Source organism: Equus asinus, chromosome 29, assembly GCF_041296235.1.
Source record: "Equus asinus isolate D_3611 breed Donkey chromosome 29, EquAss-T2T_v2, whole genome shotgun sequence".
NCBI lineage: Eukaryota > Metazoa > Chordata > Mammalia > Perissodactyla > Equidae > Equus > Equus asinus.
Genome location: NC_091818.1, coordinates 22,001,040 through 22,145,218, shown reverse-complemented (window position 1 = coordinate 22,145,218; position 144,179 = coordinate 22,001,040). Strand labels below are relative to the sequence as shown.

At 41.1% G+C, this 144,179-nt stretch overlaps 1 protein-coding gene and 1 long non-coding RNA gene across 6 annotated transcripts; one reads left to right on the top strand and one right to left on the bottom strand.

Annotated features, from left to right (window-relative positions):
• Window positions 1-67,719: 67,719 nt before the first annotated feature.
• On the bottom strand, window positions 67,720-130,597 carry MKX (mohawk homeobox). 5 transcript variants are annotated; one of them, XM_044762277.2, is made up of 7 exons: window positions 129,762-129,809; window positions 127,633-127,899; window positions 125,662-125,821; window positions 118,054-118,207; window positions 117,290-117,625; window positions 70,449-70,482; window positions 67,720-70,340 (listed from the first exon to the last, which is right to left on the bottom strand). In XM_044762277.2, the coding sequence occupies exons 2-7, from the start codon at window positions 127,818-127,820 to the stop codon at window positions 70,154-70,156; spliced, it is 1,059 nt and encodes a 352-aa protein (XP_044618212.1). In that variant the 5' UTR covers window positions 127,821-127,899; window positions 129,762-129,809; the 3' UTR covers window positions 67,720-70,153. The 5 variants fall into 5 exon arrangements, with proteins under 5 accessions (XP_044618212.1, XP_014714574.1, XP_044618211.1 ...); XM_014859088.3 differs by lacking the exon at window positions 129,762-129,809 and adding an exon at window positions 129,223-129,448; XM_044762276.2 differs by lacking the exon at window positions 129,762-129,809 and adding an exon at window positions 128,866-128,994.
• Window positions 84,582-99,167, top strand: LOC139042486 (uncharacterized). The gene is made up of 3 exons (XR_011499233.1): window positions 84,582-89,999; window positions 94,740-94,807; window positions 96,857-99,167. It is a non-coding gene; the product is annotated as an uncharacterized lncRNA (long non-coding RNA).
• Window positions 130,598-144,179: the final 13,582 nt, after the last annotated feature.

Sequence of the window (144,179 nt, the reverse complement as noted above, 5' to 3'; positions counted from 1 at the left end):
GTATAGTGATGAAAGGCTCAATTAACTAGGAAAATAGAACACTCTAGATGCTTCTATGCACTCAATACCACAGCCTCACAGTACGTGAAGCATATTTTAAGTACTAAGAAAAATTAACAACCCAACATGATAGTGGGAGAGTCTAGCACTCGTTTCTCAATGATTGATTTATTCCTTCAACAAATATTTATTGAGCACCTACCATGTACCAGCACTGAGAATACAACAGTGAATAAAATAGGCAAAAATTCCTACCTTCAGGGAACTTTGATTCTGAGGCTAGATCAAGCAATCAAAACATTAGTAAGAGTTGAACAGCACAATAAACAAGCTTCATCCATTGGATACATGTAGAACATTGTTTTAAATTACATGTAAAACATTATAAAGACTGACTATAGGCTAGGCTATAAACACACGCAAAATCAAAGGATTAATATCAGATAGACCATGTTGTCTGACCACAATGCTCTTAAGTTAGAAATCAAAACTAAAACTGTAGGAAACATTTTTGCATCATTCAGTAAAGCTAAAGATGCGCATATCCCATGACTATAATTACGCTCTTAGGTTTCTACCTTTGAGAAAATTTGGCTAAGGGGATAAGCTCAGGGAGGTACCCACACAGGATTGATACATTTCCATCTTTTTGCCTGGGTGCTGGCTACAAGGCATGGTTAAGAAGAGTTCTAAGATGACCCCAATGATCTCTGTCCCCTAATATCGCAAAAAGGTTATGTCACTTAATATCGCAAAAAGGACTTTACAGATGTAATTAAAGTTACTAATTAGTTGATTTTGAATTAATCAAAAGAGAGATTGGGTGAGTCACACCTGATCACATAAACTCTTTAAAAGCAGAGTTGTCTCCAGCTAATTGCAGAATAGGAAGTCAGAGATTCAAAGCATGAGAAGGATTTGACTAATGTGCCATTGCTGGCTTGAAGATAGAGGGGGACCACGTGTCAAAAGAATGAGGACGTAAATCCTACAACTGCAAGGAGCTGAATTCTGCCAACAACAAGAATGAGCTTGGAAGCTGACTCTCCCTCAGAGCCTCCGAGGAGAATTCAGCCTGGCCGTCGCCTTGATTTCAGCCTTGTGACAACCGCAGCAGAGAACCCTGTCCCACCATGCTGGTCTTCCAACATCCAGAACTGTGAGCTTATAAATGGGTGTTGTTTTAAGTGGCTAAGTTTGCGGTAATTAGTGCTACAGAGCAAGAGGAAACTAATATACATGTGTATTTATATTACTGGGTTGTACCTTTTACATATGTTACAAATATTCTTCAGCGTGTTTTCATTATTTAATAAACTTTTTTTGCTTTGTAGAATATTTTTAAACATTTATTTTTACTGAGATATAATTGACATATAACATTGTGTACATTTAAGGTATACAATGAATTGATTTGGTACATTTATGTATTAAAGAGAGAGCCAGCAATTAATTCTCTTGAGTTCAGTGGGTCTTCTGAACAATGCAGATGTAAGGAGAGGGGTGATGTGTGTGTGAAAAGAACGTAATAATGACAATCTGTCTAAGAGATAAACCATGGGTTATAGGCCACGCCCAAGACCTTTTTGATGATAAGGCTTTTATTAGATTTCATAAAGTTACAAAGCAATGAAGAGACGATTGGGCCAAGAATACAGACTACTATTTATGGAGGGCTAGAATTTGGGAAATAATTCAGTCCTGTTTATTCTGTGTAATGATGTTATTGTTGCACTCAACATAGGGGTTGTAAAGTGATTCTGTCTGTTAGTTTAAATGTGTAAATATTTCTCTTATGGCATCCTTATGTACACTGACCATGAATATTTTATTTTATAGTGTGCTTGAATTAAATCCACTGCAATCAAAGAAGACATTTGAACCTGGCGTAAAACTGGCGTGGCTTCTTACTATCCTTACTATCCATCAAGCATGCAATTGCAACTAATACTACAAGTGAAATAGGAGCGAAAAACCCTGGAGCAATTCCATTGACTCCAAAAAACATTTTCACAGATTTTAACAGATGTGAGATGAATGGCAGGAAATAAACAAAACCTAATGTGAATAATCAACCACAAGATGGCATTTGAATACTGATGTATTTAAAGTTTGGGACAGTGTTATAACTTAAATACATGCCTATATTAATCTTTTCCCTTCCCCAGTTGCTTTCTGTCATATCACCGTGTGATAAGATCACCAGGTTTATTTTCTCAGTAGCCTAACAGTCATAAAACATCTTATTTATTTTTCAACTTTTTTTTTTATCTCTTGTGATAGTCAATTTTATGTGTCAATTTGACTGTGCCATGAGTGCCCAGATATTTGGGCATCATGCTGGGTGTTTCTGTGAGGGTGTTTTCAGATGAGACTGATGTTTAAACTGGTAAACTGAGTAAAGCAGATTGCTCTCTGTAATGTGAGTGGGCCTCATCTAATCAGTTGAGGGCCTGAAGGCTGCTGACCCTTTCCCACATGAGAGACAATTGTCCTCCTTGATGGCCTTCTAACTGGAACACTGGCTCCTCCTGGTTCTACAGCAGTCTACCAGTTCTCTGACTCAAACTGGGGCATTGGCTCTGCAGATTTTAGATTTGCCAGCCTCCACGATTGCATGAGCCAATTCCTTATAATAAATCTATCTATCTATCTATCTATCCTATTGGTTCTGTTTCTCTGGAGAATTTTGACTACTATATCTTTCAATGTATTGTCAACTAACTCCCCACTATAATGAAAGTTCTGGAAAGGCAAAGAAAATGCCTTGTTTGCTATTATATCTCTAATGTTCAGACTGGCTCTTAATAATTGCACAAACGATTATTTGCTGAATGCAAGTATCTTGTTGAGGGAGCAGTAATGCATTTATATGTTTTGGGGGTGGAGCTGAAGGGGACAAATATATCAGCTTGAGAAAACAGCATCGACTTGGGTGAGTGTCGAAATAGTGTCACATTGATATGAAAAGTAGAATGGAAGTAAATTTTTAAGAGAGTCAAGGCATATTATGCTAAATGGGGAAGTTTATGTAAACTCTGCTGAAAGGAAGGGATAATCTACTCCCGAGTTTTCAATATTGTTTATAGATATTTGGAAATTATATATGTTGGCGATAACAAAATTTAAGACTCTTGTGCTGGAGTTTTGGCCAGCACTGAAGTCTGCAATCACACGTCTCTGCTGTCCCAGAGGCCCTCAGGCTTCCACGTCATTCCGCTGCAAGCAAACCATAAAGAGATCAGTGTCAATTATGATTACAAATTTCGGTTGCCTCTGTTAGGAAGAGATGGAAGGGATAGAAATCAAGGGATGGAATGAAAGGGAACTTTTTAAATGTCTGTTGGTGGTTGTCAAGACTATGAATGTGGTTGAGGGGATCATGTGTCATGTGTGAGCTGCAAATTCTACTACAAATCGCCATGTCTTAGTGCATGGTGTTACTATGATAAAGTAGGTGGGTCCTCCACTGGAACCAGTCTCACAAAGTTTAAAAAAAATAGAATGACCAATATATCCCGTTAACTGACTTGTTTAGCAGGCTGAACAGAGTAGGGGTACAATCAGGAAACAGCACAAATTTTTTCTCGCCACTGTCTTTCAACAAACTCTTTCTGATATCTTTCTCTTTTCATCAGTGGTAACTCTGGCAGATTCCATGTCCTTCAGTTTATTTCAGCTGTGAGAACTGTCACATTTTCAGATATTAAAAGTCCAGTCCAATATAACAAAACTTCAACCTCATCTCCAGTTTCCAGCATCTCCTCTCCATCCTCCTGGTTCTGGAATCCGCAGTGGAGTCGAGGGGTGGGGGCTATGCTTTCGTTAATGCTCCACCTTGAGCTCACACTTCTCCGCTCACTAATGTTTTCCTGAGTGGAGGTGGGCAAGGAAGGGGGGAAGGGACGAAAGGAAAACCGGCAGTGCTCTCTTCACGTAAGTGGTGCTGTCTATAGCTCCCTCTGTCACATAGACCTCCAAATGCTGCTTTTTAGGGGGCATACGAGTGGATTCTTTGGAGAGATCCAGTAAGATATTATCTCTTAACACTCTGCCTGGCGCCTTCCATCTTCACCCTAGTTCCTGCTTGCCTGGCATAACACCCCCCACCTCCTTCTTCAAGGTCTCTTCATCCAGACTGGAAGCCCCCTTGGGTGGGGTCCTTTCAAGATAGTTCATGCTCAGTTACCTGCTGCAGCACCCCTCGGCCCATGGAGCTCATACTTACTTGCCTTCCCAAACAGAGTGCAGGCTCCTGGGCTACTGCCCCCTGTAGCCTCCGTCATTTATGTGGCATATGTGCTGCTCCAAAACACCTTCAGGATCCTCAGCTGGGAAGCAGACACCCCCCATCCCTGAGTGTCTCTCGAGGGAGCCACGCTCACCTGGCTTGGGGTTGGGGAGCAACCTCTCTCTTTCCCCACGAGGGGCAGTGAAGTTGAATGCTAGTCACTGACTGCCCTCGCCTGACTGTGCACTTGGAGGAAGCACCAAGTCTGGGCTCCCCTTCTCCTTTCCCCTTTGCCTAAGCACCAACCGCACCCTGCTGAGGCTGAACTCTGGGCCTCTCGCTGCCTCCCTTTCTGCCCAGGTCCTGGGAGGTGCCCTAGCAGTGGATTCACACAGTCATATGATTTTCAACACTTGCATAAGCAAGATATTTTAATTTTTTTTACTAAACAGGACCTTCAAATTGTATACAGTCAGGCCCCACAAAACCTGGTTCCCCCATTTCCTGCAGGAAACTGCTCAGACTCGGGGTGAATAGCCCCCATGACAATTTAAGAAAGATCAAGGGTAGGAGATTAAACTGGGATAGGTGACCCATGACCCCCCACATTGTCCTATTTTATCACTAAGAAACTGGCTTGGTGGGCTCCAACTGATTGGGACATTTATTTGGTTCACACTTGTAAAACAGCACTTTTGCCCTCCTCGTTAACTCTGGGTAACGCAGCGGCCAATTGGAACACACGTAGCTATCAATCTGTCTAGTTGTCTATCAATCCAGATAGTTTAAAAAATGAAATGGGAGCATACACACAATATATACACACAATTCTTCAATTTCCTTTTCTTAACATATCACAGATATTTCCCTGTCATTATACATAAATCTCTCCCATTCTGCTTATCATAAGAGTGTGCCATAATCATTAGCCCCTGTTAATTGACAATTGGGTTATTCTATTTTTATTTATTATAAACACCCCTCTTTTATGGAATTTTTACTGTCCAATAAGGTCATGCAAATTTACACTCACCAAGACTACGTGACAATAATCATCTTCTCACACCCTTGATAATACCAGTTGCTATAAATCTTCAAATTTTTGCCAAATAGACCCCAAACTGCATCTCCTTCCTTTAGTTTGAAAAAATTATATTATAAATGAAATTGAGCATTTTTACATATGTGTATTGAACTTAACTTTTATTTCTTCTGAAGTGAACTGAAACTTTTTCCACTCCCACCTTCAGTTCTACTCTGGAAGTCCCATTAGGTCAATGTTACAGTCTGGGTGGGATGTTTTAAAGCTCACATTTCTCAAGGGCTTGTCATGTGGCATTACCCGGTGGCAGGTTACTGCACTTAGAGTGGTTTTATCCACAGACAAGGGACACTCTTTCTACAGATGAGCAGCTGTACAATGTGTCAGGGCTGAGAGTACCTCGTGCAGTTGGTGGGTGGGCCAGTGGCCTGAGCGAGACAGCAGGTGCGCAGGCCGCGGGAGGGGGAGGGCTTACGAGTGAGGCTGATGCTCGCGACCTGGAGCCTCACTGGAGCAAGTTTTCAGGAAAGACCAAGGGAGGATGAGACCTCCTCAGGCATTAGTGGTTGGAACAATGTTTACTGCTCTTAAACTGCAAAAAAACTGAGCTCTGCCTACTCTACGGGGCCTCGTGTGGATCTAGGTCAATGTGGCTGCCAGGCTGAGATAAGCAGCAGCAGACCAGCTGGCTCCACATGCCCTTCTCCATTCAGGGCCAAGGAGGGAAGCATGAAGGGGCCATCTTGAGTTCAAGATTCAGCCTGGCTGCCTCCAGGCTGAAGAATCACCCCTACCATGTGGTTTCCAACAAGCTCTAGATTAGGGTTGCCAGACTGAGCAAATAAAAGCACAAGGTGCCCAGTTAAATTTGAATTTCAGATAAACAAAAAAATTTTTTTAGTGTATCCCATGCAATATTTGGGATACACTAAAGAGTATTTGTTGTTTATCTGCAGTTCCTATTTAACTGAGCGTGCTGGGTTTTGTCTGGCCTCCCCGTTCTAGATCGATCAGTTATGCATGCCCTAACCATAGCCTGAGATGCCCGGGACCCAAATTGTGAAGAGTGCTGTCTTGAGGAGCAGCCCATGGTGGAAGAATGGTCTTCGCTAGGGCTCTAGGAGCCCGAGCACAATTATCATGAGCAGCCTCGATCTTCCAGCTGAAACAGACATGGGGAATGAGAGAGAAACCAGCCCTGGAAGGCAAGTCTCCAGGCTTCAGGAGACCCACAGCAGCATGGCCCTGAGAATGCCTCTTCACCTGAGTGCTGAGTACATCCTGCACAGACCACGCTCAGCTCATCATGGGCTGCCCAAAAGAAAAATTAGAAACTAACACGACTGAATATGCTGGATGGGAAATGAAGTCTCCTCAAATAAGATTCAGTGCCTGGGTCAGCATCATAGCAGAAACATTATTAGAACACAGCATTTTCAAAAACACAGCTTCCTGAAAGGGGACACAGTATGTATAGATAGCTTTCTTCTCCACATATGTTCATGCATAGTGCCAAATTTAACCTCTGGATGGAAGATCTCTTCCGATGGAGGTTAAATTCCCAGGTTGTGGACTCTGAATAACCGATGTAGACTAGCCAGTGTCCTGGTGAACTGAAGCAAGGTTTTCTCCATCCTCTCCTTTCAGACGCCAATGAGTTTTTGCTTTGGACTTTGGCAACTGTGGGCACTGGGTTCTGAGAACATAATTTTATCTGGGATTACTGCACTCAGGGTCTGCAAATTGGCTTGCCTCCTAAATTTGATAGCTGTAAAGGCAATGTTGTGATATTCTTACCTTTCTTTGAACACGTTGAATTTATTCTTTTTTTTTTAATTGAGGTTATGATAGTTTACAACCTTGTGAAATTTCAGTTGTACATTATTATTTGTCAGTCGTGTTGTAGGTGCACCACTCCACCCTTTGTGCCCACCCCCACCCCCCCTTTCCCCTGGTAACCACTAATCTGTTCTCTTGAACAAGTTGAGCTTTTTAAAGGCAGCGTGTAAGAGGGGCCAGTTCAACTTCTGTGCTCTTGAATGACCAACACCCTTCCAAGGTCGGCAGCTGCTGAGTAACACTGACCCTACCCAAGCACTGAGGACCTAGTAACACTGTCTAGTAACACTGAGCAAAATCAGATGTTAGGAAGGAGGAAGAATATTAAACTTCAACTAATTTGCATTTTTAACTCACAAGGGCAAAAGCTTTTGCATATTGTATCTTTTGGACTGTAACAAGAAGTTTGGACTTTTTCTCTTTGGGATTTAACCTTCAGATTTTGATTTCTCAGGAGGAAATTCATAATGGGAGGGGCTTTATATTCAAATTGAAGCCATTTTATATGAGTGGAACTTTACTATTTAAATAATAAAAGATTTAATACAAATACATTATTGAAGTATCTTAATATTGAAGAACCTCTGACAATATGGCTGGATGAGTACCATTGGCCCAAAGAAAGAAATTACTGTATTTAAACTATTCCAGATTATATGAAAAGATATAAAGCTTACTAATTAATTGTATGAAGTTAGCATAATTTTAATATAAAAATCTGATTAAAGATAGCAGATAAAGATATATTTCAGTTCTTGTTATTTGTAGTAGTTCTATAAAGTTGTCACAACACTTAATTAGTGAGTACCAAACCATCGCTCCTCGGGGAAACACACAGCTGGATTCCTACAGCCTCTGGTTGTAACATTTTCATCAACCAATCAGTATATAAGCTTGTTTTACGCGTGTTTCTGTCTAGAGACACCTTGTTTACTATATACCATTGATTGACTAACACTGACCTCACAGCCCACTCACGCTCATGTCTCATGAAGCTTTTCTAATACACATCTTTGCTCCCTAAGGGACATCGCAGTCTTTTTGCATCTAGGAACACTGGACAGCACGTCAGCGCTATGCTTGGGGGTCATTTTAAACAGCAAAATCACCAAGGAAAAGCACAAAAATGCAAAAAACGTGATACTAAATGTACCACCCAAGGAACGCTTGTTTACTGTACGAAAGCTGAAACAGAAAGGCAGAGAATCACCTCGTTCAACCTCAGCTGAGAACTTGCACATCAGGGGACTCAAATATTTTGCCACTTTGCACGTCTGTGAATGACCATGAAAGTGCAGCGAGTATTGATTTGGGGTTACAAATACATGTTAGCAAGTAGGTGAATTTGCAAATACAGAATTTGCGAATAGTGAGGATTGACTGCATAATTTCATTCATATTAGCGACACGGTTCTAATTGTGGACTAAGAACCCAAATGATGACAATTATAAAACACAGTTATACGTAGCTTAACAACGGGGATATGTTCTGAGAAATGTGCCATGAGGCGATTTTGTGGTTGCGCGAAAATCAGAGCAAACTTACACAAACCTAGATGGCAGAGCTTACTGCACACCTAGGCTGTATGCTACTCATCTTAGGGGACCACTGGCATATATGCGGTCCATCGTTGACCAAAATGACTTTATGTGGCACATGACTGCAGTATTAAAGGGCAATGGACAGGACTTGAATAAATTGGAAGACCTACCATGCTTCTGGAGGGGAAGACTTGAAAGATACAATTCCAGCCAGAATTTCAGTGGATAGTTTATTAATAGACAAAGTATTTTAAAGTTTTGTGTAAAAATAGATATGCAAAAGTTATCCAAAAAATTTTAGAAAAAATAGAGAATATTAAAATTTACCATGAAAGCATTGTAAATAAAACAATGTGGCATAGGCAAAGGAATAAAAAAAATAGAGTTTAGAAACAGATCTGTGGGGATGTAACACATGTCCACATGCATGTCAATTCACCAGAGGACAGAGGGATGTTTTTTATAGATGGCATGGTGATTGGCTTCACAGATCAGAAGAAAACAGACTGAGACCCAAACATCCCATAATATACACAAAAATGAATTTAAGATGGTTAAGTTAAAGTTCTTGATCTTTATAACTGTAAAAATTTTTAAGATATATATTTTATAACCTTGGGCAGCGTAAGCCTTTAGGAAACCCAGAATCCATAAAGCATTGACTAGCTAAAAATTAAAAATCTCCGTATGTGAAAGGACAAGATTAAGAACCAAGTTAAAAGACAAATGAGTCTGGGAAAAAACATTATTAACACATGTGAAAGACCAAGTGTTAACGTTATTCAGCTTCTACAAATTCATAAGAAAAAGAACCTAAGATGACAGAGGGTAGAAACAGACATTCCCAGAGGAGAAAATGCCCATGAAATGACCAACAAACATATATAAATATGCTCAACTTGACAAATAGAAATGCCAATAAAAATAACAGGAAAATCATTTTATGCCCATTAGAGTGGAAATAAGAAGCAAGCTTGTGCTCACAGAAGTCTAAGTAAACAAGTATCTACTTGTGGTGGGAACAAGACGTGTTAGTATAACTCTTGAAAATAATATGGCAATATTTATTAAAACGTCAAATATCTGTGCTTGTAAGTACTCTTAACCCATCTATAGTAATCGTAGGAATCCATCCTCCAGAAATCAAAGTATCATTTTAATATACATTCACATATATTTACTTATCTATTGCAGCACTATTTATAACAGAAAAAATGGAAACAGTATGGATGTCCATCAATAAACAGTATAGCCATGTTACAGAATAGCCTGCATCTATGAAAAAGAATGTCTGCTGACTTTTTCTCTTAGTGCAGTGGCTCTTTCCCGAGGTTATGCCTTAAGACCTTGTGAGATTTTGCTCTAAATTTCTCTAGAAGCTCCCTTGGCTTTGCAGTTCTGGCTAAACTTCAGATAGGATAATATTACGGAAAAATTGTGTTTGTGATCTTGCATTTAGTAGCAAAACAGGTGTCCCTCTCTGGGGCCACCCACATGATCCTGCTTATGTGCTTAACCGGTTCACAGCTTTTTCTCCTCTCCCCCTGAGAGGCGGAGGAAATAGCGTCATCCTTCTACCAAACTGTTTTGGGTTTCACTGGCCCCAGTGTGCATTGCCCCAGACCCTTAGAAATATGACCACTTGGGTAGAACCATGTTAAAAGATTTTTAAAAAGATGATTTAAGAAAACCATCGGGGAGAGGGGAGGTGAGGATAAAAAAAACACAGTGTGGGTTTTTCAATAACATCTTGAACTTACAACTGTGAAATATTGTCTTTGAGCCATTAATGAAACCCACATTGCGCCAATGGCCTTGATGTTGAACACAGAGGAGGAGGCCACTGTATTTACTGTTCTTTGGCTGTGTGCTCCCCATTATGTTCCTATTCCCTTTTGTGCTGGAAGATAACTTCTGGAGCTCCCATTGCTTAAATGACATTTCTCCTGGGAAGAACTGGTTTAGAAATTCAAATAACGCTTGACTATCTGTTCCACGGCTACCTGTGGAGCCTGAATAACTTTCGGGGCAGTGACTCTGGCCTGCTCTCCTCGGTTTGGGTTGATGAGAATTCCCCCAGAGCCTAAACCTTTCAAATTCAGCCCAGTGGGATAGCAGTCTTACAAATTAGTAGAGGTGCACAAGCCCTAAAGGAAATTGAAAATCTTAGAAATGGCAGATTTCTAGACTGGTAGAGACTTCAGAGGTTTTTTATAGTCCGCCCCCACTTACAGATGCAAAGGAAATACGAATTCCGGAAAAGAAGACTCACTTTAAGCCTCTGTGGTTGCTCTAGACCTGGGCGCTCCTCAGCCAGTGCCTCTCAGGAGTGTGGTCTGTGGACAAGTGGCGCTGAATCACCCAGAAGCATTGTTAAAAAGGCAGATTTCAGGGGCTGGCCCCGTGGCCGAGTGGTTAAGTTCGCGCGCTCCGCTGCAGGCGGCCCAGTGTTTCGTTGGTTCGAATCCTGGGCACGGACATGGCACTGCTCATTAAACCACGCTGAGGCAGCGTCCCACATGCCACAACTAGAAGGACCCACAATGAAGAATATACAACTATGTACCGAGGGGCTTTGGGGAGAAAAAGGAAAAAAATAAAATCTTTAAAAAAAAAATGCAGATTTCACAGAGACTGCCATCCAGTGGGTCTGGAAGGGGACCCAGAAGTCTGGGTTTTAAAGTCCTCCAGGCAATTCGTACATTTTCTAAAATGTAAGAACCACTACTCAATCTATGTGCCCCGAGGTGCTTGCCCTCCGCTGAGGAGGCCGGCTGGCAGGCACATCCGAAATTGTTAGACAGCCGAGATTCAGAAATGGAGCCCTAAGCCACCCACGACATTTTCCCTGAAAGGCAGAGTTGTTCTTCCTGGTCATTTAAACGAGTGTGACTTCTAGTACTGCTAAAATTGAAGCTGACATTTTGTCTGATTTCTGTGCCTACATAAGCAAATCAACGATTCGGCCCATCTGGAGAGGCAGCGGTTCTCCTCAAATTTAAGAACTCCTGCTGGAGAGAGAGAATCTTTTCTACTTTAACTGACTCTAGGAACTCAACAAGGCCATAGTCTAGGGGATCTGGAATTTAAAATATCTAGTTTTCGGGGAAACAGTGGATAGGGTAGCAGCAATAAATTTTGCAGAATGCTAGTTATAAGTTGAAGCTGAGTGATGGTTGAATGAGGGCTCATTAACCTATTTTCTTTTGGGTATGAATATTTCTATGGTAAAAATGGAAAAAAATTTAAATGTCGAATTTACATTTGTCTCAGTTATTGAGGAGCTCTGAGAGGCCCTCATATGATGAACGTCAATGAGGACCAATCAAGTCACACTGATGAAATACAATTTCCCAATACTGCAGCTGTAAAAAATCCTGCATCACACACTGAACGTCAGGCTTCCACTTGTAATTGACAAGCTGTTCTACTTTCCATGGGGACTAATATCAGTGAGCTATTGCTACAAACTGCTGTATGACATGCCATCCCAAAACATGGTGGCACCAAAAAATAAACTTTTATTCTGGATCATGTGCAAGCTGGTCAGCTGGGGCAGGCTGGCTCCAAATTGTGGACCAAGTGAGGCAACACTGATGATCTCAGCAGTTGAAGGGTATTTCAGGTGTTTCGCATTTCCTGGGATTGCTGAGCTGCCCACGGCATGTTCTTCTCAAGACTGTGCTGTTCTCAAGAGAACAAGCCTCTGCGTGCATCATGTTGCTAATACCCTGTTGGACAAAGCAGATCACATGGTAGAGCCCAAAGTCAAGGGGGAGAAGAACACTCCACCTAGAAAGAAGAGCTACAAGGTCACATGGCAAAGGGCCTGCATATGGAGTGGCCAATAACCTCTTCGCCATAGGGCTAGTCCATTGGTTTTTCCATTTCCAATAAAAAGAAAGCTCACCCCCCGTGTGTATTTGAAGTGACCCAGGCCTCTGTTTCAGGCAGGTCACCCTGTGGAGGGACCCAACAGAAGCTCTTTCCCCAGTCCAATTTTCCTTGGCTTTGGCAGGACCGTTTCTAACCCTGGCTCTCAAATCTAAAATTATGTCAGTGACTAGATGGTTACACTATATAAAATCCAAAGGCTGTCAAATTGGATCCAGACATCCAAGGGATAAATAAGCACATTCATAGGGTGGCTGAATATATTAAAACCCAGCAGATCTGTGTTATCAGGAAGCCATATGAAGTCTGCACAGACCAGCTTACATCTACCAAGAAGCTGGAAAACTCTTCCTCGGTTGTTAACAGACATGGTGGGTCATCCACTCTGCTCTGGGAAAGTTGCTTTTCTTTAAGGCCAGATAGGAAAAAGCCCAAAACTTTAAAGCTGAAATTAAAGTGAATATTTAATCGCACTTCATGTGTATGTATATATTTAGCTTCTACAACTTGTTTCAGTTCATGAGAAGATTTTTATTCACTAGGAGGCATATTCCAGAACCCCCTCAGGAAAAATAAATCAGCAATTTTCCTTTTGGGACTTGCTGTTATGGGCTTCCATTCCTGGTAAATTATTACCTTCAAGTTTAGACAGGACAAACATCTGGGCTTTAATGTAGACACAGTTATCATTCTCTTCTAATGTGGAACATAAGGCTTGCGTGTCCCATTCACTTAGGGAAAAGATGTGGCAGATTGACGATGAAAGTGGTCCCAATTCCCCACCTCTCCCTGAATCCATCCATACCCTTTGCAATGTGACTTAGAAGCAACTTCCTCTCACCAAAATGTGGAGCCTGTTTCTCCACTTCTTGGATCTGGGCCAACCTTGTGATTTGTTTTGGCCAATAGAATGCTCTGGAAGAATGGCGCATCAGTCTAAGCGTAAGGAGGTTTTCGTGCTTCTGCTCACTCAGAACGCTGCCCAGTAGCCATGAGAACCAGTCCAGGCTGGTCTGCTGGAAGAGGAGAGACCATACCGAGCAGAGACGGCTCATCCCAGCTGGCACCCTCGCTGACCTGCTGACGTGACCTGACCACGTGAGCCTGGCTGAAATCAGCCAAACCTGCTCATATCAGCAGAACTGCCCAGTGGATCCCCTGAACTTGAGAGCAAGAATAAATGTCGATTGTTCTATGCCACTGAAGTTCGTGGTCATGAATAAGGGACATGGGAGGACTGATGGAACTTAATAAGAAGTGACCCTGCTGAACAGAGGGAATGATTTTCTCTTCTTGGTGGGATTAGGTGACAGTGGGGACCAGCCTTAAGGGGAGGACATCAGCAGAAAAAAATTGAATTATTTTAACATGCCCTGGATTGGTTAATGATTATATATTGTTGGAATAACAGTTTATTTATTCCACAATATTTTGCAAATATTGTAGTGTTAGGATCCTCGGATGAAACAAAACTCTTAAGCAGATGGGAGCTAAACTGCTGGTTGCAGGAACAGATCGAATGTGAGAGAGGGAAGGGGGAGGAGTGGCTAAAACCTAAGCCCTTGAGTTATTGCATGCAGATCCTCTGTTCTATCTTCAAGAGACGTGTCAGAAGAGTTCAAGAGGCTCCTTTCAACTGACTTTGGGTACTTGGGAGACTCTTTGTGGGAGCCACAACTTAGCACGATCAAGGCATAGTACGAGTGCCTCATTCTTTTGTTTTCTCTTTTTTTGGGTGAGGAAGATTGGCCCTGAGCGGACATCTGTTGCCAATCTGACAATCTTCCTCTTTTCACTTAAGGAAGATTGTCCCTGAGCTAACATCTGTGCCAATCTTCCTCTACTTTGTATGTGAGGCACTGCCACAGCATGGCGTGATGAGCACTGTGTAGGTCTGAACCTGAGATCTGAACATGTGAACCCTGGGCCACCAAAGCAGAGTGCTCAAACTTAACCACTATGGCACCAGGCCGGCCCCACAACTGCCTCATTCTTTATAGCACTGGCATTCTAGGTAGGCATTAGATAACTTGATGGGCTTCGTCTTTTCAAATGATGGAAAGTCTAGCAAGAAGATCCAGTATTTTCCTCCCCAAAGAATAATTCCAAATGCTAGTCAATTTCTCTAGCTCTTCTTGACAGTAGATGACAGATGGGTCTGAAAAAATGAGACTGCCATTCTAGCAAGTCAGGCTTCCTCTTAGGTCCGCATGGAAGAGGCAGGGTGCTACGAGGCAAACTGATGCCTCCGAGCTCCAGTCCTTCCAGTACAGCTAGCTAAATGCAAATCCAGTACAGCGTCACCTGCTGCTTTCTCCACATACCCGCTTCCATCCCATACTGGCCTTCAAGAGAAACTAGAAAAGCATTCTGTCCTGTGCAGGTAATTAGCTGCCCTCTGCCCTGTCTCCTCTTCTTGGGCTGCCTAGAGTAATTTGGGAACACTACATTTCTTGTATGTTTAAGGCACTTCATGCTTTAAAAGTGCCGTCAATGTCTTAACTTATTTAAAACATGAAAATGATTCGCTAGGAAAGAAAGGTCTTCTTATTGTTTGATAGATAAGAAAAACTGAGACACGAAAGCTCAGAGGAGACTCCAGGAGTCCATGACTAACCCACAGCCTGATTCCTGATGACTCAACAGACGGGCAGCCTGTACGCACGACACTGACTCAGCTCATAAACTTCTTGACATCGCTCTACTGTTGAAGATTGCTGCAGAAGACATCTTCCCAGGCACTAGAATCTTCCTGGAGGAGTTTTTGACTTTGCTCGTTTGAAGCTTTCTGTTTGGGTGCCTTAAAGTGAGTAACAGCAGAAGAGAAAGGAAAAGTTTATTTTCATGCTGCTGAGTCTAACGACAAGTAATCAGTTCCATGGGTACTGTTTCCATTGACCTTTTTCCACGTGGAGCTCTCAGGAAATCCCATGACTATTGATCCCCTCCAATTTTAATGCTTTAATGATGTTGTTTCCATTCACAAGCAATACGATTATGTACACTCCGAATTGTGTGAATACATATGTACAAATTTATACACGTATTTTTGTTGTCCTCGCAAAATCCTCGTTGCAGTTAAAATGGTCTGTGAACGTCTTTCCTAAGCCCCCTCCAGCTGTGTCAAACGGCATGCTGTAAATCAGACTTTTCTTTCTTTGTTTGTTTGTTGGTTGGGATTCTGTTTTAACGTGCCAAGCATTTTGGATTATCCAAAAGAGATTACTGTGGAAGAGGTTTGTTCTCTTTCTCTTTTCTCCCCGCTCCCTCCTTCTCTTCCAAAGGACTCTTTCTCCATGTAAGAAGTCAAAACTTCCTGTGTTATTCTTTGGATTTCTCCCTACAACATTCAAGCCTTTGTCTGGGCCAGAAGAAGAGTCGAAGAGGCTCCCTCCAGACTGGCAGCCAGCTTTCAAAGTCTCCCCTTTCCAAGTGAAGAAATAAATTAAAGCTGACACTTGGAGTGTGTGTACGCCCGCTGCCTTCAGATTTGTGCTTGCACGAGCTTATTTATTTTTGCTCTGTTGCAAAAAGATTTATGACCCCTAATTATGAATTCTGACACTCTGCGCTACATGGATGCACTTAGATTGATTTTCACTTTCTGATGGTTTTGAAAAGCTTTCCTTTTCAACTCTAAACCCTGAAGGGCAACAAGGGTACCTTTTGAAAGAGAGTCTGGCCAGCGCCACCACCTACAAAGGCTGTGTTTGCACGGCTGGGGCTTCATCAGGGCCCGGGAACTAACGGGTGGGTAGTAAATTCAGCCACTGCTTTATTTACTCTTTCTTGGCTCTTTCCTCTTTGAGGGAATTGAAGCGACTATATAAAAAATGTGTTTCTAGATAAAAGCTGGCAAGCAGAGTGTCAGCCTAGAAATAACCTTTTCAAGACATTTCAGGAAAACAAGAGTACTTCATTATTTGAAGTTTAAAAAAGATAACAGTTGATGGCTGATTTGGCTGGGATCATGCGGTTGGCTCAGCAAGTGAGAAATTGCATTGATTTTGCAAAACAGAAAAACTGACATGGACTTCATGCCCAGTTCATTCCAACCGACATAGAATGATGCGGGACCCTTAGGTTTTCTTCCACTAAAGCGCAGCTCACAGCGGTTCTGCAGAAGCAAGCAAGAAGAGAGGTTGCTCTGCTGGATGCAGCCATAGTTGTAGAACTTAGAACCATCTCTCGGACCCCAAGAGTCCCACAGGAAGAACAGAGGTTCACTCTGGAGAGGGGAGTGTAATGAAGGACGTGAGCACCACCTAAAAATCCAGGCATATTCTGGAACCTGGGCAGGATTCTTAGCTCCTCCCATCCCACCTCCTTCCCTCAGGCCCAGCCTCCATCAGATGTGGCATCAATGTGTCAGCTCGCTCGAGACCTCCTGGGAGGGATGGGCTTTTTCTTTTTTTTTTACCAGAATATTGTTAGGGAAAAACAAAACAACTTAATTGATAAAATATTTTAAAGCATTATAATCTAAATTTTAAAACAAACCTAGGTATATTATGGAATAGCAAGTCAAATCAAGACGACACTTAACATACTCTAGGCCTCCGCTGAACAGGCTGCTTTCCCAGGAATCTCTGTCACTCACCCCTAGATGGCAGAGTGCTTTGGGGGTAACTTTGAGAAGCAATGGTCTCTAACACTTGCTACGGCTGTCCCCCAACCCTGCTAAATGAACAGGGTGGAAATAGATCTCCTTACTGAAGAAAATAACTAAATTTTATCTGTAAATTCAGCCTTGCAGGAAGGGAGCAAGTCAAACCACGACAGCTAGAGAAGCTATTTCTTCCTCCTTCTCCCCACACCTTCTGTCCTAAGGTTTACCATTAAGTAGCCGTGGAGACACCCTCAAATGTCTGAGCCAGAGTCCATAAGTCTGGAATCCAGGTTCCTGAAAGATTGCTCTAACTACCAAGATTTCTGCCTAACTTGCTCCAAAAATCCCCCCAAATGAAAGTGTCCCCTTGGGCAGCTGTTTTGAAGACCCATACCAGGGACCTGGCCATTGGGATTTTTCAACCCATGAACTAGGATGTCCCTGTTTTCAGTACATAGCCCCATAAAGCCCTCTGTGCAAGAGTCAGCGATTTTTGAAAAATGCCAATTAAATCATGGTGATGTCTTGTTCGCTTAAACGTCTCTGGTGATTCCCTATGAGCTTGAAACAAAATACAAGCTCCTGGTCATGGCCTGGGTAACCCACAGGATGCCTTTCTGCCCACCCCATCTCCTACCTCTCTCCCTAGATCCCACTAAGCTTCAGCCACAGTGGTTTTCTTTCACTCCTACGGCTGTGCCTAGCTCACTGTTATCTGAGGGAGTAGAGCTGCATGGAATGTTCTGTCACCAAGATCTTTGCATAGCTGGTCACTTCCTCACACTCCTGTCCCTGCTCAAACATCACCTCTCTGAAGCTTCTCTGACAACTCCATCTGGTCTCCTACCCACCCCCACACACCCAGCCCAGGGCTGCATTCAGAAACGTGTCACCCTCTTTACTTCCTTCATGGAACTTAGTATCTGCGGTTATCTTGTTCATTTAGTTGTTTACTGCTATATTGGCCTTCCTTCTCCCACCCCTACCCCTATCCCTGAATTCAGACACCCTGAGGACAAAGAAGGCTTTTTCTGCCGTGTGCCGTTCAGTGTCCTCAGTGCCTGGCACAGAGCCTGTTACACAGAAGGAGCACAATGAACGTTTGTTGAATGAATGAATGAGTGAATGAATGAGTGTGGCAGGCCTTGTGCTAGTGGCTGAGGATCAACAGTGAGCAAGCACTGACTCTCGCCTACCTCCACGTGGCCTGCAGCTCAGTGGAGACAGAAAATCGCATGCTCACCCACACACTGTTCGTGGTGAGTGCCGTGAAGGAAACCCTCAGGGTGCTGGACAGATTTAACAGGAGTCTGGTCTAGTAGAAAGATCCAGGGGGCCTTTCCTGGGGAAGTGAAATTTGTAGATATAATCTGAAGCATGAGAAAATTTTTCCACTTGGTAATCTGGTGTTAATTTGGTAATTAGCCTAGCTCTAAGAAAATAACATAATGAGAGAAGGAAAATCACATGGGAGTGAGCGGCCCCCTAGAACAGCTGAGTCTCCCCATGCCCGGTGGATTGATTTCAGTTTCACAAGTCCTTTTATGCTTGAATTTACTTTTTCCCCTTTTCTTTTTCTTCTTTCTCTCCTTTTTTTTTTGAAAAACATTAAGAAACTCTCCACACCAAATAAACTGAGTTTTTTCAACCTACATTTGCTCCCCTCCCCGCAATTGTTTGTTTCCAACACTGGTACTTTAAAAATATCTTTCCCTACACATTTCACTCTTTTCTATTTGTCAGAAGGCGATGATTTCACACGCGTGTGACTGGAGTGGAGCTGCTCTTCCTTCTTCCAAAGTCCGCTCGGCGCTCGGGGACCAGCTGCCCCCTTATCACACACAAGCAGCCTCAGAGAGCCGACAGAGACCCACAGCGCCTGTCACCAGGCGGTGAGGCCAGCACTCCCGAGCCACCTGCTTTTCAAAAGGATAAACAGACAACTCAGAACCCAGCCAGGCTCGGCCAGGTACCTTTCTGTTTCTCCTTAAATTCTGTGTGAACTTCAAAGGAATTTGCTTCTGTGAGTCTCCTGAAAATGGTGGTTGTAAGAGCCATATGAAACTCAACAAGTTTCTCCGCACCCTTTTGCCTTTCTCAGAGAAGAGCCGCAGTGAAAGCAAAGTGGAGCCTAGAGACTTAAGAATGGCTGGAGGTTTCAGATGCTGTCCGCTGGGAAAATCGGTCGTTCCTTACCTCATTCTCAGGGCTCTGCCTCTGTGGGGTGGGTCTTCTTTTCAGCCGTTTCTGCCTCAGAGTGAATGACCGAATCCTGCCTCCATGCTTTGATCACTGGTACATTTCAAGGAGAGGACTTCCTGTCCCGAATCAGGGACACTTCAGTTATGGTCAGTTAGAAAATGCTAGTTCTCCAGACCAACAGTTGAAGTTCCAGCTGCTAGACTGATGCATGAGTTTCTCATTAGCCAACTGCCACCCTCCAGTTGGATGGAGGACAGTGCACTGGAGTCCTTGCATCTGAGGAATGTGCTGTGTGCCGTGTACCAGATGGCCCCAAGCTCTCAGGACTCCGAGTACCCCACATATCTCTTAAATAAAAGAGCAAATGTCCCCTTCAGGGGATGGAAGGATGGAAGTAATGGAAGGAAGAAGATGATTGTTTAAGGCCTGCAAACTTTGAACAATTAGTTGAATATAAAGTTGATGTTAATCTGAATAACACACATTTTCAGGTAAAAGGGTCAGATCTTTGTAGGCAGTGATTATCACAAACAAAAAGATCCGGCTTTGGGGATAAGGGTGTTTGGAAATCAAAAAGAGAAAATATTCTGGGATGAAAAATTTTCCTTAGATGCTCTGTGAGTAAAGATTGGTCCTTTATGTAAAATTTGAGATGGAAAAAAGACCACATCCAGGAAACAAAAAGCTTACAACAGGGTTTTGGAAACAAGGTCTTTTTAGACAGATGGATGTAGTTTTGGAATTGTCTTTTGGAAATTGTTTTTTAACTCTTTGACCTGAAATTGTGCTTAAAATTTTGAAGAATAAAGAATTCTTTTGGTGTTGGTTATAGAATGTCCTGTTCAGAATTCAGCATTTATTTTATCGAGATATATTTGATTTAGTAGGATAGGAATATTTTCTTTCTCTTCCAGTCTCTTCAGACTGAGAGAATCTAAATTCAATCTGAAAGAAAAGAAAACTATGCTGTTCCTCCGATAGAGGACAGCTGGCTTGTTTAATGGTGGTGTCTCAAATCAAGAACGGGGGACACAGCTGAATGGGAAGAAAGGGATGTTACGTGTTTTCTAAACTCTTGGTTCAAGATGAAGCTATATTCGTAGCACTAGGGGGAAGTCTTCCATTCTTTGCTTCAGAAATTTATAAAATACTGGAAATCAGGTGTTTCTGACCTGTTCAGTTCCCACTTTTAATGGATTTGAAAAATTTGGCTGAAGTTCTTCCACATGCTAGATATCTCAATATGTGTTTCTTGTTAGACGGCCTCAGTATGTTTTAACTTTTGCTGGTTGAAATTATTCACCTGGCCTGAGGTCAAATGGTGTTGTTTCACATTTTGCTTGACAGAAGCGTCACTGGACTCCATTGTTTTTACAGCAAAGGATCAGTTTCAATGAGGTGGTAGGGAACTTCACTTCTAATGTGTCTGTTTAGCAACACATTTACCAGGCATTCAAATCTTCTGGAGAAGATATAAAACCATGAGGGCTGTATCTGGAGTTTCAATGTGGTGGTTCCTGATCTGAGCTGGGCTGGTTCACACGTTGTCAGGCTCATACACCAGCAAGGGAGAAGGTCAAGTGTAACATTCTTTCCATCAGAGGCAACAGAGCAGTGGCTTTGCTTGCTCAAGGATTATGTAAGAAATTGAGATGTCTGGAGGTCATCCATGGTAACCAGAGGAGAAAATTGAACTGAACAGGCTGCTTCCACTTAGCGAGGCCCCTCTAGGAGCTTATTTACAAGTCTCAGAGTCCAGCTCTGGTAGCGCTCAGTTTCACAGAGTCAGAGAAAAGCTGTAAAATAAGCTTAAATCAGCCCATCCAACATTTGAAAGGGCAAAAGAAGGGGGAGGGGGAGAAGGAACAAAGCGGAGGGAAGAAAGAGGACTCATTCCAGAATCCGCCTAATTTATTCCTTTCCTCTTTATCTTTGTCTCCTTGGCTCTCTTCTTCACAAAGTCTGCAAGTGGAGCAGATGGGGGTGAATGGCCAAAATGGTAGCCATCTCTGCTGCTCTGGTGGTAAAGCCTCTGGACTTAGGCGGCCATTTTCCCTTGGATCATGGATGGCCAAAGTCATATTCTATTAGCTCAACAGCACATGCAAAATAATAACCATAAACTCAGAAATGTGCTGTGGAATTTTCTCCAGCTCTCTTAACGAGCTTTGCAAAGCTCCTCTGTCAAGGAGAGCGGGGAATGTGTAATTTCAAACACATTTTTAATAGTTGCTCTTGGCTCTCTCCGAAGAAGAGGTAGGCATGCTGACGCGGCTCTAGGAGAGGCAGCAACTTTACAAGAGTCATGTTAAACAAATCACCCAGGTGCTAGTAGCACTTGGAAAGCATGGGGAGCTGCCTGGGAAGCTGGGGCTCGTCAGGCAAAGAGCGGCACTGGAGTTGAATGCGTAGCTCTGGAAGTCACACCAGGATGGCGGATGGCGGGTACACACACAGATAGGCACCTTCACAGCTCTCTGTTCAAATCACTCTCAGTTGCACCCACTTTTCAAAGTCCTTTTCCCTCCTATAACCAAGCAGGATTTTGTAAGACAGAGGATAGAGGCAGCAAGAGCGGGAATGTTGGCAGGTGCCAGACCACCAAGAAGCATCAGTTAAGATGCCCGGAGCTCTTGGCTCTTGGCTGTAGCAGCAGACAGATAGCTGGTGTAGCTCAAGAAATGTCTTAGACCCATTGAAGAGGACTCAGAACTCCTGGAGACCACGGGGAAGGAGGTATGTGATTCCTGGGCTTCTCTTGCTCAAGAACCCAAAGGAAGACTGATCCGGAAAGACGTGAAGAACTGACAAGAAAACCTTGTACTCAGGAGGAAAACAGTCATATGAAATAAGAGCCCTGTGCCTTGCTGCCTTTCTCCATTTCCAATCAGTATAAGTACCTGACCATGCTTTCTTAATTCATGGTAAGATAACAGGTCAGAATATTTGAAAACAAAACAATTTTGAAAAACCTGTGACTATGTTTACTGTAATATAGGTTTAATTCAATGAATCTACCAAAGTAATAATGCTTTTCAAATAAGGAAATGATGCCACCTTTATTGAAAAAAATCTTTTCTATCTTTTCTCCAGTAACTGGCAGTGGGAAAGTTATTTCCTCATGATCACTTTCAATGTATTATGTGTCTATAAGGAAGAGAGGAGTGGGAGGTTTCTTGAATTAGCGGCTATAAAAGACATTAGGGATCACCCATTCTAAGCCCCTCGTTTCACTGAAGATGAGACTGGGGCTCAAAGAGATGACAAAATCAGTAGCTGAGAAACCCAGGGCCCCATTTCTCAGCTTAATGTTATTTCTACTCCTTCTGCAGCCTGCTGTGGGTGTGCTTCATCTGGGCCCATTGTGCCCTGAGGGCTTCTGGTCTGGGCCATCTGCCCTTCCCATCTCAGTGTCTGCAGTGGAAGATGGTGAGCGTCTCCCTCAACTCCCAGACCGTTAGCAGCACTGCAGCCCAAGTGGGATCCTCGGGAAGGAAAATGCTGAGTGGGGTCTGGCTTTGGTACAAGTAGGCTAATCGTGGTGAGTGGCTGGTAGGAGCTGTGAGAGAGACATGAGCTCCCCGCAGTGCCATTTTCCTCCCCAAGCCCCAGATTTATCCTCCCAGTCTCCTTTAGCTCATCTATTTCTTCCCTGACAAAAACATCTGGCTGTTTCAAAACTGAAATTTTCATGCATTTCAGCTCATGTAGGAATGTCGAAAAGCTGTTCTGAAAAACACAGCTCCTCCCTGTGCCAAACCAGTTGGGCTGGAATGAACAACTGTTGTTGTAAATCTCCACTCCGCCTCTTCAACAGCCCCAGAAGGTACAAAATAGAATGTTTCATGAGACCAGCCAGACGAATTGAAGAAGGCTTGCCTAGGGAGCCCCGTGCGTGAAGAGTATGGAAACACCCCTTTCTCTCCTCTCTCCTCCGACTCTTTCTTTCAGACAATTTCTGGGACTGCTGGCAAGAGAACAGCATGTCAGGGTTCTCTGTGTTCACAACAAATTCCTTTGTGTCTTTAAGTGGAAAAATATTTTATGACATGGCAGACCAACTGCTTGTTCTGAGAGTGATTCACAAAGAAAACTCATCGACCTAATGATTTGTGTCCTCGCCAAGACCGAGGCAGGGAAAAGGATAAAAAAAAAATGACCCAGAATCGAAAGTCTGAGAGGAACTTTGGAAGTCACTGAAGGTGCTAGGCTACCTTCCCACAGCGGACTGTGGGACTTTCTCATTTGCTGCCCATTATTTCAAAACTAGTACACAGGTATCCTTGTCCACAGGGTGAACCACCTGCCCCCAAATGCCACACACAAATATCCTATCCACTTGGGCTTCATTTCAGTATTTTACTTACTATTTCCTAAGAACGTGCATTCTCATCAAGATGATGTGTTGCAACTCTTGGGGCTCCATACACTTAAGAACTATTAAGAGAGTCTCTTTAGTGCTTCTAGAATCAGAGGACATGGACCAAAGGAGGCTCAAGAACCATCTAGTTCAATGTACCATATACTGCAGGATTACTTTCTGCAAAATATGTAGCAGATGACTTTGATCCGGTCTTGCCACCACGGGGAGCTCACTGCTTCACAAGGCAGCCCATGTTAACCAGCTGTGGTTGCTAAGAAGTCCTTTGTTCTCTTGTTGAACAAGTCTGTCTCCCTGTTGCTCCTGACTTCCTTCCGCAACTCCTTCTTTTTTTTCTGTTTTGCTGAGGGAGCTTCACCCTGAGCTAACATCTGTTACCAATATTCCTCTTTTTGCTTGGGAAGATTGCTCCTGAGCTAACACCTGTGCTCATCTTCCTCTATTTTGTATGTGGGTCACCACCACAGCATGGCTGCCAATGAGTGGCATAGGTCCATGCCCAGGAACTGAACCTGGGCCACTGAAGCAAAGTGTACTGAACTTAACCACTAGGCCACCAGGCTGGCCTCAGCTCCTTCTTCTTGATAGACAATCCTTTAAATATTTGAAGAGAGTACTCACATTTCCCCAAACTTCCTTTTCCAAGCAACACATCCTATGTTTTCAGTAATTTCTTGCGTTTTTCAGAACTCTCCTCATTCGGTCTTCCTCCTCTGCTCACATTCTAGTTATTCTTAATCCTCTGATCTTTTTCTTAGGAACTTATGCCAGCCTGAGTTTCCTTCATCCTGTTCTTCTGTGATTTATTTTTGGACACTAAATATAAAACTTTGCTTTTCTTCCATGTTCAAGTTCATTCCATCAATTTTAACCAATATTTGAGATTGTTGATGGCATTTTGAATCTTGCATCTGTCTTCTGTGGCACTGGCTATCTCTCTTGATTTTTTTTCTCTTGCAATGTTGATATTTTCTCTCTTCATAAAAGTCACTGATAAAAAAGCTAAAGTTGGGGCATAGTGGTTAAGTTTGGTGCCTTCCACTTTGCAGCCTGGGTTTGCAGGTTCAAATCCCAGGTGCAGACATATACCACTCATCAGCCACACTGTTTCAGCAACCCACACATAAAGTAGAGGAAGATTGGCACAGATGTTAGCTTAGGGCTAATCTTCTTCAGCAAAAAAAAAAAAAGTTAAAGTTTAGAAATAACTCTCTAGATGTTATCAGGCTATTAATCACACTTCAGATTCAATTGTTTGCCCGTTTCAAATCCAGCTAGCCTTGTAATCATCCAGCCTGTATTTCACCATACTGTCTTTAAAAATATTGTTGGATGTCTTGTCACATGTTTTGCTGAAATCCTTGCATAACATGTCCACTGTGGTTTCTTCATCTATCAACCAGGAAATGCTGTCAATAACAGAACCAAATCTTGTGAAGGAGCCTATATTGGCAGTGAGGGGAGCAGCTTTCTTTTCTAAATACCCTTCTTGTAAACCTATTTGCTTTGCTGCCTTTGCTGCTGGCATCCTCCTGGGTTTCCCTTTGGGGCCCCTTTTCTCCTTTGTTCAGAGTACCAATGTGCCTTTTGTTGACCATCAGAGAATTTATCTGACCCACCCCCTTGGTTCCGACTAGGTTGCCCTCCAAGATAACACCGAACTTTAATGGCAGCCCTGTGTGCCTCAACCCAAAGGGTGAGGAAGGGAAGTTTGTGGGAGCTCCAGTAACTGGGGTAATCATTCTTATCTTCTGAGAGGCTGCTTGTTTCGCAGAGCTGGGCCTGCTCCTTGCTTTCTCCTTGTTGTGCCTCTGGCAGCTCTCCCCATGCATGCAACCAACTCTCCAAACGCTGCACCCCAACATGGCGGACAGGTGCACCGGTTGCCCCGTGGGAATCCTCCAGCTGCCCAGGCAAGGCTTCTTTTAGCCTTGTGGAAAAAGGCCTCGAGGGATCTTTCCTTCAATGCTCTTTTCTAAACCATGCTAAGCAATGTTAGACCAGTTCTGGTATTAACAAACCTTCACCTCTTCTTTTTTCTCCTTTCCCGACATTCTTCTTCATTAGCAATAAGCAAGAGAGCTCATTCATTCATTCATTCAGCAGGGTCAAGTACCTACTATGTGCCAGTCTGAGGTAGGCACTGGGGATTCAGAGGTGAACAACACAGCAGAACTCTGCCCTCCGATAGTTGCCTGTACAACTAGGAAGACAGGTTTTAAACATATAAAAACAACAGTGTGAGAAGGGGGTTATGGGAAAGTCAAGGGCATACCTCAGTCTAGAGCTTGGGCAATGATGTGGGAGGTAACGTAGGAAGGGTGGCTGATCACCTGAGTGCACCTAACAGCCTAAGAGAAGCCAGTTGTCCCTGGGGACCGTGCCCAGAGTTAAGTCCCCCAAAACCCATCTGAACTCCCCCAAAGTGGAGAGACCCATATGTATCCTGCTAAAGGGATCTAGTAGGATCTCATTGCATGGCCCATCTCAATTTAAACTCTGCGGTTGTCACAGCCTTTGCTGATCTCCAGATGATTCACCTACCTGCCGGGTGATCTATTTTTGTAGGAGAAATGTCCGTAGACCGTCCCTCTCATGGCTGGAGTCAGCAGCTCTCCCCACTGAGTCTTCCTTTCCTCTCCAAAACACCAGCTGTGCCCAGAAGTGCCCCAGTTGCCTGTTAGAATTCCTGACTGTTCTATCCCGGGAGCGTTGGATTTCAGAACCTGGGGGGCAGACGTAGTTTTGACGACCCTAACCATGGCTCCATTTATACGGCCCAGCAGGATCAGTGGAGCGCTCTGTCTTCTAACACCCCCTTCCCAGTGGCATCGAGGGCTCCTGGCCTGGCCTGCCTCCTAGCACACAGACACCTGGGTCCTGCAGATCCTATGCAGCCAGAAGAAAGGCAGGTGGAAGGCAATTTTATGAGAAGCCTTGTCCATCTTGAGAAGGGCTGCCCTACTCCTTAGGGCCAACCTCCGCCTGGCCTGCCCCGCCTCAGTCCTCTCCTCCTAAGACTCATCTTGCTGGCTGTGGTTCACAGCCACCTTGTCATCTTGCTAGGTATTCCTTCCCCTTTCCCAGGCCATCCCAGGGCTCTTCCCCTCCAGAAGCACCTCAAATGGGAATGAGAGGCTTTGCACAGAAACTCGGAGTCGGAGCACCGAGGAATGCATCTGCAAATGTGGAAAATTTCCCTTTTGCATTCTCCCTAAACATTTGACAAGAATTAAAGTTTCCCCCAGGGGAACCAATTTCACATATTGAAACCAAACTTTTTTCCTTCTTATATTCTCTCTCCCCCTCAGTCTCGGATTCAAAAGGAATGATTTCCTCTGAAATAAAGCCACTTGTGCTCCAAGGGCAGTGGTAAACACTGCCTGCCTAGACTACCCCCGGTTTAAATTAGGGTGCTGCGGCCTGGGTTCACGTTTACTGTTCTGAATGTGTTTCAGGCCTGTCACAACTCATATCCTACCATGGCACCGAGGCCCGGGGAAAGGCAAAACCTGTTTTCCCTGGAAAAATAATAAAATGTGGAGCCGGTTTCTTTTAAAATGGCTTCTGTTTCACAATTCAAGTTGAGTTTTTTTGTCAGGAAATGATTACCCATTAGGCCTTTAAGGGGGAGGAAGGGGGAGGTGAGGCGGAGGGGGCAAGAAGGGGAGAGAGGAGGGGAAGGCAGAATGGAAGGGGTCTGCTCTGTCCTCTGCCCGGAGTCCGGCTGGGTCTCAGGCCCTCCACTTATTCTTCAAAGTCTGACGGCACGAACCAATTGAAACATCGCAGGACCCACGCTCCTGACAAGGCAGCAGCCTGACTCTTCTGTCTGCAGTAGGGTCCTTATGCAGCTCTGGGCACGGCTCCCTTCCGAAGGGACAGGGTCCAGCATAGCTAGGCAGAATATACATCTGTAATGAAGCCAAGCAGCCACTGGATGTCAGCAGCTAGTGTCATTTTAGGACCACGGGGACGGGCCGCCGAAAACCCCAGGCATCCCTCGACAAGTCAGCCTCCAGGAAAACAAAAATGGAAACAGGGGGCATGGAGCTGGGGAGAGGGGTATGGCCGACTGACGGGAGAGGCAGAGCCATAAATATGCATGTCGGCGCAGGGTGTGTTTCAAATTGAATGTTAACGCACATGCGCTGGGTAGACTGGAGCATGTTTGTGAACATCCCCAAAGGGTGGAGAGCTCGAACACACATTTGGAATTTTCATTGGAAACACATGCACAATTAACACAAATGAAAGCATATCTTAGGAACATTGAACTTCCACCTAAGCAATTAGCAGGCTGGTTCATTTTGATTTGCCTGGCTTTGGACTCAAAGCGCCAAATCCCCATGCTGTGGCGGGGGTGGAAGTCTAGAAGGTTTTCAGATGCGTTTAGCTCTATGGAAGGCTTTCCAGATTCATGCTATGGCTTGGGGGCAGGATGCAGGACTTCTTATATTTAATACCCTGTGATTCCCAAGTTATCCAGTTTGGAAAAGGTGTTTAGGGAGAAAATTCATCTTATTTTTAAGCCTTTTATAATATACGTACAGAAAAGTGCGTCTCTCAGCTCAATGAATTTTCTTAAACTGAACACATTTGTGTAATCAGCACCTAGATCACAGACAAGAGCATCGGCAGCACCCCAGAAGCCTCACTCCCTTCCAAGCCCTTATTATATTTTAAATTACATTTTTCTTGTCAGCCACTAAAGATGATAATAATTTCTCTTGTGCCAGAAGAAATTTGCTTCAGGGCAAAGCAAGCCCAAGTCAGGGTGTGCTGTGTACCCCAGAGCCTTCCTTAGGTTCCTCTGGCTGCTCCTCCACCTCCCTCAGGCTCCCTAGTACCACCCAGAGGCTGGCTCCAATACCGTCTCCCTGAATTCTCTCCAGATCTCTGCCTCGTCAATTCCAGTGGCCCTTGGAGTTCATAAATTCAGTCATCTCATATGTTGTCTTAGTCCGTTTGAGCTGCTGTAGCAGAATACCATAGACTGGGTGGCTTGTAAACAACAGAAATTTATTTCTCACAGTTCTAGAGGCTGGGAAGTCTAAGATCAAGGCACCAGCAGATTTGGTGTCTGGTAAGGGCCCGCTTCCCGGGTCATAGATGGTTGTCTTCTCCCTGTTTCCTCATATGGTGGAAAGAGTGAAAGATGTCTCTATTTTAAGGACACTAATCTCATTCATGAGGGCTCCACTCTCATGCCCTAATCACCTCCCAAAGGCCCTACTTCCTAACACCATCGCCTTGGGGGTTAGGATTTCAAGATATGAATTTGGGAATGATACAAACATTCAGTCCATAACATACATCTTGAGAGCCAACCATATCAGGATCTCTGCCCTCAAGGAGCATAGCAATCTATGGGAGCAGAAAGACAAGTAAACAACAGGGCTGTAGTCAGCACAAGGGAAGGGAGAGTACCCAAAGGGAGCACTTAGGTTGGTCTTAAGAGGTCAGGGAAAGCTTCCTAGGAGAAGAGTTGCCTAACAAGGGACCTGCAAGACCAACTCAGAACCACCCCTGTGAAGGGGCAGGTGGCAAGGAGAAGGGAACTCAAGACAATAACAGTTTGTTCCAAAATGGGGAAGAGGTAGGAGAGATCAGCTGGGATCAGCTCATGAAGGCCCTTCATGCTCTGAGTGACCATATATGTCCCCTTTCGCCCTGGGATAGTCTCTAGTTACACCTTGTGCCAGCATGACAATCACCCCTTCCTCTCCTTCACTCTCAGTAGTGATTGGTTTGGACGAAAAAATGATATGGTCACCCCATTCAAGCCATGCCAAAGAATTTGAGTTCCATCCTGAAGGCCCAAAGAGCCAGCAAAGGCCTTTGAGGAGGAAAGAAACATGATCACACCTGCATTTTAGAAATATTGCTTTGGTTGCAGCAAAAGGACGTTTTGAAGGAAAGAATACTGGAGGCAAGAGACGTTTTAGGAGATTATTGTATTAATCCAAGGTAGGGATGATGGCCGGGGTTCAGAGATTGATAGCGATGATGGATGGATTCAAGATATACGAGAAATGTTGAGGGGAGGACTCACAAGGACTTGGTGATTTTATTTACTCTGTGTTCATTAGTCCTTTATATGTTGCCTTCTACGATTGAAAACTGGATTCTGCTGGCAGCCCGGTGTGCGGATTCCAGGAACACAGAACCCTTGGAAGAGCTGGAAGAAGAAGAGAATGAGAGCAGGCCCCAGCTTGGTGTTTTCCTTCTCCGGAATGCAGAGCTTTCCTGTGCTGAGCCGGGTCCCAGCAGTGGCCTGGGTTGAGGCCAAGGTCAGGGCTGGGGCAGGGTGGTGCTGGTTTGGGGTGGTACAGACCGCTTGGCAGCAATGGGGTTCTCTGCAGAGACTTCGCCCTTTGACTGGGAGGCGGGTTCACATCCTGTAGGGTTGAGGAATGTTACAGGCTTGTGAATTACATTTTAAAAAATATTTTATCAACACCTCTAAAGTAGAGCAAACTCCCGTCAATGCCACATGTGTTTTCCATGTGTGTTGCAACAGTAGAAAGTAACCAAACAGCTCTGTATTGAACTTGTCAGAATATAATCAAAAATTCCGCTAATTACTTCAGCATGAAACCTCCTGAGCACTCTCCCTTAATCATCAGAAGCAGGTCCTATTAGCGAGCACGGCTGCTCAATAACACCGCTTTATTGTGTTTCTTGGACAACTGCAAAAGCTTATCTTTCACTGCAAGGTTTTCTCATTTTTGGAAACTTCATCCCCATAACAGTCATCGTTACTGACTCCAGCAAGAGAGCAGAGCTGGAAAAGTACCGCGCAGAGAAATTCCTGAAATGGGAATGGACGTTCATGTTGGAGTGGCGGTTTCTGCCAGGAAGTTAAACTCTAGCAAATGAATGGATTTTTCTAGGCTGCTGGCTTCCGTGCCTGAGAGAGCGGCAGACATAAAAATCGGCCAGTGTGTACATGCTATTTAGCGTGTTTGTTTTATCTCTGAGTGGCCAGTAATAATGACAGAATAAAGTTAAAGGAGCTTTGAGCCCAGGAAGAAAAATGAAGAGTTTTGTGACATTTACAAAGAAAAACATTTCTCTTTAATCTTTCTTGTCTCTCGTTTCAGCTCCCTGTAAGCATCTGCACAGGCTGGGGGGGAAAAAAAGAGAAAGTGAAAGGAGTGAAAAAAAGTAGTAAGTTCTCAAATAGAGAGAATGCATAATTATTTACACGAATATGAGAGAGCCTTAGCGCCGAGTCTGTAAATGTTTATATTTGGTTTTTAAATGAAATATGGTAAGCCTCATTTATTATTCGGAAATCCAAATTTATAAAACAGATTTTTTGTTACTGTTGTTAGTGGGAAGAGGAGGTGGAAATGGGTTGGGGTAGGAGTTTATTCACATTGCATAAAAATTCTTTACTGTGCAAAATGATTCACTGAAAGCTTCCTTTAAATAACAGCTCTGCTGGTACATTTAATTTACAAAAAAAAAATCAATTTTAAACAGAATTTTAGTAATAAAGTCTGTGTTATGCTGTGGAAAAGTAGTAGGCATTTAAAAATAAAAACAGGCTGGGGTGAATATTAAAATAAATTTGCATTCCTTGAATAAACTCTTACCAGGCAAGTACCGGGATGGTTGCCTAAGAGTGTACTGGGAGGGTCACATTGGGGGAGAAAGTTGAGGGAGTAAATTAGGTAGGATTAGGGGACAGAGTATGGATTTATATCTAAAGACTGGATGTGAAATAATCTAAGGAATGAGTTTTACTTCAGTAAAAGTAAGCGAATGGATGTCTAGTTGCAGATGCAGATACCTTTTCCAGCATTTAAGGATGCAGAGAATTCCCCTTCCCTTCCAAATTCCCATTGACTTGTACGTAACAGAAATCTGCATCAGCATTTACATGCTTTCTACAAAAGCAAGTACAGTAGTCCCCCCTTATCCACAGTTTTGTTGACTGTGGTTTCAGTTACCTGTGGTCAACAGTGATCTGAAAATATTAAATGGAAAATTCCAGAAATAAACAATTCGTACGTTTGAAATTGAGCACCATTCTGCGAAGCGTGATGAAATCTTTCGCCATCCCGCTCCATCACTCTCGGGATGTGAATCACCTCTGTCCAGCGTCTCCACGCTGTGTGCACTACCCACCTGGTAGTCACTTAGTAGCCGTCTCAGTATCAGATCGGCTTTCGCAGTCTTGTGGGGCTTGTGTGAAAGTAACTCTTATTTTACTTAATAATGGTCCCAAATCACAGAGTAGTGAGGCTGGCAATTCAGATATGCCGAAGAGAAGCTGTAAAGTGCTTCCTTTGAGTGAAAAGGTAAAATTTCTCAACTCCATAAGGAAGGAAAGAAAAAAAAATGTATACTGAGATTGCTAAGATCTACAGTAACTTTTATTACCGTATATTGCTATAATTGTTCTATTTTGCTATTGGTGATCATTGCTAATCTCTTACTGTGCCTGATTTATAAATTAAATTTCATCACACGTATGTATGTACAGGAAAATCATAGTTTATAGAGAGGCAGTACTATCTACGGTTTCAGGCATCCGCTGGGGGTCTTGGAACGTATCCCCTGCAGATAAGGGGGACAACTGTATGATGTTTAGAAGTGAGGAGAGGGAGCATTGACCCTAATATTTTTAGGCTACTACTCCTAGGAAGATTGATAAAGTTTACTTCAAAGGTAACATATATAATGAAAAAAATTATTATTAGTAATTTGGATCCCAAAACTTAGATTATTTCAACAGTAGTTTGGAGCTGGGGCATGTGAAATAAAAGGCTGTTAAATGTCTTGTTTCATTTGAGGGAAGGACAGTGGATAAATATGATTTCTGGCTTAATGGTGATCAAGAATTTAGGCTCAAATATTACTCAAAGGCAACCTCCTATAGAACAAACACAGGAATGAAGAGAAACAAAAAAATTATAGTGTAAGTCATGTCAAAAAGAAAAAAGAAGTCTTTATATTGGTCCTTTCAACATATAGAGACAGCTTGGGAAAGACTGAAACTTAAAATCACATGCAAATACTTTGGCGCTGGTAAGCTTACCATCCAGAAAACACAAGCTCCTTTCCCAGCATAGTATGCTAAGGAGTTTTTGAGATCTACAAAGGTAGATAGACTTGAATAGGGGTGGAGAGCTAAAACGTGACCTATGCAAAAGTAAAGGTCCCAAAAGAGAAAGAAGTCAACTTTACATAGCGAGAGGAGAGCCACCTGTGGAGAAGGGGGGCTGGTAAGAAATCTCCAACGTCAGGTGATCAAGGAACTTTCAAGGAGAGATTTGACTCATTTGGCACTGTGTTTCTTGCACTGCTGTAATCCACAATCCTGTCACCACCTCAGGTCTTCAGTGAAGTTTCGCAAAAGGTTTGGAGTGATGAGGAGGTTGAGAGAGAGTTAAGCAAAAGAGACTAGAGGGCACGTCTCGGCCAGACTGCAGCTGTGAGTGTCCCACAGATACGGGAAGTGCTGCCAGGGACACCGAGGGTACAGGACACAGGCAATCAGAAGCCAAATTCACCGTGAAAAGTCAAGCCCCCAAATTTGCCAAAATCTCGGAGAGGATGTTAGATTTCTCACTGAATGTGGTAGACAGGGGTCAACGGTTTTGGTTTTTTTTTTAGATATCAAGGAGCCATAGGACATCTGTACACGGTGTCTACATTATTAGAGTTTTTAACTCTAATAATTATTAGAGTTTTTATCCTTTTAGGATAAATCTATCCAAAAGTAAAATTAAAAATAGCTACAAAGCATTACATAAAATATAAGAAGTTAGATCAAATAAAGCAGTTATCACATTAACTGTGAAGAGTCAAACTTGCTATTAAGTGACAAAGACTCAGAGACTTGCACTTCACGCCAGGATGTCGTAGGTCATGGCGGCCCAATGTTCTCACTGCAATAACTAGGGAAATCCTGAAATTTTCCAAAATTATAAATATTTAAAGACATAGGAGAGTTGAGGAAACAAAGAGAACTATATGAGTTGGAATTCCAGTTCTGAGAGGATCAGGCATTTAGCAGCTATTGTCTTTGCTGAGCCCACTTGCCAATTTGGTTAAAAAAAGAAGAAACTTAGCCTTAGGGAAAGCCTCTGCACAGCACCAGTAGAAGGCACCCAGCCACCAGCCACAAGGCTGGAAGACCCCAGGGCAAAAGCAGCATAGCTAGGTGTACTAACCACAGACTGTAGAAGATGCCAATAGCTCTCCTGCGACCCATAGAGGACAAGTGAGATTTGGTGGGTGCCGACAGCAACGGAGCGACAAATATAAGTGATCCCACCCCTGGCCGCTGGAAAAGCCCATAACACCGTTGCAGACCCCAAGGAGAGAGCACATCTAGGTGGGCTGCAACAGTAGGCACCTGCAGCCTGAAGCCCCCCTGTGACGGCCCCCACGGCAGAGGAGGGAATCCAAAGGGCCACTGTGGCTACGAAGAGGGGCCCAGGCCCAGTTAGCAACTACGGACAGGGTTCCTGGTTGGTGAAGTATAAACAGCTGCTCCCCCCACCGCAGCAGCTGAAACAAGTGAAAGGAGCAACTAAACTCTATCTCCATGCGGAGGCACAAATCAACAACATCAAGCAATATGAAAAAATACATTAAATCTCCAGAACAGAAAGAAAGCAACAAATACACAGAAAACAATCCCAAAGAAAATGAGATATATAACCTAAATGACGATGACTTCAAAACAGCCATCATTAAGATTCTCAATGAGTTAAGAGAGAATTCTGACCGACAACTCAACGAGTTCAGGAGCTATGTCACAAAAGAGTTTGATACGATAAAGAAGAACCAAACAGAAATATTGGAAATGAAGAACACAATAGAGGAGATTAAGAAAAATCTAGATGCTCTGAACAGTAGGGCCGATAATATGAAGGAAAGAATTAGCAATTTGGAAGATGGCAATATAGAATTGTTGCAGGCAGAGGAGGAGAGAGAAGCAAGACTTAAAAGATATGAAGAAACTCTCCGAGAATTATCAGACACAATTAGGAGATGCAACGTAAGGATTATAGGTATACCAGAGGGAGAAGAGAAGGAGAAAGGGGCAGAAAACCTATTCAAAGAAATAATGGCTGAGAACTTCCCAAATCTGGTGAGGGAGATGGATCTTCAGGTGACAGAAGCCAATAGATCTCCAAACTTTATCAATGCAAGAAGACCAACTCCACGGCATATAGTAGTGAAGCTAGCAAAAGTCAACGACAAGGAGAAAATATTAAGGACAGCCAGGCAAAAGAAACTAACCTACAAAGGAACCCCCATCAGGCTATCAGCAGATTTCTCAGCAGAAACTTTACAGGCTAGAAGAGAGTGGAATGATATATTCAAAAATCTGAAGGACAAAAATCTACAGCCGAGAATTCTCTACCCAGCGAAAATATCCTTCAAATACGATGGAGAAATAAAAACTTTCCCAGATAAACAAAAATTAAGGGAGTTCATTGCCACAAAACCTCCTCTTCAGGAAATCCTCAGGAAAACCCTCATTCCTGAAAAATCCAAAAAAGGAAAGGGGCTACAAAACCAAGAGCAGAGGAGATAAGTAGAAGGACAACAACAGAGAGTAGCAGCTCTACATCAGAACAGATTAAACCATGGGATGAGAAACAAAGGAAACTGAAGAAAACCGGAAAACAAGACACAAAATGGGAGTGGTAGGCCCCCACGTCTCAATAATCACTCTAAATGTAAATGGACTGAACTCCCCAATCAAAAGACACAGAGTGGCAGGATGGATCAAAGAACAAGATCCAACAATATGCTGCCTCCAGGAAACACACCTCAGCCCCAAAGACAAACACAGACTCAGAGTGAAGGGATGGAGAACAATACTCCAAGCTAATAATGAACAAAAGAAAGCAGGTGTCGCTATACTAATATCAGACAAGGTAGATTTCAAAGCAAAACAGATAAAGAAAGATAAAGAGGGACAGTATATAATGATAAAAGGGACTCTCCACCAAGAAGACATAACACTTATAAATATATACGCACCCAACACAGGAGCACCAAAATTTGTAAAGCAACTCTTAATAGAACTAAAAGAAGACATCAACAACAATACAATAATAGTAGGGGACCTCAACACACCATTAACACCAATGGACAGAACATCCAGACAGAAAATCAACAAGGAAATAATAGAATTAAATGAAAAATTAGACCAGATGGACTTAATAGATATATATAGAACACTTCATCCAAAAACAGCAGGTTACACATTCTTCTCAAGTGCACATGGAACATTCTCAAGGATTGACCATATTTTGGGAACCAAAGCAAACATCAATAAATACAAGAGAGTTGAAATAATATCAAGCATCTTTTCTGATCATAACGCTATTAAACTAGAAATCAACTACAAGAAAAAAGCAGAGAAAGGTGCAAAAATGTGGAGACTAAACAACACGCTTCTCAACAAACAATGGATCATTGAAGAAATTAAAGAAGAAATCAAATATTATCTGGAGACAAATGAAAATGAGAACACGACATACCAAATCATTTGGGATGCAGCAAAAGCAGTCCTAAGAGGGAAATTCATCGCAATACAGGCTCACCTCACTAAACAAGAAAAAGCTCACGTAAGCAACCTCAAACGACACCTAACGGAACTAGAAAAAGAAGAACAAACAAAGCCCAGAGTCAGTAGAAGGAGGGAAATAATAAAAATAAGAGCAGAAATAAACGATATTGAAACAAAAAAGACAATAGAAAGGATCAATGAAACAAAGAGTTGGTTCTTCGAAAGAATTAACAAAATTGACAAACCCCTAGCCAGACTCACCAAGAAAAGAAGAGAGAAAGCGCAAATTAATAAAATCAGGAATGACAGAGGAGAAATCACAACAGATACCAATGAAATACAAGAGATCATAAGAGAATACTATGAAAAACTATATGCCAACAAATTGAACAACTTGGAAGAAATGGACAAATTCCTAGACTCCTACAATCTCCCCATACTGAATCAGGAAGAAATGGAGAATCTGAATAGACCAATCACAAGTAAGGAAATAGAAACGGTAATCAAAAACCTCCCCAAAAACAAGAGTCCAGGACCAGACGGCTTCTCTGGAGAATTCTACCAAACATTCAAAGAAGACTTAATACCTATTCTCCTCAAACTGTTCCAGAAAATTGAGAAAGATGGAGAACTCCCTAACACATTCTATGAAGCCAGCATCACTCTGATCCCCAAACCTGACAAGGACAACACAAAGAAGGAGAACTACAGGCCAATATCACTGATGAACATAGATGCAAAAATCCTCAACAAAATTTTGGCAAACCGATTACAGCAATACATCAAAAAGATTATACACCAGGATCAAGTGGGATTTATACCAGGGACACAGGGATGGTTCAACATCCGCAAGTCAATCAACGTGATACACTACATCAACAAAATGAAAAACAAAAACCACATGATCATCTCAATAGACGCAGAGAAAGCATTCGACAAGATCCAACACCCATTTATGATAAAAACCCTCAGTAAAATGGGTATAGAAGGAACGTACCTCAACATAATAAAGGCCATATATGATAGACCCACAGCCAACATCATACTCAATGGACAAAAGCTGAAAGCCATCCCTCTGAGGACAGGAACAAGACAAGGGTGCCCACTTTCACCACTCCTATTCAACATAGTACTGGAGGTGCTGGCCAGAGCAATTCGGCAGGAAAAAAAAATAAAAGGAATCCAAATAGGTAACGAAGAAGTAAAACTCGCGTTGTTTGCAGACGACATGACCTTATACATAGAAAACCCCAAAGAATCCACAGAAAAACTATTAGAAATAATCAACAACTACAGCAAAGTAGCAGGGTATAAAATTAACGTGCATAAATCAGTAGCATTTCTATACACTAACAATAAACTAACAGAAAAAGAACTCAGGAACTCTATCCCATTCACAATCGCAACGAAAAGAATAAAATACCTTGGGATAAACTTAACCAAGGAAGTGAAGGATCTATACAATGAAAACTACAAGACTTTCTTGAAAGAAATAGGCGATGACATAAAGAGATGGAAAAACATTCCTTGCACATGGATTGGAAGAATAAACATAGTTAAAATGTCCATACTACCTAAAGCAATATACAGATTCAATGCTATCCCAATCAGAATCCCAAGAACATTCTTCACAGAAATTGAACAAACAATCCTAAAATTCATATGGGGGAACAAAAGACCACGAATTGCTAAAGCAATCCTGAGCAAGAAAAACAAAGCCGGCGGAATCACAATCCCAGATTTCAAAACATACTACAAAGCTACAGTGATCAAAACAGCATGGTACTGGTACAAAAACAGGTCCACAGATCAATGGAACAGAATTGAAAGCCCAGAGATAAAACCACACATCTATGGACAGCTAATCTTCGACAAAGGAGCAGAGGGCCTACAATGGAGAAAAGAAAGTCTCTTCAACAAATGGTGCTGGGAAAACTGGACAGCCACATGCAAAAGATTGAAAATTGACCATTCTTTTTCACCACACACCAAAATAAACTCAAAATGGATCAAAGACCTAAAGATTAGGCCTGAGACAATAAGTCTTTTGGAAGAGAATATAGGCAGTACACTCTTTGACATCAGTTTCAAAAGAATCTTTTCGGACACTGTAACTCCTCAGTTGAGGGAAACAATAGAAAGAATAAACAAATGGGACTTCATCAGACTAAAGAGCTTCTTCAAGGCAAGGGAAAACAGAATTGAAACAAAAAAACAGCTCACTAATTGGGAAAAAATATTTGCAAGCCACTTATCCGACAAAGGGTTAATCTCCATAATATACAAAGAACTCACACTGCTTAACAACAAAAAAACAAACAACCGGATCAAAAAATGGGCAGAGGACATGAACAGACATTTCTCAAAAGAAGATATGAATATGGCCAATAGACACATGAAAAGATGTTCATCATCGCTAATCATCAGGGAAATGCAAATCAAAACTACACTAAGATATCACCTTACCCCCGTTAGATTGGCAAAAACATCCAAAACCAAGAACGACAAATGTTGGAGAGGTTGTGGAGAAAGAGGAACCCTCATACACTGTTGGTGGGAATGCAAACTGGTACAGCCACTATGGAAAACAGTATGGAGATTTCTCAAAAAGTTAAAAATAGAAATACCCTATGACCCAGCCATCCCATTACTGGGTATCTATCCTAAGAACCTGATATCAGATATCTCAAGAGTCCGTTGCACCCCTATGTTCATTGCAGCATTATTTACAATAGCCAAGACGTGGAACCAGCCTACATGCCCAGAAACTGATGATTGGATAAAGAAGATGTGGTATATATACACAATGGAATACTACTCAGCCATAAAAAAAGCCGAAATTGGCCCATTCACAACAATGTGGATGGACCTCGAGGGCATTATGTTAAGCGAAATAAGTCAGTCAGAGAAAGACGAACTCTATATGACTCCACTCATAGGTGGAAATTAGTATATTGAGAAGGTGATCTGATCGGTGGTTACCAGGGAAAAGGGGGGGTGGGGGGAGGGTACGGAGGGGGAAGTGGTGTACCCACAACATGACTAACAAAAATGTACAACTGAAATTTCACAAGCTTGTAATCCATCATAACATTAATAAAAAAAAAAAAAAGAAGAAACTGACTACATACTGTATACAAGAGACATATTTGAAATACAACACTGTTTACAAGAGACTCTGTTTATAAGGACACAGGAAGATGGAAAAATAGGAAGACAAAAAATTGCCATACAAACACTAACCAAAAAAGAGAGGCCAGAAATGTTAATAGAAACAGAGAGATTCCCATAAGGACATAAGAGCTAATTCATCAAGGAGACATAATAATTTTAAATTTATATATATCTAACAGTTATAAAAGATATAGAGCAAAAGTTGATAGAACTAAAAGTAGAAATTGATAGTCCATAATTATAGTTAGATTTTAATACACCATTCTCAGTAACTGATCATAACTGATAGCAGTATGTAGAGAAAAAAATTAATAAAAGCATGGGGGATTTGAACCTAATGGACACATATAGAGCATCACACCCAAAAACTGCAGAACATATATTCTTTTCAAGTTTATGTGGAACATTTAACAAAATAGACCATATGCTGAATCATAGTGTAAATCTCAAAAAAATTTTCACATGACTAAGAACAGACAGAAAAGGTTCTTTGACCATAGTGGAATTCAACTTGAAATCAACAACAGAAAGATAAGTAGAAAATCTCCAACTTCAATAACGTATGTATCAAAAAAGAAATCACAGTACTGGTTGTGAGACAGCTTGAACTCAATAATAAGAAAAATTTGGCATAACAAAACTTGTGGAATGCAGTTTCTGACCAAAGAGAAATTTATAGTTTTAAATGAATATATTAGAAAAAGAAAAGTTGAAAATCAATGGGTGAAGTCTTCTTTTCAGGATATTAGAAAATCAAGAGCAAATTAAACCCTAAGTGCATGGAAGGAAAAATAAAGCTAAAGCAAAAATCAATGACATTGAAAGCAAAGATATAATGGGAATGATATCAAAAGATTATGAAAACTATTTAGTAATATGTATTAAAGCTAAAGATGTATATATCCTATGATCCAACAATTCCACTCCTGGGGTATATACCAAGAAAAATGAGTTTTTATGTCCTCCAAAATAAGATATATAAAGGCATAGACCAGACATATATAAGAATGTTAATAGTAACATGATTCATAATAGCCAAAAATGGAAACAACCCAAACATCCATCAATAGAAGAATGGATAAATAAATTGTGGTATGGTCTTACAGTGGAATACTATATAGCAACGAAAAAGAATGACTTCTGCTACCTGCAACAACATGATGAACCTCACAGACATAATGTTGAACAAAATAGATTAGAATGAAAAGAGTGCATGCCATGTGATTCCATTTAAATGAAATTCAAGATCAAGCAAAACTAATCTATGGTAACACAAGTTAGGGTGCTGACGAGAAGGGTATGGTAGGCATGAGGAGGCACTGCCCAGATTCTCCCCCAAAGAAGGATGTTTTGCTCCAGCTGCTGGGAGTGCAGTCAGTGAACTGCCTTCAGCTGTCAGGTGCTTCCGGGATTGCCTCAGCTGCAGAGAGCTGCCTGGTCCAAGGTCACACTCCTCCAGAGACAGTCCACATCCAATAACTGATCCAGGGAGGGGTATAAAGGCAAAGGACTGGCCATTTTGGCCCAATTCAGGACAAACCTGATGGTCCTTTCAGCTCCGGAGCTTCCTGCGGTTTCGGCAGAATCTGTGGGCCCTGTGTCCCACCTGGACCTCGCCTTCACCCAGTCCCACTTCCCTTCCTTCCTTTGTAGCTATTGATCCGAGGATACTCCATGATAAACATGCCGACTAAACCCAGACACTAAACACTGTCTCAAAGTCTGCCTCCAAGAGAACACAGACTGCAACATGGGGGCAGAAGGGAGCCTGCTGGGGCGCTGGAAATGGTCCATAGTTCGATTTGGGAGTTGGATACACAAGTGCATGCATATGTAAATATTCATCCAACTGTACATTTAAAATGTGTGCACTTTACTATACGGAAATCACACCTCAAAGAAAAAAAGAAAGAGAAAATAACAAAGACTCAAATTGAGTTTAAAAATACTACTATATGCTGTTTCTAAAAGACACACCTCCAAATAAATGATAGAAAAAGTTTAAAAAGTAAATAATGGAACCATGGTGTAGTGAACACACGAGCTTATCTCTACTCTTTCCAGAAACCCCACTAAAATGACTAAAGGGATGTTCAAAAGGTCTAAATCCACAAAGACAACCAGAGAAGGATAGAAAATGATAGTAAACTAGATATATCAGAAACATTTTGGAAGCAGGAAAATGGTGCCTGACTTAGCAAAGTAGAGAAGGGTGAAAGCTAAGCCTACAGTCACGTTACTACTTTTCTCCATTTCCAGCAGGAAACTGAAGATTTTCTGTTTGGAGACGGTGAATCTGACAGGTTCTGGATTTGAGCAGACCTGGCAGAGCAGAAAAGTGAGAGTGAGGTGTCACATTGCAAACAGAGATCAAATGAAAGTTGTTGTCCTCCACGGTGAGAACGCTGGCCCTCTTCCTTCACTTGGGTCTCAGAAAACTAACAGCCAGCATGAACTCTCCAGCAGAAGATTAGTTGATTCCTTTCTGAGGAAACCACCCAGCCCAAATGAAAAGACTGCTCTCATCCGTTCCTGTAAGAGCCCTGTGTTCTTGGAGCCCAAGCAACTGGCGTCCGGCAGGACCCAAGTGAGTGAGTCCGCTGAAGAGCTCTTGGTTCTCACCATTCTGCATATCACCTGGGGAGCTTACAACCGACGTCCCACCTGACCTTGAGGGTCCACCCACTCTGGGTTTCCCACTGCATTTTGGGGAGGGTTCAAGACAATTCAATCTGAATGTTAAAAAACGTGCAGAGTGCACTTGACACCTGGATTATACCTTTACGGAGAAAGCAGCCAAATTTAAAAAGAGGAATATTTTTAAAAATAAATAAAATTGCAGTCATGTTAAGTGTACCCTAACTTAATAGATAAATCCTTATAGAGGTTTTTAACAAAATCAGTTAAATGATTCTAAATTTCACCCAGAATAACATATATAAAAGACCATAATTTTTAAAGGGTAAGGCATGTGACCTTATCACATGAGATATTAAAATTAATCATAAAATTACGGGAATTAAAAATTTGAGGCTTTCCTGCCAGAATGTACAGCTCGATATAACAGAGTAAAATTAAATATGAGCCCTCCATAAGCGACAAGAGTGGCACTTTACATTGGTGGGGAAAGAGTAGATTGTCCAATGACTTGTGTTGATAATCATTCGAAAAAGGAAAGGGAAGTGATTTTATTTCTTTTTCAACAGTTAATTAATGAGGATTTCATGAGAGCTGGACATCCACGTCAAAGTCGGTAACCTTGACAGCTCCCAGTTCCCCTCTCAGTAAATAAAACATGATCGAACTAGCCGCCCGCCAAGATCCCTCTCGGCTCAGATGTTCTGTCATCAATCTAAACTAAGATGGTTGATGCTTTTGTTTTCCTTTTTCAAAGCTCAATTGAGCGGTGGCATTTGGTAAATCAAAATAGAAAGACAAAAGTAAAAATAAACTTGTCTGGCTTTCTCTCTTGAAAGAAGAGGAAAGATGGCTGAGATGGGCCCATTCTAGCCGCGAGGGCCCGGGGGACTCGTGAAGCTTTTTGACATGCACTGTTTGTTTTCAATGGGAAATTACTCAAAATGTAATAAGGAAATATTTTGCTGAGTAAATAGATTCGTTTACATCTTGTGGCATGGACGGTTAAAAAGAATCCTGGCCTTTTAGCTCACTTGGCTAACATCCCTAGTCAGAGAGGGATTTCTCTTTTCACTAGAATTTCTGTCTTTCCAAGGGGTTCTTCCTCCTCCTTCTTTTGAAATCAGATATTTTAAGACACTTGAAATCCAGAGAGGGAAAAGAGACTTTATTCTGCTGTGATGGGGGAGAAAATTATTAATGTTTTGTGGTCACAGCCTTTCCTGGACCTCTTCTGTCTCTCTCAAGAGAATTCTCGCTTTGTCAGCCCAGAGCCCGGGTTGATGATGCGGAATTGAGGCGGTGGGTGAGACACACACCACCGGACAAGTGAGGACATGGGGTTGACATTGGAAAGGACAAGATTATTCATGAGACAGAAAACTGGAGATGAAAGGGAGGACAGACGGAGGGAGAACAGAGAATAGCAGGCTGGGGCCATGGGGGAGATTTCGACTGGGGTGAGAGGGAGGGAGAAAGAGGCTTCTGGGGTCAGTTGCCCTGTCTGTGGTGAATGCTGAGTGGAGGAGCCTCAAAGAAAGGACCCACGAGGATTGGCTGCACACTGAAAGTGTCATTCTCGCCACATTCTGGGTAATTTTTCCCTAGTAAAAGTTGGAACTGATTTCATGTATATTTTTCAGCCGAGTGTGGCTCTTTGAATCGAACGTGTGTGCTGAAGCTCCGCCAAGTGGGTTCCAGTTATATTTGGGTTACGCCACAAAAGCCAAAGTTTGTGTCACTCTTAGCCCTTTTCTCTCACTTTTCTCTTGGCCTTGCCCTGTCGTTGTTGCCTCACACGAGGCTTCTGTTTCTCGCCTGCAGGCCTTCTCTCTGCCGCCTTCACTGATTCCTCTAATCCCAATACAGGTAAAAATGCATTTTAAGAAAGTCACTCTCAAACACTGCCAATGTCACCTCATCTCTGTCCTCGTTTGCAGTCTCTGAAGAAAATCTGTGTTTGGAAATGATTATTCCTTTCAAAATGACTGCAGGATGTTCCCTACCCACTGGCTGTCCTCAGACATGATGATATTATTTTGAGTCACAAAACCCAAGTCTGCAGTGGAAAAGCTCAATACTGGGCCCTCGCATCCTCACACATCATCCCCCTGCCTCCAGACATGTGCACACTCACTTAATGGCAGTTGCCAGGTCCTCTGTATCATGCTCATGCATTCATTCAGCAAACAATCATTGAGCGCCTGTGTGCCAGGCACTGTTCAAGTGCTGAGGACATAGCAATGCAAAAATACATAATAAAACAGGCCAAAAAACTCCTGCTTTCATGGTGTTTGTAGTTTAGTGGCGATATATAGCTATATGTAATATATAAGATAATTATAATATATATGATAGCATATATATTAGCATAGTGTTATTATATTATATATTATATCCTATATATTATGCATGTATTCTATTATATATTACATTGTAGTATTATAGTATTGGTATAGATATATAGGTATACATATATACATATGTACATATGATAGGTAGTGGTGAATGTTAAGACTTAAAACTGAAACAAGGATAAGAAGGAAATAGCAGGATGGACGGAGGCAGTTGAAATTTTAGATGGGGTGGCCAGGGGAGTTCTCACTGCGAAGGCGATATTTGAGTAAAGGCCTGAAGGGCATGAGAAGGGGAGCATTTCCACAGGGGGAGCCACCAGGGGAACACTGTGAGACAGATTGGGGCCTGCCAGAGCGGCTGCGGAAGACTGCGTGAGGGGAGAGCAGTGCGGGGTGCTTTTCGAGAGTTCGTAGGGGAGGGGGGAGATCATGTAGGGCCTTGTGGGTCACAATGAGGACCTGGGCTTTCAATTTATGTGAGATGGAAGACATTGGAGGAATCTGAGAAGAGAAGGGACACGATGTGACTTAAATTTTAACAGGATTATTTTGGCTTCTGTTTTGAGACTAAACTGCAGACAAGAGAAGAATCAAGGAGACCAGCTATGAAGCTTTTGTAGTAATTTAGATGAGAGAGGATGGAGGTTTGCATCGGGTGGTAGCAGTGGAAGTGATGAGAAAATACATTCTTTTTTTTTTTTTTTGAGAAAGATTAGCCCTGAGCTAACTTCTGCTGCCAATCTTTTTCTTCCTTTCTTTTTCTTTCTTTCTTTTTTTTTTTTTTTTTTGCTGAGGAAGACTGTCCCTGAGCTAACATCTGTGCCATCTTCCTCTACTTTATATGTGGGATGCCTACCACAGCATGGCTTGACAACCCGGGATCTGAACCCACGCTGAACCCACGTACGCTAGGCTGCTGAAGCGGAACATGCGAACTTAACTGCTGTGCCACTGGGCCGGCCCCAGATTCTGATTTATCTTTAAGGAAAAGCTGATGTGATTTGCTGACCATTTGGATACAGAATATGAGAGAAATAGAGGATTCAAGAATGACTCTAGATTTTTCATCAGAGTTACCGTTCGCTGAGAAGGGGAAGACTGTGGATGGAGCAGACTTGGATGGGAACATCAAGAACTTGGTTTCGGACATATTAAGTTTATGTTGCCTAGGAGACATCCAAATGGAAGTATCAGCTGTATAGATGAGTTCAGGGCAGTGGTTCGGCCTGTAGATACAGATCAGGGAGTTACCATTACGTGGTTGCTATTTAAAGCCAGGAAACAGTTTATGATCACCAGGGCAACGTCTATAGACAGATAAGAGAAGACATCCAAGGACTGGGAACTAGAGTACATCAATATATAGTAGTCAGGGAGATAAAGAAAAACCAGAAAAGGAGACTAAAAGGTGTGACCAGAAAGAGACTGTCCTGGAAGTATAGTGCAGAAAGCTCTTCAGGAAGGACAGCATGGTCAGGTGTCAAATGTTCCTGAGGGGTCCAGTAGAATGAGGACTACGAATCTGGCCACCGGAATTAGCAAAGTGGAGTTTGTCATCGGCATGAACAAAAGCAGTCTTGGTGGAATAGTATGGGTGAAAATCTTAGTGAAGTGCTACACAGAAATAATCCAATAGAGAGAGGAAAATGAACAGAAGAGGGATGAATTGCTGGAGCAATGTCCTTTAATAGGCAAGAGAAGGTGATGTCTAACACACAAGTGATGGAAGGGCTGGCCTCAGTTAGGTGTACTATCGTAACAGGAGAGAAAGAGAATACAGGAACAAAAGAGGGTTTGTGGATGGATGTGGTGGTTGGAACTAATGGGAGACCTTTCTGATTGCTTTCATTTTCCTTGGTGAAATAAGAAGCAAGATCATAAGCTGAGAGGGAGGATGAAGAAAGAAGCATGAAGTGGTGTTCTAGGTTTTCTGGGATAGTGCGAGAGTGGATAGACTGAAAAAATATAGTATAACCAACAGATCACATGAAGCGCCCATGAGAAGTTAATTGATCACGACTTAAAACAAGACCGGTGAGCGTGGTTGCGTTTTTTTTAAACCACCTCCAGACAGCTATGCCAAATAGATAGAGAGTTGGATTTAACCATGGTTAGGTTTTTGCCACAGGAGTATCCTGAAGCAAGAGAAGAGCAAGGGCATTGTGGGTATATAAGAATGTGGCTGAAATTTTAGCTGAGTGAAGAGCAAACTGAGAACATGAAGGAGGTAAAGGACAGTGAAAAAGATGGTAGGGTTAACGGACTGAAAGTTCCATTATTGTCTAAGAGTGGTTGGTGTGGAGTAGTAGAGAGAATGAACTGGAAAGAGAGCTGGTATTGGACAGAGGGCAAGAGCTTTGAACCCGAGAAGGAGGATTTGAGATTCCTGTTAATGACAGAGTGAAGTGTATGACCAAAGAGTGAGTGGCTGAGATTGGGTGGTGTCAAGATCAGTGGAGTGGAGGCAGTGAAGGAACTGGATTTCCAGGGTTTTGGAATGATCTTGGGTAAGGATCAGGGTTAGGGGAGAGGAGGAGAGGATGACTGCAATGATGAAGGGTAGAGAGATATAGAATCTGATGATATGGGATTCAAAGCTGAGTATTCCTGTAGAGGAGGGAGGGAGAATGGTATAGATGTGGCAATAAGGACAAGGAGGTCATCTACCCACCTCCAGATATAGGGGCTGTGGGAAAGAAAGCAGCTACCCCTTGGGAGGGCTTCAGGGTATGCAGGGTCTTCAGAGGAGAGCCAAGTTTTAGTTAGAGACAGAAGGTGAAGAAAATGTCTATAGAAGAGGTGGAGGGCTTCAGGGATTTTGCTGATGGCTGACCTTGAGTTCTAGAGGGCAAGGCATGTAGAGAAGTGGGAGATGGGCTCAGAAGGGGCAGTTTGCAAAGCCATCTGGGAATTCATATACAGAGGAAGAGGGAATACTTGGGAGTCTTGGGGTGACTGACATAAACAAGGACAAGGGGTATAAGAAGATGAATCCTGATGGTGCCAAGGCAGAAGGTGGTGGTAGAGGGGCTGTGAGTGCTGACAGGGGTGAGGTGTGGGGTCAAGGGTTTCCCAGGAGCACATAGAGTTGTGGATAGTGGTGTGCTGTAAATCTTTAACAAGTGGCTCCCTAAAAAAATGTATGCATGCATGTATATACATACATGCATTTATTATAAATTTTACTGATATAAAGGATGTGTAGTGGCACACAATTCATAAATAGTAATAAAATATAAATATATATGATAATATATACAATATTCTTTATTCTAAATTCTATACATCTGTCACTTCAGTGTGACTTTTTATCTTGCAAAACCACTATCAGTTATTTTTTATTGTGGCAAAATATACATAACATAAAATTTACCATTTTAATCATTTTTAAGTACACAGTTCAGTGGCATTAAGCACATTCACATTGTGCAAACATCACCACTATCCATCTCCAGAACTTTTTCATCATCCTATAATGAAGTTCTATACCCATTAAACAATAACTCCATATTCTACCCTCCCTCTAGCCCCTGGGACCATCATTCTGCTGGAAATCTTACTGAGGATTCCTTGTACGTGCAAGTCACTTCTCTCTTGAATCCTCAAGATTCTCTGTCTTCTGACGGTTGGATTATAATGTCTTCCTGTGAGGGGTCTCTTTAAGTTTTTTGTACATGTAATTCATCAAGTTTCTTGGATTTGTAGATTCATGTCTTACATCATATTTGGGAAGTTTTGCGGCCATTATTTCTTCAAATAATCTCTCTGCCCCCTTTCTCACGCTCTTCTCCTTCTGCAGCTCCCACCATGTATATGTTGGTCTGCTTGGTGATGTCCCATGAGTCCCTTGGGTTCTGTTCACTTTTCTTCAATCTTTTTTCTTTGTGCTCCTCAGATGTGATATTTTAGTCATCTATCTTTAAGCTCACTGATCTTTCTTCTGCCTGCTCAAATCTGCTTTTGAATCCCTCTAGTGAATTTTTCATTGCTGTTATTTTAATTTCCAATCCAAAAATTCATTTTGTTTTATTTTTTATGTTCTCTTTATTGATATTTCCATTTTGTTCACATATCAGTTTCTTGAATTTATATATGTCTTACTTTAGCTCTTTGAGAATCTTTAAGACAGTTGTTTTTGTCTTTGTCTAGTAAGTCTGCCACCTGATGTTCCTCACAGATGTTTTCCGTTGATTTATTTTTTCCTTTGAATGGGCCATATTTTCCTGTTTCTTTGAATGCCTTGTCATTTTTGATTTAAAAGTGGACATTTGAATCTTATAATGTGGCAACTCTGGAAATTAGATTCTCCCTGTTCTCAAGTGTTTGCTTTTTTTTTTAATTCCTACAAGGTGTTTCTGTGCTGGGGAGCAGCCTGAGGTATAAACTTAAGATCTCAAATTTTTTTCTGAGACTACGTTTTTTCTTGGGCATATGTGGTGACTTTCTAAATTGCCCCACATATGTGGTTGCTTTTGAATGTCCTAATCCTTAAATGCCTGGCTTCCAAAAGGGAAAAAAGGGGAAATGAAAATGAAAATGAAAAAAAGGGCAAAAGTAGGTTCTGTTTCTTTAAATTCCTTGGAAGTCATTTCAGCCAGTGGATGAGCCTTGTAACAATGGTGGCCCACCCCTGTGTTTGCAAGAATCAGTGATTAGGACACAGATCCCCAATATTTGGGGCCAAGGTCTTTCTTGGCTACCCTGGCTCCCAAAAGTCACTCCAGGAATGTTAGCATGGCTGCCTGCCATGGGACTGGGGGGTGGGCAGCCACTACCATGCTAACTGCTGAAATTGACTGAAATTAACCTCAATTTATGGCCTAAGTCTGTCCCTGGAGGCTGCAAGCCTTTGAATAGCCTGCAGAGCTCCACAATAATGACAGCAGACAGATTCTGATAGTACAACTGTTGTCTAAGTGTAGAGATGAATTTCTGGAGACTCCTCTCTACCATATTCCTTGATGTTCTTCCCCACTATTGGTTTTTATACTATTTCCAGTAATAGCATCACAATATCAGGTTACGCATCATGCTGGATTACTGTCTGATTCAAGAAAGAAGTCACTCACATCATGAATGTCAGTTGGTATTTTTGTTAGATTAAGAAGAAAGTGAAGTAATGTATAAATATGACAGAACATCACTTGTTTGGCAATGATGAGAAAGACTTCTTTTGTTGAACTGGATAGCAGTTTTTGAATACTAGAAGAATAGTTCCTCAACTTTTTGTGCTATTCATAATGTAACGCTAAAAAACACAACACTCTTAATTTCAAAACTGAAGAATTTGTGTTCTTAACATTTCCTTCTCATTTTCTTAAATCTAGACCAGATCGAAAAACTATTTCTGTAAAGAACCACATAGTAAATATTTCGGCTTTTGCGGGCCATGTTGCCTCTGTTGCAATGATTCAACTTTGCTGTTACAGCACAAATTAGCAATGGACGATGCATAAACATGGCTGTGTTCCAATAAAACTTTATTTGTGGATGCTAAAATTTGATCTTTATGTAATTTTCACATCATGAAATATTATTCTCCTAAGTGAAATGTTTGAACTAACCATTCCTAACTCTTCTGATTGCACAGTCGGCCCCAACTCCTCACATTCTTCCATGCCCCACTGTTTGTGGTGCTTCATGCCGCTCAGCACAAGCTGAAATCATTTTGTTCCTTTGTGTGTTTTCTTGTGTACTCTCCTTCTCTCCAGGTTAGAATGTGAGCTTGGTGAGAACAGAGAGACCTTATAATTTAGCTTCATATCTCCAGCATTTCTCACAGTGCCTAGTATCTCATAAGTCCTCATAACTATTTTTTTTTTTTAAGAAAGAATGGAATTTCAATAGTAAATCCATATTCACCTTACCATTACTTTCATTCTACTATGTGTTTTTATGAAGCAGAGCCAAAGAATATTTCACATTTCAAATGGTGTGGAGAATTCTCACCCCATTTTCCTCCTAGAAAAGCTGCAAAGAGGCGTGCCCTGGGAGCATGCTCCTGTCTGCAGAAGGCCCAGAGCTCCTCAGAGAACGGGCGCAGTGTTCCAGCCAGGGCGGCCGTATAAGGCAACGCTCTGTTGGAAGTTGGTTAAAAAATATTTGTGAGAAATGTTTTCCTTAGTGTTCACAGCTTAATGGAAAGTTGTTATTTTAAAGGTGCTGTAGGAGGCCAGTCATGTTCTTCGAATGGGTTCTCTATGAAACAGCTCAAAATGAGTTTCAGGCTCTCTGGGGACTTTTTTGATAGAGACCAAATTTCACAGTTCCTGACTTGGCCAGGTTTGCTCAGAGACAGTCTTGTTTGTCCTGCTGGGTAATTGTGAGGCAGAGCTTCCTGAGAAAGCAGCCAGTTCCACGAAGGACTTCTGTGCACGCAGGCTGATGCTTCCCAGTGCGTTTTAGATCTGTCTCCTGCCTCTGGGGGGATCTGCTGACCTGTAAAACTTTCAACAGGTGTCACTACAGGACATACTCTAATAAAAATTGTCATCTTCAAGACTAACCTATGTTCCTGTCATGATCTTGGAAACAACATCTGGAATCATTTCCAGACAGAGCATTTTCAGTATTCTTTGCCACTTGTGTCATGCATCGTGGAGTTTATGTAGTAATGTAATGCTGTTGGTTGGAACATCAATATTATCTAGATCAACAAGCGTTCTTCCCATCTGCAGGTAGCACCTGCTCTCTAGAGCCCTATAGTTGAAGCAGACTTTCCACAAGTGTCTCAAACTCATCAGGTTAAAAAAAAAAAAAGAAATCAGATCTTTCCTCCCAATACCGCTGACCTGGTTCTCATTCAATGTTTGGCTACTTCTATGCTTTCTTCCAGTCACTCAAGCCAGAAAGATCTCAATATCATTCTAGTTTCTTCCTACCTGACACCCCACCCCCAATCAACCATCCTGAACCATCCATTTCTCCGCATCCCCTCTGCCACCCCTAGTATGGGATGCCTTTAGCTCTAGTCTTGACCTTCTAACTGGTCTCCCAGTCTCTGGACTGGCTTCCCCCTAAACCATTCTACTTATTGTAGCCAGGAGGATTTCTTGCTAAAACACACGTGATGCTCACACACGTGTCTACTGGATGCCCATTTCCCTCAACACAAAGTCTGAACACGTTGGCATGTAAGGCCCTCCAAGATCTGGTGCCACAACTCTCAGAACATCCCCCAAGCCTGCTCCTCAACTCTCTACCGTCTGCCCCTGCCCCCGCCCTGCTGGCCTGTGGGTGCACCTGGCTTTCTTTCATTTTTAAGCCTCTGGTCATGCTCTTCCTTCTAGCTCAGAGGCCCTCCTTCCCTGTGCCTCCCTTGTCTAACAGTAGACTAACCTGCTTCCCATATTTTCCACAGGACTCCTTCACATGTCCCCCCACAAGAAGCCTTCCCCAACCACCAGCCCAAGCTAGGTGCTGTGTCTCGCCTACCTGCACGCTCTGCAAGCTCTGCCGTCCCTAGCTAGCTCTTCCTCTGTCCTCTTTATTTGCCTGGCTTCCTAGTGGGGCAGGGACTGTCTTCTGTTCAGTTTGTGTCCTTAGAGCCTCACAGAGTCCTGGCTGTGGTAGCCTTGCAGGAAGTAAATTGAGGGGATCTCAAACTCCATGAATATCATCTGAGTCCAATGGCAAGGAGAGAGGACCAGACAGAGAAGGGCCACCCCTCTTGGAGGACATTTGACCAGCATAAGGGAGGTGTGGCCCACAGCTCCAGACAAAGACAGCCATAGCAAGGGGGTGGGAGGTGGGGCAGCCGCGTTGGACCAGGAGGTCTCTGCAGAAGTGTTAACATAGTATCTTTTTGGAGCTGGGTGAAGGGAGAACGTGTGCCTCTGGGAGCCCTGCCAGGGGGTGGTCGGTGGTAGGCATTATAAATTTTCTCAGGCAGCAGCATCAGGCATAAGGCCAAGGAAAAAGAGAGTGGCTGGGCGAGGAGGCTGCTGAGGTGGCCACGCCGTGAGGGGGCCAGCTGCGGCTGTGAGGTGAGGCTGCTCCCGCAGGCTGTGATGAAGAGGCTGCAGACCCACGCGGAGGCTCAGACACTGGGGGGCTGGAGCCTGGCGGAGCAGCTTTGCCAGAAGCAGAGAGGAGTTCTGCTGCCAGGAGAGCCCCACAGCCTTTCCTCGTTCCCCTGGTTAGTGGATCGCGCCAGCTTGGGATGTAAGATGCCTTCCAAGAGGAATCCTTCTGGCACAAACACTAGGCCTATATAGAACCCTCATTGTTCAAAAAAGGGTAGAAAGGAAGCACAAGCAGCCAACAATGTGGAGGTTGTTTTTTCTCCCTGGTCTCAGATCCATGCCCTATGATACTGCTGTATATCAAAGGCTGTCTTGTGCCATTGTGCCAGAAAGGCACCAATAAGAAACTGGAGGGTGGGAGGAAAGGAGAAGCCAGGATATTCTCTTTGTTCTCCAGAAGGCCCCTCCAGCCGTGGCCATGCCTTCCCTGTGACTCTAGCTCCCACGGGACAGGACACCGTCTCCCTTCATGGTCCGAGCGCCCCCAGGCAGGCTGTTGAGGTCCTGGCTTCAGCCAGTAGCCTGGTTTCCAGACTCCGCTAACACCGCTGCTCTCATCTCTCCAGTCTCGAGTGGCTGCCTCAGCATCCCTGCTTGACCTCTCATCTCCTCCAGCACCTCTGTGGCCAGTTCTCTGTATATAACGTCCCTGTGGACAAGATCCAGAGTGTTTATATTTTCCTGATTGAATTCTGACTCATATGGGCCTAGGAAGAAAGTCTCTAATACAAGAATAAAAACGGAGTACGCAAAAGGCAGAGGGAACATAATTTTATGAAAGATTTATTGCAGAAAAAGGAAGTCAATTTTAGGTAGCCTCTGCGATGGACTCAGTAAAATCTAAGAAAATGTGGATTCTATGAAATAGGACCGAAATCAGTCATCAAGCTAAGATTTTCTTAAAAAGCTAAATAGGATAAGGAAGCAAGGCTATAAAATTCAAGATGAAATAAAAGATCTGAATTGCTATCTCGGCATTCCAAGTTAGTAATATGGAACACAAGCTTAAGAAAATTTCCTAAAATGAAGAGAGAAGGAGGAAAAAATATTCTGAGAGAAGAAGATAGTTTTGGAGGCCATCTTTGTAAACTTTATAAACAGTTCTATATTTTGGAAAATTCAAGATGGAAAATTTACTATAAAGCAGAGGGACCTTAAGTTAAATTTTTAAAAAGTTGAATTTTAAGCAAAATATAAATGCATGTCATGGTTTGTATCAGAAATTCTAAAAACCAGTTGTGGATCAGATTTACCTGAGAATTGTTAAACAAAAATTCATGAATCCTATTCTCGCGGATTTTATTTTACTAAATAGGTTTGGGACAAGGCATGAGAATTTGTATTTTTAAAAATGATCTCAGTTCATTTTGACACAGCAGGTCGGGACCAGGGTTTTAAAACTACTGGTTTGAACAAAAAGTTGAAGTACTGCACCATCTGGTGGCAGCATACCCTAACTGCAGATTCTGGGGAGGAGGGGTGGCTGCTGGCTACTAGAAAGGGACACGATTTCTTTTAACTGACTTAATTCTATTGAGCAAAACATTAGTAACTGGCTGCAAATGTTTTTGGAAGGAAGAAGGAGATCATGAAGTGAATCAGGCAAGAAAAGCCAAAAGAAATACCAACTTCCATTATGAATTAAGGCCAAAACACTCTGAAGTTAGTGTTAGAAGGGGACTCTCTTTTTTGAGAGAAACCCCAAGTCTGTCCCTATCACAGACCCTCCTCTGTAGGGTCATGCTGGCCTCAGAGACTCATTCATCCTTAAGACACTCAGACCTAAATACTAGCAAAGAGGTTCTTTCCTTGACTCCCAGAGAAAAATTCTTTAATCATGAATGAGGATAACCAAATGGAAGTAAATGAAGAAAATACTGAAAATAGAGGCAGTCCACCTTGCAAGGTAGAGCTTGTGGCCCAAAGGTTGTAGCTGCATCTGAGACTCAGGTATCAAATCCAGCCTCGTTTTGAGGCTTCCTTTTCTAGGTGTCAGTTCGAAAATGCCATATTTAACAACCACCATTCTGGAGTGGTCTCCCAGACATTATAGACCCTGTGATGTTCAGATCAAGAAAAGCTGAACCCTCTTTCACACCCATCTAAGTCCATGGTCTTGGTTCCAATTTCCTTTTCGAAGCTCAAGATTCTTTCCCAAAGAAACTGGCCCAGGAATCACTCCATCTTTCCAGGGAGACTCCACCTACCAACAAGGACACCGTCCAACCCTTGGAGATTCAACAGTAAAACCACATTAAAACACAACCCAGTCCTGTCAATTTCATTCTACAAGATGCCCAAATATGGTCAAGAGGCGTTTCCAGAAAGACATTTTCACATCCAGGCTGTCGGGTGTTCTGTGTGTGTGTGTGTTTTATGTTTGTTTTTATTACCAGATGCTGACTTCAGAGACAAATTACCAAGTAGCTACATAAAGAGGAAAAAGGAGAGAGAAAAACAATAAAAAAGGGAAAGAAGGAGAAGAAGGGACGAGGGTCAAAAAACTAAAGAGGAGCAAGAAAGTAAAACAAACCTGTGTGGCCCATTTAGAGAACTTGTGTGCTCCTGTAGGATATTTCTGGGGACCACAATGGCAGAGATGAGAGCGAAATGTAATTCCAGAGACTTTCCGGGAGCGACTCTTTGAACTCGGAGTGCGGTGCAGGAAGCAGCCCGCTCCGCTCTGGTTTAAGGTGATCAGGAGCCTTCCCTCCTAGATGAGATGCTAAGTCCACCGGCTGCTTTCTGAAAGGCCTTAATGAGCCAGCTCGAAGCCAAGGCTGCTTCTCCATTGGCCAATGGCAAAACTATGGAAAATTCCAGACAGTGGATAAACAAAAATCTTCCAGTGTATTTGGCTTTGGGGTGCATGATATACGATGGTAGAGTTTTCAGTAGTGGATTTCCTTCCGAATAATGTTTTTCTTAGGCTAATACCCCCTTCATGCTCCTGCACTTTTGTGGCTGCACCGGTCCTCACTGCCTCAGAAGCTCTGCCACACTGTTTCTCACCACCCTCACCTGCTCATGCGAAAGTTCCTCTGATGATTCTTAACAAATTTAAGCAGATAAATCCAATTAGACGTTACTTCCTGTGTTCCCTGGAACCTGGAATTATACGTCAAGACTAGGTAAAATAACTTTAATATTGAATACATATATTGGCATGTTGGCTCTCTCCTGCTGTGTCTATGTAACAAATACTATTTTCTGAGAAATCTGAAAACAAATTTTATATGAATCAGCGTGGGTTCTAACTGGGAGTCACTGGGCCAGACAGTCCAATTATCTAAAAGCAAATTCACTAAACATCAATTCACTTCAAGACCAATTTCCTGAATTAATGAGGATTTGCCCCAAATTCTGGTTTTGCCGGGGGCCTCTGCCCAGGCCTCTGATTCTGCCCACCTCTGTCCTTGTCATTTCATTTTGTACACAAATGGGTGGCTTTCCTGTAACTACACAATACGGCTTACTGTCTTCTCTACTCTGGCAGAACTAGCCCCTGGCCTGGCATTTGCTTTCCAGCAGTATCTGCGCCTGCTTCTATAGCGTTCTAGAAAGAGGAGCGATGTTTCCTTTAACCGCTGTTTGGGGGCCCCCGCTCCATCTTTGCTGGGTTCTGCCCTGCGGCTGCTCCGGCCCTGCCCCTCCCACGCGCCGCCCCTGCCTCCTGCTTCTGGAGGGGAAATCGCAGCAAACCTGCCCATCTGGTTTGAGGGATTGAGAGCTGGGGCAGAGGTCAAACTGGTCACCAGCCCACCTGGTGATGTGGAGCACTGGTTCCTGAGCGGACGGCGGGGCCCAGGCTGTGGCTCTTCAGGGCCACGGCCGCTCAGGAAGCCGCCTGCTTGGCCGCGTGCCCGTCAGTCTCTCCGGAGGAGATGCGGGGTGAGAGCCTTCACGCCAGCGCAGAATCGGTGAGTGTGTTTCGTTAATCTTCGCACGTATTGGCTGGAAGGTCGCACCCACCTTCCCAGGGCAGGGAGCACTGTCCAAGGGAGTGTCACTCAGCCTCGTTAGTGAGTGAGAGGGACTTGCGGTCGGACTGCTCAGAGACGGGGAGGACGGGAGGGAGGAGTCAAAGGTGGCCCCCCCATGGGGAGGACCAGGAATGGAGGGTGATGGAGAGAGAGGCCCCGAGACACAGGCAAAGGGCCTCGGAATTCTGAGTGAGGAGAAGGGATCCGGGGCAGGATCCTAAGGACCTGAGGACTCAGGGTTCCCTCTGAGGAGGTAAGTATGGAGGAAGTGAAGTCCTGAGGTGACTTCCCAACATCTCTCTCTCTTTTTAAAATAATATATAATTTTTTAAAAACCATGTAAACTATTTTTAAGTGTACAATTAAGTGGCATTAATTACATTCACAATGTTGTCTGACCATCATCACTATCTAGTTCCAAAACTTCATTACCCCAAAAAGAAACTCTGTAACCATGAAGCAATATTTCCCCATTGTCCCTCCTGCCAGGCCCTGGTAACTGTTTAAACCCACTTTAATCTACTCTCTGTCTCCATGAATTCACCTATTCTCAGTACCTCACTTGAGTGGAATCGTACAACATTTGTCCTTTAGCGTCTGGCATATGTCACTTAGCATGATGTCTTCAGGGTTCAACCATGTTGTAGTATGTGTTAGAATTTCATACTTTTTTATGGCTGAATAGTATTTGATGTCTCTTTTTTAACCACTGGATTTCTCCCACTTTGGATACCTTTGCAAAAACGCAGAGTACTAGATAAGATGCATGAAACCCTGCTCGTCATCGAAGTCTTTGTCTTAAGACACCAGGGCTGGTGGAGAAGCAGCCCCTAGCAGCTCAGGCCGGGGAAGAAAAGAGTTGCTGCCTCAACGAATCCACTCTTTCTTTCCACAGAGGTCTCTCCACCACCAAGAACTGACCACATTCGACCTTTTCAGGTTGGACCAACTTGGAAGAATGACGAGGCACGGAGTTAAATATATGGAGAAAGATGATCCAGTATCCATTTTAATCTTTGCCTACACCTTAAAGGAAAAGAAATGTTACTAATTTGTGGTTATTTACAGCACTGTAAATCAAGCAAATGCTGTGAAGTGCCAATAAAAATTTTAAAAAATCAGCCTCAAATAGCTAAACTCTCAATGGCAGCTCATAAAGTGAAGCTTGGCAGTTGTTAGGTAGTTATGGTTAAATTGACAGTCCTTTGGGGAGTTAAGATATCCAAAAAGCGGAGGTAGTTAAGACTATAGTGATAAATGGTTGGGCTTGTTGGTTGAAGAGATTTAATAGCACACATTTAAGCTTAACCGCCTGTGAGAAAGTGAACAGGAAATAGAGGTTATCACTTCTTCATAGCCACTCCATTCATTATTGACCTCAGGGCGTCTTGTGACACACTAGGAAAGGCAAGACGGAGGCTGTTTAAAGGAGGAAACCATGTCTAGGCAAGATCATTTGTCAGACAAAAGAGAGAGAGAGAAAGAAAGAGTTGCTAGCAAAGGTACAAAAAAGAAAGTAAAAAATGAAATATCAGAACAGCAATTTTTAAGACCACAATAAAGAAAAATAAGAATGTAATTTCCCCTGAGACTTCTGGTAGAAGATGGTAGAGCAAAGTTATGCTTACTCCGCTCCCTTTGCTAGAGCCTTCCACAAGCGTCAACAAGAAGAAAACCAGAGAGCAAAGGTCCATCTTTGATGAGAGTTGGCTTGGACCCAACCACAGAATATGAAGAATATTTGTTGTGTGCAATGACATTTTGGCCAAATTGACGGATAATATAAGAGTTGATGCATACCTCTCTGAGGGTATAGATTGGCCTAGAAGTAAGTGAAACAAAATCCTCAAGTAGTCAACTAATAATCCCTTACTTAGAAAGACATGAGCCTCTTCAGTTCCTGCCTGGGGGACCTGCCCATCCTGGAGAGGGCAGTTGTGCCCTCACACAGACACAGAGCAGATTTGGTGAGAAATACGAGCGTGGTGTACATACCTGGGCTGGAACTGCCTGGGACACAGTGGCCTCCCCGCCCCCACAACCATTCTTCAGCAAAGAGGAGTAGTAAGAATAAAGGACAAAAGTGGGCCCTGAATGTTATTCTCAAAAAGGAGAAAAGCAAACATAACGAGCAAAAAGCAAATGAAGAACCTTCATGAAAAGAAATTTTCCAAGAAAAGAAACACATTTATGACAACTATTCCTCTATATACACAAAGAAGCTAAAGAGGAAATACATTTTGAAAAGCAAGGTCAAAGAGGATATAGGTGATAAAATTGTCACAGAGAAGAGAATAATGAGGATATGAAAAGCGAGCCTCCTGAGGGCAGGAAAGAAATAGAAGATAATTTAAAAAACAAAACAAAACACAGAGATGTGAAAACTGCAAAAGGAAGACCTGATACTGCTCAAGAATGAAGGACTGACACAGGAGAATGAACTAGAATTCTCCGTACTCTGTTAGCATACATTACTCATACCCAACACCTGGCAAAGTGCCTGGCATAGTATAGGTACGTATAGTTGAATAAATGAATAAGGCAAATTGGCAATTTTGAAGGAGAGTACAGAAAAAGGGAACTTAAGAAATAATTTAGGTATAAGAACTTTTTTCCTGAAATCAATTAGATTTCAGTCTGCAGATCCAGAAGACATAGAATGCTTCAGAATGCTTGAGACATATTCTGGTCAAGTTTTTGAACTTTAAGTATAAACAAAGAATTGTATGGGCATTCAGACAAAAAGAAAAATAGAAAGTAATGTATCGGGGGGAATATAAGACTGGCATCAGTTTCCCACAATAATATTCAATTAATCAATTAGTGGTGGAGCAATAACAAGAGTTTTGAGGGCGAAAGTAAGACTCCGGACTTGTATACCTATATAGTTACCATGAACGTATAGGGAAGCAGAAGAGAGCTTCAACATGAGGGAATACAGTATTCATGAGCTCATCTTTAAAAACAAAAACAAGGAATGACAAGATCCATCCAACCAAAAGATGTCAAAATATAGAACTCAGGAAGGAGAAGTAGTATATGAAAGGACTCATAGTAAGCATTAAACCCATTTCAGTAACTGTGGCAGTTATGGTTTCAGAGAATAAAATAAGTAGTGTAAATACTGACAATGTAAAATTAACAAGAAAATTGTTTAAATGGTGTGTGAGAATGAGAGTATAAGAGTTCTAGTTACTTCATCTTTCATTTTGAGGATTCAACAGATAGTACTTAAAGTGTGTAGCTCAAGACACAGAGATTGGGAAAATGGCTGTCCACATGCTCATCTCAGCTGCCCTGCCACTCACTGCCAGCTCCAGTTCAGCTCCGCAGGGAAGCTGCTCTTGAGTTGTCAGGCAGAGCCTGTGGAGTTGAGCAAGGAATTGGCCCTTTGAGGAAAGAAAGAAAGGGAGGAGGGCAAAGGGGAGAGAGAGAGAAAAGAAAGGAGGAGGGGAGCAGGGAAGAATGGGAGGGAAGGAGATTGTTTCCCTCTGTCCAGACTAGAAGCTGGAGAGCTGTAGAGGAGAACCCCAAGGTGGGAATCAAGCTCCAGTTCTTAGAGAAAGTCTGGCTTATGAACATACAGAGATCTCTGAGAAGAAGACAGCACTTGACGGGGTGATGTCCTGACCCTCAAAGTCCTGAGGGATGATTGGCTGGATTCTTTCTCCTTTTTGCAGTTATGCAGCCTGGTGAGCAGAAAGGATGCCTCTGGGTGCCTTTTTTTTTTTTTTAAAGACTGGCATCTGAGCTAACATCTGTTGTCAATCTTCTTCTCCCCAAAACCCCCCAGTACATAGTTGTATATTCTAGTTGTAGGTCCTTCTGGCTCTGCTATGTGGGATGCTGCCTCAGCACTTTAAAATCATTAAGAAAAGAACAGACAACCCAATACAAAAATGGGAAAAAAACTTGAACAGGCACTCTATAATATCCAAATAGTCAATACACATTGAAATCACAAATTAAATGTCAATTAAATGTAAATATTAAATAATATGAGTATATTTAATATTATTTTATTTTAATATTAAAAACACAAAATCAAACCACAATGAGATGCCTCTGCAATTCTACCATAATGGCTATAACATTAAAAACTGGCAAATTTGTAGAGCAACTGGATCTCTCTTATCCAGCTTGTAGAGATGTAAACTGGTGTTACTATTACGGAAAACTGTTGATAATATCCACTAAAACTGAACATAACTCGACAAGTCCTCTCCTACCTAGCAAAAATACATACATAAATTTACCAAAAGAAATGTACAAGAATGTTTATAGTAGTATGATTTGTCATTGCCCCCCCAAAAAACAACCCAAATGTCCATCAATAGTCAGATGTATTAATAATTTGTGGTGCCTTCACATAATGATGCAATAGTATATAGCAATAAAAAGAATGAACTGCTATTATATGCAACAAGATGGGTGAATCTCATAGACACAATACTGAGCAAAAGAAGACAGAAACAAGAGTGTACTCTATGATTCCATTTATTTAAATTTCAAAGATAGGCCAAAGTTGGGAAAATGCTTACTTTTAGGGGAGCTTCTTACAGTGTCCTTTATCTTCATCTGGGTGTTGATTATACAATTATGTTTCCTTTGTAAAAGCTTTTTGAATTGTGTATCTATGATTTGTGAAGTTTTCTATGTTACAATTTAATAAAAATATTTAGAAAAAATTCAACATTCATTTATAATAAAAGCTTTTAGTAAATCAAGAATGAAAGAATATTGTCTTAAAATAAGAAAAAGAATAACTATGTCAGGCTGACATCCATTGTTATATACAGTATTTAAACACTAGAAGTGATCCAATTCATATGAGGAAAAATGCAAGGGGCTACCACTTCTTTCGTTAAAAATTGTTCTGGAAATGTCAGTCAATGCCGCAAGGTGAGAGAAATAAACAGAGTATAAACATCAGAAAGGAGTCAGCAGATTTTTCATTATTTGGAAATAATATGATTGTATACCTGGAAATCCAGGTGAAACACCTGGAAAATTAATTTAAAAAATAGAATCCTAGTTAAGGTGGCTGGCTAACAAAAATAATATTTAAAAATCAATAGTTTGCCTACAAACAAATGATAAGATTATATAAAAGTGGAAAATTCCACCCACAATGCAACACAAAAATAAACACCAATGAATAAAGTTAATAAGACACATGAAAGAAAATAAAACTCGGTTGAAGATCAAATGAAAGAAGAAAATTGGACCATAAAATTCAGTATTGCAAAGTGTAAATTGATCTTTATAGTCATGCAATCCACAAATACCCACACAATTTTGGGGGAGTGGGGAGCTGATAAGATAATTTATCATGAATATCTTTAAAAGTTAAGATGAGGAAAAAGCCAGGAAAATTCTAAGAAAGAAGAGCAGCAATGGAGGACCCTATTTCACTATTATAGTAAGAAACTGAATAAAGAGTTCAGAAGCAAATAATTAGGTTAGTGCATTATCTAATAAATACTTTTGAGAAATCAGCTAGGTTTTCTTTTGCAGTGGAGGGGTGGTGTTTGGGGGATAGCCAGATAACTAGTTTACTTGTTTTTTATTTTTTAATTAAGATTTTATCCTTTTAGAGCAGTTTTAAGGTTCACAGGAAAATTGAGGGGAAAGCGTAGAGATTTCCCACATGCTCCTTACCCCCACACATGCATAGTCTCCCCTATTATCAGCATGCCCCACCAGAGTGTTACATTTGTTACAAGTGATGAACCTACATTGACACATCATTATCACCCAGTGTCCATAGTTTACATTATGGTTCACTCTTGGTGTTGTACATCCTATGGGTTTGGACAAACACATACTGACACGTATCCATTATTGTGGTATCATACAGATTATATTCACTTCCCTAAAAATCCTCTGAGCTGTGCCTACTCATTCCTACCCACCCTTCAACCCCTGGCAACCAGTGATGTTTTTACTGTCTCCATAGTTTTGCCTTTTCCAGAATGTCACACAGTTGGAATCATACAGTATGTAACCTTTTCAGATTGGCTTCTTTCACTTAATAAGATGCATTTAAGTTTCCTCCATGTCTTTTCACGGCTTGATAGCTCATTTCTTTTTAGTACTGAATCATATTCCATTGTCTGGTCATACCACAGGTTATTTATATCTACTGAAGGACATCTTGGTTGCTTCCAAGTTTGGGCAATTACGAATAAAGCTGCTGTAAACATCCACGTGCAGGTTTTTGTGTGGACATAAAATTTCAACTCCTTTGGGCAAATACCAAGGAGCGCAATTATTCTTTTTTATGTTAAGAGTATGTTTAGTTTTGTAAGAAACTGCCAGACTGTCTTCCAAAGTGGCTGTACCATTGTGCATTCCCACCAACAATGAATGAGAGTTCCTGTTCCTCCAAATCCTTGTCAGTGTTTGGTGTTGTCAGTGTTCTGAATTTTGGCCATTCTAATAGGTGTGTAGTGGTATCTCATTGTTATTTTAATTCACATTTCTCTGATGACATATGCTGTGGAACATCTTTTCATATGCTCGTTTGCCATCTGTATATCTTCTTTGGTGAGGTGTCTAGTTAAGATCTTTGGCTCATTTTTAAATCAGGTTGTTTTCTTGTTGAATTTTTTCTTCCTTCTTCTTTTTGCCAAAGCCCCCCAGTACATAGGTGTATATTCTAGTTGTCAGTGCCTCTGGTTGTGCTATGTGGGAGGCTGCCTCAGCACGGCCTGATGAGTGTTGCCATGTCCGCGCTCAGGAGCAGAACCAGCAAAACCCTGGGCCACCGAAGCAGAGTGCGTAAACTTAACCACTCGGCCACGGGGTCAGCCCCTCTTGTTGAATTTTAAGAGTTCTTTGTATGCTTTGGATAACACTCTTTTATCAGATGTGTCTTTTGCATCTCGTTTTTCCCACTCTGTGGCTTGTTTTCTCATTCCCTTGGCAATATCTTTTAGAAGATTTTAATTTTAATGAAGTACAGTTTATCAATTGTTTCTTTCATAGATTGTGCCTTTGGTAATAGATCTAAAAAGTCATCACCATGCTCAAGGTCATCTAAGTTTTTTCCTATGTTATCTTCTAGGAGTTTTATAGTTTTGCATTTTACATTTAGGTCTGTGATCCATTTTGAAAGGATTTTTGTGAAGGTTTAAGGTCTGTGTTTCAATTCATTTTTGTGTGTGTGTGGATGTCCGGTTGTTCCAGCACAATTTGTTGAAAAGACTATCTTTTCTCCATTGTATTACCTTTGCTTCTTTGCCGAAAGCTAAGATAAAGCAAAGATAAGTCGACTATATTGGTGTGGGTCTATTTCTGGCTTCTCTATTCTGTTGCATTGTTGAATTTGTCTGTTCTTTTGCCAGTACCACACTGCCTTGATTACTGTAGCTTTATAGTACGTCTAAAAGTTGGGTAGTGTCAGTCCTCCCACTTTGTTCTTTTTCTTTAATATTGTGTTGGCTATTCTGGCTCTTTGCCTGTCCACATAAGCTTTAGAATCAGTTTTTCAGTATCTACAAAAGCATTTGCTAGGATTTTGACTGGGACTGCATTGAATCTATAGATCAAATTGGGAAGAACTGACATCTTGACAATATTGAGACTTTCCATCCATTAACATGGAATCTCTCTCCATTTATTTGGTTCTTCTCTGATCTTTGACTTCATCCATCAGAGTTTTTTGGTTTCTCTCATATAGATCTTATACATATTTTGTTAGATTTATACGTATTTCATTTTGGAGGGTGCCTAGCTCATTTTCTTATTCCAAAATAAATTGCCAATGGATATAAGATTTAAACATACAAAAATAAATCATAAAACTAATAGCAGAAAAGTTGGATGACTTTTTTTACAATCTCAGCACTATGTACCAGATGCTATTGTTGTAAGTGCGTTGTATATAATAACTAATTTAGTCCTCAAGACAATAGGAAGTAGGTATTATTATGATCCAAATTTTACAGATGAGGAAACTGGCTAGATAGGTTAAGCGTCTTTCTAAGATTATAGAGCTGGTAAGCAGAAGAGAGAGGATTTGAACCTTAGTGGTGTGGTTCCAGAGCTGTACTGCTTTTCTGATGACCGGATACATGCAGTACCCTTCTATACAACCCATGGATATGCACATATGATGTTTCAGCTTCTGAATTTCAAAATGCTATAAGTAAAATAAAAAATATATAAAGCACTGGGGAAATATATGCAACCTATATTATAGACAAGGTACTGAAGTTTTAAATATACAAAGAGCTCATACAAGTCAGTAACAAATGGACAACAGAAACAGGAAGGAAGGAAGGAAAGACAGATGGAAGGAGAGAACGGAGAAAGGAAGGGAGACATGAACAAGAAGTCCACTGAAAATACCAATGGCCAGTAAGCTTATGCACAATATCACTCATCTTAAAAAAGTACAAGTTAGCAGCACCGGCCTGGTGGTGTAGTGGTTAAGTTCACACGCTTCGCTTTGGTGGCCCATGCTGTGGTGGCATCTCACATACAAAATAGAGGAGGATTGGCACAGATGTTAGCTCAGGGCCACTCTTCCTCACAAAAAAAAAGTACAAGTTAAAACAATGATGAGATATTATTGTTCACCTACCACATTGCCAAGTATTAAAAAGTTTAGTAACACTCAATATTTTGACCAACTTGAGGAAAAACGGATATTCACACCCTGTTGTTGGAAGTGTAAATTGGTAGGACTTTTAAATGTTAATTTGGCAACATCCTTCAAAAAATTTAATGTACCTATCACTTGACCCATTAATTCAACTTCTAGGTATCTATTCCACAGTATAAGTGTCTGAACACATACATGCACAAGAATGTTCACTGCCTCAGTATTTATAACAGTGCTTCTCAAATATGATCTGCGTGGAGATACTAATCCACTATTTGTTATTAGTTTGCAAGGAGAGAAGGGGCCAGAAGGTGAATCAACTACATTTCTAAGAGCACTATGAGTTCAAGTGACAGATTTTTTTCATAGGAAGACTCTCTTGATGAAGAAAGCGGTATGTTGATTTATATTCTGGTGTAAGCGCATTACCTCAATGTGAAACAGCACTTTGAATAGCACTGTTTATAATAACTAAAAATTGGGAATAACTCAAAAGTCCGTCAGGGGGTATTTGTTGGATAAATTACAATAGATCGAAAATAAAATCCTATGCATTCATTTAAAATAAGTAAATCTCCATATGCTGCTGTGTATGTACGCATACATACACATATGATACATATATACATAGGAGATATATATATTATTTACACACACAGATACACATACATACAAGATGGAATGGAAAAAAATGTTGCAGAGCTGTATGAATACAGTAAGAAGCACAAGATGAAAAAGTACAAGTTGTATATACAGAGTTTCCAGAAGCATACACCAGACATTGTTAACCAGGGTTATCTTTGGGCTGTGGGAGAGATAGGGCATGGGGCTTTTTATCTTGTATCATCTATACTGCTTATTTTTTTCTACAACTAGCATAAGTTACATTTATAATTTTTTAAAACATGAATTAAAATTTTGTTTAAAAGTAATGAATTACATTCACTGTAAATCAAATTTCCAGAAACTGGCTTTGGGCTGAAATTTGTTTCAGAAGACTTATTGAGACAATCTTTACATGGGATGAATTTCCATGGAGTCATTTGTGTAAAGACGTAAGAACACATCAGCTTATTTTTCCAAACTCAGAAATCTGTTTTTCTCACCTTAAAAAAAAAGTTTATTATGGCTAATGCACAACCCTCCCAAACCAAATTTGTAGTCCATCTCTGAGATGAATCTTGAAGCTAGGAAGTGGTGAAGTCAGGATTCTATCTCTGCAGTATGACAATCAATCACCTAACTCTGATCATAATTGTTACAAAGAAGTACAGGACCAAAAGGCTCTTTGTGCTCAGGAAGACCCAAAGATGGGAGATCATAACGTATTTGACAAAATCTAGGGGTCTTATATGCTTCATGAAAACCACAATTTACATTGCCAAAAATTATGGGATATTAGGCTTTCCAGAGTCATCTGGAACGCATTAATAATCCTTAACATTGGTACAGTACCAAGCAGTCTGCAAAGCACTTTCATATCTACTGTCTTACTTAATCCTCACAACAGATCCTTGGAGAAGGTAAATTTCATAGGTCAGATTTTATAGATGCAAACACTGGGTACAGACAGCTTCTACTTATTCCCCAAAGTCACTAAGGAATGAAGGGGCAAAGGCAGGTTGTGTCAGCCCAAGTTCTTCCCACCACGCCACACCGCCTTCCAAGGCATGGCTGACCTAAGCCGTCCCAGACAGAAGAGTCTGGGCGACTTGCTCGTATTCTCTGTGTTTATTTGCATGATGTTATGCCACTGAACTGGACGAGTTTAAAAGCAGACCATGGCTGTTGCCACTGTTTGTTAAACATTGCTGCTCGGAGCAGGCAGAGAGTACAGACAGCACCTAGAGTTCTTAGTCCTTCTGAACAGGATCAAGCAGGACAAATAGAAGGAAAAGCGATTCTCATTGATCTGAACGAAGGAAGCCATCACACATGCTGTGTTTTCTATTGGCCATCTGTTCTTCTCTAGCTTTGTTCTGTTTATGCTTTTCTCCAGGAAGTCAAACTAATGATACCAAAATGATCTTCCTTGAAGGTCTCTCTAACTCTGATAGCAACTTTTGGCTTTCACTGCAATCTTTCATGTCAGACATCTTTCCTTTCCCAAGGCTCTTTGTTAAACTACCCATATCTCATATTCCATTTATATTTCTACTTTCTTGCACATAAACCCTATATAGAGAAATTATAATGATGTGATAATACCCTCCATTTATTGAGCACCTATCAAATGCCAGGTACTGTGGTAGGTACTTTATACATTGTATATTATCTTGAAACCTTGTAGCAAACTTTACAAGGTATAACCCATTACTCTCACTTTGCAGATGAAGAAACTGAAGCCGAGAGTGACTGAGTCTGGATCTTACAGCAGTAAGTGGCAGAGCTGGGATTCTAACGTAGATCTGTTTAGCTTCAAAGCCAAAGTTCTCCCTAGTACATAGCGCACAGTAATAATGCTTATTGTATTAGCTACTGAGAGAAGGTGTTTAGTGAAAGCGTTCATTTTAAAGTTATGTATTTTAACAGTTAGCATCATTTTCTCTTTTCCTCTGCTCTTAAAAGGTAGGTTGGTGGTCTAAGGTGATGAAATTCAACCCTAATACAAATGCAGCGCTCCCATATCATATCCCTTCCCAACCCAAGGAGAATTACAGCATATAATGGAAGCTTCTGTTCTGCTTCTTTCTCCACCTGGTCAACTCTCAAAGGAAAACAAAATTCATATGATCATTGAGTTCTAGAAATTAACTTTTATTTTAAATCTGTCAAGAACTCCTGCAGTTATTAATTTTATTAAAATGATTACATATGGCAAAACAAAGAATAGAGGTAATTCTATTTCTCTACAACATAAATTATGAGTTAGATTCTCAGCTGCTGGCTCAGCATTGTTCAAGATTCTTTTAAAGGATTGGGGGGACTTTAATTTCCAGAAAATGTTAAAGCAGCAAAAGAAAAAATAAATTAAAAGTAATGGCAATGGGAGATTTGCCAAGGATGTGCTAATTATAAAATCTTCTTGATGTGTTTATAGGCTAGACTCCAAGCTTTGGTATTTTAAAAAAAATCATGTGACTAGCTGTCCTATATTGGCTTGTCATCTATAGTTTATAACATAGAACAAATTTGCTGATTCTTTTTAAAAAGATGGCAAAAATAAATTATGACTAATTCAAATAAAAAACAACCAGCATCCATTCATCTAACTGAAATATGTCAAAACAAAAACAATTTTATTAAAATATTTAATATCAGAATAACTTATAATAGTATGAAAAAGAGTGAAGTACTTGTCCTTAGTTTTCACTGACATGATCACATTTTGGCAAAACTGTTTTATAAAGATTCCAAAGTTTTTAATCATAGATCTGTAACTATTTATGGATATAAACCAAAAGAACTCATACTTCATCTGATCATACAGTCATAACTTACATATCTTGCTTTGCACTTACTGTTACTGCAAACAGCAATTTAGAAAACAAAGTAAAAATATATATATACAAAATATTTTTATATCAAATTATCTTCATTACACTAAATAAACCCAACCCCCAAATACTATGTTACATGAAAAAGTGTCCTACAATTTATATCAAGACTGATATTGTCCATAGAGCAACCAGAGCAGCCTTTGGTTTTAAAAGCATTTTGCAAAATAAAGAAAAATGTCACCACATGGCTGCCCTACTGGCTCTCACTCACACTCACAAAAATGCTTTCCAGTTAAAAAAAATTACAAAATAGATTACGTACCCAGAAAAAACATCCCACGATAAAAGAGTCAAGTCCTTTTTACTTCTCTGTAGCACACATACTCTGTTATATTTGGCATCTCCACTGTTTATTCGAGTTTCAAGTCTCCCCAAGCTGGTTAGAATATTATTGTTTGATTGAAAAAGATATTCTTTCTTGATATTGATTATTCTCACTCAATGAGAGTCTAATTTAGAAACAAAATGTTCTTTCTTTGAATGCACGATTTCACATAATTTTTACTTTAATGTCCTACTTGGCAAAATTCAGACACTGTTGAATGTTTTGTTTTCCATATGTTTTAAATTTAAAAATCAATTTTATGTGTGTATATGTATATTCACATAGAGATACATTTCTTTCATTGTCTTGTTCTCATGCAATAAAAATTGTCCATCAGCAACTGTAATTTGAAATGAACCAAATAAAAGGTTTTTAGCCATTCCAAACGAAAAACAGTTTCCAGCACAAAGAACACGGAACTCTAATGCAAACAAGATTATGTTTTAAAACTAAACTATAGATTTAATTCTACACAGGAAAATTTTGAGTTCCTTATCTAATAAAGTGTTTGAAAACTTCAGCAAAACTTGAGAAAAATAAAATCTAAATCAATTGTGAAGGGCATTGTGGTGTTTTCAAGCAGTGCTTGGAAAAGTTTTCCCAATCACAATGGATTCACTGCGATTCTTCTTAAATGTACAATTATGGGATCACTGTACCTTTCATTTCGGAAGTTTATAACATAGATATGCAGGCAAGAGACATGCATAAAATTCTCACTGTCACTCTGAAAAGCACACTGAACAATTTTAAATACTGCAGACTTTTTTCTTTTAAAGGAACGTTTCATTTGGGCTGAATAGATTTCCAAGTTTTAACATGTGAATTATTGAATACATTTCAAGGGCTTTCGGCAGTCAGGGTTTCAGTCCTGGAATGGTTCGGCCCATCTGGAATGAGACACACAGTCTAATAAGCATTATGGCGTTGTCATTTTGAGGCATAGCTGCTCTACCATGCCCACGTTGTAGCTTATTTTCGGGAAGCAAGGCACTTACTGTAATGGCAATGCAGACATTTTATGCATAGTTTGAGTAACATAAAATAAGTTAATATTTGGGATTAAAGTGAGGTTTTTTTTATAATTTATATGTCTTTTACAGAAGCAACTAAGTGATATATTTAGGATAATTAAAAATAAGAAGAGGTTTGAAAGGGAGTCATTTTCACTCCTGTTTTGGCTCTTAGGATGAGGGTTTATGAAAAAACACTGATGTGAAGAACAGCCATAGATCAGAAAAGCAACAAACTCTTAAAACTGCTGAACCAGGGGCACTTTGACCGTCTTTACTTCTGCTATATGTGACGACTTCTGGATGATGCAGCTGGTGGTCCCCTGCAGCTTGTCTTTCCCCTGTGCAAGATTTGTCAAGGCCATCGCTGCATTGATCTCCTTCCAGTACGTGTCGTCCTTGTTCGGTCCCCTTCTATTAGCTGCACTGGATTTAAGCACAACAGAAAGAAAATGATCAAATTCACTGTAGTGTACGTAGAAAATACCATCACTGAAAAGCACAAGTGGCAAATAAAAACAGAGTATGCCTCACCTGTCACCCTTATTGGATCCATTTTCCAGAGTGTCTGTAAAGAAAAGCAAAAATTCAATTATGTTCCTTTCTTTTTTAATCTCAAGAGGTTCATCATGAATTACCAAGAATAAAAGTTTATCAGGAAATACGGCTGAGAATTATCTTTTTCACAAAGATCAAGTAGTTTAAATTAAGATGCAAAAAAAAAAAACTCTTTGCAAAGAAGCGGGAGTGAGATGAGAATAGGTAATAAAGAATAGAAAGTAGACTTCGTAAATATACAAAAATCTGAGGTGAATTTATTCTGAGAAATTGGGTCTTTTCATGAGGAGGCAAATGGTTTAGGGAAAAGAGTGCTAACTCTCGCTGGGGCCAGGTTCTGGTCTGGCCCGGCACTCACCTGCTGTGCGCCTTTGGGCAGATTACGATGCCCCCCAACGTCCGGGATGCAGTTTCCTCGACTACGAAACAAGAGAGTTCCTAGAAGATCATCTGGGGGCCTCAGGCTCAACAGTCTGTGATTTCATGGGAATCAAACCGTCATCTCAGAAAAAAGACTGGCAAATTGTTCCCTCTCGCTAGTTAGCAAATGAGTAACAGACCCAATGCTGACAGCAACTCAGGATTTCCTAGCAGATTAGAACAAGCAGGCACCAGTCTTCAAGCTCCAAACCAACTCCTCATGCTGCTGTTGCAGGAAATGAAAGTTAGGGTGTGACCTTTTGCTCCTGCACTCTCACCTTTGCTTTAGATTTGGCACTCAGAACACTAATGGCCACCAATACCACTTCCATATAAACAGAGATGAAATGAGTTCTTGATCTTGATGAAATCTCTCTAGGTAGCTCCTCTAGCTAAAGAATATGGTACTAGAAACATAAAAATAGACATAGTGAAGGGAAAGCTGTATGGAGGGTAAAGAGGGGCAACCAGCAAGGTGCAGGAAAGGGGGACAGGAAGGGGGCTCGGACTGCCCATCAGCCTATGAGACTCCAAACCAGACAGTGGTTAAGTCACCACCATCAACAACCACCACCACCATTACCAAGTAGCACAGAACAAGGCACTGCGCCCACAGAGGAATCACGAAAGACACAACGTTTGCTCAAGGCCCTATTGTAGTTACATGGCCTTTAGAAAGCTGTCTTTGCCTGCCTTCGGTCCTTTCTTTTTCTTTTACTTCCCCCATCCCAATACTTCTGAAGGCAATGTTTTTCTCTTTATACTGCTCAAGGCTAGTTAGGCCACGCAGCACAATTTCCAGCTCTGCACTCTAAGAGAGTCAGGGAACTAGAAGAGACTTGAGAAAAAGAACATCGACATGATCATAATATAGTCCAACCAGGGCAAAATCTCCCAGGGAAGATGAGGTCAAGAGAAAATAATTACATGGCCATGTTGAGAAGGCAGCTAAACTTCGATGCCCTCTGTGAAGGAAAAGAATCAGGAAACCCTGTCAACATACCCTGAGTCAGGTGTTACAGTGTAGACCGGGAGACAATACTGGGTCACTATGAGCTCTTTGCACAACCCTTCACCTAAGGACCCAGGGAGCTTAAAAAAACAGGCAAGCAAACAAAACAAAAGCACTTAGTGAATAAACGATGAGGTTGTTATGAAGAACAAGTGAGATAATGTGTGCCTGGTCCAAAAGGGAACAACGAATGTTGGTTCCTTTCTTTGGTCTCCTGTCATTTTAGGGACCCTTTCGGGGAGATAACTGGATCTGTGAGCTGCTGGATGGTCACCCTCTGGATGTCCTGGCCCCTACTAGCTCAGCCTGGATGGTTAGCTACATCTCTGCTGCTTTTGATAATTTTGGAATTATAACATTACTTATGTAAATAGAGGAAAAGAACGACAACTTTTAATTCACAGAACTCTGACAATCCTAGTCGACAGATCACTTCCTATGTACCAGGCACTGTTCGAAGCACTTTATGTCTTAGCTTATTTAGCATCAGTGGCTCTGTGTGTGTTCGTTAAGTCAGCAACTGTAACTATAAATCTTCACTGAGTAATGACAGAGACAAGGTGCTACCAGGACAGAGAACGAGTCAAGGCCTTTGTTTAGAAGGAGGAAAGCCAGCAACATTGGACATTTTACAGAGAAAAAAAATGAGTTAGGCTTTTGCTCAGTTTTGCCCACAAATTGCAACAACTCTGTTGCCAAAGTGAAGCAATAGGTTATGGAGATATTTATTCAATGGAAAGACTTGGCAAAAGCAGAATAAGTTCCATGAAGCTTAAATAACATTGAGGGAAATAAAAAACTAGAATTTAGAAAAGCCCATGTAACTGATGCTCTGGCTCACAAGCGGAGCGCTCTCACAGATACAAAGGGGACCACAGTCTGATTCCTACCTGAATCGTCAACCTGAGAGCCACCACTGCACAGATGACAAGAGGGAAGCCTGTGGTAGGAGGTACGTGATGGGTTACAGAACCCAGAAATGCCATAAAAGAATGGGGCCTGGATGTGGGAGGAGAACATGTAATGCACTGTTAAGGTCCACGGAGAGCTTCTATTTAAGATGAACAGTGAACTTGTGTGTCCTGCAGCCCCATGGACGGCTGGACGCGGCTAACACTCCCTGTGGCTGCCCCCTTGAACTCATTCCACGGAGAAACAAGTTTACGACAGCCAACTGTGAAATTATAAAATTCTGCTTACTCCTTGGGTGTATGTGTTTTACAGTTTGGTGCCTATGAAAATACCTTTGAAATGTAAAAACACAGACTCCAATCCTCGTCCAGGTAGTCTTAATTAGTTTCACGAATTTCAACAATGTACTCGGCAGTATTCAAAAGACTGAATTCTATATTTTATTTCTAAGGGAGATGGGCACGTTCCATGTAATGACATTAGGTGTGGATTCAGTTTCCTTTCCCAGCAACAGAAGGAAAGATTCATAAAAAAGTAATGAATAGAAGAAACAATTTGCTTCTCCATCAATGGTCAATGCTAAAAAACACAGCATGTAACAAAGCTCAGTGTCAAAGATTTCAAACCAACCAGAAAAAGCTGACTACTACCACTTTGAGGGGGGTGTCTCTATGTCCAGAGTGGTTTTGGTTCAAAACATAAACTGGTGTTAGAAGGGCACGCTTTTCCTGTTGCTGTTATTGGTGGGCTGCCCGGTGTCACTAGGATATTACACGTCCAAAAGCCACCTCCTGTGTTCTAGTTCCCAGAAGAACTAGCAGAAGGAAGATAGCAAACAGGGGCCCTCTTACTGTGAAACATTGGTGCTTTTGTAGGAAAGCAAAGGACTAGAAAGATCTGGAAGTTTGGAGAGATTTTTCTTCTATACGTTATGCTAGGGAAATGCCCCAGCTATTTTAGAGAACTGATATCATCTGAGAGGAACTCAGAAAATTTACAATCCACTCATTATATGAAGTACTCGTACTCCACATGAAGGTGTTTTTTTCTTAGGCTCTTTTCCTTTGAAGTATAAACCTGCCGGCTCTTATCTGGTTCAAGTATTTTGTGTTTTTTCAGCCAAGAGACAGTATTTACGGAGTGGTGGGTCTGTTGTCCCATCCCGGTGCTCAGGAGGCTCAAGGCCACTTCTGCCCACTGCAGACAGGTGGTCTCGCTGGCTGCCCTCTGGAAGTGGCACGCAGCATCTCAAGAAACAATCCCAAGGGAGAAGGAAGGACTCTGAATGCTGCTGAAGAGAGGGAAATCAGAAGTCTGAGCTGGAGCAGACATTCACTGCTGTTAATTAACATGCACAGACTTGGGGTCTGACTGCCCTACATTCGGCCCAGCTGCATCTCTTACTCTTCAAGTAGCTTGGCTCAGCCTCTCCAAAGTCGAAGCTAAAATGCCTTTTTAGATTCTAAGGTTCCAAAAATCAGCTACGCTGTCAATTACCATAAAAGCAACTGGTTGGCAGGAACAACTTACTCACCCAGCCAAAAGAGCGTGTTTTAAGACCAAAAAAGAAAAGGAAAGAAAAAAAGAGATGCGTAGTTAGAAAAATCTTGGATGCTGTAAAACCCAAGCCATGTTAAAACTTAAACTGGGGTTATCCTCAGTTTGGACATGTGTTTCCTTATAAAGTTAAGTAGAGAAACAATTATATAGAAAATTCAGTTTTGCACGTCACGATGTGTAAGCATGAGGCACTCTGGGCAAAGTGTCCATTCAACTTTGATAAAGGCAAGTTAGAGACATTAATTCTGATATATATTCCTGAAGTAATACGTATAGTCATAAAAGGAGACAAAAAATGGAGTCAAATCTTTTGCTCTGAGATTTTTTTTGCATTTAGTCAATAAGCCCTGAAATTAGGAATGTTCTTAAATGTTCCACAAAATACTACTCACACCCTGAAATGTAAATAAAATTAAGATTAAAAATATGACTATTTTAAATCAATCTAAAACTCATATATTATATGTTTCCCTAAATTAAAATGGAGAGAGAGCTCCAGATTCTTGACAACTGCGATTCCTTAGACTCAGTTTTGGGGCTGTTACCGGTGACAGCAGGTGTGGACAGACAGGGTTTAGTGTGCTTCTGATGTCAGAGGTCCTGAGTGCCCCCAGGACAGTGGGTCAGTTTCTGGAGTTATGTACATACTTGGAACAGGTGAGATAAAGAACAAGATTCTTGTTAGTAGGGCAGATATAAAACCTCACTGAAGAGTCTGAAATATGGATTGCTCCAAATTTGTAGCACTTTCCACCAAATGGACAAGCAATGCCCTGCTCCCATGGCTGGTCTCTCTCTCTACTTCCCCACGCACTAGATCCAGGCCGGGCTCACTCACAGGCCTACAGACCGGTTCCCCTGCGGCTCTACATTTCTTTCCTTTTGAAAGTAGCTTTTGTTGTTTTTCTCTAACAAGAAAGTAATACAGCTTCACTGCCAAAGATCTAGGAAAGAGTGTAAAAGAGAAAATAGAAGGCATTTAGGGATAACTAACGTTAACATGTGGATATGTGGCCTTCCAAGCAAGTTGCTATACATTTTTTTAAAAGGGGTCATTCTTGTGCATGTTTCATACCTTGCTTTTTCCACTGAACTACTTTCGCCTTACCCTTTGTTAATAAATAAGATAATAATCTACCATTTGGCCTTCCCTGATGCGGCAGTGGTTTTTGCCTGTGAAACAGAAACAGCTTGAAAGAATTCAAAATCCAGCTTCATCCAGTTTGAACTTGAATATTAAGAGACTCAAATGTTACAAGAAGGGGTTATCTTTACAATAACAATTGCTAACACTGACTGAATGCTTATTCTTATGCCAGACACCATGCCGGGATCTTCACAAACGTTATCTGGGTAAATACTTAGAGTCACCCTGTAACACAGCACCATGGCCCTCATTTACAAATGACACTGTCACTTACAGGGTCCAGAAACTTGCAAAGGATTCAGGCAATGGGGGCTGAGACTTAGCTCCAGGTCAGCCGGCTCCGAAGGTCCCGGTTTTAACGGCTGACTGATTGCTGTGGATAAAACCACGTTCCAGGACCAGGGCAAGCCCTAATGCATTGTTTACACGGAAAGCCTGAGGGATGATAACCTATTAAATCCCTTTTCTGTACTTTTTGCTAGTATTTTAGACGATAGAGATACAAAAAAGACTGTTTTCCTCCTTATGATTTAATCCTTAATATCAAAAAATTTGTCCAACTCACAAAACAGGGCATCTAAGATCTTGAGCTCTCCTCACACGTTAATTAGAGTGACATTTTGATAAATGTGATATTCCTGCAGTCACTCTTCTATCGCCCGGAGGGACTGCTGTTCCATAACTCCTGGACAGCTGTTGCTGCATCACTTTGAGAGGAAATTTTTGTCATTATCCTCTCTTTGGGGTACTTAGAGCTTTTGAATGAGTGAAGATAAATCATTCTAAGTGTTTTTCCCAAAAAGCAAGGGAAAAAACACATCCAAGAACCTGTAACACATCTGCTGATGACTAAACTGCTTCTTCCAGTCCCATTGACCAAACAGGAAGTTCCACTTTAAAACTTCGGCCTGACAGGCAGAAGTTGCAGCTTACGCTTGGTGAACATCAGGGCTGCCCTCACGGAAGAGGTGTTGGAGCCTGGGTTTTGTGAGCCTCGAGAAGGGGGAGCTTTGCAAGCTTTCTGAATAGAGAGAATTATGAAATGCAACCCACCTCACCTTCACGGATGGATCTAGCTTTGTTTTTTGTTTTTTTCCTTTTGTAATATACTAGCTAAATTATTTATCCTAGGGCCTTAAAGAATGAGCGGCTTCCAAAATCATTTCGGAGTCTGAAGAAAAATCTTTTCCAAAAATCAGGCCAGTGTTTCTTCCAGCTATGACTTTCACCATCTGGCCAAAGATTCTTTTCCTTCCTGCCACCTCTCATGTGGGCTGGCCTCTCGCTATGGCTAATGATGCCCAGATGTCCTGGATCCACAGGGTCCCCACCTTCAGCTGTCTTTCTGTCAATGCATTCTCCCATTTATCTCCTGCTAGAAAACAAAAATTAGCAATCACACCCTCTATTCTGGACCATAGTGAAGAGCTCCCTGGTTAGGATGGGGGTAGGCTGACATCTCAAAGCTGTCAGGAGAGGTTGTATTTCCATTAACAACAACAGAACATCTTTATTGTTCCAGGAGTACCCACATCTGTGGGTAAACCTGTAAGAGTGTCACTTGACTCCTTCTCTGTCAGGGAGCTATAGCCTTAACGGTTTTCCTTATTATGCAGATCTTACGTTCTTGAGGCTGGTGGCTCCTTATTAACTCCCAGCTGTATCTTTGTTCCTCTGAAATGCACAGCTATTCTGACCTCATCATTCTGGGCTGAAGGACTAAAGGAGTAGGAAGTGGGATTTGTAACTCGAAAGTAACTTTTCAAATAAGCAGAGAGCACCCAATTATAATGTCTTAACTTCACTTTCAATCTTTTTCACTAAATATAGTCAATATTCTTGATGCTAAGTTATTCTGCACAGCCCCATCTACCAAGACTGCTCCTCTGTGATCTCAAAGGCTCCACCTTCCTGAAGTCTAAAACTTTGGTCTGCAACTTCACTTTGAAGATTAGAATGCAGTCTATGGGGAGGAAATTGTTGGTGAATGACCAGAAAGGGGGTCTGGAAATGTTATATATTCTCATTTCTACTTGCAGCTTGTCGTTATTAACTATGAGGGTGGTCTGGTATGAGGCATAGAGCAGTGTAGTGCAGTGGTTGGAGCCCAGACCCCGAAACCAGACAGCAGAAGTTGGACCCCTGCCCTGCTACTTACTACCTGTATGACAGCTGGCCAGCTGCCTGACTTCTCTGTGCCTCAACTTTCTCACCTATAAAATGCCGCTAACACTACTAGATTCAGAAGGTTCTTAGGAGGATCACATGATTTCATATTTTCTAAAACACTTAGAAGAGAGCTTGAGCACATATACCAAGGACTATATACATTCTTGTTAAGTAAAAAAAAAGCCCTTCTCTCTCACTTTATTTTTTACATCTAGAACATGGGGTTGAATGCATCACCAGAAAAATTAGTATTGTTCAGAGATTTAATATGAAAACCATTATGTAAGGATGAAATATTTTAACTCTGGGCAAAGCCCATCAGCTCAGATTAATGGATTAAGTGTGCAGAATCTATCATCTTCAAAAACAAAATCGCTTTTCTGATGTTATTTTGTGCCAAAGTACCACAACATGCCAAGACAGAGCATTGGAGCCACATTAAAGAGTATCCACTAGCTGTAAGTGTCTAATGGATTTTGTTACTTCATTTTCTCAAGGGGAATATTGGGGATGTTACCCAAAATGTTTCATCCATGAAAGCTAGGCTTCCAGCCAAAGTCTCAGAAAATGACTTCCTAACTATGCATGAATAACGTCTCTGTGTTGCAAGGAGCATTAATTGTTTGTGTAAGCACTCTTTTTTACATGCGAGTTGGGCTACTAGTTCTGAAAACTGGATGGACTTACTCTGATTTTTAGCTAAACTTTAATTTTGTCCCCATATCCCAATATTGATATTCATCCTCGAAGTTCTTTAAGAGCACAAGGGCTCTCCCGAGATCAACTTTAGAGCTGCCACACTGCAGTTCTAAAAGGTTGACTTGTTTAATAAATACATAGCTGAATGGTGTTAGGTTACAAAGTACTAATAGGACTTTCTTCAGCAAAAAGGCCTTTTAAATGGAAAAATGTGCATTTGTAATAATCTAGAAATTGGCTGGAATCCATGTATTTTTGAGCTCTTTAGTATCTCCGAAAAACCATCAAAAAAGTGTTTTTCCTTTGATATATGAACTGCAGTGTATCTTTGAATTGGCTCACATTATTACCATGCTTTTCAAATTCCTTAAATTACCATCTCCAGAAATGACACTTCAGACTAGGAGATCTTGGTGTTAAACCTGTCTGACTGCGTTAGCACCAGAAATGACACAATAACAGAGATGACGTTCACAAACTTCAAGATCCAAATCTTTCCGAAGAGTAGCAAATGACAGTTTCTCTACTGACAGTTCATCTGCTGTATTTATTAATAGAAAAGAAACATATTTTAGACATAAGATGAACAGTATTACCAGACCTTCTTCTACATTTCAAATACATTTCAATGTTCTTAATATGCTTAAAATGTTAAAACTGTACTTGGCATGTCAGTGTCCTCTGTTCACACATTTCTACATTTAAAGGTTCTGTGATTTTCTGCTTTTAATTTCAGAAACAGTCATTTAAAGTCTAAACTGGGGTGGGGAGGGACTTTGAAATGAAAATTGGGAAGATTTTTGACAATGGTATTGAAAGGCAGGAGAAGTTAAAAAGGAACTCAGCATAAAGGTGGGGTAAATGCCCTGCCAGGCCTTGGCTATCATTGGAGGTCCAAGAGCACCCCTAGTCAAGAGGTCTTCTGACCAAGAGAATGCCAAATAACCCCTCTCCCCTCTAAATCTTGCCAGAGACGTCCACTCTAAAATTTGTCTGGGCATCTCCGTCCCAAACCATTTATTAAATTCCAATACATACATATCTTATTCCACTATTATCATCTAAATTTGGAATACAAAAGATTTCTAGAATGAATTAGGGGATAAGTTGCTTAAACCCAACGAGTTGATCTATTTGGGGAGAAAACAAAAACATTTTACAGATCAAAAACCACTTCTTTGTACAATAATTTATCTAAGCAGAGATGTGTGCTGGGACCATAGGAAAACAGCTGACTCACTAGCTAAATGACCTTGGGTGAGTTATTTACGCATGCTGTGTCAAAGCGTCTTCACCAATAAAATGGGGATCGTAGTAACACCTACTTCCCGGGGGTGCTGTGAGGATTAAATGAGATGTTAAGTGTAAAGCTCTTGAAACAGTGCCTGGCATGTGGTAAAGGCTATGGTGTTATGATTCCTGACATAAAGAAACGATGCTGTCAGTTATCCTTCATTAGTCACTGAGGCCACTCCAAGTTCCATGGAGGCGCTAAGCCCCATACAAGGTTTCTACTATCACCCCCTAGCCTCGAACTTATCCTCTTAGGATGGTGTAGAGAAGAGAATAAAGTTCACAGGGGCAATTCTCCAAAGGACAGGTTCCTGGACCCCATCTCTGAGGCTGTGATTACACAGGTCACAGATGCGGCCGAGGAACCGTGTTTGGACAAGCGCCCCAAGTGTTCTGATGGAGATAGTGAGGGGGCTGCCCCATGAGAAACACTGCTGTGCAGCATTAGAAGTAGACTGCTTTTAGTAAAGAAGCATGCTGGAAATCTTGGGTGTTCATTCAAGTGTAGCAGCACGAGGCAGTAGTTCTTTGGTACCTTTCAAAAATCGTTACGGATTTCTCCTATTTCAGCAAAGGTCAAATGACAGTCCTAAGGCAGTATCTAACGAGTCTGCCTTCATGTGAGTAGCAGATATAACACTTTTATAGGAAAACATTATTCAGAAATGGGTGACTCCAGCTTAAAAAATACTTTTTATTGTCTATTTTTGCTTAAACATGAATACCACTAAAAACATTTTTGGGGCGGGGCAGGGTTAAAACACTTCACTTTATTTGCATTACTTTCCCCAGTTATCACAATTTTTGCTATGCTATGACATGCGATTCAGGGAGAGTCATTACAAATGTAAACTTCAGAATAAAGGAACCCAAGATTTTTAGGGTAATGTATTACAGAATACTTCAGAATAATCAAATTGCCCTTCTTCTTCTAATTGGAACAGCTACAGTCATAATATACTGTTATAAGATCTGTGTTTTCTGTTTTGAAAATAAACATGTTGGCCCAGCTCTATATGGCTGTGACGGTGAGGCCTTTTATTTTTTTAAGTCTCGTATTTTTTTTATCTTTCCTTTGGGAAAATAGGGTGACAAACAGTAATCCACATGGGGTCATCAAAAACTAATTATTCAACCTAACAGAATTTTTTCTTTCTAGGGTAGGATAATAAGCTTTTATAAACTAAAGTAAACTTAGTTTCTGTTGCCCTTAGTAGAATATTATATTCAGGCCTGCCTCAAAAGAACAGAGCATTGTTTTATTACACACTGACACACTGATGAGGTTTAACAAACAGTGTTTGGTGATTTTTAATCTGTTATTTTTGTAGCAGCCCTGAGAGGTAGCTGGAGCCATATGATCTCGAAAGAGAAACAGGGAAAAGGGGTACAGAACTGCCATGCAGATAACTTGGCCACCACTAGGACCAAATCACTAAAATAGAGCGCAGGACGTGGGAGGTGGTGGCGAAGGGGGATCCAGAGGGCCTTGTCTAGGACCTGCTGATGGCTAATGGTAGCCATCTCGAAGCCACCTACAGGTCCAGGGACAGGTCGTGAACTGAGAGGGACTCTTGGCTGGGTGTCTGCTAGAGGGTGAGCTGAGTTCATTCCATCCCAGAGCATGTGGGGTCATCTTGTGCTGGGACCACCGCTGCCAATGCCTACCCAGATTAGACGTAGCAAGTCTACTACAATAACAAGGCCACACCACAGCCTTGAGAATGTAAGATTTGGGAGCGGTATTTGTGGGCATCACAAGATACTAAAAATACAGTACTTAAGCATAAAGCAAAGAAACCACAGAGAAAGAGACTAAGTACTCTAATGATCTTAGATTTAAAAAACTACCAGAGCTCAGTGACTACCAGGAAAAGTGAACGAGTACAATATACAGAAAAGTTCTTGCAGAGTCATTTCATGGAAATTTAAATACAAAAGAGCGGCATGTTCACACGATTTACATATATTTAAATGCAAGCAGCTGTCATACATATTGTCTTCAAATGTCATATGCTGTTACAAGTAAATAAGACACCTTAAAAATAAAAGAGAAAACATTTTTGTTGTAGACATCAAAAAAGACTGATTTAGAGAAAGGGACAATGAACCTAACACTGTTTTTGGACTAAAAGCAACCCTCTGCTATTCCTTATATTTTCTACCCTTTCCCATACTTTTTGATGACTTTAGAGAGGAATGTAATATTTTAACAATCAATAATATAAGCCAACTTTAAAATGAGAGAGAGGGAGAGAGGGAAAGGTAGAAAGCTGTGCAAAAAAGAAAAAAAGCAAAAATTACATTTTCCAGGACAAATCAGATCCACTTACCGACACTTTTGATTTTGGTGATGGAATATACTACACACACCCAAAAGTGATTTAAAAATTATATCCCCCAATTCTAAATTCTCTCCAGACATCCAGAAATAGGTGGTGAATGAGCAACGAGAAGAAGATAGTAGTTATTGCTTTGAATCAAAATATTATACAAAAGAGCCTGGCTCTCATATGCAAGAGAAAAACAAAGTACATATTTTCATTATGGAAGCACAAAAAAGTTGCGTTTCTTTTTTGGGGTATAACAGCCAGGAAAATCATACATTCCTTGCAAGATTCCCAAGCTCTTGCAGGCAAGTGGCCTTTTCCCCTCCCTAACAGGCTGTGGGAGTTCTAGTCACTTTTCCACACTTAGGAGATGGAAGCAAGAGAGGTTGATTTACGCCAGCCTTGGATTCGTGGGCAGAATAGTTTCTCACAAGCAACCAAGAGCTGTGAAGGCCCCGGAACCTAGAAACGTGCCCTAGCACCATTGCTTGTGATGTCCTCTGTTATTTCACATGTCCATCCAGTTAGATGCACACCCAGTTAATGCCCACCAGGAGCACGCCACTCTCTGTTATGCATACGGTTTGCACATGGGTCCATGGCCAAGAGAACTGAAGGCATCTACTGCACACAAGAGGAGAAACCATTTCCCAGGCCACCCACAATGGGAGCTGAGCACAAGATGTTACAAAACACACATGAAGAAGCAAGCCATTGTTTCAGGCAGCATTTAACTACACAGCGCTCACCATAAGATGAGAATAGGAGGTGGGAAGGCAGAGTTGGTCACTACACCTTTTTAGAAAAAGTATTTCTCTTATTTTCAAAACTCCAAGCAACTGGATACATTGTCCAGCTGATTTTCAGCTTACTTTAGGAGGTTTAAAAGTCAACTTATAAGATGGAGAGTTTATTAGACAATGTAATATATAAATTTTTACTTGGACAAGAAGATGCACAAAAAGTACTCTGAGCGAAAGGAACAAGGAATTTGTATTTTGTGCTGACTTCTAGGAGCTCACAGAAGAAGAATAAAGACATGAAAGATGAGTGATGACGAAAATGTGCTTAATTAATTATTCACATGATTAATCATTGTAATAATAAAAATAACTGGCAGGGCTAGGAAAAGCAGAAAGTGGGTCCAGAAATGGAACAAAGATGATTATTTTTATACTGAAGAAAAGAGGAAGTAATGGGAGTTGCGTGGGGCAAGTGTTGGAAGCATCTATCAAAAGGCTGCTTTACAAATGGGAGTCAAGAGTTTATGATTAATTGAAGAATTATTCAAATGGAAATTCCATGCTAACTTCAGTAGTCTTTGAGGCACAGAAAGAGAAAGAGAATAACCAGTTACTCAAATTCCTACAGCTGCTCTTTAATGGGATTTATGCCTTTTTTAGGTTTATCTTGAATTGAGAAATTGAGCACACTGCTGCACTGGTAAACAGTGCCACCTGTGAAGGAGGGATTTACTTAAGCACGCTTTATTCCTCCCACACTAAGGTACACTGGAAAGAGAGCAAATTTGGAACCAGAGAGCTTGGAGTCTGAATCTTGGTTCCGCTGCTTATCAGCATGTGGTTTGGGTCAAATCACTTAATTTCTCTGAGTCTCATTTTTTTCCTCATCTGTAAAATAGGTATAAAATATTGAATAATGAAGACTGTTGTAAAAATGAGAAATAATCACTGTGAGATACTAGGTACCCAGAAATACTCAATAAATAGCAGCTACAATTATTCCATAATTGCGAATACTCTTTTTATAATGGCAGCAAACTGTTGATGAATGTTGAAGACCTAGCTTGAAATGGAACAGATAACAAGTAATACAACAGTTCAAAATAGCTTTTGTACTTGAATTGTCTAAGCTAGCTCAAGGACAGCCATGTTATGTCTAGGATGCTCTAGTGTGGAAAATTCTCAAAAGAGCAAGACTGCATGCTGTGGAGGCTTCAGTTTTGCAATGGCTGGGAGAAGGTCACTTAAGTAGCCATAACATGCAAAATATTAGGATGGCATCTTTGATGAGAATGTGCATGCCGAGGCAAATTCCAGGATTATGCCAGCAACTGGTCTTCTGCCTTTCACTTTTGGGGTCGGTGCATATAACCCCTTTTGGACTAGCAGCTTACATGATACTCATGAAAACATATAGGTATGTTAAGAGTGTTTAATCTTAACTGCTTGGAGAAAGTTTTAAATATGAAGGTCCTTACTCAAGATAGAATATGGGATGTGAATGTGGGGGAACAGCTTTGGAAATTCCCAATTCTTAAAGCTACCTCTCTAATCTCTGTTATTAAAAATTTTCTATGAAGATCTAAGTAACTGATACTTATCCTTTTCACAAGGAATAAAATAACTACTTAAAACACATATTACCTAAAAGACCTTAATTATATCACTGCCTCATCCTAAACAACTTGGTATTCTTAAATTCTTAGATTGACTGCAGTAAGAATATATAGATTATTGCAAACACTCACGATATTTTACAGAGACAACAATTACAATAAAAAGTTCTTCCCAGTGCATGGCAGAATGGGAGGGATACTTGATTTCCCTTGGAATTTTTTTGCCATCTTTGGATGCCTGGTGCTTTGATAGAGAATGTGCAACCACATTACAGTGAATCTGAACTTATCCAAGTGAAAACCAAATTATCTTTTTGTGAGTGTCAAATGGAAAATTATACTTTGTACATAGCAATTTATCCCCCTTCTGCCCCTTTCTGGGCATAATTAAGGGCCAGGTCAACTTCACACAATTCATGGTGAAGGCAACAATATTTATTGAGCATTTTGCAAGTTATACATGTGCAATTAATCTCATTTCTTTTTTGGGCAGAATTATATCATTTCCCTCATTTTACAATGTGGAAATTGAGACTCAAAAAAGCTGACTGACAAGTCCAAGACCAAATTGTTAGTAAACAATAGGGCAAGCACTAGAAGCCAGATCTTCTCATTTTAAGTGTAACAAGATTTGTTCTTCTCTATGTTGTCTTCATTAATTCATTCACAGGTTCATGGGTTCATTCAGCAAGCATTGATTGAATGTATCCTATATGCCAGGCACTGTGACAGGCTAGAAATACGAATTACAAATGGATCTCATCTCCAAGCCACTCACAGTTTGGTAAATAAATGACAAGAGCTCAGGATGGGAAGTGCTGTGGGAGTGTGGAAAGGAGTGACAGTGGCAGGGGCAGGGGGGTGGTGATCCCGAAAGGAGTTCCAAAGGCCATGATACCCTTGGGGCAGCAGGGCAGAGGCCCTGGGCAATTGGTTCCAGCAGCAGGCAGCTTCCTCCATTCATCCCAGCGGGTGCCACCAATGTTACCATTACCTGAGTGCCAAGACATGGAAAATGGGGAGGCATGGTCTGAGGTAAGATGAGCAGGCTTTCTGAGGTGAAGATGGGGAAAAGCTTTCCAAGTAAAGGGAACAGCTGGATGAGGGCACAATGTCATACCTGGCACAGCTCCTCTGGGGAACTTTCTGGCGTAGCTGAAATGGATGAGTCATGTGAAGGGGCAATTTGGAAATGAAGAGAGGTATTAGCAGAGGCCAGGCATTGAGGGGTTTATGGTTTTGGGGGCCAAGAGGAAGAATGTGAACTCTATCCTGAAAGGTATGGGGAATGACTAAAGGATATTTTACAGAGACATGATCAGATTTGGATTTTCGACAGATCCCTTTTGCCTCAGTGGAAGACTAGATTAGAGGAGACAGGAAGGAATGTGGCAGGAACCTAAGACAGACGTGAGAAGTCCTGGATTAAGGAAGTAGCCGTGTGGATGGCAAGGCAAGATGTGAGAGATATCAAGGGGCAGAATTGTTGAATGACTAGATGGGGTTTGAGAGCGGGAGGCAGGAATCTGTACCATCTCTCAGATTTCCGCCTTGGAGACTGGGTGAACGGTGAAGGCATTCTCTGAGTTAGGGAAAAAAAGAGGAAGAGCAAGTCTCCCTTTAGAGGAGGAAAGCCATACTGAACTTGATTTTGATATGATGAGAGTATGAGGTGCTCTGAGGATCTTCAAGTGTGTATGTCGATGTAATCTTATAGATGTATGATGGCATCCTTAACAAAAAAGAGAAAGCTGTGTTGCTGGATTGCTTAGCAACATATTTAGAAATATTTTGATATTTTTTTCTCAAAGCATTCATTTTAACATGGAAATTCATCAGCATATAGAAAAAAGAGGGATGCAAATAAATAAATAAGTGAGGATGGGTCTTACATAAATCTAACTACAGAACAGTATTTTAGCACGTAGATCTAAATATTTTCCCATATGCTCAACTAATATCATTCAACATGTGACTTGAAAAAAAGGGGGAGATACCAAAGTCTTGAAAAATGAATTATTTAAAAATCTTCATTGTCACACACCCTTAATACATACTGCATTTACTCTCAGAAGGAAGTGTACACCCGAAGGGTGAAGGGGAAAGAAATAGTTTCCTTAAGTGAAGGAACAGAAAGAGCAGAGGATCTGTCTGGCTGCTAGCCAATCAGAGAATATTGAAAAGCTAGACATTTCAAGGCAAATCGCTACTAATCCACCTTTTACCAAAGTTCTCACTTTAAGTTCACCTTTTGACATGAAATGTTTAATAGGAACTTTATGTTAGCTGCAAAGTGCCCTTAAAAATTTTTTAATATTGGACTCCATACTAGGCTAAAAGAGGAAGGTATTAGGTGGCTGAAAAGAAACATGTATTTGAAAAAAAGAAGAAGAAAAAAAGGACTTGTGGAAAGCACAAAGCAGTGAGAATTTCTATTGAAAATTGAAAGTTAATGACAGCACAAAGTTTCTTTCCTATTGAGGACAGATGCTTCTTAAAGAATGGATAAATCAATAAAGTTCATTTTCTAGTGGCATTTGGAACCACAACTCTAATCTGCTGAAATGGCACAAAGACAAAAAAGCAAAATACAAATAAACAAAAAAAAGGTTTCTTGTAGAAAGAAAACTCCATTTACTTGGCTTCCACCCTCGCAGTTTATATTCAGCTCCCTAACGGGGAAATAACTTTCCCAGGAAGGTGGCTTTTTGTTGGGTGCGTGTATGATGTTCATTCGTCTCGCATCTAAAAATTAGAACATAACAAGCTTCTAATCATCACTTGTTAATTTGAAACAAAAGGAATTCCTTTTGCCATTGAAAGCAGATTGTAGTAAAAAAAGCAGCATTCTCCAAGGTCATATGCTGTTGGCAAAGCTCAAAAAAACCTTGCAGTCCAACTTGCTTATATTCAGCTGTGTTTACTTAGACTTAAGTTGACAAAGTCTGCCTCTGATTAAACCGAGCAGTCATCTGCCCACAGATAAATAGATACTACACAAACTTTTGCAGGGAATGACATTTGGCCTCCATAATTTTGGAATAATTTACTACGTACCCTCAACTTAAAACACCAAAATGATCCACAATATGTTTTGGGGATTGGAACATAAATATTTCATCTTACAAAGGGAGCACTCTCCACGACTTTTACGGATTTGAGGTGATTTTCTAACAAAGGCCGCTCCTTCTTTGGAAGGTGTGGGGCGGCGCTTCACCTGGCAGTTTCAGGCTACATTTACTGCAGTCTTTTCAATAACCATCAAGATTTCAAGGAATTTCTGTAAACAAGCTATCACTTAAAGAAAATAACTTTCCATCAATTTTTGCAACGTCTCCAGAACAGAACATGCATATAAAAATAAGAGTTAACTAAATTATTTCCAGAGACTACATGTTGGAGTAATGTTTACACTATTGGTAGAAAGCAAAAGCTCCATGTTTTACCACCATATCTCCCACTAAATGCAAAATTCTGCTTTTGGAGTAATGTAAACCATTTCCATAGCATAGAATCTGTTCCTGATTACCCAAGAATTGATTCTGGCTCATTATATTTACTTTGCTTGCTGTTATATTTACATAACAAAAGATACACATACATACTTTCCTCTCCAAACTAAGATTATTTCAAAGGTGGAAGTACTTATTATGTTCCCCAGCGACGAATCAATAAACCAATCAATCAACAGATCTTTAGTGCGTTTTGCTAACAGCTGGTAATACAGTAGTGAACAACAGGGAGATGGTCTCTGTCCTCTAACATTTATCTAAAGAGAAAAATGAGAAATTGAACACATACGGTCATTTTCTAGGTTGCTCATTTTAATTTATGCAATTAGGAAGAATTTTTCCGTACTGAAACCAACATATTTTCTTCCCTGACTCCTGTTTTATTATTGACTTTACTCAGGGATGGAGCCCTTCATTAGGAATAATGGGGTGTTGAGGGATCTCCAAATGAATATTCTGCTGTGCCAGCTCCCTCTGGCAGTTCAGGCTAAGTCTGGAAAGGGGCTAGTTTTTGACAGATTCATTTAATGCTTTCTATTTTGGCTGTTATTCTAATTTACTAAGCTTGCTTTGATAAGCACTCTGTAAAGGGAACTAATGTAAACGATGGTACTGCTACTGTTGGTACAACTGCCACTTGTGTTTGCTAAGCCAGGGTTTCCAAAAGCTTTTCCTTGTAAAGCACTGAATCAATCCACGTACCTTACGGCACGTTTCCCCCATTGTTTTCTCTCATTCTGCTTTTGCTTTGAGATTCACAAAAGATGATTTTATACATATAAATTTAAAAAGGAATATGTTTTCAAATGTGCATGGCTTTAAGGTCAGCAAACAAATTCATAACATGTGCTGGAAGACTGGGATGATCTGCTCGGACCAATCTCGGCGAGAGAATGCATTAATTCTCCTTAGCTTTTAATGCAAAACTGCATCCACAATCATTCTAGAAAGGGCAGATTCCTCAGATTCGACGTGTCATCAGAGAACTGAATCCAGGAAAATGAGGGAGTACGAAACTCTCTTCTGAAGCCCAGCCACATGACAAAGCCAGAGGCATCTCTGAAGCCACTGATGCCACAGCAAGCCAAGTGGAGAAGGCAGCTGCTGCTGTTCGAAAAAATAACATTCACAGCTTGATACCTAGGTCCTGGCAGAGCTGTCTGAAAGAGGAAGGTAAACACAGTGGACACACGTGTGACCACACGTCGCACTTGTCCACCACGGAGGGAGGGGGCAGCTGATCTAGCAGACGTCAAGCAACAAAAACCCTTTAAAGAGCGGAGCCACTGTGGGCGGTTTCCTACAAAGGAAAAGTACATTCGCAAATCTTATCAGATTGGACCAAAACAAAACTGTGCACAGAAACTAGTACGAAAGCTCATTTCAAAACAGGGATACAAAAATCTTACATGCGCAAATTATTTCAGATTCGGTCAAGGCTATCAGGCGGCAGTGTTATGTCTAAAAAAGTAAGACAGCCATCACTATCTCCAGACACACAGTTCATTCTCTACAACACAGTTTAACGCAGAAGAAAATATCAGCCACGGATCACTGACTGGAATTCGTTTGCAGATCTGCCGTTGAACCAAACTTATATGGCTCTCTCAACATTAACCAAAGGGTGGGGCGGCAGGGGGAAGCTTTCACAACCAAAAATCTTGAAAAATTGCCTATATTTTCTGGTTTCATTTTTCCCAGAACTGAAACACGACAAAATAACACCACCTCAGTGCACTCACTTCCAGCTCACTCAGGAAGTGCTGAGGTACATAAACATTTTTTTATTTCACTTTTTTACAAGAAGGTGACCAACATTTTCTTAGGCTTCCAAAAGGCTTCAGGTTTGGAATACATTTTGGTTAAATGTCAGCAAAGGAATTTGCTCATCGTTCAAAAAGCGCTTTTTCTTTCCAGCCTTGGAATATATGTAGAAACTGTGTGGTGAATGGAATTACAAAACGGTTCGGAGCCACAAAGGGGAAATCCAGTTTCACAATTCCTAAGCCTTCTGTAGGGAAGTGTCCTGAACAGGAGGGGAAGGAGTAACACGGGACATTTACACAGCACAGCTGATCAAGTGCTTTCACAATCATTACCAGCAGCTCTGTGAGGTAGGTATTTTTCTTTCCCTCATTTTACAGATACAGAAATAAAGCAGCGAAGTTAGATAACTTACTTAATGTTTCTCAGTTAGTTAGTGGTAGAGAAAATAATCTCAGTTCAGATCTTCAAAGTCTAAAACCATAATCTGAAGGCATTGATTGAAAGCCAAAGCCAGCATTATACGTACATAATGGGAAAATAATAGAAGCATTGCTATGAAGGTCAGAAACAAGACAAGAGTATGTGCTGTCATCACTGTTATTTAACATTGGACTAAAATTACAATCAATGCAGTAAGCCAGAGAAAGAAATCTATGGCAAAAATTTCCAAAAAGAAGTAAAACCATCACTATTAGCAAACAATATAATTATATTATTAGAAAACACAAGAAAGTCAACTGAAAAACTACCAAAAATGATAAGAAAATTTATGGTGGTAGCAGAGTAAAGTATTGACATACAGAAATTAATGGTTTTCTCATATAAACAACACCACCAGTTAGAAAAATGTGATAGAGGAAAGGGCCCTACTTACAACAAGAAAACAACAAAAAGATAAAATGCCTAGGAACAAATTTAACAAGAAATGTGCAAGACCTATTTAGAACATTGGAAAATACTACTAATGGCCACAGAAGAAGACATGTACAGACATACCAAATTTTTGATAAGATGATTCTACATCTTAAAAATATTGATTTTCTATAATTAATTCATAAATGTAACATAATCCCAATAAAAATAACAAAAGGGTTTTTTTCAAGTAGACAAGTTAAATAAAGTTAATATGGAAAAATAAACAAGCAACAATAGTTAGAAAAACTATGAAAAGACAAGAAGAATGAGGGGAAATTTGCACAGTCAGATATTAAACAAATTCTAAAGCTTCAATAATTAAAACAGTGTGAGACTGAACATGACTAGAAAGAAGAATCTACAGAGAATAGAAAGATAAGATAGACTCAGTTTAAAATGTGGTTATTTCCAACCAGGGAGGGAGGAGAAAGATTGATCAATAAATGGTACTAAGATAAATGAGTAGCTATATGGAAAAAAATATAGTTTGCTATTTTCTTCACATCTTATTATACCATATTTCAAACTAAGATACATTCCAAATAGACAAAAGATTTAAGGTAAAAACTGAGACTCATAGAAACACTAGAAGAAAACCTGGGACACTCTCTTAAAGCTTTGAAGTAAGGAAGTTCTCTCTATCACTTAAAATCTAGAGGCCACAAAAAGAAAGATTGATAAATGTAATTACATTTTTTTAAAAGGCTACATGGGGAAAAATCAAAAGGAAAATCAAAGCATATATAACTAATTGGGACAAAATATTCGTACTTACAAATATCACAGGCTAGTTTCCCTACTCCCTAAAGTACTCTTCAAATTAATAAACCATTATCAGCAAGCGAGTCCATAGCAAAAAGAATGTGAATATACATACACAGAAAAAATGGAATTTTGTGACAGGCTTATTTCCACTTAGAATAACAGCTTCAAGGTTCATCCATTTTGTAGGATGCGTTGGAATGAGCCTTCCTTTTTAAGGCTGAATACTATTCCATTACATGTTTATACCACATTTTGTTTATCTATTCATCTGTCAGCAGACACTTGGGTTGCTTCTACTTTTTGGCTCTTGTGAACAATGCTGCTATGAATGTGGGTGTACAAATATCTCTGAGTCCCTGATTTCAGTTCTTTGGAGTATATACTGAGAAGTGGAATTGCTGGATCATATGATAATTCTATTTTTAATTTGCTGAGGAACAGTCATACTGTTTTCCACAGCAGCTGCACTATTTTATATTCCCACCAGCAGTGCACAAGGGTTCCAATTTTTCCATGTCCTCGCCAACACTTGTTAATTTCTTTCTTTTTTTTTATAATAGCCATCCTAATAGGTGTGAAGGTGTATCTCACTGTGGTTTTGACTTGCATTTCTCTAATGATTAGTAATGTTGAGCATCTTTTCATGTGCTTATTGGCCATTTGTGTATCTTCTTTAGAGAGATGTCTACTCAAGTCCTTTGCCCATTTTTTAATTGAGTTATGTGTTTTTTGTTATTGTGTTGAGTAGTTTACCTTTTAGACAGAATGGGGAAAAATAAGTAAGAATTTACATTCATATTTGCTCTTAAATATATAAAGAGTCTCTGTAAGGATATAGTAAAAGTTAAATATTTTAAAAATGTACTTAGACAAGATCCCTCTGTATATAGCATGCTGTATTTCTTTGTAGCATTTGGCACACTTTATTCAATGCTTCTCTTCCGCAATATGCTGGCTGTCACATTCATTGTTTTAGCTCCAATACATAGCAGAAAGGATTCTCAATGATTACTTGTTAACAGACTGATGGAGAGAGAGTAATTTATCACATTAGAACACACAATGTTATTAAGATGCTAAACTGTCAAATTACAAGAGTAGTCACATTGAAAACCAGAAACAAGGACCTCAAGGAGTCAGTGGGGGCTCCCTGATGCATTATGACTTTTGTGTGTTCTAGGTCGTGTTGCCTTTGTGGACTCTTTCCTCCATAAAAAGATCTTAAAATTATCTTTTGTACAAGTACATCAATATATAGACACACATAATCCAGGCTTATTACATATTCATTATTATTATGTTCATTTTTCTTTTGATTTTAAAAGAAATTAAAATGGAAGCATTTTCATGGGCCTGGACACTGTGCTACTGTGACTCGTGGGAAGGTGGCCCCCTGGCAAAGGGAACCCAGGAAAGACTAGTGGATGGGAGGTTTTCTTAAAGAAAGCAGGTCTATGATGCCAAAGGCCATGGTCCTGGAGGATTAGGAGGCAACATGAAGATGTGGGAACCCAGCACACACAAAGAGACGTAAAAGAAACATGGAAATTCAACCATTTCGAGGCTCATCTTCCCTGCTTTCACACCACTGCTTCTCCGTCCTCTCTGACAATTACTTGCCACAGTACTTGGCATCCACTTGCACTAAATGTGGGCTAATTCTGCAAAACTAACTTAATAAGTTTTGAATTTCAAAGAAAAAGAAAATGGAATTTTCTTCCTGCCCTACCCTAAATGTCTTAGTTAATCCACTTGTATTTTCAAGGGAAATTTACTTTTTAAAAAACACATTCTTTTTAAATGGGAGCTTATATCCTATTAAAAAAATTCTGTTTGAAAGCATGGTGACTTGCATTGTCCACAAGCAGATTAAATTAAACTGTTCTCTGCATTATTCTATTAGAAAAGAGCAGGTTAAACCAATGTCAACTCTGTACTCTTAAAAAAAAGGGAGAGTGGATGATGCCTTTATAAAATTTCTAAATAATTTTCTCCTACATTCTGTCCCTGAAGAGGGAAACTATTACCTCTCTTCACTGATTTAAAGAAATTTTGTTAAAACTTAAGAAATACGTCCAACTAGAGAACATTAAAGTCTTTAACAGTTGGTGTGACATGTACACCAACCAATTAGAAGAGATTTTGGCCGTCAAGATAGGGACCACTGGCGCATACTGCCCAATATACACCTTGTAGAAAAAGCTTTGCTTCCAACTTCACGTGTTTTTTTCCCTGATTTACTTCACTCCCCATCTCAAGGCCTTCGACCACATGCCTGCATCTAGAGAATCTATGCTTTTCTTCTGCACCGTTCATTTATTTATCCCTTCATTCATCTATGCATTTCCTTATCCCTTGAACACAACCAGATGTACTGGATCCTGGGGATGAATGAGACAGAATCTATATTGCAGGGGAGTCACAATCTAACGAGAGCAACAAATTAGTTCTTTTCTTCACACTGATTTTCTGGTACATCTGGTAACAACAACAAAACAAAGGTGAGCCGATACGTAGATGAGACTCTATGCCATATGCACGAACGACCATGAAGATACCAGGGTTTCTTTAAGATTAGGATTCTGCGCTCCTCCGGAATGGGACTGAAGGGGTATCAGCCAGCTTTCAGCCAAATGAAACTCTGACTTCCTTCTTTTTCATCCCTCTTTCTCGACATCTATGAGTTGTGATGAGACACTTGTTCCCTTACTTGCTTCCCACCACCACCACTAAGACATTGTTGTCTAATAGAATTAGGATGTGAGCCACACGTGCAAACCACATAAGTAATTTTTAATTTTCTAGTAGGTATACTTAAAAAGTAAACTGAAGATAAAACTATTTTGATAAAATACTTTCTTAATATAGCCAAAATATTAGCATTTCAACATGTAATCAACATAAAAATTATCAATGAGATATTTTCCATGCTTTTTTCCCCTTGTACATTTAAACACGTCAATGTAGACTGGTCACATTTCAAGCGCTCAATTGCCTCAGATGGCTAGCGGCTACCATATTGGACAGCACAGTTCTAAGTGACTCTAGATAGAATGGACACATGAAACATCCCTTAAATCTCAGAGTGATGCAATGAATTCTGAGAGATCTTCAAAAGTACAGAAATGTCCACAGTTTTCAATAGCACTCTTGAAAGCAGAGAGTCCTAGAATTGTCCTACAATGAAAAAGCCAAAGATAAGTTAGGGCTTGATTTGCGTCCATGTATTTTGATTCCTATTCTTACTCCCTACTTTAAAGGAACCTCTTATTCTGGGTTCACTACTAACTGATCACAATGGTCAGATTCCCCTCTCACCAGCTCATCTTTGCTTTCTACATTAGCATGAGAAGGAAAGATTCCTTGACGTTACTAACTCCCTGCGTATTTCACTCTTTTTCCCTTAGAGGTACCTTCTTATCTTGTTCCTGGGCCCCTGGGAGAAGACTGGACAAAGCTTATAAAGTGCTTACACGTAAGTCCCACAGTACTAAATAAATAAAGAATACTGGTTCAAAGACTGACCCAGTACTACTTAACATGGAATCCATAAATTCCTTCAAGAGTCCATTCAGGCCCCACTTGTCAATAATTCCTGGTATTTAAAGATTCTCTGATCATTAGCAGGCAGAACCTGATCCAGAAATGTGTCATTCCCACTACATTCTGCCTTTCCTTTCTCACTCTAGCCCTCTGCTTTCTCAATATAATCGAATTTTCATATGTCGTTTCCCCATATCACTGTGAAGTCTTTTTGGCTCTTTCTTCTCTAGATTTTCTTCCTCCTACTCATTGTTTCTTCTGTCTTTCTATCTGTGACATCATTATTTCTTATGCCCTGGCATGTAATCACATTTATACTTTCTGTTTTGGTTCTGGATTATTCTCTCTCAAAATCAGATTCTCTAACTCTTTATCAAGACAGATTTATCTGAAACATAGTCAAATATTACAACAGCCCTTTCTTCCCAGGAAAAAAGTTTATATATAATTTGCCCCAAGTACACAAATTTAAATGCTCAGTGGTTAAAATAAAAAGGTGAATTAGGGGCTGGCCCAGTGGCGCAGCAGTTAAGTTCGCACGTTCCACTTCAGTGGCCTGGAGTTTCCTGGTTGCGATCCTGGGTGCGGACCTACGCCCCGCTTGGCAAGCCATGCTGTGGCAGGCATCCCATATATAATGCAGAGGAAGATGGGCATGGATGTTAGCTCAGGGCCAGTCTTCCTCAGCAAAAAGAGGAGGATTGGTGGCAGATGTTAGCTCAGGACTAATCTTCCTCCAAAAAAAGGTGAATTAAGTGCCTTTTGACCCTGGCTGGGTCTTTTTAGGAAGACAGAAAGGACTTGAAGAGATCAGTGTAATGGTGACCAGCTGGTTCGAGAAGTCAAAATGTTTCCGAGGTTGCTCCTTTAACATTCTGATACTGCATCCTCTGAGCCTTCCTCTGACTCATCAACCAGAGAAACAGCTAAGACAGCAAGGACCACAGAAGGTACTCCAATGCCGGGGGGAAGCGTGGACAGGGCCTAATTTCCAATTTGGAGACCTCTAGCTCTTCAACACAACTTCAGAATTGCAGTGGATATAATGACATTTTTGGTCTATCCTTAACTCCATAGCTCCGCCAGTTTCTTAACATTTGTGTTTACCGGTGATATTTCTAAGTCACATCATGGGACTGAACAGGGCGTTTCCTTCAGTTGTTAGTGCCGTGGAGTAGATTCCAACTCCTAGCAACCCTGTGGACAGCAGAGCAGAACCCTGCCTGGTCTTTTTGCACCATCCTCTCACCTTCACGTGCTGTATCAGACATGCTCCACTGCTAGTCATAGGGTTTTCGTGGCCAATTTTTTCAGAAGTGGGTGGCCAGGTCCTTCTTCCAGTCTGTCTTAGCCTGGAAGCTCCGCTGAAACCTGTCCACCATGGGTGACCCTGCTGGTCTTTGAAATAGCTTTCAGCATCACAGCAGCACGCAGCCACCACAGTGTGACAACCCACAGATGGGTGGTGCGGTTCCCCGACTGGGACACAGCAGTGACAACCAAATCTTAACCATTAGACCACCAGGGCTGGCAGTTTCCTTCAGAAATGCGATAAATTCTAGCCCAATCATATCACTGCTTTTTAAGTAAGATGATAGATAATCTTTCTGTACTGCCTAATCACAAGTAAGAACAAAACCATCCATACTAGAATACCCTCCAAACAGAGGTAGATCCCAGGCAACAGAGCTTTGAAATCACAGACCAGCTGCAAGGAGGGAAGCTGAGTCATTGGGAGAAAGAATGCATCTCTTAGAATAACACAGTTTCAAATTTGAATCAAACGGAAGAAATTACCTAAAAGACTCCTCTCCTAAAATCACTATGCACTTTTTTAATACTATGCTAGGCCATTTTCTATTCTTATATCATGTTCTTCACTTTTCCTAATAATACATGTATCATTTTCTCTGTAAAGAACATAAGCATGACCCAAAGTGGTTTTTTGCTGGATTAATTAATTTGTTTTCTTTTTTCCCAGAAGCTTCATACCAACCTCAGTTTCCAAACTGGACAGGTGAATGGACTGGGAAAGTCCACAAGCATGGGCTTCTGAGCCCAGGGACGGCCTCCATACCAGCTGTCCTGACCTGGATCCAGCCCTGCAGTGGTCCTCACAGTGCCCTGTGCCTAATCACCCACTCTGCTCCAACGAGGAACCTCAAGAAAGTTCTAAATTCACATGGCCCCAGGAAGACCAGGACCCCCACAGCTGTCTCCAAATGGGGTTCCAAACCTAGCAGGGATGATGGCTGGGCTTTAGGGAATCCTTGAAATCCCTAAAATTATAAACAGGTATAGCTGAAGAAAATAAAATGCCATTTAACATCACAAATGCCTTATAAAGAAAATTAAAGTTATGAACTACAAGGTCCCTTAGGTTTGTTTAGCATCTTGATGGATGTGTTGAGCTTTCAAGGGTAGGCCCGGAATGGAGCTTGGGAGCTGAGGCTGGAAAGAGCTGGCTTACACTACACTGCATGGAAAGAACTTGGAGATTCTGAAGCAACTGGGAATTAGGGGTGAGCAGGGAAGAGTGGAAGGGAAAGCATGGAGCTAGTGCGATGCTGTGAGGCTGGGTACCACATGGGGCAGAGGAGACAGGGCAGAGTTCAGGTGGGGTGGCTAAAGGACACTTAAGAGCAAGGACAAGTAGTGCTCTCTGTGAAGTTATGTGAACTGCTGTGATGTAAGGTCCTTTTTCCTCTCCAAATTTTCCATACAGTCTACTACACACACATGCCTTCTGAGAGCAGGGCGTCTTCTGGCACTGAAGAAGGGAGTACATTTCATATCTGAATCAACATCATGCAGAACAGGGACCACGTGTGTGGGATGGCAATGCGACCCATAAATGAACGCACTTTGGGAAGTACACAGTTCCATACGCTGTGAAGACAGAACCCTCAGGCATCGTCAGAAATCTTCAGAAGAGTCCAACCTTCCACAGCATGGAATAAAGTGTCCAAGGGAATCCTATTTAGGTCTAAAGGATCAGAGATGCCTCTGTTGCCATCTGGGTTACACAAAAGGGTGTGGGTGGGGGAAGTGGATGTGCGTTTTTCTGGAGAAGGATCCAAAGCTTTTTATCCAATTTTCAAAGCCGTCCATGTACAAAAGGAGGAACAGCTCCAAATAAGTTAAGAGCCACTGGTTTGGAGAGTTCTACTCCGTAAATGATTTTTTATTTTGAGTACACTTAACCAGGATGGAAAACACTGTAAAACTGAGTGGAAAGAGCCTGAATGAGGAGCTGAGAGACCAAACTTCTCTTCCTGGCTCGGTGGTTAAGTAGCTACGCATCAATGGGTCACTCTCTCCCACCCTGCGAGAAAGTGGGAATAATTATCCTTATTTTTACCTCATAGAGTTGTAATGAGGATCAAACAAAATAACAGATGTTCATGCACTTTCTACAGTACATAGAGCAACACAATATATTATTAGATCTAATCTGGCATGAGATTTGCTAACCTAATACCAGAATAGTAAGTACAAAAATGACCTTAGTGAAAATATTTTTACAATTCAATCATGGATATTATCCCCTTTTCTTGCCATCATAAACAATGGCATTCTGCTTTAAAGGATATTTTTATCATTCATCCAACTTTTGGAGTTTCACGGTGTTCTAGCCTCACTTTACACCGTTTTGTGCCTCTTCCTACCTCCTCTGTAGGCCAGCACAGCTAATTTGTGTAAAGGCAAACGAGGCTTCGCCCGCTTTTTCTATGGATGGCATTGGGCATGACATTTGATCTTACAGAGGGATTAAGTCATTCATGAGCTGAGCCCAAAGGGAGGAACAGTTCCCAAAAAACAACCAGCCGTGCTGGTACTACAACATCCAGAAATTCAGTCATTTCTGCTACAGTTATAATTTGTAGTCTGTCTGGCACTGAGAAATCTAACTGCAGTCTCTGTGGTTTAAATAAAATGTATCTACAGCAGCTTGGAGCCATGTTTTAAAACGTTCCATGTTATTTTAGTTCAAGGACAAGCTTTTAAAATTAAAAGAAAACTTTGGCTTTAATTATAGATGAAAAGTGAAAGGTTTTTTTTTTAAAGGAATGCTATTGAGTCCCACTTTTGGAGAAAGCATTTGAAATAAAAAAATTAATTCTTCTCCTAAAGTAACAATCTTCATTAATATGGGAAGATCAAAAACTGAGAGCACACACTCACACACAAAGACAACATTTTTGTGGTTTTAAAACTATGATAGTCACAGTTCATCTACTCCGTATTATAATTTCCAGTGATTTCAGTTACATTTCATAAGCAGGATGCAATATTTTAGACAAAGACAGACCTAATAAAAGGCAAGTGATATTGTTGTTTAACCTTAAATTTAACAAAAACTCACTATCTTAGAATCTAAATTTATGAAACAGAAGTTGACTTACATTGTTCGTATGACTAAAGGATTCACTGCAGGATTATTTTAAAATACCAAGTGTCTGCACTGTCCTGAAAACTTGACTCAATTTAAATCTGATGTTTCTGGAATGCATCTATTCTGAAATTCAAGGCACAACTTTATATTCTGTGGATTTATACAGAGGGCTGATGGAGAAGCCTAAGTCAATGCACCAGCAGGGGCAGTAAGTGAGGGCCGCCTCTTCTCCTGCCCTCAGCATTCTGGGGCCATGCAGGATGCTACGGGAAGGAACCTGACTGCAATCCTACTTGTTTTCTCAGCAGACCTGCCGCCCCTTTCAAAGGAACAGCTCCCCCTAATACACGGCCCCATCACCCCTCTTCTGCATGATTGCTTTATCTACCTTCACCACAGATTTGGACTCCATAGCTCTCAGGAGGATTGCTTCAGGCAGATGCTTGGCTTCCTCTGGCCACTGTTATGTCCCTGGATTCCCTCTCCTCTCCACAGAGATGCCCTATGCTCCCTCCTGGGACTCTAAGGCCGGAACACTATTGTGTGTGCTACAGAGAAGGCTCCATCCTAATGGCGTCATCTCCAGCCTCGAATGCCCACACCGGGACTCTGAAAGAAAGGGTTTGCGGTAGGACAAAAGAGGGACGAAATAAATTCTGGACTGAAGGTTGTTATCAAAGATGGAGGAGCCACTTGGCTGATCCTAATGTTCTAGAATGGGGAAAGGATTACGATGAGCCAGAGTAGCCACAGAGGCTCCCTTAAAACTCTCTCACACATTCATTCACTTAGAGATTTACAAGTTCGATTTCAAAATACCCTGTGGGAAACAGTGGTACTCACTTCATGGGGTGGTAATGAGGATTAAGTAAGAAAATGCATGTCAAGTACTTAGCACAGTGCCTGACACTTGATAAGTGCTCAATAATTACCAGCTAGTACTACTGTCATTAGTATACCTTAGTGTCAAGTATTTTGACCATGCTGTTTTCATCACCTCACAGGTGTCAGCTGTCCTGAGATAAAGGCCTGCAGGTTTTGATTGAGACATGGATAACCAGGAACTCTGAAGGACTGAAGGGGCAGACGGAGCACCTATTGTGATGGGCTGGGGATTGAGGGTAGCATAAAGACCAAGGCTCCTTTGGAGGTAGGCGAAAAGGAGCCAGGAGGTAGAAGACGACTTAGAAAAAGAGATGGAAGGATCCCTCAAAGATAAACCACCACCTTTGTAACTTTCCCCAGTTTGGGAAAAGTAAAGGATAGTGGTCACGAACAAGGTTTTAGAGTCAAAGAGATCCGAGTTCGAATCCTGACTCTGCAACATCGCAGGTTATGTGGAAACTGTGCTATTTAAGTCCTTTCTCTCATCCTTAAAATAAGGATAGTAATACATATATCATAGAGTTATTGTAGGAACAGCACAATGCCAGGCACATAGTGAGTGCTCAAAAAATGGCAATTGTTGTTACTGTGTGTGGTAAACATTCATCACATCACTGGGAATTACGCAGCCATCTACCTTAGAAACAGATTGTCAGTTGCCTGATGCTAGCCTACATGTTACCAGATAAAATGTATGTATCCTTAAGGAAAGCAAAACTAACTAAATGAATAAAGAGAATAAGTATGTATGTTTTTTATGCTTATATGTAAATAATTATGTAAGTAAATTTCAACTAATTTATTTACACAAGCCTTGATTACTCAGTTTATAGACTATCCCTACCAAAAACATTTAAAGCAGTGTATTTTTTATACTTTATAACTAAGAGATCACACTAAGGATGATGCTTATTGTCTAAACATCTGAGGTTGGACAGGCAAACCTTATCCAAACCTCCCTGCTAAGCGCTCTCTGCTGGGATAGGCAGAATTTTGCCCCCATGACTTTTCCACCTGGTGTCCCATCTGTGAATATGTTATGTTACACATTAAGAGTGACTTTGCAGACTTAATTAAGATTACCAATCAGTTGACTTTGAAATAGGGAGATTATCCTGGATTATCTTGGGGGAGTTCAATGTAATCATGTGAGCCCTCAAAGGCAGCGCTTTCTCCTGGTTGGGGGTGGAGCTGGGAGGCAGAGAGTCTTGAGCATGAGAAAGACTCAATGTGCTGTTGCTGGTTTGAAAATGCAGGGGACCAGAGAAAAGGGATGGGGAAGCCTCCAGAAGAGGAGAGGCATGGAAATGGGGCCCATAGTGCCTATAACCACAGGAAAAGGAATTATGCCAACAGCCTAAATAAGCTTGTGAGTGCGTTCTTTCCCAGTGTCACTAGGTGAGAGCACAACGTGACTGACGCCTTGATGTCAGCCTAGTGAGACTGCGAGCAGACGATTCCGTTGTGCAGTGCCAGAATTCTGTCCTACAGAACTGTGTGATAATAAACAGTGTTGTTTTAGGTTGCTGCTTCTGGTAATTTGTCAGGCACCAATAGAAAACCAATACACAGTCATAAAAACCATTCTTTGATTTATAACTACAGTCATCAGTTTTGACCCTGTCATGGTTAATTAATTAAAAATCAACATACTCCATTCCTGACAGTGGCATACCAGCTGTCCGTTCCTGGCAATGTATGTGCTATGATCTCAAGCTGGCCTTCTGGCATTTCTCTTGTCCCTCTTAGTTTCAAGGCCTTCGCTTACTTACTATTTTCTTAGAACAGGTACTTGGATATGCTGCTGCCCATTAGCGTCTCCAACAGAGGGAGTACAGGATCATGAAAGAAAACCCTTCACATCCCTATCTTCCAGGAAAAGCCTTGTGAAGGGATATTCTGCAATGACTGGCTGAGAATTAAGTCTGGATATTTATTGTTTATGCTGTCTGCTCAAGGGCGAGATCAACCAGTGATAACATGTAAAGCCCTTGACCTCATCAGAATGATTCTAGGCCTGCAGAGGATATACCAAAACATTCGCTAAATAATCCAGAGAAAGACCCACTCAGTATTGCAAATACTGCCTAAGACAGTGGCATTAAAGTCAAGTAATGTTAGGTGCTCCAATAAAAGAGGTGCTTCTCTAGGAAAGACATTAGGAACAGCAGCCCATTTTAAATTAATTACTGTATACATAACACAGTTTCCACATGTTGACAGCTGGACCTGGACGATCAAGCATAACTCTGAAGGAAGAAAGGAAACTCATAGAAGAGTATTCTGTGGTCAGCCCACCACTGCCCAGAGACATAGAAATGTGGCAAGATATTCAGTCAGCTCATCCACAGTCGAATAAACCAAGGAAGAATCTGGACAGGAGAGCCCTGAACAAAGACAATTGTTTTGTACTTTATTGTTTAAGAAACAACAGAAAGCAAGAGAGAGGGAGAAAAGGAAGGAGGAGGGCAGGAATAAGACAGAGGAAAAAAGAAGAAAGGAAAGAAAGGCATTAAGGAAAAGTCAAGATATTTTGACATTTTCAAAATAAATCAATAATGCAAATTTTAATGTAATTGTAATTCATTAATATAATATTTTTGAAACATGATGACCCTTTCTTTCCCATGGTATATTTTTATTTTGATGTATAACTTGTAATCAACTACATCTGTATCATTAGCTAAAAATTATTAAAGTAACCCAAGTACAAATGGGTAAAAAACCAATATGAAGCATATGATTATTTAATGTTCCATTAATCGATAGCTTTGCTTGAAGGAAAGACTGGCAAAAAGGAATGGAATTCTTAGCTCCTTGTTTTTACTTAAAAATTCCCAACAGTACTCACTCAAACAAAGAATTTAAGTTTTCCGCTGGAAGGACAAAAAGAAAAGTTAGTTCTAGCATGTCCTGCCATGTGCTTAACTGCAGAGTAAAATAGTATCCATTTGGATTCTAGTCACATTTCAAAAGTGTAGTATTTATTAGGTGCACGACTGCCAAGTACCACTATATCATATTATAATTACAGGCATTTTTTTATTTAACTAAATTGTATTTAGCTCTTTATTTCAAGCAATGTAGTTTGGAAAGTCTTACCCATCACAACGTGCCATGTCTACATACATGAAACCTATCACGAATTTTCCAGGAGTTCCCATGTTCCATTCTGTATACTATTACTGTATATTTATTATTCCTTTGATATTCAGAATCTATGCATAATTCTGAATATGTGCAAATTCCCACTAAAAAGTATCAGAAACAAAAGAAGCCTCTTGGACGATAAAATCATTTACTAAAAGTCTATGTGACAGAGTTCCTCTAAGAGAATGCTGGGGCTGTCCGGTGGCGTAGCGGTTAAGTTTGTGTGCTCCACTTCAGCCGCCTGGGGTTCACAGGTTCAGATCCGAGGTGCAGACGTACACAATACTCATCAAGCCATGGTATGATGGTGTCCCACATACAAAACAGAGGAAGACTGGGAACAGATGTTAGCTCAGGACTAATCTTACTCAAAAAACAAAAGCAAAAACACACAGGAAGACCGGCAACAGATGTTAGCTCAGGGCCAATCTTCCTCAAAAATGAAAAAAAAGAGAGAATGCACTGAATTGACTTTCTTTACTTCTCTCTTAAAATCCCACTGAAATTACAGAATGTAAATTTAAAAACAAATGACTAGCAGTGCTCGAAAACAATGAAAGTTACCACTGCCAAATCAGAAACATTGAGAAATTCACGGAAGATGAAATGCTAATGGCATCAAGTTGATGGGGAAACTCAAACAGAACTACAACGCAGAACAGGTGGAAATAGGCCCGGGGGGGGGGGGGGGGGGGGGCAAAACCCTGGCAGAGTGTGAGCTGCTTCTTCTGATGGTGCAGAGATGATGTTTCATGTGAGCAGTTCACAGTCATAAAGCGAGTGGGCCATGAGGGGAATCACAAAGGTTACCAGTTAAAGGACAGACGTCAGAAGAGCTAGGCAATGCCTTTTCTTGCTGAGTCTGTAAAGCGCCTCTGGGTTAGATGGCTCCAGGACACAGCTGCTACAAATGTGCTTTAAACAAGTGAGGAGATCTGCCTCAACAGGGCTCCCAGCAAAGGCATTAAGGTCATTAAGAAGCACAGAGCAGAGATTCAGGTAACTTCTGATCTCCACAGGGATTATGGCTGCTAAGAAAAAGGAGCCATAAGAAAAAAAGATGAGGGCCAGCCCTGGAGGCCTAAGGGTTAAGTTCAGTGCACTCTGCTTTGGTGACCCAGGTTCAGATCCTGGGTGGATAACTATACCACTTGTCAGTGGCCATGCTGTGGTAGTGTCCCACATACAAAATGGAGGAAGATTAGCAACAGATGTTAGCTCAGGGCCAATCTTCCTCAAACACACACACACAAAAATTGTACAAGGAGAACATTAGAAAAAAAGAAGATTATAGATAAATCTCACCGGAGAATTGGTTAATAAATTGAATCTAGAAATATATGAAAAGAACAATATACTGTGATGGGATAGACTTTTTCCCAAGAATTCAAGGACAGTTAAACACTAAGAAATTTACTCTATATAAATAGATTAATAGAGGAAAATTAGATGATGGTCTTAAAAATTGTGGAAACATCTGGTAAATGCAATAACCTATTCAGTTATGTGTGTGTTTAGGGGTGGGTGGAATCTCTTATTAAATAATCTAGGAATGGAAGGAGAATCCCTTAATTTGATGAAGCAATTACACCAGAACCTTCTGTGAACACCATACTTAATGATAAAATATAAGGAAAATTCCATTTATTGTCTGCCATCACTGCTGCTATTCAACATTGCTTTGGAAATCTGGTCTATGCAACGCAATAATTAGAGGGAGACAGGGAGGAAAAGAGGGAGGAGGAGAATAAAGACATAAAACTGTTACTATTTGAAAGATATACACTTGTGTGTACTTTGACAATCCAACTGGATATAAGAAAAATAGACAAAACTCAACAGATTTCCTATATATCAGTGATAACTATTACAAAACATAATAGACAAGAAGTCATCCACAATAGAAACAATAGGAACAACAAAATAATTAAACTCAATGAGGACTATGCAAACCCTATGTAAAAAACTATAAAAACTTAGTGGATGTCATGAAAGATGATCAGAACAAGTGGAGAAAGATACCACGTGCCTGAGTGGAAAGACTGGATGTAAGAAAGATAAAAATATTCCCCAAATTATTATATAAATTCCCTGCAATCCCAAATTAATTTCCAATGGAATTTTTTAAAGAGAACTTGTCAAGCTTATTCCAAGGTTCAACTGGAAAAGTAAATTCAAGAGGCTTGATGAGAATATTTTGAAAAAAGTGAAAGCAGACATACCCTGCCATACATCAAAATGCACAATAAAGCTACAGTCATGAAAACTGTGTGCTACTGATACAAGAATATTTTTAAAGTTTGATGGAAACCCTGGAGTCTAGAAATAGACACACATATAAAGGAAGTTAGTATATAATAAAGGCAGCATTTCAAATCAGTAAGGAAAGGTGGAGGTACTCAGTCAACTGTGTTGGGACAACTGACTATCAATTCGGGGAAAAAAAATAGAAGTCAGATCATTACCTCATACAATTAAAAAAAATTTAGTTAGATTATGCGTATATAAATGTACAGTTAAACTAATAAAAGAAGCAGAAGAAAACGTAGAAGCAAACTTTTATAATCTTGGGATAGATCGTCCTAAAAATGACACAAGAAGTAAACAACACATTGACAGATTTAACCACGTGTCCTCTCCCCTCTTGGCCTCGTGACCCACCCTCAGAGGCCAATACCCTCCCTGGCAGGGTCCTTTAACTGCCACCAGGGGGGCTTACTGCTGCCATGCTCCCCAAGGCTCCTTTGACATGTTCCTGTCCTGTTGCTCAGAGCCCAAGTTCTGTTTCTAATAGAGATAACGTGGTATGCATCTAACTATGACTTTCCGTAAACTGTGGGCTCCCTTCTCTTCCCAGGCATTTCACAGAATCTCAGATTATCAGAGGTAAAAAGGTATTTACGGATTATTTTGTCACACACTCTCATTTTACAGCTCAAGGAACCGAGGCCCTGGTAAATAAAGGGACTTGCCTTCGAACACATACCCAATGGCTAGCAGTTCTGCCTAAATTCAGAGCTCCTGATTTCTGAGCAATGCTCTTTCCACTCCTAACTTCCTGTGGCCTAATCTACACGGGGGTAATTTCGGGTTAGGTAAGGAGGCTGACTGGAGAGAAAATTTGGGCCCAGCAAAGTCATTTTCCAAACCACAGTTAAAGCAGCAGGAATTCAACTACAGTCAAAATACAGATTAAACTCATATTGCTTCAAGTGAGTCTCAGACCTTTAACGCTATCATTTTAATTAAAGTACCTGAGAGACAGGACAAGGTCAAAGAGAATACAGCTCATTCCCTTTTATGGTTCTTCCCTGAGCATTTCACTGAGTGTGTGCGTTAGCGGATGGGGATCAGGAATGGTATTTGGGGGTTGGTAATATGTCATGAAATCATAAAGTTGAGCTTTTTTATATTTTCCTTATGAAAGGAAAGTTATTGTTAACTATAAACTAAATTTTACTGCTTCAATCATAGTAACTGTGAAATAGCCCTCAAACACCTTTCAAGGTAGCTGAGAATTATTCCTCCAGATGATTTATGTTTATACTTTTTCAAGCACATTTTAAGGGAAAAAAATTATAAAAAAATCTCCTGAAAGAAAAAAGTACACAGGTTAGATAAACCGGAGGCCTCGTGGGTTATGAGTAAATCTGAACTGGTGCCATATTTCTGGAAAGGTCTAAAGTAAAGGAACCCAGGAGACACAATAAAAACTAAAACAAGACGAACTGCACTACTGACAAGGCTGTGAAAAAACTCCTTGATCCAGCTGGATAGACCGAGCAGCTCAGAGGAGAATTAAAGGAGGAAAAAAATACAGCGAGAATAAATGCAACCAAGACAGCAATAAAAGAAAATGCAAAGCAACAGCAGCACTCAACGTCAGTTGCAAACTGGCGCAGGCTATGAGGATTCTGAAGCAGCCGCAGTGTCGCAGCCATCCAGCTTTGTGCTGGGTGAAGACATCACGGCAAAGGCACTTGGCACCAAGCAACTTCTGGCCACGGATTTTACGTTCAGAAATGTAAGACCCAGTAACATTTAAGGAATTCTTGCTCTTGCCAGATAGCCATCCTCCTGTCCTGAAGCCATGTGACAAATGATCCTGAATACCACTTTGCCTTTTACGCATCTGTTGTCTAAATCAGTGTAGAAACTGGAAGGAGAGCCTCTGAATTCTGGCCCTTAGCAAAAGGGTACACTTTAGTGTCATAATGACAGTCTTGGCAGAACATGGCATTCTTACGTGAAATGTCTCTGCCATACTGAGAGCTTTGTCCACTATAACCTGGGGCTGGCTCCATCGAAGGGACTATCAGTTCTAAATTTTAAACACACAGGCAGCTATGCGCAAACTTAAAGAGCAAACTATTTCCTGGAACTCCCACTTTATGAATGGTTGTCTCTGACCACCTGTCACCAACTGAAAAGGTTTCACTTTCATTTGCATTGTTTTTCCACTTCAATTTTATATTACCAAACTACTCCTCTCAAAATCACTATTTAAAAAATTTTTGTTCTCTTTAAATGAGGCTTGATCAAAGGCAAAATTGCTTGCGTGTACAGCACATATATAAATATAAATATATAAATATACATATAAACAATGGTACCAAAAAGGGAACACATCCTTCTTGTCAAAGATGTTCTTTTTGGTCACTGTATCAGAGATGCTCCAAAGCACTGAAGTCAGTGGACAAGAGGCTGTTTGCAACCCTACCTGCAGTTCAGTGATTGTGGAAGAGATGACATGCAATTGACAGCATCCTGGCCACACTGCCATCGCTAAGGCACTGCCCAAATCTGTGAGACAATGAGGTCTAAACTTTGGTTTTGTTTTTGCTATGTGCATCTAGTGATGTGGAGACCTGAGGAAATGCTAAAGGTGAATTGACTCGGCAGTAACTCAGGGTACCTCGCACCACAGCGTCCTACTGGGCTGGGAAAAACAGTTCGTGGCTCGCTTTTCTGACTGGGAAGGTCCAAAATTTTCAGAAGTGGGCGAGTGATGTTGTTGTTTAAAGTTGAGACTAATCTACCTTCCCCAAACCACCTTCCAGCTGGACTGCTATTATCACTGAAGCTTTTTTGACCACTCTCAGATAATGACTCAGTATCTCCCTTGTGTGGGCAGGGCAGAGGAAAGATACCAATGGTCATTTTCAAAAGTTATTGTGGGGGCCGGCCAGTGGCACAATGGTTAAGTTTACATGTTCTGCTTTGGCGGCCCCGAGTTCGCCAGTTCAGATCCTAGGTGTGGACGTGGCACCGCTTGGCAAGCCATGCTGTGGTAGGTGTCCCACATATAAAGTAGAGGAACACAGGTACGGATGTTAGCTCGGGCCAGTGTTCCTCAGCAAAAAGAGGAGGATTGGCAGCAGATGTTAGCTCAAGGCTGAAACTCCTCAAAAAAAAAAACTTATTTTGTTTTCCCAACTATGTTCAATTTCTATTACTACCACTATACACACACGTGTGCGTGCACACACACACCAGCAGGATTAACTGTTAGGGATCTTCTGCAAACCATTCCTATTTCCCTAAGTAACCAAAGAATGATCCTGGGTACTATATGCCTATGAAAACCTGCAATCTATCAACACGTGTAAAGACTGCAGCCATTACAACAGAGAATTTTTTTAAATGCACCCACACCTAACCTAAGTTCTCGAAAGTTTAATACTAATGACTCAAGCATTTTTAATTTTTTTGCTGTGGAAGGTTCACCCTGAGCTAAGATCTGTGCCAATATCCCTCTATTTTGTATGTGGGACACTGCCACAGCATGGCCACCGACGAGGAGTGTAGGTCCACGCCCGGGAACTGAACCCAAGCTGCCAAAGAATCAGAGTGCACTGAACTTAACCACTAGGCCATGGAGCCAGCCCCGTAGGCATTTTTTAAGTAAAAGTCAACTCAGCACCAGAAATTGCCAAAAGCACTTACACTTATTGTACCAAGGATCAGGATGACAGCTCCAAGCAACCAAGCCACTCATCTCCAAAAAACCAACCACTTCAACGCCCAGCAGAGAGCCCACAGCAATTTCCTCATCTGAAAATTAAGGGACTGAACTGGAGGATCTTTTAAAATTCACGCCTGGATTTATAAAAATCCTTGACTATTTCCTTCTTTAGTACAATGAAAACGAGAGAAATCAGGTAACAAAGCTGTCCAAGGGGAAAGGGAGAGACGGTTCATTGTGTAGCTGTTATTTAAACACGTCATCCTTCACGTAAACTGAAAACCCAGAAAAAAATTCACATTTTGTGAAAGAAATTGGGAAAGTGAAGAAACATTATTTTTTTGCTTCCTCAAAGCTCACAATTATAAATGATATAATTTCTAATAGAAAACAAGAACACAAGCTTCCAATATTTAAAAGTAGCAAAATTCTGGGCTGGAAGAAAACACATATTTATCCTGAGTAAAAATTCTGTTATATCAACAAGACAAATTTTGACATCGAAAAATACCTGTTTAATTTTAGAAAGAAAGTAGGGAGGCAGAAGGGAAAAACTAACAGCAAGTAACCAAAAAAGAAAGAAAGAAAAGAAACCACTTCCATGTTCATTAAATAGAATGTCTTGTTATTTTCACAAACAGTAAACACTTTTTGACATCCTTTTTAGTCTCAGGCTGGAGAAGTGTCAATGGATCTTATTTGTTCTTGTCAGTGTGAAAAGAGTTTACAAACCTAACTAAATTTAGAATTAGTGGGAGTTATGCACTTATATTCCTTATACATAGAAGAAAAAAAGGCCCTTTTATGCCAGCTTTGAGTTTGGCTTGACTTTTTATGACTTATTTAGAAGCCCTAGGGAATGAAAAAAGTCTCTTAATGGAAATACTGACACAGTCTTAAATATAGTGACATGAACAAGCACTTCTGTGAAACTGCACCAGAATGTGACTGACCACTCCAGCAAGTTTGAAATGCATAGAGTATCAGAAAATCAACTACAATTGGTTGAATGCCAGTAGAACAGTAACGCCAAAATATAGACAATACTCCTGCAGGATCGAAATTTCATGTTGATAAACTTTTTAACAGAAAAATATGTACAAGGTATGGGATCTTTACTCTTATATGTGGAGGAGAGAGAAAATGTAAAATTTCTGCATAGACATTCACCAATTCTATCATAGGATTAAAAATAGTCATTCTTAAAAAGTCAAAGCTGTCATGTCAACTCTGAGAGTGAGTGTGGCAGAAGAGCTCAAATCAGTGGATATAAATCTGTGCTTTGTTTCTCAAATGTCACCTACAAGGCTATGTACTAGATTGGAGAAAGACAATAAATATCATTACTTAGTCAAGGCAAATTCCTAAAAGCTCCATTTGTATTTATTTGTCTATCTGCTATACTTTTTACTCTTCCGTAGGTTTTCTTTAAACTAGCTAACCTTTTCCATTTATAATCCTTGCATTTTCCTGAAAGTCACTCTTTTACTTAAAAATCGGGTTAGTTTCATTTTATACTTTCTAAGTTTTTATTTTGAATCTCTTAAACATCTCATAGTTTTAAGCTTCATTTCATTTAATTTTTTTTCCCTCTGGTTTTAACTTTTTTGCATTTGCCTTTTTTTTTTATCCTTTTAAACTTATTCAGGACCATTTTCTTTCCCTTGTCACGTTCACAGACCCAGATCAACATATACATATGTACATTAAAACGTCTTTTATGATTTAAGAGGCAGGCAGACTAAATCATTAAAACACTAACTCATTCATCTAAGAAACAGTTATGGAGCAAATATGTGAAAGACACTGTACTAAGTGCCAGGGGGACTATAAAATGAATAAAACACCATTTCAGGGTCTCAGAGAGCTTTTAATACATACAGGGCAGTGAGTATCAGCACAAAAGAGGAGACAGAATGTAGCTGCATTTCAGAAAACAGTTTGTCTACCTTTACACAGATGTGAAACCAGTGTTGCTATCATTCTTAGGCACCACATGGAGGAAACACAATGTTAAGAGGACAAAAAAATGTCAGGATCAAACACAGCTCTAAAAAATGTGTACATTTTATAAACTAAGCTGCCATATGCTTTCGATTTGTTTGTAAGCCGTGTTGCTGAATGGGGCTGGAAGTCTCAGAATCTGCATTAGGCGTTTTCAGGCTCTCACATGATACCAAAAAACAAACAAAGAAAAGTGAATGAAGAGCTACCCCTGAAACCAGCCGGCAAACCACTCATGTCAATATCTGTTCTCTTTTTCTATTTTCATGGGCCGTTAATCTCTAGTTGTTAACAGTAGGTGGAACCCTTATGCAATCTCATTTAAATTTTACAAGTGAACCCGTAAAGAAAATTTAATTTCAAAATCAAGCTAATTTGAATTTCAGAAATAATCCAGGTGAATGTGTTTTGCCATTCTTATCTCTGATAAATATTTAAGAATTTAAGAATCTGTGGTGTTCAGAATAATACTTAAGTTTTTATAATTCTAGAGTAACCCCATACCTACCCCAAGGTCAGGATTTCTATAAATCTCATTTAAAACATTACTGCTTTGAAATAAGTAATGAGGAAAGATCCCTTTTTAAAAGGCTATCAGAAAGATATCACTCTTTATTCAAAGGCATTAGGGGTAAGTTTAGGATTGTAGTTAATCCTAAAATTACTGCTTTTGAAAGATGAGACTAGCAGATAAAAAGCTATAGGAGGAGGGAGCTTAGAGAAGAGAGAGGATGCTGATGCACACCCTACATGCTGTGGTTAACAGAAGTTTAGGAGAGCAGAAAATCATAAATCTTTTAAATCGGTACTTTAAATTTCTATCTGAAAATTTCACTTGTTCCCAGATGGTGTTTGATAGGTGAGGCACTATTGTAGTAAAGATACAAGACAAGAAATTGGATAACCTTTCAAGAATCCTTTAAATGTCACTAACTGGGCTGGTGATCGAGGGTTTTATTATTCTCCGCTGGAGTACATCAACAGGCATTTGCATGCCAGGAAAAGAATGTCTGGAATAATCCAAAACGGCAAAGCCTAATTCTTTCACTAAAAACAAGGAAGTGACAAGCACAAAAAGGGAAATAAAAGAAGAAAAAAGTAGCCAAAGTGGACTTACTGGTCAATAAAATCCCAGAGAGAAACCTAGCATATCCGCAGAAACACACACCACCCTCAACAGCTGGCTCTGGCTGAATCCTTCTCTTGACTGCCATGAGGCTACCTTTAAGCTACCTCCAAACACAAACCTAAAATTAATGAAACATAGAAATCAGGGGTGATTATTCACTGCTCAAAAAGATCTGCCAAGGCATCTCTTTAAATCTTTCTTCTGCTTCATTTCACTACGGTCTCTTTGATGCGGAGCCTAGCACAAAACACAGGGCTCCAGGGAGCCTGGAACAGCGCCTGTGTGGAGAGGCTCTTAATAAACATTTTTGTATGTGGAACAAATGCGTGAAAGAGCACCTCATATGTGAACAGACTGCGTCCCAACAACTTGGCTGTTCACAACTGAGAGAATATTTCTCCAAAGAACCTGTGCTATAAATTAAGCGTAAACCCAAGGCTCATCCAATGGCTGATTGAACTCATGAGCATACCTGGGTTTTACTACTGATAATACCAGTTTAAATTCTAAAGCACCCGAGTGTGCAGGAAAAGAGAGAACAAACAACATCCCTCCCCTTGGGGGTCATCATTAGCCAAGAAAAAATGTCTGGAACTGGTGTTTAGCCTTTGTCATACCCCCCAGACTTTCATTCTACTTCCTAGTTCCTCGTTCCTCAGTAACCAAAATCCCTTGTTTTCTCATTTTGTTCCAACGGCAGCAGGCCATGCTAACGGACTCTACCTCCCAAAGGGTCCCATGCACCAAATAAATGACTTCTTTTTTCTCTCAATCAAAATCTCCATTTCTTCAGGGATTTACTTTAGTCAAGTAGAGAAGAAGCTAATCTGATTAATTCACACTAACATAAAAAAGAGCCCTATCCACCTAAATGTTTCTGCAATACCAGATGTGTATAATTAAAAGGGATTTTAGACCGTTTAACAGGATGAAGCTTATACACTCAGCCTTGTGGGAGCAGATTAAATTTACGAATTATATACCAGCAGAGCAATGGGGCTCAGAGAGTAACCATTCAAATGTACTAGCCATTTACGAGTTGATCTTCGTGAGCTGCAAAAAGAAAGAACATAAGAGGGACTTGTCCTTAAACTGAACAAAAGAAGAAGGGAAGTCCTCATGTTTTACTTCAAGACTTGCCTGCTTTTCCCCCATCAGTACACTTGTTAGAAACCTCTTCTCTCTCTTTCAGCGAAGAAGGACATTCAATAGGCTTGGTTTGGAGGGTAAATTAAACTCTAGCCCAAATTAAGAAAGGCTCCAGTGAGGACTCACTCTGTAAGGGGACATAGGTGGCAGATGGCTCTTTCATGGATGGTCCCATCTGGAGAATATGAGCACGGCCTCAACAGGAATGGAGGAGATATTACGGCTAGAGTCCTTACCCTGATACCTCAGGGAGCGGACCCACCTAGAGGCTAGAGGCTAGAGGCACGGCGATCAGCTTGTAATGGGAATTCACTCCATCAAATACCTGAAAATCACCATTCGTTAACCTCATACGATGAAAACGGATTATAATTTTAATTGAGATGACTTAAGTCAGCAGAGGACATCAAGTGACTAAATTTTCTTGAGTATTACTTGTGTTTAGAAGCAATGCCCTTAATAATTCTGATCAATTCTAATGTTATAATTACTGGTGTCAGAAACATTTTAACCAATATTTATTGAGAGCCTGGCATGATGCAGAAGACTGCAGATTACAGAGAAATATTTAATCTCTAGATAAAATCAATAAAAACATGTTTGTAGCTACTATGACAGTGTCTAATGCTGTCTTCAATTAGGATTACTACTTTATAATCAACCAGGCTTGTGCCGCCTAGAATTTAACGAGAGCAAGTGAAATGAAATTGGGTTAGATTATCCTTCCACACACCAATGCTTTCATTTAGCTTTTTGATTCCAAATATTTAATTAAATGCATCATGAGATAGCAACTCTTTTACGAAAATGGCTGGAAAAATGGATAAAATTTCTTAGCAGAGAAAAACCAATAAATTGTTTTTAAAGGTGATCTATTCTTGCAAAAGAATTTAAAAGTTAAAATGTTGATGCTGCTGTGGAACTGGGGTGGGAGAGAGGAATGGTGATTAACAGCACACTTAGAAGATTTCTCTTTAGGTGAGCAAAGGAAGATAGGACCAGAAAGAATGGAAGGAATTCAGAGTAAGCGTGTATGCCAGAGAAACCATAGCAGTCGCTCAGAAAGTATTTATTGAAATCCCCTGTTCTCTCTTTCTGCATGACTGGTAACCCAGCTACAACTGCCCCAGCATTGTCATTCAGTTCTCACAGAGGACAGCCATTTATTATTTCAGTCTGAAATTTAGCAAATCAGTCCTAGACCACCAGTCTCTCTTAATTCTCCATCCACAAAACCAAAAACTTTATTTTGTTCTTTTTAAGTTTACACACACATGAAAAACCAGAAGTTTACATGTCTAGGCTGCTTTCTCACTGCTTGTAATAATAAGCTAAAAAGTAAGTTTTTATTTAAAAGTAGAACTTGGCAAATGAATCGTCCATAATATGGACCAAGTGCATTTGGAATGCTCTAATAAAAATAAATGGCCAAGGTATTTAACTTTGAAAAGCCTCAACTATACAGGCATGCTATTCTCTCCTTGATTTGATATTTCGTTACCTCTGAAAAAAGCACACATTTTCAGAAGACTCATCACACTGGATGAATTTCATAGACATATGACTTTGCTTTTGCTGGGCGACACAAAGAAATTTACAAGAAAATTTTTAAAAAATAAGAGATCTTCAATTATCCCACCTTATCAAAAGTAACTTTCCCTGTTTCCAAAAATCTTCCTCGTTTTTGTCTATACACATTTGTACCGTCATAATTGTATTCCATGTTTTCATAATTTTAAACTGTTTTTCACTTTACATTATCAATTCCTCTCATGTCGTTTCATAGTATCAGTATCATAAATAAAAATTTGATTTCTATACTATCTGGGTTTAAATTAGGAGAACGTTTACATTTGTAAAAATTGAGATCCTTTTCATATTTTAATATGACCCAGAAAAGTGTATAAAGCATGAGAATGAATTACTTCTTCAAAGTTTGAAAAAAATCCAATGAATCTACCAATTCATGTGCTTTGGAAACTGGGCTTACTAAAAACTTTAATCTTTCCTGAATTAGTGGTCACTTAAAACTTTTTTCACTATAAATTTATAGTTTAATTTGTGTGGATAATACCAATTCATTTCATCTACACATTTGCATACAGTATGTTGTCAACTATGCATACCATTTCATCATAACTTTAACAAATATTTTTTGTTTAATAACTATATATTGATTGCTACATCGCCTGTCTCATTTCCAAATTTAATTTGTGTCAGTTTTTGCTTGTCTTTTTCACTCTTGCTTTCAAAGAGTCAACTTGATTTAATTACCTATTTTTCAGCTTTCCATTTTACCTTTCTTTGTTTTATTTTTATTCTTTTTTTCAATTACCTGGACTTGAAATACTGATTTATTTTTCTTTCTCTGTAAATAAACATTTATCAAGCTCTGAATTACCTCTAAGTTCTGCTCTGGTCACAGTGATTAGACATTACTATGTAGTTTTAAAATTTTTGTTATTAGCTAAATAGTCTTTTATTGCATCTTTTACTTCTTCCTAGACCCAATTATTCTTTACAAGACTATTTCTGAGTGTTTGCAGTTGTTTTCATTGTTAGAGTTGGAGTTTCTGCAACAGAAAATGAGATTAAGTCTTTAAAAATGTATTGGTATTTTCTCTGAATCCTCATAGATACTATATTTTATATACATTCATAGACACTTGAAAATCAGATTTCTGGCTACATAATGTGAAGGCTATATTAAATAGACCAAATTTAAATTCCTCTAAAGCCCTATTCCTCACATATCAAGCTCCTTGATATTATAAGGACCAAGTGTAGCAATATTCACGTAGTTTTTAGCATAGGGCCTAGCATATCACAACTATGCAATAAAGGACCGGTGGCGGCAGGTGTAATAATAACAGTAGGAATGGTCTAGTGGTAGTTATGCTCCTCCTACCTCTTCTGCAGGCTCAGCTGCCCTATTGACCTGGAGAAGAATAACTAACTGTGTGTTCTTGGTCTGGGTTTTCTTATCTGTGACATAAGCTGGCTGGACTAGAAGCTTTCTGAAGTTATTTCCAGCTCTTCCACTTCTAAATTTCACTTGATGGCATTCTCAGGACTGGGACACCAGAGGTAGGTCGCGCACATCCCTTGTTCCAGGGGGACTTGCTCAAACACTCTTCACAAGCAAAGCTCTCTGGGAACTGAAGTCAAGATAGAAAATTCTACCAAATTCACTACTCCACCTCAAATTTTTGGACAGGTAGAAATTAACTTAATATTTCTGGAATAAAAGTAAAATTTTCAAAGCTATTTATCAGCTCTACTTGTGCTTTCCAGGAATAAAAGTCAAATTTCCAAAGCAACATAACCCAGACCTATATTGGCATCCACGCTAACTTGTGTTCATTTTGTAACATGATTAGCAACCAAAGAATTTAAGAAAAAAGATGGAATACAAAGAATTTGCATGGCTGGCTAGCTGAAATCCAGGACATTACTCCATTAAAATTTACTCATAAAAGCCAATATATATCTCCTCTAAGAATCTTTATCATTAAGATTAAAAATTATCGTGAGGAATGAAAATTTCCCATCATCTAGTAACGAGCATACTGGTAATTAAAAACAGAATGAAAGCTTTAAAACTGAATTACACGCAATACGTGAGTAATGGATGCAAAAGCAATAAAAATTATGCTTTTATACCTGTCAAAATAAATCCCTCTGTCGCAGTTTTAATTCTGTTTTAAATGAGATCTCACAAAAAGCACAGACTTACCTGTGCGATAGACAAAGTTGCCTTCAGTTTCTGATGACGAGGGAGACACCAATTCTTCCTCAAATTCATTGGAACTAAAAGATCCCGAATGGTTCCTTTGCCTTGTCTTTCCCATCATGGCAGCATTTGTGGCCATGACATGTCTCAAAGAGTCGTTAAGGTAACGGTTCAACAAGCTGCTCTTGTATTTTGGGGGTGACACGTAGTCCTCGCTGGCCCGTGACTCTGGCCTCACTCCAGCTTTTATGACTGAGCTCTCACTTTTAATCACAGGATGGTGAACGGGATTATTGTAGCCCCCTTCGTTCATGTGGTTTCTTGGAGGATTTTCTCCATCTAGGGGGGAAAATACCACTAGCTAGTACTTACACATATTTTTCCCCAACCACCCAATTGTTGTACTTAATCATTAAAAATATATATAAGGGAAGAATATTTGAAGTGTACAAAATTATCTTTGATATTCAAGATTAATTTTTAGGCAAAGGAAAGCAGGGATCTCTGTAATCTCTCCCTATGGTATTTTAATTTTAGTGAATTTCACAGAAAATGTTATTCTGACACACGATAAATCTATAAACAAGAGGAAACAGCCGTAATTCTGTTGGTCATTTATAGTATTGTAAAAGTGAAGTTACCCCATGCAATAAAAAAAACCCACTATGGCACCATCGTGTTTTGTGGGATCAACCTTAAAAATAGCAACTGAGGTGAACTTATTATAGAGGCAAAGCAAAGAAAGCAAAATAAAACTATTAACAAACCTTCGGAACATGAGTCATCGCTGCTGACACTAAGCCGCTCAGCATTTCCTTGAACATACTTGTTGTACAACTTTATTCTTAAAGCCCAGCTTAAATCTGGCTGTCGAACAGTATTCTTAAGCCGACGTCTTGCATTAGCAAACCAATTTGACACCTAAAAAAGTATTATTTTTCAATTAACAAAACATAACAACATTACCCATCATACAGTTAATTTCCCAAAAAGGAGTGAAGCCTCTCTCAGCATCTCTGATCATTAAATATTCTCAGGACATAATAGTACTAGACATTCATTCCATTTGTTCATTCATTCATTCAACAAACAGGCTGAGCACTTACTACAGAGATTGAGCACATGTATTCTGGGGATAAAAAAAAATGAAGAGGACTTGCCATCAAATTTTCAGTCTAGTAAGGGAGGTAGGAGAGTATACAAATAACTCTAATATAGGAACGAATGTGATAAATGGCTTAAGAGGCATCAAATAATATGATACAGGAGTCCAAAGAAAGGAGGCGTTACTTTCATATGTGACTCAAGAATTCATGAGGAATTTAAGCTAGGCTTTGAAGGAATATGTCAGGTCTAATGGGGAGGGAAGTGTGCTCCCAATAAAGAGGACACGGGAACAAATTTCAGGGACATTGTGGTGGGTGAGGGAGAGGGAAGAATTAAAGATGACCTTGAATCACCAAACCCATGTAACCAAGAGAAGGATAGTGCCCTTATGAGAAAGAAAGCAGAACTCTTTGATGGTGAAATGACACATTTGGTTTGGGGAACGTTTAGTTTGAGACGCTAGAAAAGCGTACAGGTGAGATGTGCTGCAAGGAAATAAAGATGGTATCTGAGACCGAAGGGAGAGGAAGATCAGATTTGGGTCAAATGCCCAGAAGTGAGAGCTGAAGTTGTGACAGTAGGCAGAACAGAAAGACGCTCAAGGACCAAACCTTGGAAACCTCCAGCAATGAAGGAGGTTGGACTATAAAAGAGGACCTGGCAAAACCATCGGAGATAGAGTAATCAGACAAGTAGAGGGAGGGAAAAAAGCCACGTAACATCCAGCTTTAAGCTGAAACCCAAGTGTTTCCAAAGCAAATAGCTGATGGCAAAGAAATGAACACTCCAAAATAAAGGAAAGTTACTTCCATTATTTTTTTAAGGTGCTATTAGATTTCTAGAGGCTAAAACGGTACCTGAGGTTTCTTTTAAAATGTCGGGCTACCATCAGAATATATATATATATATATGTATATTAAAAACCTGAAAGGCTAATATTTGCCTTTAAAAGAATACAATGTGCAAAGAGAATTAAGTCTTCCTGCCAATTTGTTCTAGAATATGCCCCACATTACTATAATGGTTTGTGTGGCAATCCTTGCACTGGAAGTTTCTTTTTTTCTTTTTTTTAGATGTATACCATAAAGACACAATTTTTGCCCATTGCTTAAGCCCTAACTATTGAACGGACCTGTGGTGAATTCTACTTTTTGAAAAAACAAAACTACAATTTTTTTCTTTGTCCACATGGGTAAAACTTCGTAGTTTTTTCTGGTTTTTATGTATACATACATATATTTTTTTTTCAATACTACCTCCTTTGTGTCTTAAGCAATGATAACTGTCCTATTAAATTTATGCGGCATTTCAGAAGTCTTAGTCTTCATCAACCTCTCTTCCTGTCAAGGTGTGCATTTATTACTATGCTTTAGCCTGACTTCAAATTCTCACTCTCCTCCAACCTCTATACATAGACAACTTCTGGGACTATTCATTCAATAAATATAAATTGAGTAGCTCTCGTGCTTTAACCACAGTGTCAAGTGCTGGGAATGGATAAACTGTGTCCCCTGCACACGGAAGGACTGGCAGTGAAGAACTATACTTGACTAACTATGACACACAGGTGAACATTCCCTATGGAAGCACGAAATGCCTGGTCCATTTCTTCACTACATTTCTCAAACTTCCCTCTACTCTCAGTCCTGGGCAAAATGTTCATCCAAGTCCTCATTACTACTAACTAGGAATTTTAGAACATTCTTTTTTCTAACTTCCTCTTGTCCACGTGAATGGGTCTTAACAACCATCATCAAATTCAAGTGTTGATGCACCATTACAATTTAATCACTTAACTTCTTCAAACCCTCATTAGTGCCCCATTATCCTGTAACTGTGGCATGATGGAAGGAGACTGGTTTCCTGTTCTGAATTTGCCAAAAACATGCTGTGTGAATTTATATAAGTCACTCAACTTTTCCAAACTTCAAACTCTTCATCTATAAAATGCATTAGATGGCTCTTAACATCCTTGCCAACTCTAAAAACTCAGATCTGTGAATACAGCCCACACTCTGCTAAACAGTGTTAATTCCCTTCTAGTTGGTACTAACCTACCTTCTGCTCTCAACCATTTCTCTCTCTGGCAGTCAGATACATGTGTTTATGTCCTTCTCTCCTCCTCTCACACAGAGGACAGCCTGCAACTTCCCCTATGCCTATGCCCCTTATATTCATTAGACTGCAACTCCCAACCTTTTTGTCACTTTATTAAACATCATATAATTCAGACTAATCTTAAATCTTAGCATAACCACCATATAGTACAGTTCTTATGAAACTCTTCATATTTTTATTAAAATGCAATGGCCTTCTAATTTCAAAAGCACTAACAGCTAAAATTCTAACATACGAAAATGGAAACCTTTCAAAGTCATGGTGGGATTAACTAACTTTTCATATGTAGGGGTCATATCCTGTTTATGTTTTATATACTCATAGTTCCTACCATAGTATATTAATTGCAGATCAGGAGATTTCGCAGAAAGGTTTGCTGATGTCTAACACAGGCTGTTACTAAACTGATTTCATAGGTTTGAATGGCACCCAATGTGCTAATATATTTACTCTGCCAGTATTTTATTACCAGAAATTTATAGTACGACCTAAGGGCTGGATATAGTCCAGGTGTTTAATACCTGCTTGCATGAAGTCATGCAAACAGCAGACAAATAGCTGCTTAACAAATCTGCATAAATATTATTTTGCAATTCTTTTCCTGATAAATTAACGCAAACTCCATCTGTTTCACCAAAGGTAAAAATATCAGTTCAAATTTTCTACCTTTAACATACCATAGATTCCTCCAGGTTATCATTCAAATTCTCTTCAAATTCTATTTTACATGAAATAGGCCTCCTTACCGATGGTAGGTTCCGCAGCAGCATTTTTATGTCAAGCTCAGAGCTTTAAAAACACTGTATTTTATAGTGAAAGCTTAGAACATCAAATATTTAGAAGTTGGAAGAGAAAATTCCATAATTTTCATTCCTACTCTAACGGAGGTGTTTACATTCATCATATTGACAGAGCAATCATTAGAATAAACCCAAAGGAATATGCTGGCATCTGTCCACCTTTGAACCTCCAGAATTAACAAACTTATTCTGGGTTATTCAACTGAAATATTGAGCACCTCATTTCCACACCATGTAGTATAGCACTTGGAATAATGTAGAAGGACCAATCTGAGACTCTGTTGCATATTTAACAGTTGCCATAATCCTTGTAGGTGATAACCACATACATATTTCAGCAGAAGCACTCAATAGAAGCAAAACCAGAGCTATGTCAACATAGGGAGCAAAACCTCACAACACAGCAGACTTCTCCAAATGGTACATGGACAGAGCATAGGAATTTGAAATTTCTACTATAAGGAGTTTCTTATTAACATCCAATCATTAAAATGTATTCTCAAATTCCACCCACCCAGTACTCTGTATTGTGATCGTGAAAGAAATCATCCCAAGGAGACATTTCATTCTTGCAATCCAGAAAAAATATAAATATATTTTAAATATATATATATACACACACACACACGAACAATGGGAAATATTAAAACCAAATACAGCTCCCATCTGCCCTTTATTAAAAACCTCTTCAACGATCTTGGTAAGCTCCATATCGTACAATAATATAAACTCCAATTGTTTACTACTTTATATTATTCCACAATCAAGCTGTTTATAGTGAGAGTATAGAGTATATTTTATAATGTTTGGACAATGGTCAGCCATAGGAACCAAGCACAATGGAATATTTTAGTTGGTTAAAGTCAAAATACACACACACACACGCACACACACAAATCATCTGCTTGTTAATTTTATAAAAATGCCTATATCTCATTAGGAAGTAAGATGCCAGATTAATAATGCAAAGGAGAGTTAAACATAGCTATAGCAAATTAAGACAAGTTGCTAAGTCTAGTGAATAGAAAAAAGCGAAAGTTGCATAAATAATTATTTCTGCTTCATTTTTCAGGGATGAATAAAATGTAGGTGCTAGTTAATGTCCTTAGAGCTTCTATTTATTAGAAAAAGTACCTTTGAGGTCCTAAAATATATTTCCTCCACTAAAGTTTCAGCTTTTTGTTTCTAGGCTTTCGGAGATTGCTGGCCAGGCTTCACACCCTTCCTTATCAATTTAAGAGCAGCAAAATTAGGCAAAAGCACTTCTTATGAAACGTTTGACAGTGTGACACACAACTAAAACAAAAACATTAAGTGTACAAGAAATTCTCAAAATGCAAGACCCTCTTGTTATTAAGGAATAAAACCATTCTGCTAACAGCTTATTATATAAACCATGAGAAACAGAGATAGAAGATATTGCAATAAACAAGAAATTGAAGCCAGAAATAAGAGGAACACTCCATATTTGTCTACAGACATAAAAATATGACATATTTCCAGATATACGGAAAATAATGAGTTATACTTGTGCTTTTTCTGTACAACCATCATACAGCGTTAACGATAACAAGCTGTACTCTGTGTATTCCCTACAATGGGATGGATTTTAACACTAGAATATCTTAGCCAGATTTCAAGACACGTTCTACTGTCAGAAAGGTTTTGGAAAGTCGAATGGTTATCACAGTGGTATTCCCCAATTAGAACCTATTCACCCTACAGACACGTGCAGAGAGTCCACTATATGGAAAGGACCATGCTGGGGTGAAACAGGGGTACGAAGATCAATAAGACACGATCACTCTTCTCAAGAAGGCTGACTCTACAGGAGAAATTCATTCACTGGGAGAACCTCACTCATTAAATAGGGGTCTAATTGGCAGAGATCAAAAGCTTTATTCAGATCACAACTTTATACCATTTTCCCCCAGAAATGTATTTACATAATTTATTTGGTTTCCCTTAAAGTCAGAATTTGCTTTGGGTGTTTCATGTATGTCTGACTTACACAACACCACATATCTATAAATATACGTGTGTGTGTATTCATACACATTTTTTTTTCTTACCTAGACATCCTACTCTGCCTAACTGAAAATAACTGGACCCAAACTGATTATATTTAAGGTCCCTTGGTTATTCCATACATTTTGATTTTTTTCCACTTATCACCTTCAAGGTCCAGAAACCAACTTCATTTACTATAAAATTAGAAATCATTAAGCAGGTATCACTTATTATTATAAATAATTATCTTTGCCCCATTTAAAAATTACATATTTTTGTATATTTTTATTTTCTGAGGACTAGTATAAGAGAAAGAAAATGTAATGTGAAAAATTTTCATTACATGGAAAAACTCATGTAAATTAGAAAAATGTAATAATAGTCTTAGTAATAATAACCAAGATCTTACTGCAAAAATATATTAATGCAAAATGAGTTATTTGTGTTTAAACTATATTACGCAGAAAATAATTTGATTCTCTACTAAAATTACAACTACTTGTATTGCAGCTCAACAGAGCTACTGCACATGAAAATTTAAATGTCTCTACAATGACAAATATTACTTTTCATAATTAAACATGTTCTAAATATGACAAATTTTTTTGCTTTCTGTACTAAAGAACAGCAAGCATTAAATAAAGGACTATATAATCATCCAAAATAATCTTATGCTGTACTGCTGACATCACTGTGAAAGATTCAAATAGCTCTACAAATCAGTGGATTTTCAAAATAAACAGCCTACCTCTGCAAACTGAAATTGGAACACATGCATTGATTTTCATAAGTCAACTTTTTCTGACTGGAATAATTTATTTAGAAATCACTTTTGTAAATCCCTGAAAGTTCACAGTTTTATGTTAAACAGATATTAAGCCAAGAAGACTAAATTAATTTTCTCCTCCAGTGCACAGCAAATCACTATTAATATTAATGCCTGTTAATATGAAGCAGAACAGATGTTCTTCTCTATTATTCTGAAAATAAGCAGACAAATGCATATTAGAGTTTTAATAAGCCTGAATACAAGTCAACTTTCATGCTTTGTTGAACTTTCCAGTAATTCCTAAACGACAATCTTAAATAATCTGGAAAGCAATTTTTATTTTGTCTATCCTTAAATACTGCTTTTTACTTGGGGTCCTTCCTTACTATAAATTTAATAGGATGACCAAAATTTCATAAATCAGCGATGTACTGCTACTATAATATATGAAACTTCTCAGCTCATTTAGTTGCTCCCCCTCTTTCTGAATAAATTTGTTCTGTTTGCATGTATAAAAGTTCACATCACCATATTTATTAAAGAAAACTCTGGTGTGATGGAAAGAGCATTGATCTTGAAATATATTATTATTATTAAATATATCATTTCCAGGCCTGCCCTTACTAACACTTAACTCCCACATTCCTTGGTTACATCACCTGTAAAATGCTGATAGTAACTACTCTACCACACCATGTTTTTGTGAATATCAAATAGGATTATGTAAGGGAAAAGCTAGTCAGATGGAGTGTTGCCCCCTAGAGAAGAAACAAACCCACACCATTTCTCTACAACTGACAAAGTAATCCAACCATTTGAAATCTGCTCCTTCTTATCCCCTTATCACCAGCAAAATTTTGTGGATTCTAGCTAAGGCCCAGGATACTTTCTATTAAAAACAAAACGAAACAAACAAACAAAAAAACCCCACTTCTCATCCTTCCAATCCACCTCCTAGCCCTGTCAGTAACGGTGGTTTTGAAAGTTATCCTGGGGCCTTTCATATGGGGCCCTAATGTGGGGTGCCATTCCGTATGGTTCTCAAAGTGTGGTTCAGAGCCAGCAGCTTCAGCACCACTCCGGAAAAACCTGTTAGAAATGCAAATTACCGGCCCCACCCCAGACCTGCCACTGAATCAGAAACTCAGGTGGGGCTCAGCAATTTGCGTTTCAACAAGTCCTCCGGGCGGTTCGGACAGACATTCAGGTCTGAAAATCACTGCGGGTAGTCTCCTCTGCTTCCATCTATATATGGCCCAAGGACACCTTCTCATAACTCTGCAGATGACTTTTCACTGCCCTCCCTAACAAAATACCACGCCATCCCTCCTGGACCGAGCATTAGCACTGAATTGATGTGGGTAAGACTGAGAGGAATCCCAGAAACTCTTCCCACAGCACAACTCGGCCCCCGTGCCAATCCCTTATCACCCTCAGCGGCAGAAGCCAGAGCATCAGAACCAGGCTGTCTCCCTCCATCCTTCCCCAGCGAGGGGCGCCAGGTGGAGATCCACACAAAAGCGAGGTGTGCCCGCTCCTCAGCCGGCCCGGGCTTGATGGGCCCCGATTACCTGCACTAGCGTCATCTGCGAGCCGAGCGCCAAGAGTATCTTCTCCGTCTTGGTGGGGTACGGGTTGTCACGGTGCTTGTAAAGCCACTGCTTGAGGGGCCGCGCCATGTCTTGCAGGGCCTGCCGCTTGTGCCTCACCTTCCCGCCATTCTGCCGGGCCCTGGGACACCGGGAGAGGAGGAGGCCCCGGTGAGCAGCGCCGTCTGGGCGCTGCCCGCCGGGATCCCCCACATTTGGGCGCATTTCAGCGGCCGCAGCCCCGCGCCGACCCACGTCCCGCATCCCAGCGCATCCAGCCCCGCCCCGCGCGCCCCGAGGTTGAGGCGAGGCGGGGATGGGAGCCACAAAATTTCTGGGCGGCAGTATCCTTCTCTCGGCATATCTTTTTGAAATAGCCTGGTTGTTTCAGGGGGTCATGTGGCAGTGAAGGATGCTAGGTTTATCTAGAAAAGGGGGATATCATGAAGCCAGAGATTAGAGGTTTAGGTCACGATAGTTAAGTGATTTGAAGGAAACTGTTACTCAAGCTACAGATCTGCGCAGCAGGACTGTCACCCTCCCCTCGCTCGCCTGCACCGCGCCTTTGAGCGGCCCTAGCCTCGCAAGCCGGGTAGAGGCTGCTGCCTGCTCTCGAACGTTCTTTCAGGGAACTCATGCCTGCCCCTTGGGGCTTCCCATCGCCGGTGGTCAAAGGAAAGGATGCCCACTGGACGGCGGGATTAAAGCAAGGGATGACGGCCGCCCGCTGCCCCGGTTTTCTCAGAGCTCTCTCCTATTTCTTTTGATCCTCTGGGAAAAGGGGAAACTTTGCAAGAAAGGGCTTGTGAAAGAAGGATGGAGAACCCACGTGGCATTCTAGGGGCCTTTTCCTGACATAAAGGAGCTTTAGAAAGTATGGAAAGCATTGTTCCATCGGGTGAGGTAAAAAGACGTGAGGAAAAGCACATTCAGAGGAAGAGACCGAGGGAGGCTGGAGCTGGACGTTGGGCGCTGCGCTCCCCCGCAGCTCCGGGAGGTGTCGCCGCGCCGCCGCCTGCGCGCCCCGCCACTCCGGGAGGCTCGCGCGCCTGCGCCGCAGCCTCCAGGGCTTTTGCCTCTTTAAACACTTTGAAACGCAATTCCATCCGAAAGGACTGGTAGTAACATTTTGACGAAACCTAATCTCTGTTTTACTAACCAGCACCGCCGCAGAACAAGCAGCTGATGCAATCTTTCAGGTGGAGCCGGCCAGGACGGCCGCCCCTCCCCCCGCGGGGCGCTCCTGGAGCCGCCCAGACACGGCCCCGCTAGACCCTCCTCGCGTCAGCAGCCGGGGCAGCTGGCCCACCCGCGAGCTCTCGCCCCTCCAGCAGCCCCTCACTCCGCTAAACCGAAACCCGGCCCGGCAGGCCCGCCGCCTCCCCCTCCGGGCTCGCAGCGGGCCCCGCCGAGCCGCACGCGTCCAGGGCGCCCTGCGGAGAGCCGACCTTCCCAGCACCTTGGCCGGGGCGAGGCAGCGGCCGGGCCGTGACAAGGCCCTGTCGGGACAGAAGAGGGGAAGCCCACGGGGCTGGCCCGACCTGGGAAGCCCCGACTGCTTGGCCCTGCCCTGTTCCTCCGCATCCTGCCCAGTCCTGTCTGCCTCGCCCTCCGCCGCGCGTCTGCACCCGCGGTCCAGAGAGGGACAAGTAATCCCCTCCCCTGAGGTCCAGGGATCGGAGGACCGAGGGGCAGTTCCAGTGTCCTCAGTTTCCAACACGCCTCTTTTGAGCTGATCTGACGAATCGATCCCCCCAGATGTTGAGAAACTAATATTTTAGAATGAAAAGGAGTGAGACGAGGAAGCAGAGACCTGCCCTCCTGGGAAACTCCGGACCCCTAACCCGCGGGCCCCGGTGGCCACTGGCACGCCCGCGCCGCCCATCGCTCCCACCCCTCCGGGCTGCAGGCAGGCAGGCAGGGTCCCCGGGGGGAGGGGGGTAGTGGGCATACCCGGTCCTCCGATGTCTCAGGCCGAGGTTGTCCTTGAGGGGCGGACCGTCCGGAATGCCCACCTCGGGGCGGGCGTGGGGACTGTCCAGGATGCCGCCGTAGGGCCGGCTGCCTCGCTCCCGCTCCGGAGCGCCGCGGTCCTCAAAAAGCACGGCGCCGCTGAGCTTGTTGAAGACGATGGTGTTCATGGTGCGGGCTGGCAGGGGCGCGCGGGGCGGCCGCAGCGCCTCGCGGCCAGGCCGCCGGGAGCTCCGCAGGGCTCGGGTTCTAGGAGATGAAGATGCATCACGTTACTCGCTCAGAGTGCTCACAGACCTGCGCGTCCCGAGCCCCGAACTTGGCCCAGGCGCGGGGCTGCGGAGCCCAGGGGAGGAGCGACGCTGCCGCACCTGGACGAGGGAATCCCTGTCTCACCCCACCTGGCTACACCACTCCCCCCACCCCCCAGGCGCTCCCGGGACAGATTCAGCCCTCTTCCTTGCCCCGGCGATCGAGCCCCTAAGGAACTTCAATCAGGAATAATTTATCCGCAGAGGCAAAGGAAAATAATTCCTAAACAAGCCTTTTTGTCGCGATTTTAATCCGGGAGAAGCACACTCCGGATGGCGCAGCGGGATAGGCGCGGGGCCGCGCGCGGTTCTTCAATCACAACGGGAGACTATAAAGCCTCTTGGAGCTCCCACTTGGGTCTTAAGAAGGGGTTGGAAGGAAGGGAAAATTTGGGGTAGTGAACAACCGCATCCGCAAGCCCCAGTTAATGAGTCCCAGGCCGTACCGAGATTTCGGGGATTTTCATGTTTTCTAGATCCTGGATGGTTTGGCTGAAACCCCTGCGTCCTTATTCCGGCTAAACTCCCTCGGGGTAGGGGTGAGGGCAGAGAAAGTTAGCAGGCTCCAGAGCTAGAAAGTTAAGCGGCGTCAGGGACAAATGCACCACCTTCTCCCCCTCCCCGCCAAATCTTCCTACCATCCCCCAGCCCGCTCCAGGACCCGCAGGGTCCCGGAGGCTCAAAGGCGCCGGAGTCCCGCGCCCCCCTGAGCCGGCAGTCAGGGCTGCCCTCTTCCCCAGCGCGGGTGCGAGCCGCGAGCTCGGAGCCCTTCCACACCCGCCCCTGTCTGGGGTCTCGGGGAACCATTTCAGAGGCTGCAAAGGTGTTGGGGACAGAAGGAGGCATCGCTGTCTGCGCACCGCCGGGCCTGCGGCTGCCACCGTCGGAGAAGCCTCCAGCTCACCTCCCGGGTCGCGCCGGCCGGGAGCCTCTGCCCGCCGCGCGCGGGCGTCCGGGGCAAGTCCGCGCCGCCGCGGAGCAGCCGAGTTACCGCCCCGAGGCGCGCGGCCGCCCCAGCCCGCCCCATCTGCGCGCCTCGGGGTAGCTCCCGTTTCTTCCCAGCCGCCTCCGCTTTGCTGCCAGCGCCCCCTTCCCCCGCCCCGCCTAGGCGAGGGCTGCCCCCCCACCCCATACCCAGATCCTCGCCTCGCCGAGCGCCCACACTCGCCAACGCCCCCCACCCACCCCGCCCTCCGGCCACCACGGCAGCGGCCACGCGCGACATGTAGGGCCGTGACCCCAGCGATTAAACGGCGGTTACCGTCAGTGTTTGTGGGGAGGTGAAGTCAGATTTCTGCTGGCTGCCCCGTGTACCATAAGACCGAGTCCTCCCGCGCAGACAGGTACGTGTCTGGGTGTGCACACAGCCTCAGCGATAAGTGTGAAAGCAGATTTCCGCGCTTGCAGCCCCCGTTCTCAGGGCAGGACTCGCCTTGTTTTTTTTCTTTTTAAATCAGTGCGCTTAGCGCTTTGCGTTCACGCCGCTCTGTTTGTGTAACACATCATTTCCTAGCCCCACCGTCTCCCCCACCCCCGTCCTCCTATACTACACGCAACGTCTCGCGTTCTTCCTGGCGAATCCACGGCGACGTTGGCCAGCGCGGACCCTTCCCCGGCTGTCCCAAGCCCACCCAGAGATCGCCTGCAGGCAGCAGGCGCGGTGGGAGGGGGCGGCAGAGGTCCCAGAGCCGGGTCGGGACGCCAGGGGTCAGGGGCGTGTGAACCGCCACTCCGAACCCTCCCCGGGCGCCCACGCGCGGTCCCCAGCGCCTCTTCTCGGCTCCTGTGCTCCCCACTTACCCCGAGTCACTCTAAACCGTCGCTTGGGGAGCTCCCTCCCTGCGGAACTGCCCCGCCCGCTGCGCGGGAACAATTTTAAAGCAAAGGAGGCGCGGCCAGGTGGGCTCCCAGGCTCCTCGCCCACCCTGGGGCCAGCCTCAGTCGCCCCCGGGCGCGTCCCCACCGGACCTCGGAGGGAGGTGGGGGAAGGGCGAGGAGCGAGGAGGCGTCCAGGGTGGAGGGAAGGAGCAGCTCGGGAGCCAGAGGGAGCCTCCCGTCCCGCTGGCCGGACGAGGACGCCGCGACCCGGGGGCTGTACCTGTGTCGGTGGGGCCGGCGGCCGGCGGCAGGGCGGCTGGCTCTCCCGCGTCGAGGCTAGGCGCACTCCCATCCCCGCCGCATGTTCTCCGCGCGGGCTCCAGCGCGCTCACCGCCGCCACCGCCGTCGTTTCGGCTTTATTTACCCAGACGGGCGCGCGCGGCCCGGGAACAGGAATACTGAGGCCTTCTCATGTTTCCTGACTGCCCGGCCCAGCCGGCGAACATCCTGCGGGCGCGGTATCCACGTTCCCGGGCCGGCGGGAGGAAGCCTCCGCGCCCGCCGGGCCGCGGGGACTGCTGTTAACCCTCGCGGAGGAGCTGCCGCCGCGGGCGCCGCCGGAGCCCCCGGCCCACGGAGTCCTCCCGGGCCGGCCCGGCTCCCAGATCCGCGGGCCTCGCAGGCGCGGAGCAAAAGGAGCGATTTCCTTCGCACTTAGCGGAGAAATTGGAGAAGCCGCAAGCAGCGCCCGGCTCGGGCTCTGGGATCTGAGAGGCTGTGGTGCAAATCCCGTGTCTTAGCTGGCCCGGGTGTCGGAAATTTCACCGCGAGTGGCTAGGCAGGAGGGACCACTACAACGCGCCTTTTATTTTCCTCGCGATTAGCCGGAGTGAAGTTAGAGCTTGGGTGTGCGCCTATAACGCGCGAGCATTTTACAAGGAGGTGCTTGTGACCTAGGAGTCTCTCTTCTCGTGTCGCTGGGCTTCCTAGGTCCTGGCTGTCTCAAAGCCAGCCCCACATTCACCTTCCTGGGCCAGCACTGGAGAGGGTGCGCTCGCCACCAGACACACGGGTGGAGGGAGGCAAGACTGGGGCGAGGGGAGCCCAGGTGCCCAACCCAAAGTGACCCAGGTGTGGAGGAGACGGAACCCAGGGCCAGGGATCTGCACAAAGCAAAGGGAATGGAACTTGGAAGAATTCCAATCGGGGACACAGTGCGAGGAGAGAGAGTGCCTATCAGATTCTATTAATGATGATGCTTGGCTTCCCACCATCACCCCAAATATAGGAGTAGTGAAAACTGTGATTTGGGTGCAACTGGAAGCACAGAGCTTCCGGCAGCCAGAAGATCCTTAAGGCGCGGAGCACCGAGACGCCCGCGTTCTCGCCGTGGTCCTTGCTGCCGCAGCGACACCTTTCATCTATTTTTAAGAGCGAAAGTAGATTCCCCAAACCTGAAAGTTGTAGTGTCATTTGTCCTTTTCTCCCCTAAAGGGGGCTGGCCAGGGTTGAGGCAGTGACTCGCCTAAGCATCTTCCTTTTCTGTGGCCTGGAAATGGTTAAAATAAATACTAGAACTATTATTTCCAAGACTAATCAGTCTCCTGAATTTTCCATTATGTTATCTTCCAAAATACGTGACAACAAACCCGGCAGTGGCACAATCTGAAGGAGAAAGGGACGAAGGTTTACGTTTTTGCGCATCAGGCAGATAAATATTATCATTTGATCACGTTTCCCGGTGTCCTTGGTTCTCTTTTATTATGTAACTTGCGGTGGCCGCGCTCGCATCCTGCGCTTGCCGTGCCCTTGACTTGCTGTAGTGCATGTGGGGTTCAGTGCAGACCTCGGTCCACGGACCTCGCGGCAGGGAGTTAGGGTCTGGGATACGCCATAAAGTTTCAGCCACAGACTTGCAGCGAATGTTTCACAACAAAAGCAGATCAAATTGAAAATTTATAGGAGGAAAGAGGCTGGTTCTCTTCTGTGGTCTCTCTGACTGCTGGTGGTCACCAGGCGTAAGGAAGGCAGCTGTAACACGCCCCTCTGACATATATTTCGGTCAGCTGTCTTAGGTAAAACAACAGGCATGTGTGTACTTGCTTGCCATTTCAAAATACCCTACTGATTTATCCAGCTGTATACAGGCTAATAGAGGACAAATGAATTTTGTTGTTTTAGTCTGAACTGTATTTACACAATTTTAAAATGCATTTAGAGGACTTTAAGGTATATTTACGTATAAGATTTGCTTCTTAAAATCTGATATAAAATATACAGCAAAAAATCTTTCTACAAAATGTTTTTTATGTGGTATAGGAATAATATACACCTTAGTCTCAGGCTAAGTCACTGAAAAATTAACATGTGATAATTCCTTTAGACTATAGTTTAGTAATTAGAATCCGCTTAAAAGTGAAAGAGCGATGGAGGATTCATTTTTAAATGAAATAGTGTGGGGAATCCCTTTCTAATAGACAAATGAACATGTATTTTGTGATAGACCAAAATTTTATTTTTGCAAGCTTCATCCTCTGTGCAAGAGTGAAATTTCTTTTTCATTTTAACTCAGTTCAGATACATTTGACATTTTATTCAATTTCACCTTTTTCTAAGATGAATTTCGCTTAGCTTCCTATGCTGTATTCCAATTTCAGTATATGAAATGCTGTACGATAATTCTCAGAAGTAAGGCTTTCAGTTTAGAAAGCACTATGAGAAGATTTAAGAAAGTCTAGTTTGTGGCAGATGGCCATATGTAAGGAAAAAACCAAAACAAAACATGGGCCAGAGATCAGAAGACTTGAGCCCTAATCTTTATTCTGGTTAATTTGATGTTGATTTAGCTTGAATTTATTACAGTGTAAAATGAAGATGCTAAGTTTTCCACACACTTGCCTTACACTATTATTAAGATATTTTTTAAAATGTGGAAGTAACTTATTGCTATTGCTAAAGGTAGAAAAATTTCAAGTAAGGTTTGGCAGAAATCTTAATCCATTCTATTGGATTTAGAGTCTAGTTATAAATATAAGTAATTTTTACTTTCTAATAAACTAAAAAAGATGCCTTCATTTTTAGCATTTTGATATTTTACCAAGGAACCTGACATTTCAGAATAAATATTGGTCAAAGTTTTTGAAAATAATGATTGCTTTTAAACTGTCTTTTCCAGTTATTACTTAGGCAATGAAATAAATTATAAAGCTAAGGAATGCCTGTTACTTCCCGTCCAAATGGTATAAAATAGTAAATTTACGAACAATTAGCAGGTTCACCTGACACTGGGCCAGTTTGAGTTGTAGAGATACATACTGGAGTGCCTAGGTGGAACAGCATGAGAAATGGTGACACATACAGCTGCAGAAACATTGTGAGCAAATTAGTAGCAAATATCTCACATGGCGTTTTCGCTTTGCTCATAATTTAACCTTAATTACATAAATAATACCAAATAAATAACCCTTTATCTCAGAGAGTGTCTTCTCCATAAATTCATTCTCAAACAAAGAACAGAGTACAAGTGAGAGTTCCTCTTCAGCCAGCCCCCCCAATCACCTTCAGAGACAACCCCCAAGGGGTGGCCACTGCTGGTTTGATGTGCATCTTCCTGACCTTTCTCTAGGCATTCACAGACACAAGTACAAACAAAACACAGTTTTGTTTTATGAGATTTTTGAATAAGTGAGAGCATCCTTTATATGTTACATGCACAACTATAAATGTAACTCCTTCTTTTTAACTGTTACCTAATGTTCCACAATCCATTTAGCCTTTCCCCATGAACGTTCCCATCTTTCCAATTTTCACTATTATGAACAGTAAGCACCCTTGTATATGATTCTGTCTGCACATGTGTAAGTATTTCTCTAGGAAGAGCTACACGGAAGTAGAATTGCTGGGTTGAAGGAAACATGATTTTTAAATTTTGATAGATACTTCCAAATTTCCCTGCAACCTACAGCCTCACCAACACATGAACGTCCCCATTTCCTCACATGCTATGCAGCATTGCATATATTTGGTCTTCATGACATTTGTCTGTATGATGAGTAAAATCATGTCTCATTGTTTGAGAATGTTTTCATTTATTTAGAAGCCATTTGTATTTCTTAATTGAAGAAATTTGCTTATATCCATTGCTTACATCCTTATTAATTTATAAAGCTTCTTTATGTCATTTTTTCCTATGATACATATGCTTTATATATTACAGATATGTTACCTGATCTGAAGTCTGCCTTTTACCTATTTTGTCCTTTGTCTTATAGAAAGTTTAAACATGAATATAGGTCAATAGGTCTGACCTATATGGATTTTCTTTATGGATTCTGGGCTTTGTGTCTTCCTTACAAAGGGTTTTTCTATATTTTCTTCTAATACTTTAAAAAATTGTTTTCACTTGGCTCTTTAATCCTTCTGGAATTAATTTGTATATGTTGTGAGGTAGAAATCTAATTTGCTATTTTTCTTCTTCAATTGAATGGCCAATTATGCCTATGGTATTTATTAAAGAGTTTTCTCCCATTGATTTGAAATAACTTTTCTCATATATGTGGTGAATTCCTTTCCATATGTAGGTTGCTCTAACAAGCCTTTGAAAGATGTTACAAAACACCCAATAGATGGTAGTAAATTTAATCTTCAAATTTTTAAGACCATCTTGCACTCCGAAGACTTCCAAAGTTATTCTGTTTCTAATTTCAGAACATGTCTAGCATCGAAATACTTGGCTGTGGTTCTAATTTAGAAGGCTAATTCAGTACCGTCCTAGGGTGAGGTTGCCGTTTATAGCCGAGGTCTTGCTCAGAAGCAGGAGAGCAGTTTCAGGCAGCCATCTTCTCCAGAGTGGCGGATGGTTGCACAGAGCTTTTCAAACACATCACATAATGGAGTGATAACCAATCATGAGCAATATAAGATTTTTTATAAAAGTGATTCGTCCCTGCATCGATGATTTGAAAAAGTGAAACGCATCTTTCTTCTTGCTCAATTCTTTGTGGAATGTGAATTAATATTTTTCACAAAGCAACTAGTCAAGATGAGAACCTTTGAAATGATTGTCTATTAGTCAAATTCACTTTGCACAAAAATGCAAATACTTTGTCACTGCAATTTCTGCACTACGTATAAATACAGAAAGTATAAATAATAAGTAGTCCATAGAGCTGAGATCCAGGTGGATTAATGTCTTGTTCTACTTCACAGAGCTTGAGACAGGACCTGAAGTAACCATGGGATCGCAACACCCCATCTTTTTCCTTGATACCAAAATATCTTCAGTAACTTACCAACAATCACCAAGCAACTACCTCATCACATGCATGAAAATACTCTGTATCCTGGGATTCTGAGGGGAGCCTGGAGAACATTTCATCCTTAAAATGTGCATTGAAATACTACAGTCTCTTCTAGAAGATTATTCCAGTTCGAAAATCAGTTTGCTTTCCCATAAAATTGTGGCCTTTTTAATAAATATAGCGAAGACTTTTGACCATAGGCTAGTATGACTCTCTGTATTTGGCACTCATAGACTTCAGGTACTCAGTAGATTTTTGAGATTTAATTACTCTGTGTACTTCATGCTGTGTCAAGATTTTGGTTGACCTCCGCTTCCCCACACCCATACTCCCTGCTTCGTCTGTGTGTAGGATATTTGACTAAGCTCATCAAAGGAATGCGGGTGAGCAAAAGTGATATGTGCGACTTCTGCTTAACATGCTGAAAAAGAAATTGGCTGCCCTCCTCTTTAACTCATCCTTGTTACCAAGGGCTAGAACACCGAGGTGGCAAGGGCCCACCTAAAGAACAGCAGAGCCACAAGATGACAGAAATCTGGGGCCCTGAATGGACTACAGGAGTGAGAGCTCCCTGGCCTGGGCTCCGCAAATTTTTTCCGTAAAGGGCCAGATAGTATATATTTTAGGCTTTGTGGGGCATGTGGTCTCTCTTGCAATTACTCAACTCTGCCATTGTAGTGAAAAAACCATAGATAGTGACTATGAATGAATACTTGACTTCAATGAATGAATATTTTATGAATGAATCAATGAATGAGTGTTGCTATGTTCCAATAAAACTTTATTTAATGGACATTGAAGATTGAATTTTATATCATTTTCCTGTGCCACAGAATATTATTCTTCCTTTGATTTTTTTCAGCCATTTAATGATGTAAAAATTATTCTTGCCTCAGAAACAGAAACAGCAGGCTAGATTCAACCTGAGGCTGTTTGCTGGCTCTGGACTAGACTATTGAGCTCTGGACTGTTATGGGAGACAATCTTCTCCTTCTTTAAGTCACTGTATTTTGGGGTTTCCTGGCCGAAGGAAACCTGTACCCTATGTAATGCACACCTGTACAAAGATGATCCTAATTACCACGGGTACACTTAAGAAAAGTGCTTTTTAGATGACTAGAGTCTGCCAAAACCAGGATGAACTGGAAAGGAGAAGGAATGAATAGTGCTTTCTCCCCTCTCCTCCTGAGAATGGTGCATGTGTTCAGAGAATCAGCCTAATTATTTTTACAATATCTTTTGAGCCTATGTTCTTTTTTATTTTAACCGTTGTTTTTTAAAACTATTATTATACTTTTAGGCACAGTATTGGTGTTTGAGTTTTGATGCTTATGAATTTTATAGTCATGGAAAATAGTGATTAATTTTTAAAGATTACTATTTTCTGGCTCACTCCTTCCCCCACGCCAAAAAAAAAAAAAAAACCCTGCACAATTTGAACTATTTTTTCATTGTTTTGTTTTTTAATAATCAACAATAAATATTTACGGGGCACCTGCATGCAAAATCCTGTGCCAGGAACTGCATTGAATTTGATTTAAAAGACATGATCCTTACTTAGCTTACAAACCTGTTAAGCAAGCACAGGGAAACAAACACACCTCATCTAAAAAGTTTTAGAGTGTCTGATATAAAGATTGCTTGAGTGCAGTAAATGTGTAAATCATCTGTAGAAATGCATGAGGGAACTTGAAGACGATAGAAGAGCCATTTTATGTGTCTGCTAAAAATTTTGTAACCATATTACCGACATCCTTCCTGAAAACATGCAAAAAGAGATCATTATTTCAGAAATTTGAGCCTGATTGAAAAACAGCATTTTCACCTCTTACATCAGACTTTTTCAAGTTTTATGCCAAAAACCTCTGGGTTTCAAGGGAGATTTTTAGGGCTTCCGTCAAAAAAAAAAAATACGGTAAGAGTAAACACACTGGGGTTACCGCATGACCTCTCTTTCCTCCTCCCCCCGTCCAGGCCTTCCTAGAACCCGCCTCAGGTCCTCTGCTTTTACACTTTTTTGGAAAAGTTTTGGAGGGAGAAGGGGATTGGAGGAGAGGAATTGTTGTGAATAAACTTGTCATGTGTGGCACTGAAGTAATTCTCAAGGCTCACCCAGAGAAGCCCTCACCTCTCCCAGCATGAGGAGAATCATCCTTGTCCAGCTATCTGGGCCACAGAGCCACAGGCACGCAGCTGTGGGAAGGGAGTGGTCAGATCTGCACCTAGGACGACACAGGGATCCCAAGTAATTAGCCATCTTTTTGTTTTGACAGTCACTGATCTTTGTGAAGTGTGCTTTGATGTTGTAGACCACCACAAATCCTGTTTAGAAGGGAGTTTGGCCTACAAGAAAGAGAAAAGGAAACAGGTGTTGAGACAATTAATTATGCAATTTAAATAGCCCAAAGTCGAGGATAAAGGGAGCTTTGAAATATCCAAATGTTGCAATTTTTTTCTTTGACCTGCTGTAGCAGTCAGCTTAAGACATTTGTCTTGATAGTGCTCTTATAAATGAGGACAAAATTAGGGATATTTTAAAAATTTGCATAATATACACCCAGCACTTCCTACATGTCCATCCGCTATTCTAGGCACTTAACCCATGTAATTCTCACAGCTGCCCTTTGGGATAAGTAGCCATTAGTACCTATTTTGTAGACAGGACACCTAGGCATAGAATTGCCCTAAGTCGCAAGTTGAAAACTGGTGGAGCCAGGATTTGCACCCAGTCAGGCAGGTACCACAGCTTGTGCCCTGAATCAAACTACGTTGCTTCTTTGAAGTGCGAAAATTAGTAAAGGGAAACCCCATTTAAAATAGAGTCAGGAGGCCAGAAGGGGGAGCTCCCACACAGTACCACTCAAGGTAAGATAGTCAATTACAGACCTCAACAAAAGTCAACAACAACAAAGATCGTCAATTACAGAAAGAAGTGTACATTGCATCCCAAACAGAAATGACTGCTCCAGAACTCAATCAATGAGAAGCCATGACCACTCTGAACTCTTGCTTTTCCCCAATGGACTTTCGTTCAAAACAACCCCTCCCTATTTCTTCTTTTTTGTCTATAAAATAATGTTCCTCTCCCTTCTTTGTTGGATTTGCCTGTGATCTGCCATAGCATGCGCATCCCAAATTGTAATTCTTTTTGACTATTCCTGAATAAACTCATTTTGCTGATAAAATAACTGGCTGTTTTATTTTTAAGATTGACATATATGTGTCAGAAGTGGGATCCAAAGAAGACACCTGAGAGACGACAACCCCCGGAACTAAGTGAGGTACCTGCACTGAGCCCCTTGTGCTCATCGCTTCTGTGAGTCATTGCCTACTTTTGGTTTGGTTAGCCTCCTGTCCAATTTTGAGCTCTACTTCCTTTGCATTCTGACCTCCTCAACTTTATTCCAGATGAGAGAGGCTTTGTCCTCTTGGGGGAGCGACTTTGTCCTGGTTCAAGGCTGTGTCCTTGGGTTCAAGGCATCATCCTTGGTGAGAATTTGGTTGTTTTCTGAAGGTAGCACAGTTCCTTTTGCGGCTCAGACTTGCTGAAAATCCAGGAGTTTTCTTTGGTTTTCAGTTTGCTTTTGGAATCAGGGCTAGAAATCCAGCAACTTTCTTTTGTTTTTAGATTCCTTCAGGGATCAGGGCTAGGAATCTAGCAACTTTCTTGGGTTTTCAAAGGATATTTCATAAATGGGATCCCAGTCATCTAAATGTTCTGAGGGAAACCCTCCTTTAGGACTCTGGCTGGGTTTATATTTGAGAACTTTGGGCGCTCTACATGCACATTTTTAACTAAGTGTGCTAAAGTGACCAAGAGTAGTCCAGAATTACAATGGCTGTTACAGGGAACTTTTGATCTCCCCAAATTCATTTTCCTTAAAACCAAATTGGAAGACTACAGCTTTAAAATTAAGCAAAACAAATTGTATGTTTATTTTAATTGGTACCTGGAGGCTTATAAACATGCACAAAACTCTAAAATCACCTCACTACAAGATACCGTATCTAAATTAGCTGAAACGACTGAAAAACTGAGGGAAGACAAAATGGTTTCCAAGGCCTCTCTTTCTTTTTCCCCGTTTTTCTCTGCCTTATGCTCAAGCCTCACCTCGAGTGCCATCTTTCTACTTTTCTGCACCATCTCTAGTGCTGAAACTTTGGCTATTTGAGCAAGTAACTTTAACTTAGCCCATCTGCCAGAAACACAATTTGAATTCAACTATTCCTTTGAACTTTGTACCTGAGACATGGCTGAAATTTTTAAAACAAAAGCTGTAAGGTCTCTGTGTCTGTCTATATGTTATATATGTCTATGTTTGTATGTGATATTTTTCTACCTTTGGATGGTATTGCTAAGATTGATCTATAAAAGAGCTCTATGTATTTGGCTTGAAATTAAATGCTTATAAATTAAATATTCCTAAACCTCAGATATATAACCAAAACTAACCCAAATGTTTTCAAGTTTATGTGATCTAGGATTAAACTATAGTAAATAAAAGCTAGCTTTAGGTTGTTGGTTTAATTGAAAAAGACATGTCTTTAAAGTTATCAATGCTGAATATAATGCAGACATACAGCTTTCATTCTACCAGAGTTTATTAAGCTCATGTTATCTCTATTACAAACTTTGTCAGCAAGAAAGTAACTTAAGATGATGGTTGGCTACTTAATATCAAATCCAAGCGATTGTTAAAAGCAAGTAATTTAAATAAATGTAAATAAGATAAAAGTTTATACTAAGTTAAACTAAATAATGGACAGTCATTGAATATCTAAATCATTTCCAAATGAGATGAACATTGATTACTGAACATAGTTTTATTTACTTTTGGCTTCCTATTGTAGAGAAACTAAAGCTATTTGAGTCTATTAGGAACACATTTTATGCCATGCTGAGAAATTTTCTATGAAAAAATGGCACGTTTCTAGAAACTTAGAAGAGGTATTTGTAAGTTTGCCAAGCTGAAAAATGCTAATATAGTTCACAATTGCTTACTTCTTAGTTTTTCACTAGTAATTAAAGATTCTAAGGGTTAAGAATTCTAATCAATATATGTAACAATAAGGGAAACATCTGTGTATGCTAGGAAAGTAGGGTGTGTGATTCAATAAAAGAAGGTATGAGGAATGGAAATGCATTCTGTTGAGAGAAAAGACAGTAGTTGAGGAGAGGCTGGTTATTATGGAATGGGAAAGACGAAAACATAGGACAAAATATAAGTGTAAAAAGAAGTTGTAGAAGGTTTGTGGAAAGGAATCTTGGGAAAGGAATTTTAATATGTGGTCAAGCTGGCTAAGATTAAGATGAATTTATTGAAATGAGTTTTAATACCAAAATAAGCTGATGCAAAATTAAAATTTGGCTTGCTTTTCTGTAAAGGACAGGTTTTCATGGGTTATTGGTCTGCTTTTGATAACAGATTATGAGATCTTCTTTACCTTTAAATAATATGCCTAGAAAACAGAGATTTTGTATTTTATCAAAATAATTTCCTGTGTTTCTGTCAGGCTCTTAATTACTTAACAGAACTGAGTCTTCTTAGTATTAAAGGAGTTAAGTTTTGCTTACAACCATGTAAGCATTTATATTTGTTTTTAAACATTTTATTTTTACTTTGGTCAGATAGATACTTAGCATTATTTCATAATGATCTGTGATCCTATTTGGTAGTGTCCAAACATTTTGATATTTTTGACAAGCTTCCCCAAATATTCAAATTCTAAATGAAGTCTTTTCAACCTGGATGTAACTTTCAAATTCTCCAGAGGGCTCCTGGGGCATCTCAAAAGATTTGTTCCCTTTCATTATAAAAAGAGTGATATTACGCTAATTAGGCTTATTTGGTATGTCAAATTACATGAGAAGCACAGTTGAGTAAGTACTGATAAACCTTTTCAGGTTATATTGTATGGGTGAATGTTACTAAAAAGTGCTCTAGAAATTGTATAAAATTCCTAAACATGTGATATGTCCTAATATAATGTTATTACTTGTAATTCTAGTTGCTATCTAAAATGCATGTTACAAAAATACCCAAATTTCCTTGTTAATTGCATATACCCATTGCCTTTTTAAAAAGTCCTCTGTCGGTTACAGACAGTGATTGTTTTACTCTGATGCTGTTACAAATATGTTGCATTTTCAAAGAGATTCATGGAAAAGACTTTGACAAGTACTCTGGAATCCAGGTTTTGATAATTTTAAGATCGTAACCTTGAACCGGGCAGGAATTTCTGAAACTCTAGTGGTGGACTGATTGCTTTGATGCTTGGTTTTCCAGATGTAAAGGACCCCTTTTTCTCCTCTCCTTTAAGCTATCTTTAACTTACAGCAATGCAGTAAAGTGTATCTTTGCAATAGGGGTTGAAATATTTATCTTTTTCTCTCTACCTGATCCCTCCAGAATTCAGAAACTCTTTAAGTGTTCTTTTCATGACACCATATATATTTTCATGGGTTCAGTGAAAATCTGTTCTCCTTGTAACAGGACACAATTGGAAATATTGGCTACATTACCAAGGCTTTGACTAGAGTGTCATATTCAAGAAAGATGTACATAGACTAAGAAATGAGCAGATAGATTTAAGGAATTGCTTGGAAAAATTGGCCTCTTTAAATAATCAGTTGAAGTTCAATACAAACAAATTAGATTTACTATGATTATCTTTAATAAAAATGAGATTATTGTGGAGAGAAAAATTATGTTTTCACCTTTGTAGATAATGAATTCTAGTCGTATTAATTGTCTTTAGGGTTTTGTTAAATACCTGTAAGCCAGACTGGATCCTAAATTCTAGTTTACTTAAATGTCTGGCTATGATACTCCAAACTTTTACTGCCCTTGAAATGTTTTTGAAAGGGAATATACTAAGCCCTCCTCACCTCCCAGATGCAGCCAAACTTCAGGATCTTGAGCCTTGGGTACATACCTCACAGCTGAAGAAGGCTTTACCTGACATCTAGTCCTGTACGCACACTGGGGGCCTCCAAATCAAATGGACCAGGAAGAGAAGCAGCTGACATCTGAGGCGGACAGCTTGCCCAAGATGTCCAGACCAGGCCTGTGTGGTTTTCTTTCACTGCTATCTCTCACTTTGTTTCCTCCCTCCCTTCTATGGAAGGATAACACCCTTGTCTGTATTTCTTAATCCTTCACAAAAGGAGGAAACCTCTCTGATTGCTGGATTTACCATCAGAAACCTCAATCCGTTCAAGACAATAATGACCCCTTAGATTACCCTATAAGTAATTTCACTGGAATTCCAGATGCCATTGTATGTTTAAATTGTTCTGCAGGCTCATTTTATAAAGTCAGTGTACTAAGCCCATCTAATTTTGTTTCTTGCCTTTATTTAACCCAACATTCTATGGGATAGCCAGTGTATATCGGATCATTTGTACACTCTCTGATATACCCATATATTTAGGCAACCTCCTGATAAGTAACGACATAATGCGTGAGTCTTGGTTAAGTAGTGCTAATGCCTCTGTGAAGTGAATGAGTTCATAAATACTGATACTTATGCAGGAGCTTTATGTACACTCTCTGGTTACATTTTCATATGTGGAGGCTTGGACGATAGCCTTCATGCTTGGGCATTTCATTGCTTTGATACCCAGAGAGTACGAGGACAGCGTGTCCTTGCCCTGTTCTCCCTGAATAACCAGTCTGAAGCCTTTCATCGGTCAATTCCGCTAACTTCCTGTAATCGCCTCAAACAAAAGCTTCTAGGGCCATGCATGATTCTGGGCTTGCTTCCTTGGGAGAGCTTTCTTTCCATGGATTGGGGTAAGTGCCAATGAACAAATGATCAGGGATCTCTCTCTAACATTAGAACAGTTGGCCAATTCCACAGCTAAAGCAGCTGTAACCCAACAACAGTCACTTAACTCATGGGCCAGAATAGTTTTATATAACCATAACAGCTCTTGATTACCCACTTGCTGAGCAGGGAGGTATCTGTGCAGTAAGAAATACCTCCTGTTGCACATGAATAAACACCCCTGGGGAAGTAGAGATCCAATTACCTAGAATTAAGGAGCAAGCACATTGGCTGCAACAAATTTCACCCAATAGCCCACTCTCTTTTGATTTATTCAGCTGGTTACCCTCAGGTCTGGGCTCCTGGTTTAGAACTATAATACAAACAGGGCGTGTTGTATTGTTTTTAATCTTGCTTTGTAAACTTGTTGTTGAACTCTGTACCTATTGCCTGTCAAACCTTTGTAAACATGACTTTTGTAATAAGGTGATGTTAGCTCAACAATTTGAGATGATTTCTGATGCTTATGACCTTGGACAGTTATACACTTTGAATAAGGGATGCCTGAGAGTTCTCCCTCTTAACCTTCCTTGTTATTCAAATATGGCCTAAATGGTTTCCAGCCACTGTACCATTTCCCTCCAACGTGGGATGTGACAACCAGGAAAGGTCCTTCCAGGCACCTAGGGACAAAACTACAACGTGCAGAGAACCTGACTCTTGATCACTGATGCTTTTGGAGAAAGATCTTGATCAAAAGGGGAAAATGTGAAAATTAATAAAGGGAAACCTCATTTAAAATGGAGTCAAGAGCCCAAAGGGGAAGCTCTCATGCAGTACCACTCAAGGTCAATTACAGGAAAGATGGTCAATTACAGGAAAGATAGTCAATTACAGACCACAACAGAAGTCACCAACAGGAAAGAATCATCAGTCACAGGAAGAGTACATTACATGCCAAACAGAAATTGACTACCTCAGCAACTCAGCCAATAAGAAGCCATCACCATCCTGAACTCTTGCTTTTTTCCAACGGACTTTCGTTCAAAACAATTGCTCCTTTTTCTCTATAAAATAACCTTCCTCTCCCTTGTTTGTTGGATTTTCCTATGGTCAACCATAGCATACACATCCTGAATTGCAATTCTTTGACTATTCTCAAATAAATTTGTTTTTCTGGTAAAATAGCCAGTTTATTTTAAAGGTTGACAAAGTACAAAGGAAGGATAGAGAGAAAGAACTTTAAATAACTGTAGGCTCAGCTAAATATGTAGTTGCACACCTGTTGGCTCCTTACTTAGCAGGAATTCAATGCCAGTGTGTTCATTT

Coding starts and splice junctions, on each gene's coding strand:
- MKX (XM_014859087.3), bottom strand. CDS start 127,820: ATGAACACCATCGTCTTCAACAAGCTCAGCGGCGCCGTGCTTTTTGAG. Junction 125,822..127,632: donor CTGAGACATCGGAGGACCGG/GTATGCCCACTA, acceptor CCGGTGTCCCAG/GGCCCGGCAGAATGGCGGGA. Junction 70,483..117,289: donor CAACTTTGTCTATCGCACAG/GTAAGTCTGTGC, acceptor TTTTCTTTACAG/ACACTCTGGAAAATGGATCC.